Source organism: Mytilus californianus, unplaced genomic scaffold (genome assembly GCF_021869535.1).
Source record: "Mytilus californianus isolate M0D057914Y unplaced genomic scaffold, xbMytCali1.0.p SCAF_13, whole genome shotgun sequence".
In the NCBI taxonomy this organism is placed as follows: domain Eukaryota; kingdom Metazoa; phylum Mollusca; class Bivalvia; order Mytilida; family Mytilidae; genus Mytilus; species Mytilus californianus.
Genome location: NW_026262615.1, coordinates 1,695,158 through 1,839,336, shown reverse-complemented (window position 1 = coordinate 1,839,336; position 144,179 = coordinate 1,695,158). Strand labels below are relative to the sequence as shown.

At 32.3% G+C, this 144,179-nt stretch overlaps 4 protein-coding genes and 1 long non-coding RNA gene across 6 annotated transcripts; 1 reads left to right on the top strand and 4 right to left on the bottom strand.

The window, feature by feature from the left end:
* Positions 1–47,289: 47,289 nt before the first annotated feature.
* LOC127723836 (scavenger receptor cysteine-rich type 1 protein M130-like) lies at positions 47,290–52,643 on the bottom strand. Its single transcript, XM_052230558.1, has 3 exons — positions 52,535–52,643; positions 51,816–51,963; positions 47,290–47,467 (listed from the first exon to the last, which is right to left on the bottom strand). The coding sequence occupies exons 1-3, from the start codon at positions 52,641–52,643 to the stop codon at positions 47,290–47,292; spliced, it is 435 nt and encodes a 144-aa protein (XP_052086518.1).
* Positions 52,644–62,611: 9,968 nt separating this feature from the next.
* Positions 62,612–72,663, bottom strand: LOC127723835 (neurotrypsin-like). The gene is made up of 3 exons (XM_052230557.1): positions 72,645–72,663; positions 71,941–72,080; positions 62,612–62,755 (listed from the first exon to the last, which is right to left on the bottom strand). The coding sequence occupies exons 1-3, from the start codon at positions 72,661–72,663 to the stop codon at positions 62,612–62,614; spliced, it is 303 nt and encodes a 100-aa protein (XP_052086517.1).
* A 13,628-nt stretch (positions 72,664–86,291) lies between these two features.
* On the bottom strand, positions 86,292–89,736 carry LOC127723004 (uncharacterized). Its single transcript, XR_007991784.1, has 2 exons — positions 89,199–89,736; positions 86,292–87,480 (listed from the first exon to the last, which is right to left on the bottom strand). It is a non-coding gene; the product is annotated as an uncharacterized LOC127723004 (long non-coding RNA).
* Positions 89,737–98,757: 9,021 nt separating this feature from the next.
* Positions 98,758–112,876, bottom strand: LOC127722991 (zinc finger protein 91-like). 2 transcript variants are annotated; one of them, XM_052229404.1, is made up of 6 exons: positions 112,790–112,876; positions 110,551–110,847; positions 106,086–109,261; positions 101,702–101,835; positions 100,377–100,564; positions 98,758–99,495 (listed from the first exon to the last, which is right to left on the bottom strand). In XM_052229404.1, exons 2-6 carry the CDS (start codon positions 110,750–110,752, stop codon positions 98,879–98,881), a joined length of 4,317 nt encoding a protein of 1,438 aa, XP_052085364.1. In that variant the 5' UTR covers positions 110,753–110,847; positions 112,790–112,876; the 3' UTR covers positions 98,758–98,878. The 2 variants fall into 2 exon arrangements, with proteins under 2 accessions (XP_052085364.1, XP_052085365.1); XM_052229405.1 differs by lacking the exons at positions 98,758–99,495; positions 100,377–100,564 and adding an exon at positions 100,608–100,722.
* Positions 112,877–118,780: 5,904 nt separating this feature from the next.
* Positions 118,781–143,504, top strand: LOC127722998 (60S ribosomal export protein NMD3-like). Its single transcript, XM_052229410.1, has 15 exons — positions 118,781–118,902; positions 122,201–122,335; positions 123,014–123,107; positions 123,974–124,054; positions 124,952–125,080; positions 125,723–125,813; positions 129,631–129,709; positions 131,460–131,556; positions 132,272–132,389; positions 133,820–133,962; positions 135,034–135,149; positions 136,025–136,097; positions 136,463–136,572; positions 138,102–138,172; positions 141,739–143,504. The coding sequence occupies exons 1-15, from the start codon at positions 118,859–118,861 to the stop codon at positions 141,876–141,878; spliced, it is 1,521 nt and encodes a 506-aa protein (XP_052085370.1). The 5' UTR covers positions 118,781–118,858; the 3' UTR covers positions 141,879–143,504.
* Positions 143,505–144,179: the final 675 nt, after the last annotated feature.

Genomic DNA, 144,179 nt, shown 5'->3' with positions numbered 1-144,179 from the left:
AGATGCTGCGACAGGGATACAAACTTCTTTGATAGCTTGGTTATTTGAAAAACTCTTGTCTTGCATATTTGTCCTGAATGTGACCTACCGAATAAGATTTATCACCGGGTTTGTATTAACAAGACGGGTGCCATATGTGGAGCTGGATCTACTTATCCGTCCGGAGCACCTGAGATCACCCCAGTTTTTGGTGGGGTTCGTGTTACTCAGTCTTTGTTTTTCTATGTTGTGTTTTGTGTACTGTTGTTTGTCTGTTTTTCTTTTTCCTTTTTAGCCATGGCGTTGTCAGTTTACTTTCGACTTATGAGTTTGAATGTCCCTTTGGTATCTTTCGCCTCTCTTGTCCCAAATATTCGAATTTAATTTCTACAATTGAATGTAACAGATGTTCATTAATTAATCTTTGTATTTTATGGACGCTTTTTTATGAAACAAAAAATACAAAAACTTTATATTTTGTATAAAATATATATCAAAATGTTTGATATATATTCATTGTCGAAAGTTATATGGACGATTATGTCACTGTTCAGCTAATATATACCGCATGTTAAAGCAGCATCCTCTGTGTGGCTACATTGTCCAACTTTTCCCCAGCCGTTGAAGTTGCACAGTGCAATATCCACTTCATTTCCAGTACACTTTACATTTTCCATCCATATCGGTCCAAATCCTGATCTAAATTTCGACACAGGTACCACCGAAGGAGTGCTTGAAGAAAAATCGTAGAATATTTAAATAACGGAATAATGAGCATTGTAAAAAGAACATATAAATGTGATAAAAAATAAGTTGTAATAATCAAGTTCATTTGTTGAATTGTCACATTTACTCCTCCGTTTTCCGATCTATTATCAGACATCAAAGGAATAGTCTGTTTTTTAAATAAAAATTTAAACTTTAGTTATGTATTAGTAGGATCGTATGCAGAAATAATCAAATTTAAATGTTGAAATAAATCTAGACTTCTATAAACAATTTGCAGTCTCAGGTGCTGTACAGGATCTAAAGAATCGATTTGCGTGGCATAAAGAGTAGGATAACAAAAATACCGAACTCCAAGGGAAATTCAAACCGGAAAGTCCCTTATCAAATGGCATATTCACACAGGTAAATAATAACATCTAAACAGTGTGAAAAGATCTTAATTTACTACAAGCGAATTGTCTAATAATAATTTATTCTCTGGTCTGTTGAAAGCTTGGTTTTTGAAATCAAGCCATGACAAATTAACCAATGCAAGAACTGTGTTGTTTTCATTTGAGTTTATTAGATATTTGTGGAATTGAATCGAATCATAAAATTAACTGTCATAGGTATAACTGTATTGGGTTAAACCTGTTTTCTTAAATATAATACACACGACATTTAACGTATTATTTCTGTCTGGTATATTCGATATCATTGAAAATAAAGGTTTGAGAACAGATCAATTAATTTAAAGCTGTCCTATGTTTTAAAGCATATAATGACCCTATGTATGTCGTAGTTCAAGTACAGTTTTGTCTATTTTTACAATGAATTGTATTTTTACATGATATAAATGGATTTCATCAATCTTTTCTTCATTTTAGTTCTTATATTTTAGATTTGTTTTAAATATTTTTTTTCTAAAATATATAGAAAATTAAACTTATTGCTTTGTATTTAGATATTTACAACAAATACTGGATTTATTTCACCTGTTTTATTGGCGGGTTGTATGTTTCCTAATGATTACTTATTGCGCACTGTTTTGTATACAGATGTTCTCCGACTGTTTTTATTTGACCGCGAGATTTTTGTTTTCTTCGCTAATGTTTTGATTGCTCACCTTTGCACGTATGGTAAATAATTCTTGATTGATTTAGCAAAATGAATTCTATGAATTGTTTTACTTAACCAAATTATCTCAAACATGTAAAACACCTAAACAAGTAATTTATGCACCAAATGTTTAAGCTGGAAACAACTCTTTTTAAGACAAAGTATAAAAAAGGTAGCATATGTTTGAAGCTCATTGATGCCCTTTCAATCTTTAAGAAAAATTTAATAAAGGCAAAATAAGGTTTGCATTTAGTGGAACAACACAATAAGATATTTCCATCAATGAAGCGGCTTATATCTGAAACAATAAATGATCCACTAACCAAAAGTGGATCTCTATTTGTGCATTATAGTACTTAGTATTGTGACAATTACTCGCTTTTTTAAAAAGAGTGATTGTGAAGACAAGTTGACTTCTTTATTATTATGAACTAGGCACATAAATGTCAAAATAGTGAAAATAAATTATTGTTTGTACACATGTGATCATTATTTCATAATTATATTAATTGATGTAGTTTTGATATGGTTCAGGTTTTGATATAATTTCTTGTTGCATGTGAATTAAATTAAGTATAAGTGTTTTGTTAAAGATTGAACGCTGTCAAACTCTATAAGATTCACTTTAACAGCAAGTCATATGATAGTAGGTTACATGGTATCCGAGAGATAAACTTTGACATAAAATGAAAAATTACTATACATATCACACTCTGAAACTTGATCCTTTAAAAGAACTTCAAATTGAAATTTGCAATAACAAATTCATTTTTATCTACACACTAAAAAAGTATCAAGACAAATTAGAATAAAGGGAATGCTCTATGATAATTTGATATTATAAAGAAAATAAGACAATGTCGATTGTAATTATAAAATTTAAAATATTGATAAGTTTGACGAGTAAAGAAAATATGATAAGATTGGTAAATAATGGTTATACTAACGGTATATAAATGTCATATGTTCAATGAAAGTAGAAACCTTTCATATAGTTATAGTAAATCAGAATTCCTTTGAAATAAAGTAATTAAAGAATTTGATAAATCAATCAACTTTATAGTATACTTATCGCATACACCTCTCCTGCTAAAACGATATTCTTCAATGTAGAGTCAATAGGTTACGGACAAGTGACAACACATAGAACTAATCTTCAAGACAAAATTGATAACAATTTCAAGGTTTACAAATATTTGTTCTAAAATGAAATACTAGTATTACCTAAATGAAACGACTGTTCCAAAAAAAGTAAAATAACAAAAAAACATAACTCCAAGGAAAATTAAAAACGAAAAGTCCTTTATCAAATAGCAAAATCAAAAGCTCCAACACATAAAAAAAAGGTAAAATAACAAAAATACCGAACTCCAAGGAAATTCAAATCAAAACGAATGGGAAACAATTAATATATTCCTGTATTGGTTCAGGCATTTCCTTATGTAAAAATATAGAAAATTTCGTATTTTCCTATTTAAAACCTCATTGTAATTGCATTTTTAAAATGTAATCATTTATTTTATAAACAACAAATTACTAATTTAACGTTAGACATACGTTAGTAAGGAGGTCTAAGTAGTTTAGGACGGATATTCAAAAGGTCGTCGTTATCTGAGAGTATTTGAACAATTACTGGAAAGGTTTAGAACTACGCACTAAATGGCTAAACATAAGAGAGGACGGCTATTTTAGTGTCAAATTTTAGGATATTATTTAGATTTTTTCCGATATATTCGCCAAAAAGCATGTAGAATAACCATTTGGTTTCTCTTGTGAAATTAGGAAGTAATATTTATTTGTAAATCACTGATTCTATGTATTTTTTAACATTTTGTATTACTCAATGGGTTTCGAATATTTGCCTATTTTTATGGTAATCATAGATCTCAGTAAATGATATTCGCAGTATTGCAGTAGATCATATACACCGTTCAAACTCATATCGTATGATGGGCCGTCTCCTGTCGTCGTCCATAATCATTCGAGAATTCACACTCTTCATTTTACATTTTAGCAGCAATATTCAGCTTGAATACAAATTTTCAATTTTACAGAACATACTAACTTTTATTCTGTAAATTGTTTGATTTTTGATTGCGGTATGTGTATCTTCATACCATCATTACAAAAATAAGGTGATGAGGTATGATTACCAATGAGACAATTATCCACCATTGTTCGGATGAAGTGGATATAGGCAATTATATGCCATCATGCATCCTTCAACAATTAGAAAAACCCATAGTGTATAATCGGCTATAAAAGACCCCGACATTAAAAATGTAATACAATTCAAACAAGAAAACTATCTGACTAATATATTACAAAATTATAAAACATCCAATTCCATACACAACACATACCAACAAATATATGTTTTCTATTTATATTTCACAACAATTCAACTGGTCATAAACAATTCGTATAATAATTACCTTTCAATTTTTATTTTAATTAATCGTGTGTATGAAAGACAAAATGACATAAGAATATCCGAAAATTGTAGTGCTAAAGTAAGTTAAATGCTTCATATATACCTTTCTTCGTATCCTAGTGTATTGCAAATGACTTTTGCATCATTTACATTAAATCCATGATTACAAATTGTGCCCCATTCTCCATCGTGGAAAACTTCTACTAATCCTTCAAATGGTCCTTGTCCACCAACTAATCGAATACCAGTTGCTGTAGCAACATAAACAGTTTTGATTTTGTACGAACAAACTATAGATTTTCAAATTAATATGTATGACCTATATATTTTCAAAAGTGTGTTGGTTTGAAGAGACTCTGTCTGTGTATAATAGTCTAAAAGATAATAGGCAAAATGCTTTATTTTGTCGATATAATGGAATTTTATGCGACTATCATACAAGTGAGATGTTTAGCTAGCTATACAACCCTATTTAATCCACCATTTTCTACATAAGAAAATGCCTGTACCAAGTCAGGAAAATGACAGTTGTTATCCATTCATTTGATGTGTTTGAGCTTTTGATTTCTCCATTTGCTTAGGAACTTTCCGTTTAGAATTTTCCTGGGAGTTAAGTTGTTTTGTTATTTTACATTTTACTAGTATTTGAAACTGCTACATGTACGTACTCAGTTTAGGATTTTCGTCATTCGGCGTATTTGTATACCTACTTTTGATTTTAATGTATTAGTTTTAATGTTTATGTAATATTCTATAATGTAATTTTAAATATAATAGCAAAATTCTCAATAATGAAAAATAATATATTAAGGTAGTTGAATGCATAAACAACATATCGACTTAAGAATTGAAACGGGGGAATATGACAACAACCTGACCAAAGAGCAGAAACCTGCCCAAGACCACCAATAGGTCTTCAATGCAGCGCGAATAATCCCGCAAACGGAGCAGGTTTTAGCTGGCCCCTAAACAATAATGTATACTAGTTCAGGGAAATAGAAGCAACACTAAACTTTATATACAAATGAATCAAAGTAAAAAAAATAAAAAACACACAAGATTTACAAAGGCTAGAGGTACCTGACTCGGGACAAGCGCACAAAAGCGACAGGGTTAAACTGTTTTGTGAGATCATAACCCTCCCCTGTACCTCTAGCTAATGTGGAATTCAAAAAAACACAGCACAACGCACAGTTTAATTTATCAAAACATCATTTTCATCATTTATTTTTGTTATTTCCGAATATTCCAGGACCAAAAGTGTAAATACATTTCTTTATCTTGCTTTGTCAATGAGTTCTATTGGTATTAAGTTTTGTAAATAAGTGCATATGGTTCACTGATATAAGTTAAGATAATGCAGGCAGTGAAAAAATAAGATCAAGAGATCCAAACAAATAAAAGTTTTTGAGAGCTTGGTAAATACAAGAGCACCATTTCGAGCTGTAGACGGTTTCACTATAATTTAACAAGTATCACCGTGTAGAAAGCTACATGCGGGGTGTTGGCAAAGTATGATATGGGTAGGCGGTTTCAAACCAAAAAAATAATTGATCGAGGTAAGAAACCGAAAATTTCACGTTTCCAGCAGGCTGAAGCATATGACCCAAGTGGTCTGTTGTTCATAAACAACCCCCTGTCGCTAATTTTTAGACTTAAAACACGAGTTTCAGAATAAAGACTTTTACAAATGCATGTTACTATAAAAAAATGTTATCACTTTGTAATGTGTCATCTCAACAGATCTAGAGCTGGTTGGTTTGAATAACAAACTAGTACATGTAGTAGCCATAGACAGAGTTAAATGCAACCTCATTCTTATTTCAATAAATGCCTCATTCCCCCGAGATGACTCTGCCGTCCCGTGCGACAAATTACAAAAAGTGACCGATGTGCATTTTTTTTTATCTAGAATCTTACATTCGAAGTCTCAACGTATGCGGCACGCAAAACTGGAAGGGTGTTTGAGAAAACAGAACATATGGGTCATCTGCTGCTGCTTATGCGAAAATTGATAATGGTTTGTACTTTCCAGGTAATACAGTATGTGAGGAAACAATTCTCAAAAAATAAAATACGATTCTTTTATTAACAGTTTTGAAGATTTTGTACTGTGATCAGCATTGCTGTTAACATATTTGTCTACCTAAAATAAGGTTTAAAGATAATAGACACGAACGTTTAAATTGTTCAAGTGTTGTCATTAATCAGTGTCATCTGATAGTTTTAGTTGCATTTATATTTTTATAAGGTCGTACAAAGAATCAATTGATTGTTTCAATTTCACTATATCTATAGATAAAACATGTCAAAACTGGTAAAATTTATTTAAAAGGAGTCATCTGGATCAAGAGGTTTTACATATCAATTCATTTTAGAGGTTGCCTGTAATACTATTTTAAACAGCCTTTGCACAGTAAATAATATAGCCCTCTTGTCAATTTAATTTATTTAGAATGGGTAACGAGTAACGTATTCATATAACAACGACATTGTGCTGGGAGTAAAAATGGATTATTTTTTCAAACTTACAACAATCAACACCAACGTCTTCCGAATGAATGCAATCACCAATATTTCTCCAACCCGAATGTTCGCAGTCTGAAATGTCATGTTCGTTTCCTCTGCATTCTATATCTTTAAGTAGAATTTCGCCACTTCCATATCCAAATTGTGAGGCATGCATCAATTTCGGATTTCTGAAATTTAGAAAAACAGTATGTTTGCTTGATGGTGTAAAAGGGAGAATAGAGGTGATGGGTTAATATGATATATAGATACGCTTATCCAAAACAGGGAAACTATATTGCGAACTTCTGTATAAAGTAAATTTCCATCTCAAATATATTCTTCAGCTGACTGATGCTCGTACAATGCTTAGAAAATCATTTAAAGGTTTTGTTAAATCTTAAGATGTTCAGGAAAAGCTAGTCAAATGGACAATCAGTTTTGGTTTTTTTAACAGTCATAATTGCTATTGGTCATATAGCTTTTCGTGTGTTTCGGTACTAACATATCATTGGCTTTCAAACATTCGGCTTTGAGCGTTTCTGATGAAGGTAAGTCCAGAAAGGCACTTCGAACAAGTATCGTTTATAAAGTGCTATCTGCATTAGTTTTTATAGCACTGGGTTGATACTGCTGCTGTAGTTTGCAGCCTTAAATCATAGAACAGAATATAATTTTGAATCGACAATAACAATAACTATTTGATCATTGCGAGCAAAATTTCATTTTCATGCGATGGAAGTTTCGTTCAATATACTTTAAGTGTATTAAGTAATACAATTTTGAGTTCAAATATGATGTTATGATTTTATAATAAGATTTCAAATGCTTTAATGCAGTCTAGCATTGAACATTACATATAGTGTTTATTCCACCTAAATCATAATTGGGGTGTATGTCATGATGAAAATTAATGATCCACAAAAAAATTGACAAAAAGACACAACGGAAAACTCATTTGTCGTCCCTAGTGTCACGCTTATTCTTTAACAACAGTAAAATGTTAATTCTGCACACATATATCAACACAAAAGTACTCATATAACATACGAGTTATTGAATCCGAGCATGTTACAAATAACTGCAGCATCAGGTACATCAAAACCATCATCACATATCGTTCCCCATTTACCATTATTGAATACCTCAACCCTTCCGTTTGATTGATCGGTTCCACCAACCAATTTAACCATAGTATCTGGATAAAAAAAAAATATAAATATAAACACAAGGAACAATTTTGTCCCAGCATTGCTTTCAAGTGTGTCATTAACAGCTTTTTCTGATGTGTCCGATTTCTAATGCGTAACCGTTACCTACGTTGTATGACGCTAAATCGTGACAGTTATGTAACAAACAATCAGAATTATGTACCTGGTAAAGCACCTTAAAGTTCTGTTTTGTGTCGATATACTAGTAGTGTATAGCAAATGAATTATTGGAATGAAATAATAAACAGAATAAGAATAAACCCAATCATTTAAGATGATTTAGAAAAGAATGTAGAAAACACAGAATAGTATAATGATATTTCAGAATAACACGTTAAATGAATTATTTAAATAAGTTTGTGTCATTTTATTATGTATTGCAACATTCACATGATTTTAGAAGTGTATGAATTTGAATCATGAAGTATATCGACACAAGAAGAGGAAATCAATCGAACATATGTCGCCGGTATTATTCATGTTCGATACGTAAAGGTGATTGGATATGTTTATGTGCAGCGCTATTGCTTGTGTAAAAAAAAACACTTTTGACAGTGTTATATAAGAGAGGCAAAGGATATCAAAGGAATTATATATTTGCATTCAACTTTATCATAGTGGAAAAATTCCCTGGTAGGAAGTAATATTTGCATTTAACTTTAGTAATTTTTAAGACATAAAACTTAAATTACGGGACAAAAAATAAAAGTTATCTTTGTTTATAAAAACATTTTATTTTCTTTGGCAATATTTCAAGATAATTAAGTTTTAGTACAAAGGGATGATATTGACTCTTTATAATCGTGCTTTTGTGGCATCGTTGGACTATAATATCATTTTGCATATACACATGATATCGCTGTTATCTTATCCAACTACATCTACCGAAATGAAAATGATTTTTAACATGAATTGGTTAGTCAATGTATCTTAAGGATATAGTCAGGTGAGATTTAGGAATTTTTGTCAGATGTTCGGACTCCTTGTGATTTTCCTACAACAATGTACAACACAGGGTAGAATATTTTGCCCCATATCACCAACTTTTCTATTCGTAGAAGACTTCAATCGGTCATAAAAAAGTCATTAGCACAATTTAAGCAGTTTCTAGATTTTTTTCATACGATTTGAAACCCAAATAATTCCAAATGATTTCAACTTCCCAATTATCAGTTTCCCATTTCTCAGTAGTAACATACCCTCTGCCCCGTCGTATGGTGTTTACATATCTCAATTGACACGTTATGCTCGTGCATGTTCATACAATACGGATATCATATACAGGAGTGTGCTTGTTACGCAAAACCGCTCCAACAGAGTTATGAGGAGGAAAGACACTCCGTAAATTTTATGGACACCATCACGAATTGGTTAATATATATGATGTGTCTGTGTCTAAACTAACTAACAACATTTTTACCACGTCTTAGATTTCAATTTTGGTTTACCATCTTTGTCGTCTGGTCTGCTTAGTACCGAACGTAACCTTTTCCCGAATATGACTGTTTTGCCGAGTGTAAATTCGCATTGCTATACGACGTGTCTCGGTATTTATATATTCCACATTCATGTATTTAGTTATGATGTTTCTTTTGTAAGTCCTGTTGGATATTTTGTTATGTCTTATGTTCGCTATTGGAGACGACGTGGTTCGGTATCTATATATCCCGCTTTCGGGTATTTCTTTGTTACTTTCTTATACATGTGGGTCCAGTGGGTCATTTTGTGCTGAGTTGTTGTCTGTTTTTTTTCATTTGTGGTTTGAATTCTGTATTTTCAGTACATTTCACATATGTCTTATTTGTCAGTATAGTCGAATTACTCGTGGTTTTTTTTTTCTATATGTATGTAAAAGTTAAGATAAAAAATCAGCTACTTCATTTATATGATTTTCAGTTAAAAGCAACTATATGCACAGGATGTTTTTGTTTATACACAGTTTTGATTTAGAAGAAAAACCGACATGGTTAGCAAATACAAATAATAACACCATTACAAACTCAACCTGTGATAATATAAACGTCCCAAAAAATACGTCACTTTTTGTGACGTTGTTCCATTCATCAACTTACAGTTTATATATTGTTTGTGGTGTCTTGGTGTGCTGTCGTAAATTCATGGGAGATGTTCATTGTTATCTGCGGTAATGTACTGTTATATTATCGGTTTATGTATTTCTTTGTGCTGAGTGTTCCTGCGTTTGTTCGTACTGTATTCCTCTCACGTAGTGTTTTCATTTTAGCGGCATTTTTATCAATGCCATATAAGCGGGAGGTTTGGCTAGCCATAAAACCAGGTTCAATCCCCCATTTTTTGTTCAAATGTCCTGTACCAAGTCAGGAATATGGTAGTTGTTATCAGACAGTCCTTTTCTATGTATGTTGGAATTTGCCTTTGTTGTATTCCAGTGTTTCTGTTGTTCCGTTGTCTTTTTATTTATTCAAAAAGTAAAATAAGAATAATTCAAAACAGAAAGTCCCTTATCAAATGCCAAAATCAAAAGCTCAAACATACCAAACGAATTATAAACAACTGTCATATTCTTGAATTGGTAAAGGCATGTCCTTTTGTAGAAAATGGTGGATTAAACTTGGTTTCATATCTAGCTAAACCTCTCACTTGTATGACAGTCGCATAAATATATTAATAACAATATGTGAACAAAACAAACAAACATATCTTGCTGCTCGGTGTAAGCTTGCTGTTTGGTGAAAGCCAAGGCTCAGTGTTGAAGTCCGTACTTTGACCTATAATTGTTTACTTTTTTTACTTTGTGACTTGGATGAAGAGTTGTCTCATTGGCACGGATACCACATCTTCTTATTTATATATAAAAGGTAAAAATGTCAAAAATTGGAGTAAAGCAGTCAATATTGTGTTATAATCTTAATCACTATTAAAACCAAATAATAAGATTATTTCTTTTCAAAATACCTCGTCGTTTCTTTATGGTTTGTTATGGGGATGGAAGGTATGTTATCTCTGCTTACTACAAAATCAAATAATTATTTGTATCGTTTTAAAGAAGCATATAGAATTAGTAAAAGCAATCGACACATATAAAAATACCAAGTAAACTACATCTTCAGAAAATAACGATTTTTTTGCAAGCGAATACTCGAGTATCGCTCGGTTAGTAATTCCTCACCGAGTTGACATCCCTAGAAAATTTAGAAAAGTTACAAAACTACAGAAACCAATCAAAACAAAACAAACCACACAGTACGGAAACATCCTGATCATGACTGCAATCTGAATGTCCCCATCCGTTTGACGAACATAAAGCAATATCCTTTTCAGTACCATTACAATTAACATTTTCTAGGAGAACCATTCCACTCGACCGTCCGAAGTATGCACTACCCAAGACATATGGGACTCTGAAATTAATATCAAGATATATAGATAAACACAGGGAACCTATATTTTACTTTATGTGAGAAATTACTGTACTTGAAGTACTTTATCATTTAAGAATGGTAAACATTGTTTTACTAACTATTTATTTAACATCTGCACTATCAGTTGAAGAAACACACGTCTTATGCAAAAAGAAATTGTTGTTTTTCTCAATTTTTAATTTCCCCATTGATACACTAGAAAATTGTTGAGAAACTATGGTTCAAACTTGAAATTTTTGCATTTTCAGATATCCATTCATAGATAAGAAAATAATTGAGGAACTAAGATTCTCTCATGCAAAGTTCACTTTAAATGAATTTTGTTTTTTGGCTCCCTTTGTTCATAAGGCTCTTAAATATTCTGAGTTTTAATACATCTATTGTTTTTAAATGTTTAGATGTAAGATTATCTAACCTGAAATCAGAAAAGAGCTCCGGAAGCGCAAAATTCATAAGTGATCTGTTCATTTTTAACAATATAAAATTGAATATATTATAAAAGGCACTTAAATATAATTTACTAAAACAGACCTGCAAAATAGCTTGCAGTAGAATATTTTTATTTAATTTGTAAATGTTATATTGCCTTAAATATTATGGTTAAAGTCTCATAGCTCCCGTCAAGCAGATCCCAATACCGTCAAAATCCAAAGGAATCTTACTTTTAGGAATCCAAACAACTCTATAAGTTTGGAAATAAATCATTGCAGTTTGTTCACTATGAACCACATGGATTCGAAACAAAGAAAACGATCGAGCTAAATAAAAAAAAAATTTTTAAGAACAGTCAGTGTATTTGTTTTGTCAATTATTAATTTCCAGCAAACAAAAGGAAATGTCCTTACTGGTCCTTTTTTGTCAAACTACTTCCCGCAGTTTATGGTAACATATTTGAGACTAAGAAGGCATTTGTCTTGACATAAGCTATTTTGAGGATCTGATTACGGATATCTATATAGAAATGAATTTGCTTCAACTAATGTCAGCTTTAAAGTCAAGATATCTTTGTGTTAAAGTTAAGCTTGCCTTGATGTTGAAAATATTATGTATTTCCAGGTTTTTCCAATTTGTTAGATTGGTTCATTTATTAAAGTATCAGCACCTGATAGTCTTAATCTGTTTGATCCCAATAATCGGTTTTACCTAATGGTCTGGCTATTTTACCTTTATCAATTTCATGCGTCCGAATAGCTTTTCTCAATTAACATTGATCAGGAATGTTCAAAGCCGAACATTTAAAAGCCAATGATGTATAACCGAAACAGTTGAAGGAGTAAATGAACAAAAACGACCTAAAAATAATAGCATAATCCTTTTGAGGTCTTTTGCCCGAGGGTGTTGAAACCTCAGTTACGTAATAATTGTTTAAATTATAAACTGCAAATTAAGAACGGTTTGTTATAAATCATATCAGTACCGAAGTACTGACTACAAAGCTGATGATATCTTCGGGGACTGATAGTCTAACAGCTGTGGTAAAAGTAAAATTGTATCATCCCTCATCTGCTTATCAGAAACGAGCAAATCATAGGTAAAATTTCATAAATATGCTTACATCTCTGAAATATGGGATGTTATGAATGCTGAGTATCATTTTTGAAACTGTCATGGGGAAAGAGGGAAGAGAATAAGTTCGTGATAAATTTTGAAATTGAAAATGTGTCATTTAACAACAAAAACTAATTGTTGATCAATTGTATGTTGCGAGACAACCATTTCTCAAAATGACTACAAGATTTCAGAAATTGCGCAGCCCATCACAAAGTTTGAAAATAAAATGAGCTTAAAACCATGTTAGGTTAAATGTAAACAGCAGTAGTTTAGCGATGTTCAAGTCCAATAGATAAATTAAGAAGATACAAATCAAGGTAACAAACAAAACTGAAACTCTACAAGGAGCATAACCGGGTGCGTCGACAGGGCGTGCCTATATATATCCTTCTATGCAATGCATCAACCACCATGCAAAACAAGGGGATAATGAGGCTACTATTTCATGTATTTATAAAGGACAGGGGATAACATCTAAAATTGGATAAACACAAAGCTATGCGTGGCACATTATAGCCACATACAATTGAATATATCCTGTCAGTTTAATCTAAGAACATATTTTTTTTATTTCTTGGTGAAAATTTTAACTTTCAGTTTATTTTAAAGCCAAAAAATTCAAAAATTAAATGTTTTACAAAATCGTGCAGAAATTTGTGTTCGTTGACATTTACATTTTTTTCAAAAATGCAAACGGTATACTGTCCTCTCGATGTATTATGGTAATGTTAACCAATGGGTTGCTGTCTTATGTACGTATACAGATCTGAACATTTGGGTCAATATGCTCAATTATTTCGCGCAGACAATACCTGTAGCTTTTTGTGTATTCCTGTGTTCAGATAGTAAACTGGGACTTTTATGATGGCTCGTTTCGAAGCTTAGTCATTTTCATAGATGTTGTTGTTTTTTGGGTACGAAGTGTGATAATATTTTTGACAAATTTAAAAACCCCAAAAGCCTCGTGTGATGCAGTGTCAGCAATTCGAAAATCTTTGTTTTCTTACAGCTAAATTTTCTGCAGACTTTGTTTTCAAAAACTTTTAATAACACCAAAGTTTTTACATCTTTATTTTATGATCGTCTGCATTTAGTGATATAACAAGTGGTTAAAATCAGTCAATCACTAAGATAACAACATATCAAATATCATTGTAAAGAGATTTGTAATTTGCATATTAAATTTGTGTTCCCTTGAGCCGCATTAGGAATATTGACAATTTTATTGTATACAGCAATGCCAGTGAACACATGAATATGTTAATATATTCCTCTTATAGTTGATGTATTTCCCTCGGTTTTAGTATGTAAGCCGGATTTTCTTTCTCTCAATCGATTTATGACTATTGAACAAAAGTATACTACTGTTGCCTTTATTTAACTTAAGGTAAAAGTACAGTTCTAGAAGCAACTGGTAACCAATTGAGCAATTTAAACAATAATCGTAATAAAACTAATAAATCCTTACTGTGTGTTTAATTCGAGACTTCTGCACACCACTTTAGCATCATTGATGTCAAAATTATTATCGCATACACTGCCCCACATATTATTATGATACACTTCCAATCGACCTATGGAATGCCTTGTCCCATTAACAAGCCTCAGTGGAGTCTGTCCTATAATCGTAATGAAATACTTAATTTAATAATCATAAATAAAATTGAGAAAAGAAATGGGAAATGTGTCAAAAAGACAACAACCCGACCATAGAGTAGAAAACAGCACAAGGCCACAAATGGGTCTTCAACACATCGAGAAAATCTCGCACCCTGAGGCGGGCTTCAGCTGGCACCTAAACAATTAAATATACAAGTTTCGCGAAAATGGACGTCACACTAAAAACCGAAACACATAAATGAACCAAAATAAAAACAAAAAACAAAAAACAAATTAGACTAACAATGCCTGTTTAATGTGGTTTAGGAGTATAAAAAAAGGATCATTTTTTTTCACACTTCGCCAAAACGTAGCATGTGTTGTGATAACTTAAAAAATATGCTGCCAGAATATCAAAAGAAAAAATTGGGGACACCATACGTAATTTCATGCTACAACATAAAGTAGTAAAACAATCCTGAAGATTCCTTATAAATTATATTAACAGAGTTACCTCCCCTTAATACGCAATTTGATAAAAATTGAAATCAATCAAACATATTCTATTTTTGTAAAATATGGATGATAATAACCTAACCTATCACTAATTTGTTCAATTAAATGAAAAGTCGTATAAATAAGTTGCATCCCTGCTTTGCAATTTGCTGACCTAATTAAAATTCTAGACCGTTTCTGCTATTTTACATTCCAAGATGACGGACAACTCCAATACCACCTGAATGGAGTTAACATCCCTTTTCGTATAATATGGAAAATATCCAAATCATTTTTCAAAACGTATCTACGTAAGACAAAGGATATCATACTTACAACTTAATTCATGTATATATTGAAAGAGAAGGCGTAAAAACACAATGCAGATAGAAAATAATAATCCCGGAAAAGACCACTAAATGAGCATCCATACATAAATATCTTAATAAATCTAAAACAATGGTAATTTGCTATTAATTGCTGATGTAATTGTAAATTTTCATGTAAATTATGTCATTGTATTCATCATTCTGTCATTCTTTTCGTTTTTTTCTCTCATATTATTCCAAAAGGTTCCAGCTACATGAATGTTCTGAATAGTACCTAATCATGTCAAATGCGTTCATTCAAAATTTTGGCATCTGACAAGTTCAGACATCGATATATATTCATGGAAACTCGAAATTGACAAAACATTTATTCTTGACTTTGTCGTGTTTTTTATGCATGATTGTTATGGTTTTATTGCCATTAAATTTCTTATATATTTGAACTTAAAATTTGAAGTTCAAATTGGTGTTTTATTTACGTGCACAAATTTTGACAATCCCGTGCATTGTGGTTATGCTACATAGAGGCAACATAAGTCTAATGAGGGTCAAATCTCTAAACAATTACAAACAAAAATGAAGGTAACAAACAAAAACAAAAGAAATAACAAAGGAAAAGACTATAATAGGTGTCCTGGTGTGCTGATGTTAATTCATGGGAGGTGTCCGTTGTATTGTAGTAATGTACTATTATATTATTTATTTATGTATTTTTATGTTCTTAGTGTTCTTGCGTTTGTTTGTACTTTACTTTATTCCTGTCACGAAGTGTTGTCATTTCAGTGGTATTATTAACATTGCCATATAAGCGTGAGGTTTTGCTAGCCATAAAACCAGGTTCAACCCACCATTTTATCTTAAAATGTCCTGTACCAAGTCAGTAATATGGCAATTGTTATCAAATAGTCCGTTTTTATGTATTTTGGCGTTTGTTTTTGTTGCAGTTCATTGTTTCTGTTGTTCCGTTGATTTCGTCTTATAGTTGATATGTTTTCCTCGGTTTTAGTTTGTAACCCGGATTTGTTTTCGCTTAATCGAATTATGGCTATTGAACAGCGGTATACTACTGTTTCCTTTATTTATAGAATGTACTGTATTATGAAAACAAATGCACAGAAACAAAATTATACAACATAATTTGATAATGAATTTTCATAGGACACAAATTGATGACTGAAAAACCTGTTCCATTAGTTTGACTCTATAGCTTAAATAGCTTCATAGTTCGAATTAAACATAAGCAAAATTTATATTTATAAAAAAACAACATAGAAATTAAACAGCTTACCACAAGAAATGCTAACATCTTGATTGTGTTGGCACTTATGCTCTCCCCAGCCGGTAAAACTACAGGCTGCGATATGGGTTTCATTTCCGATGCATTTCAAGTTATCCATCATAATATTTGAGGAACCATTGCCAAAAGTGGCATTTGCGTACACAGTTACATTTCTGAAAAAGATATCCGATATCTTGAGTCATTATTGGCATTCTTTCTCACCGAAAATCTTTCGACCTTTTATACAATCTTGGTGCTGGCAATAATTTTTTTACATGTAAAGCCCTTAACATCTTTGTTATATTTAGCAGTTTTATTGTGTATCTATTCAAGACAGATCAAGTTATTAATTTCAAAAATTCCTCAACATGATATCATTATAATAACATATTACAATTTTGTATAAAGTACTTTTGTCTAACAGCCATTATGTGTATCATTGGCTACATACGAAACTATGAAGAAAGAAAAATTACAAAATTCATTCTATCTTATACTTTAATCATTTAAATGAGAACAACAAACAACTGAGAGTTACTGAAAATAGGAACAACTACTTTGAAAAATCTTTGTATGCATCACAACTCACTCTGTTTCAAAACCTAGCATTCTGCATATCACCCTTGCATCGTTTACTGAAAAACCATTATTACATATTGTACCCCACTGTCCCTCGTGAGAAACCTCTACTCTCCCTTCATATGGCTTCAAACCATCCACAAGGCGGACGCCAATGCCTAAAACGAGTGTTAAAACGAGCGCATTATAAAAATTCAAAGCTATAATAGAATGTTAATGTTGAGAACTGGGGAAAGAACGCATACAGAAAAGTTGTCTCTTGTGCAATCATACCACATCTCCTCATTTATATAAATATAGCAAACAAATTTGTAAATATAACTTGGAGTAAATGCACTACTTTTACATAGTACTTGTTAATGTGGTGCCTTGGTTTAAATGTTTAGCATTTGGTGAATTGTCTTTTCTTTCTAGGTCTTTCTTTTCTTCGTTATTTAGTAAAAGCAGCAGTTTCAAGTGCAAACTTTGAAAACCTACCTAAAATTGAAAGTTTCTAGAACTAAGGAAAAATTATTTAAACAAATTTTCATCAAAAATTCTTGAAACACATTTGTATTACAGAGATAATGCACATTATGCCATTTAGTAAAAAGATAAATCAAATATCGATTTTTATTAAGTTTTGCAGTCTTTTGTGTATACTTTACATAAGTTATACGTCTTTGATTTTCAATTGTTTGGGTATGACCGTTCATCATGAAAAGCGCTTCGTTTTCAACAAAATTAATGTATAAAGTTTTATTTAGATTTTGTTTAACCTAACTGTAATTAAAATGTATTTGAATCATAATTATTTTCAAATGTGATATGGATTTATCGACAAGGTTTAAACAAACGGCGACAATAAATACAGCACACCAAATAAAATGTCTAAAATGTCCTTTTTGGTGCCATGCAGTTATCAGATTTGAATATCCCCTTGCTATCTTTCGCCTATTTTTGGTATTTTTTTAAATTCTATTCGAATGTACGAACAACTCTGATAAAACTTAAGGAATAAACTAGTTTTTGATATTTTTAATCATTCAACGGTGAATCTGTACTTTTAACAATTAAAGGCTCAAAATTCATATAAAAAGTCTTTGACATGGGAGAAATTTTGTTATCATTCATTTCATCAATTACGACAAATAACTCAATTGATTTGTTTTTAGCACATATATACCTTTGTTGTGTATGTTAAATGATTTTACATTTAGTTTTGAAATTGAACAGCTAAAAGAACGATAAAAAAGTCGTTCGCATTTAGATTTGTATCTGTTCAGCATTTCATTTTTTTTAAAGCAGGATATACATTTTTATTGTTTTACTTAATATGTACATGTATATCATAATAAAAATTGAATTTAGAATCAAAAAGAGAGCTTATTTGAATTCATTTGAAATCCTAAATGACGAGTATTCGTGTCAATAATATTCAAAATAATGGAAATCTTGTGATGTTTAGTATTTTGTTTTAATGAATTATACATTCAATGTATATGAAACATACCACATTCAAGATTAACATAGTTAGACGTTGAACAGACGCCTAAACTCCATCCAGGAAATGAACAGGCTGCAATGTCATCCTCTGTGCCAAAACAGTTAATTTGGGTCATCCATACTCCAGGAACATTAGTTTTTATAGGAATAGCTGTTACGTGAGGATTTCTGAAAGATTTAAAAACAGACATTAAAACAGTTTTTCGAAATTAACACGAGATTCGTTGTAATATCATGTTTGTTTAACATCAGGTATAAAGAAGAGATACTCTTCTGCTATATTGTATTATTGTATTTCATTATGTGTGTGGCTCCTGCATTGTGTCAGGCTTTAAACTATATTAAAAAGAAAAAAAATGAAGTTCAACTATCGGTATTGAAAAATTCCAAATTTTAGGGTATATAACAAAGTACTCATATTCATTTTCAATTTCTAATCTCTTGAAAGCATTTTCAATATTCAAATCATGCGAAAACATGCGGAATCGCACAGGGAGTGAGACCTTGTGCGACGGAAAATTATGACTGTCCTACAAGTTAATGAAATCCTTTCAGTTTATCTTATCATTAGCTAGTAAGTCGAATCTACAGTAAAGACTAATGACAAAATAACCATTATTGCTAAAACAATTTATAAAAATTATGATACATATACTTGATTGGTATATTTACTTACGTGGTATTATAACCAAGCATACTACAAATCACTCGACCATCAAGTTGCTCAAAATCATCACTGCAAACGGTTCCCCACTTTTGATGATGATAAACCTCTAAACGTCCCTCAGATGGATTATCTCCACCAATTAAGCGCACTCTAGTTTCTTTATAGAATAATTAGTGAATGTAGTCATTTGACAGTATTTTACTTTTAAATTACGTATGTTTGACGCTATGCTAAAAAGAGGAGAAATATACCAAAGGAACACCCAAACTCACAAGACGAAAACACACTGACAATGCCATGGCAAAAAAAAAATATCAAAGACAAACAACAGCACACTACACACAAAATAGAAAACTATAGACTGAGCAACAGTAACCCCACCAAATAACAGGACCGATCTCAGGTGCTCCGGGAGGGTAAGCAGACCCTGCTCCACATGTGGCACCTATTGTGTTGCGCATGCAAGTAACCCGTAATTTACCGAATATAAAAAAGTCTGCTGTATAAAATCTTGAATTTATAAGCATATGACCCGTTAATCTGTTGTCCTGAATCTAATTTTTATTCCTAGTTTATCACAACTAATTAAATATATCATATCTATTTCTATCTACATATATATACATGTGAATGATCTGATAGCTTTTAGATATACGCTATAGATATTATACAATTTCTTGTAAACCAAATAGTTTATTGACTAACTTATTAGCTGCGTTTAGATGTTTGCCTAAGCATCGTATTTAAGATTAACATTAAAAAACAATGTTAAGGCGGAGTTTTACGTTGTATGTGGTATATTTGTATTTGATTCAATTATTAATTTGATGTAACGTGTTACTGAAAAGTAAACACCAAAAATATTGATTTTCCACTTTCTTAAAATATACATGTTTGTCGGTTAGATTATTCAAAATGTTGAGAAAATTAAAAATAATAATGTTAATTTTTTTAATGAAAACGTCAACGATTATCGTTTTGGGTCTGGAGATACACTATGAATTAAAATGTTAATCAGCGATAAGCGACCTCAGTTGGTATACATAAAACGCCACAAGATTCAGATATATTGCAAAATAATTGAATGGTCGAATGTTGGTGCTTTTCAGAATATTCTATACTAATGCAATGATATATGGTATTTGATGAAAACAAAATTAAAATGACACGAAAAAGGGGCGCAAGCTAGGGAAGAAAAAGGGTTAAGATCATTTTTACTTACCACAAATCAATCCAACGTCTCCACCGTTTGAACATTTCCCAGATTGCCATCCTGACGATGGACATGTTTCAATATCTAATTCATCGCCAGTACAGTTTACATTTGTAAGATGATCACCTGGAGTTGTACCAAAGCATGAGTCACATACATCAGGATAACTGAAGTGAAGTACAGGAAAACATTATTTCCATAAAATAATTTAACATATCTTTTGATGAATGTTTACATATTTGCTGATATACAGATATCTAAAATCAGGAAATGGTTATGTCTACAAATACGTACATGAATTAAGGAATACATTCAATTATGTTCTTAGTAACCTCGCTGTTTGAGCTATTTTATCACAGTTCAACAGAAGATTTCAAATTTGGCATGTCTACGGAATAATCAATATGTAATTGTTCAGTTCGGACTGAAACTCACATACGAAGTGGAGTTCAAGTAAAAAGGTCTCTTATAAATTTGAACAGCTCAAGTTGTAAACTGGAAAAAATCTATATGTTCACCTGCTAACTGTGGTGATAACCAATTAGTCGTCATGATTAATCTTCAGTAAACGTTTTTTGGAGTGTATTCATTTTCTCACAGAATTTCCTGTTTTGCCAGAATACTGTCAGTACGCACGACACGTGGTCCAGAATAGTCTTCATTACGTTAGTTCGAAGACAAAAGGTTAAATACAAAATGTAGCATACATTACAAATAGGCTTTATTTTAAGGACAACAGTAGTTTGCCAATTTTCAAATTTCGTAATTCCACCTTGAAGATACATATCAAGGTTTAATTCAAAACCTGATCGAATCAAATAAGCTACAGGTACGTGCAATCAGTATCGTCAACAGGATATGCATCCTCAAATATACAAGAACCACTGGCCCTGCGAATTCAAACTAAGTAAAAAAAAATTATAATCGGGAATAAGACAAAATAGGTTAAATACTAGATCAGACGACAGTTCGCGCCACTTAAGCATATAAAACAGCGCAAACATGTGACAACCAATTTATGGGGACAGTGAATATTATGTTGTGTAGATTTCGGTCAAATATAAAACAAAACCAAAAAAAATTTAAGATCAAATTTATCTGTGAGAATTCCAAGCTCAATTTTGAATCCATTTTCATTGTGTTAATTCGCTTAACAATTAAGAGAGGCATTGATGGCCGAATGGTTTAAGTAGTCGAACTACGTTATCACTAGCCTGTCAACAATGATGTTATGAGTTCAAATCCCGCACGTGGCAGGTGCGCTTGACTCCAATTTTAATTAACTAGGATTGTCAGTTTTCCTACTGAAGGTCGGTGGTTCTCTCCGGCCACTCCGGCTCATCCATTATTAAAAACTGACCGCCACGAAAAACCACAATAAGGCTGAAAGTGGCGTTTAACACCAATTAATAAATTATAACAATTAAGTTTTACCGAGCCATACTAACAATACACAGTCAGCATTCCTCTGGATTCCATCAGTCCCTCTTTTCCAACTTACTTAAATTAATTGGTTTGTCAAAATTATTATTGTTGTTAATTATTCATTATTGATTTTTTACGGAGATTTAAATTGGATTTTCATTGAAAAAATGTCAAATAAGTTGCGTTTGTATTGTATAATTTTTCTATGATTGTTCATTTGCAATCATCATTCGTTCCCTTTACTGTACCAGTCCCTTTAACTGCCTTTTCTTTTACGTTATCTGCGTTCATAAAAAGTAACAAAAAGTAAAATATCCTGAAATTCACTAACAAACGGTTTTCAAGGTTTAACATATGTATATATAATGTGTTCATTTATTAGTAACACCAAGCCTTGACAATCTGGAAACAAATTTCATAGAAACTATTTAATATCTTCTAGAAGGAGACACTTACTCTGTTGGAATTCATGCGACTACCTCAGTTTCTAATGGTTGCTTTGATTTTTATCTTCTAGATCGATATACGAGATTAAATCATCGAAATACTGCTGTCGTGCGAATAATTCTAGCAATATTATATGACAAAATAATCAGGTATAAATTAAAAAAACCAATAGCAGGTGGAGTGGACAAATATAGACAACAGTAGTTTACCGTTGTTCAGATCTCGTATATCTATCAAAAAGACACATAAAAATAATAAACAATCAAAATTTAGGGAATGGCAAGAGCTCCAAGAGAAGTGAGATCGGTCAACAGTGTATCTGGAATAAACTTTATCAGGCCAATTTACAATGATGTGGGACGCCAACAGCATAAAGTCTAAATGCGATTAAAAACCGCAAAAAGCGTCAACAATCTAGTTTGCCTGAAGTAATCGCAATTAAAAGGATAGCGCACGATTTGTTTTATTACTAATCTAATATAAAAATTACAGTGGCGTTTGCACTGAAAAGAATTTTTATCAGCCTTAATACCTGTCAACGTACATTTGTTCCGCTTAACAAAAGTTCTTAGCACCAACTACAATTTTTTCATTGGGAACCTATTTTCAATCAGTTGTAATCTAGTTGAAGTATATATATATCTGGAATATACTGTATTATTCATACTGGACCCAATAAGATTTAAATTTTAAAAGCAAACAAAAACCTCACAGGTGTACAGATAGAATTCCACATTTTGTTTGACATATTCCTACCAAACAAATCCGATGACGACATATTTTACATCATTTGTAATCTAGTTGAAATATATTTCTGGAATATACTATACCTTCGATGCTAGACCCAATAAGTTGGAACATTGGACATCGAAAATAAAAGAATAAAGCAAAATTGAGGAGCCTTAAACAGAACACCAAAAATTCTACATACAAAAATTCGCCACAAGTTCAATACTATTTCACAGTAAAATCACGATATGTTTTATTGGAAACTTTAACAATGTTTAAAATAAGACAATTTGATGTATCAAAATATCAAACAATGTAACCCTTTACTTCGGTACTGACATGATTTATAACAAACCTTTCTAAAATTGTCCGTTAATAAATTTTGAAATTGTTAGAAACTAAGGTTTCAACTCCCTCAGGTAAAGTTGACCTTAGATGGATTTAGCTAATTTTTTGGTCCTTTTTGGTTATATAGATCTTCAACTGTTTAGGTTCTTATACATCCTTGGCTTTGAAATATTCGTTTTTGAGCGTTCCTGATTAAGGTTAATCCAGAAAAGCGCTTCGGACGCATGAAATTATAACGTGTTGTTTTCATTTTTTACAGCACTGGGTCGATACCTCAGCTGGTGGACTATCAGTCCCCGAGGGTATCATCAGCTCAGTAGTCAGTAGTTCGGTACTGACATGAATTATAACAAACCTTTCTAAAATTGTCCGTTAATAAATTTCGAAATTGTTAGAAACTAAGGTTTAAACTCCCTCAGGTAAAGTTGACCTTAGATGGATTTGGCTAATTTTTTTGGTCCTTTCTGGTTATATAGATCTTCAACTGTTTAGGTTCTTATACATCCTTGGCTTTCAAATATTCGGTTTTGAGCGTTCCTGATTAAGGTAAATCCAGAAAACGCTTCGGACGCATGAAATTATAACGTGTTATTTTCATTCTTTAATGAATATGAAAAACCACAAATATTTTTTATTTATCTTGAAATGGTTATGATATTGGATTTGTATATTAGGAACGCCTATGTCTTCTTTGGTATTTGTCTTAAAATATTAAAGTTTATAAATGTTAAATAAAAGCCAGAAAAACTATATAAGATCCAATTTTAAAATAGGAAACCCACAGTTTTGCAGATAACATGAATAATGTCCCACAGCATTCAACATATTTAAATCCAAAATTTGAGTTCCCAAATTCCAATTTTAATTTGTTAAAATATAAAAATACATTTTCATTCATTGAAAAAGTGCAATATTTTCCTTATTGATTATTTTGCAATATATGATTTTGTGAATTGGAGTATCACATACACGAGTTCTTTTTGCTTGTATGTTTCACCGACAACAGTCAATAGAAAATGAACAATGTTGTTTTTCTCACTAGAATGCACGAGCCATCGTTTATGGTGTTTATTAGTCTCAACTGTTGTCATTTATTTGTAATTTGGGCAATTTCGATACTGGTTATGATGGATTTAAAAATAACACAAAAAAGTTGTATAAAGCTTTAGAGATGAGGCGGAATATAGTAAAGGGACTTTAAAATCTCACAAATAAAAGAGAAACTGGCATCCCATTGGCAAAAAAAACCAAAAGACAATAAAACGACAAACAAGGACTACAAAAAGCAGAATTTAAATTCATGTGAATCTCACGTGAAATTCACATGAATACCACGCGAAATTCACGTGAATTTCCCATCAAACGAGCTTATACGTGGAACTCACGTGAAATCAGTTCATGTGAGTTTCAGGAGAATCTCATGTGCAACTCACATGAGTTTCACGTGAAAATCACATGAATTTTTTTCACGCTAAATTCACGAGAATTTTTAAAATAAAGTAATTCAAATAACATCTAAATTTTCAAATTAATTAAAATCCTGAAAAATACCAAGTTCACGAGAAATTCATGTAAAAAAATTCACGTGAGATTCATATGAATCTCAATTCACATGAAATTCACATGAAAATTTTCACGTGAGTTTCATGTATAAGCTCGTTTGAAGTGAATCTCACGTGAGTTTTATGTATAAGCTCGTTTGAAGTGAATCTCACGTGAAATTTTTCACGTGAATTACATGTGAAATTCATGTGAAATTCACGTGAGTTTTATGTATAAGCTCGTTTGAAGTGAATCTCACGTGAAATTTTTCACGTGAATTACATGTGAAATTCATGTGAAATTCACGCGAGCAAATGTTGCCTGTATATTCCAGGGCTTGATTTTCCTATCATGATTTCCGTGATAGTTGATTGCTGCTTACAAGGAAGCTATTAAACCAAGAGTTCCAGGTGGTGAAGTTGAAATCATCCCTTCCGAAATTTTACGGACGCTATCACGAGTTGGTTGACCAGTTTCAGAATATCTGTTTCACATACGTCGACGGATATGTTCCAGTCGTCGTAACCACAATCCTGCCCTCCGTTTCCTCGAATATACCTACCGTATTAGACTTCTTGAAGGATTTGTAAATAACCGACGGTTGCAACACGCGTAGTAGGAAGTCACCTTTCCGGAATACATGTATGCTGTTGTATGCTATTTTGGCGTTTTTATTGTTTTGGCATGGATTTGTAAATAAATATAAGAAGATGTAGTATGAGTGCCAATGAGACAACTCTCCATCCAAGTTGTAAGTTTATTTTCGACTTTTTGGATATTTTTTTTTTATATATTTCTCATCTCGTTTTCAACTGCAATCAATCAAAAAAATCCAGTGTCTATATTTTCAACCTCAAAAAGTCAGCTAAATTATAATGCAATACTCTTTGACATACATAAAAATAAAGAAATGCAATAAAAAATAACTTACGGATTGTTGAAACCAAGCATTGAACAAACAACTCTTGCATCAACATCTTCAAAATTGGATGCACAGACAGATGAGTATACATTGTTGTGTTTAATTTCAATTCGCCCTTCGGTTGGTGATTTCCCATTCGTAAGACGTATGTCAGATGCTGAAATGAAAGCACTGAATAGTGATCTATGAATACCCAAATTGAAACGCACGGATCTGCATATATGTGACAATTCGTTTGCAACTTGATAAATGTAGATTTCTTTAAAATTTATTTTGTTTTGGTATAAAGAAAATGTTGACTGTTTATTAAGGTTAATAGGAAGTTTGCTGTCAAGCAAGCAATAGCTTTCATCTGATGGAAAACAAACTTGGTAGTAAACAGTACATGAGAGAATATTATTATATCGGATATTTATAAGCAAAAATAATAGATTGATAAAAATGGGTAAAAAAGAGGCAACAGTAGTTAACAATGTTCAGGTCCCGTTAATCCTCTAGGAATATACAAATTAAGATTTTAAAATACAATTGCAAATCACCAGCCATGCAAGTCCACACATAGTCAAAATGTCATAGCAGTAAATCAATTAAAAAGAAGACAAATAAAAAAGACCGGTCGGATTAGCATCAACTTACTGCAAATGACACCGGCATAATTCCCTTGAGTGCAAGTGGTTTTTCCAACCCATTCAAAGACACATTCGCTTATTGATGATTCAGATCCATTACACCCTAATTTAGTTATTGTGTTTACACCTTCTCCGTGACCAAACATTGTAGTAATCTGTGGTTGTCTGTAAAATATCATATATAAAGTGAACGCTTATTGCTTAACTTTCTTAAAGAATTAATATGAGATTATTCATCGGATATCATATATCGTTATCATTCATTTGAATCAAAACATGTCTCGAAGATTTTTCGATTTACTTAATAATTGCAGACATGTTTTTCTCGGCACAAGTAAGGTATTATGTAAGACAGAATGTCTGATCTAGGTGTACATGGTGTAATTGCATTACCAAATCAAGCATTTTATATTTCTACTTGTTTCGTTGAATTTGTCGTTCTGAAAATATTGAAATCAGATATATGATTTGGTTTGACAAACACACTGACAAAATATCATATGATATACAATTCCTGTCCAAAACAAAGCAATGGAAAGAAGTATATTAATATTTGCTTGATATTGATGATCGTATGCTGCCCATTCGAAGGATTTTTTTATTCATTAAGTTATTTGTAACAACCGGATTACATGAATCGCAAAATGAACCTTACTGTACAACAGAACACACGAATAGCCAACATAAAAAAATCTACATACAAACAAAGACAAATATCAACGAACAACGCATGCTCAGATTGCCTCACTTCCTTAAAGCACACAACTATAGTTTTACGTTTGCACAAACATCACACTTCATCTTCTTATACCCAGCCCCGACCGGCAGTAAAACCCTCGCCAAGGTGGGGCGTCCGTTTGGCTGTGCGGGATGTACAAATTTGCAGCCACGTCCGGTCAGAATGGGGACGTTAAATCCGATGTCTCGTGTAAAGAGAGTGCCACGCTCTTTGCAGGTTAAGAACCCTTGCAACAACTCTCTTTGAGGGGTCCGTAGGTGACCTGTTGCAAGCCTAAATTTCTGTCCCTATCCGATATACCCTCATTTCCCGTGACAGTCTAAATTTTTCCGACCTTAATCCCGGACGCCTCTATTATAGAACCTACTTTTTGTATTTATTGTTAATTTGTTCTCGTCCTGAATATGCATGAAATATTTGCCACTGGACGTTAGAACCAACAATAAATCAGTTAATCTTCTTATACCCTAGTCACCATATGACTATCTGAGTTGATAGATTGTGTTTAAGTGATGACTTCTACATCTTTTTACATCTTTTTTAAATATCAAAGTTGCAACATATAATCATCTGACCAGATACAAACTCAATCGTTAACATTGTGGAAGATTGTATTGCTACACCACTTATCAATGCTAGCAGACGATTTGAACGCTCCAAACATGTTAAACATCCGCAAGTCTTTCCCGAGGTAGAAACATGTAAATCAAGTGGCTGTCGTTTAATGTAAAGGGCTTCTATTGCGGAATCTCGTGGGATGATTCGAGACCGGTTGAACACATCTGCTGCCTTTTCACTTGGCATGCAGTAGTTTCTAGCTGGTAGCAAATACTTATAGACTCTGAGTTTATATAGTGTGTCCCGGGATTTGTTTTTAAGTGATCTAAAAATTACAGAACCTCAACACTTACCTTATGTCATATCCTAGTGATTTACAAATTACACGGGCTTCTTTGACGCCTAAGTTATCAATACAAACAGTTCCCCAATGTTCTCCTAAACGCACTTCTACTCTGCCTTCACTAAACGTTGTGCCACCAGCAAGTCGCAAAGGTAAACCTATGTATAAAAAGTATTGAAAAAATACCAAACTCCAAAGTAAATTATAAAAGCGTGAAGTCCATAAAACCTTTCAAATTCAAACGTCAGGCTACAGTACTGCCTGTGACATACCCTGAAAAAATGTGGCCGTACAATGTATGTCCACCATGATGGCCCTCTATGTCCATCATTATACCACCTGTGGTTTGATTAATACACAAGGTATTACTAACAATTAAATAACAAGTCAAGGGAACTGCTGGTTGCAGTGTTTTATTATGTCAATATAGTAGGCTATTGAAAGGAATCGTAAAATTAAGACCAGTTAGTGTTATCAGTCTCTTGTTTATTGTTGTAGAAAGTTGAAATCTTTAAATTTAACAAAATAATCAGGGAAAGTTCATTATTTGCAATTAACAATTATTGAAATGAAACAAAAACTGATGTTTAAATTATTTCAGAGAAAATGAATCGTTTTATTAATTTTACTATTTGAAGAACAGACAAATGATTCTAATTTCCCCATTTACCTTAAATGTATAAGTATTAATTCCAGCAGTCTTTCAGTATTGTTTTCCTGTCTTTAAAATAATTTAATGATTTAACTTATATATGTTTATGGTTTCATTAAATAGGTTTAAGTTTAATTTTCAGACAACAGTCCATAATTATTTGCTAACTATTAAATTTGGTCACCAATTTTTGTTTAAAATTGGTTTGATATATAAACAGAGACATAATATATGTCTCTGTATATATGTACTTAATGAAAGAAAATTGATAAGTTATTTGTAAATTATAGAACAAAAAATGAATTGTGACATTTTTCTGTTACTATTTGTATTGTGAAAAGTAAAATAACAAATACACCGAACTCCAAGGAAAATTTAAATCGAAAAACCTCTTGTCTTACTTATAATTAGTCCTACTACAGATATATTTCTTGGTATCATGAAGCTATTAAAGTTCCAAGCCACTTTGACAAATTGTTTTCTAACAAATATTTGATCATTATTGATTTTTTTATAATACATTTTGTTTTCAAATTTGCTTCCTATATAACAGTTCAAGAAAAACAAAAAAAATGTTTTTTAAAAAATAAGTGTTTTCTAATTAAAAGAAAATACGCTAAAAACTGAATTGTGACTTTTTGTCCTGTGCCTTTAGTTTAAACATATTTCATTTGCTAAATTCAAGCAAAATGGATTAGACACAAGTAAATTATACTTATGTTGTCTTCTCCATGCTTCTAAACATACATGACAGATATCCAACACAACTGACTAAAAAAATTCAAACAAACATACAGTTATGTCGAGACTTGTCTCATTGGTAATCATACCACATCTCCTTATTTTTATAAATCAACATGAAAAAGACGCCAACAAAATGATAATTGCAGTTTAAAGTAAATCTGACAAAGAAGCCTACACAATTGTTTTTGTAGTTAATAGTTATGTAAATAAAAGTATACTGCCGTACTAGTATACACTTTCAGACATTTCAAGGCTTTAATACCTGTATGTAAACATACGAAATGTAAAATTACGAGACTACATGAACAATTGTTTGTTTTCATGCGTTTGTTTGTTCGCTCCCATGTTCCCGAATTAGACTTATCATCGATTTATGATTTTTTATATGAATATATGTAGAGCATGATCGTTTTTTGAAGGCATCTAATAATTTGTATGCACAACTGATTCAAGTATGTGTCAAGGAAATGTAAAGGTATAAAGCCACTAATTCATAGCCCAATTGCTTTCTATGTTAAATTCTGCAATTTCAAGCATTAATGGGTACTTTGTTTTATGGTCAAATAAAGTGACATTTATTTCATGTCAAAACTATACCTTATACTGATTTGCGGTGAAAAATTCAGCATACCTTTAATTGCATATTAGAGCGAACTGGTTCCCGGAAATTTTATAGTACAAAACAGGTACTTCGGATCTGAACAACAGAGCAAATGTGCCCTCCTAATAAAATTTTATAATTCTTTTTTATTCAAAAGAAACTTTTAACAAGGGTTCTACAGCGATTCTCGGTCCCCAAGCTTTCATTTGATACCAAAATTACCCAAATATTTTCACAAAGATACAGCTATGCGTAGGAACTATTTTGTTTAAAATATGTACTACTTTCTTGTATTTTCTTTCCGACCGGGCCTGAATTAGTGGATCTATACCTAAAGGACGAAAACGTAGCAAAAATACATTACAGTTAAAAGCATCAATTAATCATAGCTGTTAAAAATGAAAACAACATTTTTTAAAATTTCAAGCGTCCGAAACATTATCTGAAATTATTTTTAAAAAATGTTAGCTATTTAGCTTTTTTAGTCAAAATAGTTAAATTTAAATCAATAACGCTACTCACTGCATCCAACACCAACATCACGACCATGAGTACAAGTAGTACTTCCCCAACCACTAAAACTGCAGTATGACAGATCAGTCTCTGTTCCAACACACTTAGTTCTATCCATCAGTATTGAGGTGTTTCCTTGTCCAAAATGAGCCCCAGAGAATATTTTGACATTTCTAAAAATGTGTTCTTAATTTATTTTATATAGATTGAAAGCCATTAACAAGTAATCGCTTTCTCAGTTGTTTGTCTTCAAAGAATATTAACAGTATCCTCACCTCATATCACCAGGTTTTAAATTATTCGAAGTGCCTTTACATTTTACATTTTACACAATTATGAAACTTATTGAACTCGAAATTGTTGTATATTAGGTTTATCTATAAACATGTATGTACTTTAATACTTATTAGATTTTTCATCTGAAATTTTAACACTGTTGTATGTATTTTAGTGACAAGGTTTTCGTTGACGCATGGTATTGCTTTTTATTATAAACTAAGTAAAATTTGAATGCTTAATATTGTCCTCATTTTACTTATTTTATTATCTGTTTATATCGTCGCGTATGATTAATTCATGTTGTCCCCAAGTGTAATTCAAAGCAAAACATTTGTCTATTGAATAGTATCTGTTTTTTTTATTTGAGTAAACCTTCAAAGAGACCAAGATTACACTTCAGTACGTTTCATTTACAAAAGACTAACCACTGAAGTTCAAAATAAAGATTCGGAAAGCAAAGCAAACTACACAGTTGAAGAGCGTTGAAAATTTTAAAACTTCAAAAACGTTGTGACACGTATAGCTAAGGCAATATGTGAATGTGGTAGAAAAAAAGTGTTTCAATCAACGACTATCTTCAAAACCTTGATATGCGATTAAATTAGCTTTATTCTTCTTGAAATTCTTAAAAAAAGAAAAAAAAAATGTCAACAAACAAGACTGTCTTAGTGGATTAGCTTAGTGCTCATAACTCGTACCTTTACGCAAATATTTTTATTACCTTCAGGCAAAAAATGTTAATTTAGTTTTTTTTCTATTATCCCTTACCTTTTCAACTGGTTTATATGGTGTTATAAAGAGTTTGCAAGGCTGCATTATAATTATAGAAATTCACGTTGAGGAAAGATATGACTTACGAATCATCGAATCCAAGCATACGGCAAATGACTTCCCCTTCAGTAATATTAAATGAGTTGTCACAGATGGTTCCCCAGTTTCCATTATGGTGAATCTCTACTCTTCCCTGAGCAACATTTGTACCATTCGTTAGTCGTATTTTTGCACCTTTTAAAAAGAAGAATCGATAATTACAGTTCTCAAAATTAACATACACAATCATATACGTCCGTAGTTGTTAATTTCTTCTACTTTCTTTCTACTATTGGTATCTTTGACGACCTATTGCAGAGATAATGTGAATTCAAACATTGTGTCTATTTTTTTTTATCAGACAGCGCTACAGCAATTGAAAATGTCGGATTATCATTCACAATATTCTTGAATGTCCTATCATTGTCTGTACGCAGTCTTATACGTTTGTTACAGAGTCCTATGGATCTTGAATAGTCCTGAGAGGTTGGGCGTCCCGTCACATTCGGAAAACTCAATTGATTTGTCCAGTAGGATTACAATCATGACTATGTAGCGAAGGATTCTGTTGTTATGGATCAAAATCTTAACAATTTCCTGCCTCAATTCAGAGTCTGGTCATTGCTTGAACTCTGTTTGATCGAATTTGGGGAAATGGGCACGCTGTGGGAAAAAATTCGTCCGTATTCCTTTTTCCACTTGAAAGATACACATCGGATCAGTATTTAATTGAAAATGGTATTATCGGGACCTTTCCTGATTACATAAATGTTTTGTTTTTACAAATGTTAAGTCACGAATCACAGCATCTTGATCATACTTTTTATAAAAAATGGTCCTATCAGGGACTGCAGTAAACATCTTGAAGGGTGATCAATTCACAATAATCAGTATTTGAGCTTATTTCGACTTGCTTTGTCCCCAGCATTCCGATGCTATTAATATTCATGAACAGAGATAAACATGTAACAAATTTTCATTTCACCATACTGCAGTGCCATGAACTGGTAGAAAATAGATTTTTTTTTAAATGACACATTTTTCTCCTGAAATGTTTTTAATAAAAAGCATCTTAAAAATCATTTAAGGTCAACCATGTCTAAATCAATTTGAACTCATTGCGTTTGTGAAAACATCATATTGTGCTTTTTATCGTAACAATACACAATTCATCAAGTTTGAGTGCCAACAATAGGACGTAACTAAAAAACATACTGATTAGAACTGCTTCATCTTACATTTGACTAACATTTTAATCAAGTTTGCATACAAAAGGATGATACTAACGGGATAGTTAAACTCATAAGTCGAAAAAGAAATGTCAATACCACGGCTAAAAAACGAAAAACGACCAAAAGACAAACAGCAGTCTTCCTTTCGGCTCTTAGGCTGATAGCATGACCTAAGGCCGATAAAGGATCTGATATGAAAAATGCCATGTACATGATGTAATAATCTATACTTATCAGCTATCCGCGACTGAGATAAAATAAATCAATCTGAAAGGATTGTATAGAAGAGGTGATATCATGTTTTAATCATTACTTTCGTTTTTGAATATATTTTTATTTCAGACTACCCTAATTTGGGACATCCCCACAGAGATAACAATGGCGATATAGCATCAATATCTTTATCTGAATATTGAATACCCTAAATATCAATGAACAAATATAACTATGCTTTGACACAGTTTTATTGAGCTAAAAGATTACGAAAATAGAGACGAAAAATACTCAATGAATAAGTTCAAACTCAGAAGTCAAAACAAAAATGACAACGTCATTGCAAAAAAAAAAAAAAACAAAAAGACCACGCAACATAAAAAACTAAACACCTAGACTTGGTGTTAACGCCTTAGATTATATTATGAGATATAGTACTCCTCAATACATGTAAGAAAGCTGAACTAATTAAATTGGTCAACTTGAGTAGCTTCATGTCCAGCTATGTCAATTTGTACAAAATGTTTCGAGAATCAAGCAGTATTTCAGACTATGTAGTATACGTGGTATCGAAGTCAATAGGATGCATGTCATTCCTGTATATCTATGAGTGAATTAATGAGTGTTGTATTTTGCCAGTTATTTTGGTAATCCTGGTTAAGGAAACCATATGTTTCCAGAAGTTTCGATATTTTAATCAAAGTTCAATGAAATTCAATTTACATTTTACTTCCTGTTTGCAACGAACAATGAACAACTGCACGAGGTATGTATACAATGAATAGTATGAGTTTTCTTCATATAACACCAGGCTAATGAGATTCTAAAAGTGCACTTATTTAAGGGCAAGTTTTGAGCACGGGCCCCTTAAGTTTCCATTGATGTTTATGCCATATTATGTCAATATCTTTCTTATTAAATATGACCAATACAAAATGATAAGTCGGTATGAAACAACTTACACTATACATACTATTTTTGATATTTTTTTTCGAATTCACCAAATAATTGTCGATGAGGAGTTATCGAATAAACTTACCACATGATATTCCAACATCACTAGAATGATTGCAATGACTTGACGTCCACCCATTAAAGTGACAATCTCCTATGTCAATTTCACTTCCAGAACAACCAAGATTATCCATCATAATGCTTCCAACACCTTCTCCATATGTAGCGCCACCGAATGCTTCCGCAAAACTATTTGAAATTATTAAATATATATCAATGGTAGTGTTTTCTTGAAAATCCTTTACAATGCAAATTTTATTTTGTACGACTTTTGATCATTAATCCATTGATGATCTGTTGTCAAAAAAATTAACATTCTGTTCAGGATACTGACAAAAATTGATTGCCATGTAAATGAATTTACATTCACTCACAGATGGAGATAAGTTAACGATATAACATCGTACCATTTTGATACGCTTTTGTGTAAAACAAAAAACGACGGCTTTCCCAAAAAAAGACAATAACTATATTAATGCTAAAACAAAACATTTTTTAACATACAATCAATAACCTAATCATCAGTGAGAAAAAAATATTCAATCTGTTTAACTGTGGTTTTTCTGTCTATAAAAAAGAAGCCTGTTATATACTTATTACGTATATAGTATGGCTATTATTTATGCTACTTATTTCTAAGTTCATGTAAATAGAAATGGAGATGAAATGGGATCATTCATACATCTCAATAAAAAAAAAGAAAACGATCAACAAGATTATTGTCAATAAAAATGACAATATGAAAATAATCAAGTCACAGAACAATTTGCAGGAAATTTATCATTAAAAAACTAGATATCAATTATAAAAAGGGGATATATGTAGTCAAAGTAACGTAAATAGTCACAATACGTTGAGTAGTTTGTTAGCTATAATTCGTATGTTTCTCTGTCCTATATGTTCTTCCATTTATTTGTATTGTAGTCCTGTCATATAATGTTGTCATTTTAATGTTATATTTAACATTGCCATAAAAGCGGTAGGTTTGGCTAGCTACAAAACCAGGTTCAACCCACCATTTTTTTCGTAAAATGTCTTGTACCAAGTCAGGAAAATGGCCATTGTTATATTATAGTTCGTTTCTGTGTGTGTTACATTTTAATGTTGTGTTTCTGTTGTGTCGTAGTTCTCCTCTTATATTTGCTGTGTTTCCCTCAATTTTAGTTTGTAACCCGGATTTGTTTTTTTCTCAATCGATTTATGAATTTCGAACAGCGGTATACTACTGTTGCCTTTATGTTGTACTTATCTAGTTATACCTATTGTTAAAAATCCTTAAATTAATAGTTATGCTAAAAATAAATGTTATGTGGTTATTTTTGAGTCTGGTGTATAAATAGCAATAGACGTATTTACTGTTTGGGGGTACTTAGCTGAACTTTGTCTCTGAATTTTTCGTTCAATATAATTTCTCAGGAAAACAAATACTAAATTAGAAACAATACTACTATCAGTTTTGTGAAGTTTTATTATAAAAGGAGTTTATCCACTAAAGACATAATTTTGCCGTAACAAGCGGACATTTTAGTTATATGATATTCAATAACTAATATTAAACTTTTTCTGTTTTATACATATTTAGATAAACTAGACGTTTTTCCCCTCAACATGCTATTTTCGATAAATTTGACAAACTCCATTTTACCAGAAAACTTTTATTTTAAAAATATGAAGATCAGGGAGATAAGACATGGTGTAATGTTAAGGTCACTAATTGAAAAAGTTGTTTCGTGTCTTCATTATTGTGGAGAAATCGTGGTTTTCTCCAATGACAAGACATTAAATTCGAAGTCATCTTCAGAAAAAAAAACATGAATACCTCTTAATTCTTTCTGCAAAACAGTCGTTTTGCCGGACGAAATTGGTCAGTTTATCAATTATAATAACAAAGTTAGCTTCGTATTAATGGATAGCAAATTTTAGTGATTTGCATTTGCTAAATATCGAGGTTTAGATACGACCTGTGTCTTTTTAATCCTCTGTCCAAACAAATCTCACTTCATTGAACTATGGAAATTTAAAGAAAAACGACGTGATAGGTTCAACAAAAGTTTGAAAGTTAAACCGAAAAACTCGTATTTTTTACTTTCTTTCAAAAAAATGAAGAAAACAAAACATTGCAACCCTGTCAGAAACTCTTTGGTACGAAAAAAGTGCGAGGTCATATTGGAAGCATCAGCATTTAGTTTCTCATAAAAACATAAATCGGTCACTAGCAGATTCAACCCTAGATTACTGCTGAAGAAACAAAAGAAAAAAAACATTGCTATTAAAATGACAAAGTTCCTGAATATATATATATATATATATAATGTGTTTTCAGCCGTGTATCACCTTTGCTGGTGATCCAATGGATGGATCTGTCGTAGAGTTGTCGCTTGTTTAGACGTATTTATATATATAAGTGAGTTCGAATTCCGGCCAGAGAAGAACAAAAAAATTTGAGAATGCAAATTTTAAAGATCTAACATTGTTGGGCTGTTATTTATACGAATTATATATACAGAATGTGTTTTCAGCCTTGTATCACCTTCACTGGTGATCCGATGGATAACATCTGTTGTAGAGTCATCACTGGTGCAGACGTACTTATTATATATATATAATATGTGCCTAGAAAATCAACCTAACAATGTTAGAGTAGATCTGATTCTTTACTTCCTCCCCGACCGGTACTGGAACCTATACTTTTCACTGCATACTTCTACGACAACACCGCCTAGTATTGCGCAGACGCCTTATCCCCTCCTCTAACTATAGCTGATATATATATTATTTATATATTTATAAAGATTACATAAATAACGTGTCAAAATGATTATTTATGGTGCTATATTATATATATATTTATAAAGATTACATAAATAACGTGTCAAAATGATTATTTATAGTGCTATATTATAAATATATTTATAAAGCTTACATAAATAACGTGTTAAAATGAAATTGGTACAGACATTCATAAATGAGTTTTTCCGATCGTTATCAAATATTGCCTCTTGTGTGTACACATTGCCTCCGATCAAATGAATATTTATACTGATCTTTCATTCATTATACATACCACATTTGATTAAAATTAGCAAAGTAGTCCCAGAAACACTTAGGACAATCAAACAATACAAGTAGATTATAAATTTAACAACTTTTCCATAGGGAGAAGTATTTCAGCAATCATTGATGCAATCGCGTAATATATTCATAAAGTAAAGTTAGTGAATAATTACTATTTAATAAATTGTTAAATTATTCAAAATCATTAAATATTATTTATCAATCTGTACTTACGCTGTATCATATCCCAGCATTCTACAAATCACTTTCGCATCATTTGCATCGAAAGAGTTATCACATATAGTTCCCCACTGGTTGTTGTAATATACTTCGACTCTTCCCTCTGTTTCAGACGACCCATTTACAAGCCTTAACGGTGTTTCTTAATAAATAAAGAATAATTAAATCTCCGCAATTATGGGTATATATAAACCGGGAAAACCTGCATCCTTTATTTAAGTCACCACTTAGTATTCTATATTAGGTATTTGTTGTTAAAGCTTCATTTTTTTTTATTCTGCTTAAATTCTAATGTTAAAAATAGTTTAACAATTGAGTGTTGATTTACGAATCAAATTCTTTACCATGTTTACATGCTTATAATATGTCACCTTTTTATTAATATTACAACTGACCAATTACTTTCGTCTTCGTCATATTCATACTTGTAATGTTTTTTATTACAAATTCATGAGCCAATGTTATGCTTGTCCAGTTTCCTCATGTATTTTAGAAATCCTTTGTAAGAGTCGTTCAAAAATTAAAAAGGACAAAATGTATAAGACAACAATGTCAATCCTGATGTTGTTAAATTATTTTTAATATATTGGAAATTTATCTTATGCAACTAATAGACAAATGTATATACCATATGTTCAGCTTTAAAATGCTTTAAATCAATTTCTAATATGGAAACAATATTTTTTTTTCAACTAAAATTTTGTATTGAATATTAATAGGGGGAAATTGTAAATTTCCTACAAGTTTAAACTGAAGAGTGACGTTTTGGGATCGCCAGGCTTGATAATGTGTTGCGATTGACCACATCAGAACATTATAAAGAAGGAAAAAAGTCCCGTCTGAAATTTTAATCGCTTCTATTATGTGATTGATTTTATTTTTTGTTGAAGGCCGAATGATGACCTATAGTCAGTCAGTTATTAACATTTCTGTTATTAGGTTCCACGGGGGCGAGGGGTGGGGTGGGGTGGAGTGGGGGAAGTTGGGGGTTGGAGTGGGGGCGGGCTTTTTGTGGAAATAGATTTTCATATTATGGTTTTGAGGTCGTCAATTTCTTTTAAATCTATTCCTTATTTTAGATATATCAAACAATTGGCAAGCATCTTAATTGACGGCAATGTTTTCCACCTAAAATCTATCGTTCAAGATGTGGACAAACATTAAACTTCTAAACATAGAGGGTTGATATTTGTCATTCCTAGGTAATCAGGCAACAGAAACATTATGAATCATTTTTATTTTTTACAAATTTAAGATTTAACTTTAAAGACACGTCCTATCTTTTCCTTCTTTGAATGCATTATCAAATATTGAAAATTCGAACGCATGAAAAGGTTATGCACTGAAAATGATGGAGTCATATGAAGAGATAATTTATATTCAAATAAAGTCGACAGAAGTTTTATTATGCTTTTTATGAATGTGTTTATATTGGGAATGCGTTTATAGACAAAACAATAACAGAATAAGACAAATAAATAAAGAATATAGATAGTTTTGCATTATGAAAGAAATACTTCTAAATGAATCTTTCTTATCAAATTGATTAGATTGATGTATAAAGTATTATATTAACATGATTGTAATGTTTGTATATATTAACTTATTTTTTGAAGATCTATATATCACTGACAATTTATTTTTTGATATCACATATTTTAACTTACTGCATGCAATTGAAACATCCTCACTATGAGCACAGCTGTGGTGGCCCCATGCGCTGTATGTATTACTATGCTGTGAATAATGTGAATATCTTCTACCCCACCACCCGGCTGTTGTATATCGAGTTCTGTAGTAGGTTGAGTACGTTCCTACGCAACTGTCAAAGCTAGTTTCTGATCCACCACAACTAACCCTATCAATCCAGATTTTACCAGATCCTTCGCCAAAATGAGCACTACCGTACACAACTGGCTTTCTAAAACGATTACAAGTTTGAAATTAATAATTGCGCACTTTCTCGCGCAGTATTTTGTTGAATATTTGTGTTATCCCTTTTCCAGTTAATGTCTAGATTTCTATTTTTTCTGAATTTTGTTTTTGTTTTATTCTCTCATTGAACTGTTTAATACTTGTGCACCCTAATAATGTAATTTTAGGGGACTTTTTTTGTTGAAAGCATTTTTAACAAACTAATACTAAGACATTTGAAATGATTCGCTATCTAGAAAATATTCAAAAGTTTCGTTTACAATTCACAAATAGCACGAGTTATTCATTTTATAATTTATATACTAATATCTATTTTCATAATGCTATTACTGACTTTACAGGAGCATAAGCTGTCGAATTCGGTTCACCGATTTGACCTAATTCTTATATTATATATAGTGATTATCGAGGCCATAATTCTTAAAAGTCAAAATCCTCGTGTACACCCTTCACACGTTGAAGAGCTGTTAATAAAAATGACACAGATTATAGCCAAAACTATTAGATCAGAGAAATCGGAGCTATGCATTAAAATAAGTTCGATATTTAAAACGGCAAGTGCTAATAGAACAATATCTATATTTGCATGTCGGTACCGAAGTAGTGGCTGCTGCACTGATTATATCCTCAGGACTGCCTTTATTTTGCAATATTAAAGTTATGAACAACTGAATGAAAATCCAAAAAAAAGCGCTTCGGACGCATGAAATTTATATAACGTGTTGTTTCCATTTTTTTTTTCATTAACAAATTAGTTAAAATATTGTAATTATACTCTAAATAAAAGCAACAGTATTATACCGCTGTTCGAAATTCATAAATCGGTTGAGAAAAAAACAAATCCGGGTTACAAACTAAAACTGAGGGAAACACATCAAATATAAGAGGAGAACTACGACACAACAGAAACACATATATGATTATGTTAACATTGTTCTGTAGCAATCAAAAATATGATTATATATTTTGCCTCTTGTTACACATGTGTTAAAATAAAGTATATAGTTATTGTTATTGGGAACTAATAGTCCACAAAGAGAGTTATCGATCCAGTTGTAGCAATAACATTGAAAAAAAAGGCGAAAACTACTTAAAAGATATTCAAACAAAAAGGTCGAAAATAATCTGAAAATGCCTTAGCAAAAATCAAAACAAACAAACAAACACACTTTAGGCGGATTTAGTATAAAGCCGTCCTAAACAGTAAAAAAAAAACGCATGACCTGGTTCATAGTTTTCAATGCCAAAATTGAAGTGAACAGTATCGACAGAATGTAAGATCGTGCGTTATCTAAACTCTACACTTATAGCAATACATATTAAGTGATGTTTTAATTGTCCAAATACAAAATCAATGTAAATTCCGGAATATGATATCTAAATATTTTACTACTGTGTTAAATTGTTAACCTTTAAGAGTAAGTTTATTCAAAGGATCAATTATTCCCCATAGATCGTGTCTGAATTTACGAGCTTTATAAACAAAATTACGGTATATTTAGGATGTGATATCCCAATTTTATTAGATTTCTATTGGACAGTCAAACTTTCTAACCAGAATCTAAATGGTGATAAGGACGTTACCCATTTGTTCGACTGTTTGCACAGTTGACAATTTTTAAACAGAGAAATTTTTTTTTTTTATTTGAGCGTTCCTAATGACGATAAATCCCAAAGAACGTTTTGGGCACCAACATTATAAATTTTTATATATATATACCCAGTTATACTAATTTTTTCCATCATTAATTAGGTAATTATTTGGTTGGAAGAGAATATTTTATGGATTTACTAACATCACATCCATATCAACCCAAGACATCAATGTAATTCCAAGAGCTGTGCACGAGGTCTTAAGTTGTTTCAAAGTTGGTATGGGTGTAGTATAAGTAAAGCAATATCATATCATCTTTATTAATTTATTGCAACAGATGACATGTTACATTTTTAAATACAGATTGAGTATTGATAACGCATGTACAACAGTGTCTGATATCGATATTAATCCACGATGGCGAATAGTGCCTGTCCTCAGCAACAAAAAAGAGGCCACATGTAATGAAAGAATATGCATACCCTTCTGGAGCATACCCCGTTTTTTTAAAAGTGGTGTTCTTGTTTCGTTTTTTGTTTTCTATGTAGTGTTTATATGTCGGGTTAAAGGGACCCTAATGCTTTTCAAATTCGAACTTTATTTGGCCTTTGTAGCTTTTTAAATTCTGGCATCACTGATGATGTCTGTCGTAGACAAAACGAACATCTGAAGCCTTGTATCTATGATGAGCTTATTTGAAGAGTGTCGGTTGTCCTTTTGTGTTTTTGCTTTTTGCTAAATGTAGTCGTATTTCCTTTAAATGATTTCGCTGTCCCCTTTGGTTTCTTCTGTTTGTTTTTTACCGATGGCTCTAAAATATGAGCACGATACATTATACTAGGATACCTTATTTTGTAAAGTCTTCGAATATCGCAATGGTCTGTTTGTAAAAGCTCATTTGTATATTGACGATTGTTATAAATATAGATACTTCTTACTGACGGTTATATCCTAATATTTTACAAACAACTTTAGCTTCGTCCACATTAAAACTGTTATCACATATAGTTCCCCAAATACCATTGTGGAAGACCTCTACTCTGCCTTCAAGTTCATGGTTTCCATTCATTAATCGGAAGGCAGTTCCTGTTAAAAAAGATCTGATGAAGTTTTTGAAAATAAAATGCACATACCCTTTTTGAAATTATATAAAAGTGGTATACCTGTTTAAACTCAAGGTTGGTAGCTTTTATGGTGAAGGTAAATTCAGACAAAAAGAAAATTTGTTTGATTTCCTTCAAAGGATTGATAATGTATTTGTGTTAGTATCAACTACGTAGCACCCAATTCTTCAAAGATGTCTGATTATTAAATTCACAAACCTTAACAATTGTATTTGCTGATTTTCCGCTAACCAAGCGACACAAAGATCAAAACTTGGTCGGCTCGGAGTCAGAATAATGTGTCCATGTCATTTAGTTGATCACGTTTGAAATAGCTAAATATGTCAATATCTAAAACAAAGTATCTAGATCTCATTTCTAATTACAGATTCTTTTTTATGAAACTTGTTTAAAATTGACTGTGATATTGGGTTAATGTATGACTGTAGGACAAACTCTTGCAAAAAAATGAAACAAGAAATAAAGTCACATTCAAAAGGGAGATATATAAAACAAAATCATTCGTTGAATTTAATTTTGAAAATGAATTGTGTATTACTTTTAAAGATTTTCTTTGGAAAATAAGTAAAATGTTTATTAGAATTTCATTTATTTTAAACCTAATATTGAACTTTTATTAGTACATAGATGCAGTATTATTTAAAAACACATTTTTATTCAGATCGATAATTTCCTTTCTTTTGATGATTTTCACAGTCTTATATTATGTGAAGATAGCAGACATTTGACAGGAAAGATGAAAGGTAACATTTAGTGTTGTAGGCCTCTTGTGTATTGCTGTAAAAAGTTGACAACTTCGTGGACCAAATTTTGTCTATTTAACAATATAATCAGGGAAAATATTCAAATATCATGGAAATGAAACAAAACACTGCCCATGCATTAACCCCCTACTCCATATATTCTTATAGCGTTTGCTTTTGTTTGTTTTTTATGGAATTCCCTTTTTGAATTGGCCTTGGAGTTCAGTATTGTTGTTTCAATTTATTTATATATTTAAGAAAATAAGGGAAAAAAATAATGGTTTCTTTACCTATTTATAGAACATACATAAGATTCTTGATGTTTTTGCCTTTACTACTACCAGATTTAATTATCTTTACTAGTGACTGTTTTTGCTATTACCTTCTTTATACATATTAATGATAGCAGGTTTGTTTCATTAATACAAATCATCAAACTTGTTGCAGTTTTTCAGTATAGTTTTCCTATCTTTATAACAAATTCATTTGATTAACTTTATATCTGATGGCAATTTTATAAAAGAAAGATTTTATATTTTAACTGAGAAGCTGCTGAAAATCTTTTTTATAGAGAAACAGGTCTTTCATTAACCCCAAATCAATAGGGAACATTTTTTCATTGAATGAATTCATTTTTTCTTGTGCATTTTCAGACAACAGTCCAACATTGATTGATAACTGTAAATTTTGACCCCATTTTTTACTTAAAATTTATTTAATATATATTTACTTCAAGAAAAAGATTTATAATAAGTTATTTGTAAATCACAGAATTATTGTCGTAAAACTGATTTGTTTTTTACATTCAGTCTTTTGACTCATGCTTATCTTACTTAGTCCTTTGAAAAAAATACATCAAAGCATTTAAAAATGAGACGAAAGATACCAAAGAGACATTCAAACTCATATGTCGAAATTGACAACCCAATGGCATAAAACTAAAAAGACCAAAAGACAAACATCAGTACACAAAACGCATCGCAAAAACAAAAGACTAAGGAACCCTAACCCCTCTAAAATAAAGGCAACAGTAGTATACCGTTGTTCAATAGTCATAAATCATTTAAGCGAAAACAAATCCGGGTTACAAACTAAAACCGAGCGAAACACATCAACTATAAGAGGAAACAAACCAACATAAAAACTGACCTGCTTCAAAAACAAACGCCAACATACATAGAAACGAACTATTTGATAACAACTGCCATATTTCTGACTTGGAACAGGACATTTTAAGAAAAATGGTGGATTGAACCTGGTTTTATGGCAAAAATCCGGGGGGATCTCATGTGCTTTGCAAGGGTAAGTATCCTGCTCTACATGTGCCATCCATCGTGTTGCTTATGTAATCATCTAACTTTAGAATTCTGAAGAAAATATTAATGAAAATGCTACAATATATGAAACTGCTGGGGAATGGGAATGAATTTGTATCACATAATGCAGAATGATAAAATTTTTATCATATACACAAAATAAGATTAACTTCATCATGTTCATAGATATTGATGCATGTATTCAGTTTCTAACCTGATGAATAAGGAAAAAAACCTCTATTTCAATGAGGACAACATATCAACACGGAGGTAATTGGAAAATGATGAGAACAATTTACTTGCACAGAATGTCATTTTCACACCTGACAGTTCAAAGGATAAATATCATAGCATCTCATTAGGTAGCCAAATTAGATTGACCACTAGCCCATACTTATGACCCAAATAAATGGTTAACATTCTACCATCTACGGCTCCCAACAATTGCCAGCATTTGTTGGCGACTGTTGTTAACATCAAATTATACGTTGATATCGTCGTGTGAACGTAACGGTGTTTAGTATGACTTTAATATTGCTGTCCGCCCTGGCATTAAACCTAATAACGCTGAAGCCATGTCTAGAAATGAGTATCATGAACAACCATATGAAAATCAACAGAAGGAATAGTTTGATGAAGACTACAAGTGTTGCATGGGCCTAATGAATGACTATTGACAATGTCAAAGAGCTGAGGAGTAAAATTGATCATAATATAGATACATAGTGCAAATTTAGTGTAACTACCAGACAACAACATGACAAAATACCAAAAATAGTACACAAATGAAATTATAGCAACATTTCAAAAAGAGGATCAATGATCATCGTTTGCTTACCAAATAAAGATAACGTAGCAAGTTTGAACCCTGCTGTACGCCGATACTGATAGAACTGGGAAAACGTTGTACGTGTATATGGGACCATATACCAAAAATGAATAACAGGACCTGACACAAACTACAATCTTCAACTTATAGTACTAGCCGTATTACAGAAAAAAGTATATTATATTGATACGTTGCCATGATAAATCATTTTCTGGACATTTTGGTATCGGTAAGACTAACATGACTAAAGAGAGAATGAGACAACAGTTTACCTGGAGACAGATCGACAAATATATACTAAAAAAAAAATATAAAGAAATGCCAGGTATGCTTTAAAATAAACGACCCAGCAAGAAAATCTAATGGCCCGGCCCTCTGGTAGACAACAGGACTGAAAATCCTCTAAACCGAATAGGCATAGATATATTTGGACCACTGTCTCTAAATATTACTCAAATTAGATGTAATAAAGTCTTTAAACTATTCAGAACTGATACTGTTGGCGGCCAAGTTTCAACCCCGGAAAAAATGTGGAAAATTTAGGATATAACTACCAGGAATGGACTATGTGCAGATGAATTAGATATATTGAATAATGATCCGAGCTTTAATTTTTTGTTTGAAAAATTTGGGGAATTACAGAAGAAAACACCTCGTGATATAATTAATGCTTCTTAACCGAGTCAGGCATTTAAGAAATATATTTCATTGATCGGGTTCGGGCAGCTACCATTACCTTTCTTTCTAAAAGGAAATAACTAACCACTACAAGAGGGGACGTCAGTTGAATGCTTAATGAATATAATGCCAAACCAGGCGACAAATAGATTGTTATTTCGAGTCAGGATAAAAGAACCAATTACCATACCAGTCAATTCTGAGATCTTTATTGCTAGAGAGGGGGGAAATCATGAGCTATTGTCCAGCCGGTATGCCATACTTGAACCAGTTGTTAAAGATGATAGAAACATTATGGTAGCGTGGACATAGGTCAATGCTTACAGTTATAAAGAACCAGTAAGAATAATATACTGTGATGGATACCCTGTCAAAATGAGAAAACAACTATCAGCTAGGGGAACTCCATCCGGTACATGATACAGAAGAAATCATAGACATAGACCAGGAAGAAATGAAGATGATCCGATATGGTACATCAACCAACCTCATCAACATTTTTTGACAGATCATGAAATTTAGGGAGCAATCAAAATTCAAGAGTCATGGGTTCAAAGCTGAGAAATGCGTAAAATCTGTGATGCAGTGTATGAGGTATTCAGAAGAGTAAGGTCAATATTCAGATGCTGCCTGCATTATTGGAAGAATGGTACGGAAGAAACTCAAAGAATCATATAAATGAAGTACAAAGGAAGAAATCAAGAAAATTATCAACGATTAACAAGGATGAAATTGAAGCACTTAAAACAGAATTTGACCAAAACATGAAGAACTTAGTATAAAGAACATCATGAAAGATTGGAGAAAATGGAAGAAAATACCGAGGACAAAGAAGAAAAAATAATAGAAAAAAAATCAAAAATGCATAGCAATGAACATGATGAAGATGACGTTAAAATTTAAAACTTTGTATTATAGAGAAGCATGAAACCGCAATTTTCAAATGATTAATTCGTATCTTTTTCATGTTCGATTAACACAATTTTAGTGTGATATGTGATATCCGTTAATATGAACATAACTTGTTATTGCTTTTTAAATATCATAATTAGTATTTCCTGGAGATATTTAGTCATTTATTTTGCGAGACAACAATTAGCAAAATGTATTCGTCCTCGTTCCTTTTCGGTAACATGTGATTCCATAAAAGTTTTTTTCATTTCATCGAAATTGATTTGCTTTATTAGATTTTATCATCGGTCAATTGTATGTTCTTTGTGTGCTTTGAAAGATGCAAGTCCTGTTATTCATAATACTAGTATGATAGCATTGTATATCACATTTAGCACACATATAAGGAGATGCGGTTTGATTTTTCAGACACCAACTGGCTAGGATCTAAACAACTACATGATTTGATATTGTTACTAGGTATACAATAACTTGAGATTTTCATAACATAGATATGTATTGTAACCTCTTTTATGAAAGATTTTATGCGGTATTAAAATCCTTTTCTTACAGTTATTTGAACATTATCTATATCATATTACCACAGTCAACACCGGCGTCCTCTGAGTGACTACAATCATGTTTGCCCCATCCTTTGTAGGAACAGGATCCAAGATCACTTTCTTTCCCAGAACATCGTACAGCATCTAACCAAATTGGACCAGAACGCTGCCCAAAATGGGCTTGTGAGTATACAGTAGGAGATCTGTAACAAGAGTATCTAGTATCTTAATACGTGTCCTAAAACGGTGTATCATAAACTGAACATGACAATGACAATGTCTTGTATTTATATAACTAAATCAGTTAGCAATGTTCTTTGCCACTATACACCAGAACAACAAGTGTCATCAATAAAAATTAGCCGTGTCTGAAGTATCGCAAAACACAAAAAATTCTTACGTGCAGTGATAATTTCATTCATTATATCTCGGAAAACGTAACAACGATCTACGAACAAAATTAACGAGTTATTTGTGTTTCTCTTTAAATGCCAATTGATATAATGGCAGTGATTCACTACATCGATGAATCGCTGAAATATGATAGGGTAGAGACCATAACATATTTATAATTGTGCATTTTCTTAGTAAATTAGTGGAACGTTGAACCAACTTATTTCCTCTTTTGAAAGCTCAATTGGTGTAGGTGTCTGTATTTCAATCATGCTGTCAATTCATGCCAAGAGAATAACCAAAATTTATCAAAGATACCAGGAAACTAACGCGCGTTTCGTCTACAATAAACTAGTTGCTGACGATCGAATAAAAAACGTTAATAGCCAAAAAGTACAAAGTTGAAGAGCATTGACTAACAATAAATATCGTGTGTCATATTCGCCCAACTATTTATAGAATACAATTCTGCTTAACATTGCCTAATATCTTTAACCGAAATAGCTATTTTGCAGTCAATATTTAATAAAATATTACTATAGTTATCAAAGTGACTATAATTTCAACCAAACCAGTAAAAAATAAGTGCATAATATCTCTTGTCCAAACTGCAGCATGAAAAGGAAGACAATCACTTCAGAGGTTTCATTTGGCATTTCTATTTTAATAAACAATAACCCAACTCAAACAATGATCTTAAAACAAGTAAAATTTATGTTATTCAAACTCAGCATTCAACTTTATTCACAAGTGCAAAGCATTAGCAGGTGTCTTCTTTTCCGTCCGCAATGTTTTGGGAAAGTTAAATCAAAAATTAGAATCATGATTGAAACTGTAAATACACGATAAGAATGGAACATAACATTTCTTCTTAATCATAGTATTCAAATTTCAAGGGGGTAGCAAAAATTGTTCCTTTATTGTGCTGTTGTGTATCATTCAAAAGTAATAAATGATATTTTAAAATCGAATTGTTCTTCCCATGTTTTAAAATTATTACTAAATGGAGTTTCAATAAAATATTATTAGACTTGTTTACTACAGTTTTTATGAAAGGCGCTTGGGGAATGGACGATCCCTTTTTCTAAAGATTTTTTATATATTTAGAAAATAATAATAGAGGGTCAATATCTTTAATCTACTGTTATTGTTATTTCGTATGGATACAAGTGCATCATATATAATGCCAATTTGCTTTTTTTTTTTGGCGACAAAAAAATATAAGTTTATTTTCTTATTAATTGAATACGTTTTTTCATACGACATGACACCACAGTGGAATAGTGTTATTTATGTGGCGACATACTGTAGATATAAATAACGTCCCCGAATAGTTTTCATTTTTTTCGTTACAGATTCAACTTTCACATAATATAACTGGTTGATTAGCAAGGTTACTAAGAACGTTTTTTGCACTAATCGATTCGTCCATCATTTTTGAATCGTTTATTTCTTTTTAATTGATTGATTCGTGTTTAACGCCGCTTTCAACACTATTGTGCCATTTCGTGGAAGTGAGTTTGTATTGGTTGAGGAAGCCAGAGTACCCTGAGCGTACCACCGACCTTCAATAGGATAACTGACAATCCGATTCAAGTTCGACTACTTAAGCCACTCGACCACCGAGGCCCAACAATTTATTATTTACTTTCTTTACGTGGACTAATTGTGGACTCTAAATGGATTAGATTTTCAATGTAAAATTACCTGCTGATTTTATGATTTTTCATATATATTCTTCGTATTTTTAGAGTATCATGCTGTAAATTTCCACATCTTGTTTTAAAAAAAAAAACAGTTACCCTCATTTTTCATTTATTTTCTTGTGTAATTGTACAAGCAAAATTCATATGGTCAGATCATATGTTTTCGTACGTCATATGAATTCGTACTATGCATGCTTTTTCAATTGAAATTGTGACGTCACAATGCATTCTTAATAGTACGAAAACCCATGAGACGAGGATATATGAAATTAAAAAAAATAATCTGTGGAGTTGTTAAATACATACACGTCGCCTTAATGAAAAATGACAAAATCGAAGAAATACTGTACAACTTACAATGTGTGGTGTCCAATCATACCACAAATAACCTTTGCATCATCTACATCAAATTTGTCATCACACACGGAACCCCACTGACTCTCATGATAAACGTTTACAGTTCCCTGTCCTGCATTGTTACCACCACTTAAATACACTCTAGCATCTATTTAAATGAAAGTAACTTTTGATTTCAAAATTAACCAAATATTTTAGCTAATTGTAACATTACCTGGTTTGAACAAGCATTTTACATAATAAATAAGTAAACAATAAGGAAGTTGTCGCCTACATATATAGTCACCATTGTAACCACCCAGTATAGATTATACTAGTGAAAAGATGGATCTTGGTTTTTCTGTGTCATTGTGTTGCTGTCCTATTGGTGTATACCTCGTGTCTCCTTTTATTTATATTCGATAATTTAATTATTGTCTGACTACAATCATCAGCTACAAATATCCCAAAAATGGTTTTATATGCATTGTTGGACATAATGAATTGATTGATTGTGTGTTATTTGCTATTATTACACATTAATAAAAAAATCAATTAAACAGATCACAAGCTTAAGAAAACAATGGTGGGTTGAACCTGGTTTTATGGCTAGTCAAACCTCCCGCTTACACGAAAGAGTCAAAATATCGACGAAAATACTCATTTAAATTGTTTTTGGACTGTGAGGTCAGTGATATCAATTTTAAAATGCATGATTCATGTCGGACATCCATATTACACTTCTTTGATCATTTCATGTATTCACTAACACTACTCTTGTTACAAGTAATACAGGAACATTAACTGTACTAAAGCACATGTGATGGTTTCAATGTAGCTCCAATTCTATCCTTAGTGTAATAGTTGTGTTCAACTGTAGCGTTATGTGCCCTTTTCCTACTGCTTTAGTTTGTATTCATGGTATTATAAATGATTCATATATGAGCCACTCTATGCGAAAAAGGTACTAACGGTATTTTTTAAAACTGTATGGTCACTGTAGTACTTTAAGCTTGTGGTAAAATACGGACTAATAAATTAAATTATTTCCAAAATGTAGCTTCGGAAAGTGTGTTTGGATCTTGAATAAGCTTCTGTTTAAGTGTATTAATATTAAAACTTAAACAAAAAGTTTTGATGTGTAAATAAACTGTAACATCACAGTGACCCTAAATGTTGACTACGCCAACGCCGTAGAGGCTGACGCCATTTTTCTACATTCTGTCGTCGGCGTTGGTGTCGTCAGCCTCTGCGTAAGACATATTATTCTTTTGCACATATATTTTACTCACCACAATCTAGGGAAACATCTTCACTGTGTGAACAATCAGTTTGACCCCATCCGGGATATTTACAGTTAATAATATCACTTTCAGAGCCATCACATGATAAGTCGTCAATCCATATTTTACCTAAGCCTTCATTATAATGGGAGGAGCCATACAGACGGTAGTTCCTTCAAATCATAAATGGAATTATTGTCCAACAATTAATTTTTTAATATTTACACCTTAGTTTCATGCTCACTCTTTAAATGGACAAATGCGTCTCCAATTAGATTTAGTTTTTTCAATATCTCTTTATATTCAAAATGAGCAAAATTTGAGTAGAGGGTATATAAATTACGCATCATTACACTATTGTAAGATATGAAAGACTAAGATTGTGTATAACTATTGTCTTTGGAAGGTAGTTGAATCAACATCTTATTCACATTACTCTTACAGAAGGCATTTACAGAGTTCTTCTGGAGCCCGGATTAGATTCATGATATAATAGGTGTTCAGTATTTGATGAGGTTTTGTTAAGCATTTAGCAAACGCAGTTATATAATCTTTTTAATTTGGTGAACTGTCATAAGCAATATGCAAATGAAGTATATGTATGTCTAAGTTAAAATGATGTTGCCTAGCTTGAGGGTCCTATCATCATTTTCTTAATAGAGTGTTCTGCTTGCAATACAAATACCTTGAAATTAGACGGAGTGCCGACAATTCTTTGTCAATTTATACTAGGACACAGATAAATGGTCTAAGTAATTTTAAAAAGACACGATTTTCATGTATATGACTAATTGTCTTTAAAGTGTCGTTCTTCTTTGACTATTCAAACTTACGAGTTATGATATCCTAACATACGACAAACAACAGCGGCTTCTTCTTGTCCAAACGAGTCATCACAAATTGTTCCCCATTCACCGCGGTACATTACTTCAACTCTTCCTCTAGACGGGGTTGGTCCATCTACTAATCGAACTCTGGTTTCTGTAAAATCATATTGAAAATGGAACAAAAGACCGTTAAACTATATACATATGTCCGATGTCTGTTCACGTAAATTTGAAATAGATATAGAACGTATTTTACATTACACAACAGGGTAAGCTTAAATTCGTAAATTTACGGAAGGCTAAACACATGCACCAGACTTAGCAACTGATTCCAAAGTTAAAGAACGATCCTTCGTTTTATGCCATGACTGTTTTTGTGTTACATTTACTATAGTTATTATGTTGATTGTGTCTGTACAAGGGCTTCATTCTCGTAATTGTATTGACAGAACGAACCACGGGAGAGGGGGTTTCTGTTCCAATAAAAAGGTTAACAGAGACAAACCACTGGTATGAATCACTTTATTGTGACGACTCAAACATTTCGATATTGATACATTTCTTTGAATGACAATTTTAGATAAAAAAAACTAAAAACATTCCCCATTTCCATTCTCAATTTTAACTATGATTTCGTTTGAAACATCTAGGACAGCAACTAATACGAATGACATATGAAATTTATAACTTGCAGACAGGTGATTTAGATAAATAAAAAAACTCACGGCACTGCACAACGACGTCCTTTCTATGATTACAGCTGCTTGATCCCCATCCTCTAAATTTACAGTCCGATATATCATGCTCTGTACCATCACATGCTAAAGCATCCATCGATATGTTTAATGTACTCAATCCAAAGTTTACATTATTATAAACGACTGGGTGACTACAAATAAAAACGAAGCTGAAGATATTGAAGAGTTATTCAAATACACTTTAGATCACAAATATGATCAGCAAGTCAAGATCTACTGACAATCAAATTTTGCTGATATAGTTAGTAGACTGTCACTCTTTATAGGAGTTATTGACCTTAAATGAGGATTTTTAAACCCTCTTTTGTGTTTTGAGCAAAATTTAAAGAAGATAGAGAGAAAATATACAGACTAAATGATCAGCAATACAAAATCAACAAAACAGAGATTTTTGTCAGGAATTCTATTCTCGTTTATGATGTCGGAGAGTGTCCTTTGTTGAATATGCACATAGACCAAGGTGAACGACACAGGCTTTTTAGAGCCTGTAGTTTATAATTGCACATAAATTCATAAAATCAAACTGTTATTCGGGTGAATGATTACAGTTAAAGAAACCTTTACAATAATTTTGAAATATTTCATAATTTTTGATATGGCAAAAATGATTCAATTTATATCTGTAAACGGGACATGTCACTTATACATGCATTCCTCATAACTTTGGTTTTGGTTTTTGTGTCCTTTTTATTCATCTCCCAAATATCTAACATTACTGTCCGAAGTTACAATTTTAAACAAGTCACTTAAAGCATTTACAATCTGGTTAATGAATGTTCAGAACTACCATATCATGTTGTAGAAACCTCAAAGTATAGCTGTGATGATTTTTTTCTAAAAGATTTAAAGACCTTTAAAAATATACCATTGGTGTGTAATAAATTCATGGAAAACTGGCCCTACCTCTTGTGGTTTTGTACTTTTATATACATTCGTAATAACCAGTATTTTATGGGGTTTTTTTTTGTAAAATGTTTCGATTAAAATCTGATAATATTTTCATTATATCGCAATTTTGTAAGTAAATTCATATATATTATTTTAAAAGTTGTATCATAGCTAATAATTGCGGCATACCATTATTATTGCGTCTTCTCATATTTGAAATAAATAAATGGAATAAAATGTTCCGTGAGGAAATTTAATGCTTTTGAAGTGTTGATGTTGTTTTTACACAATTAGTTGAAATGATTAAAACTGGATATTTGCGCTATCTGAACATATGATATGAAATTTAACACAAATTGATATTAACTTCGCTTGTTACTAAAATGCGCCGTAAAACTATTTTTTATGTGCTGTCAGAAATCGGATCAAGATCAAAATTCGATCAGGAATGAATGATAATAAAAATGATAATTGGCATGCATTTTGTTAACACCAAAAGGGTCAGTCGTCTTGAGATTGATCATTATACGATACTTTATTGACTTCATTGTTCACGACCTCACAGAAGCTTCAAGACGAGGAACGAGGACGAGGTGATAAGTGCTTAATTTCTTACGATTTTATATATCAAAATGTTAGACTCAAAAGCATTAATCTAAAAGGCACAGAAGTTGACATGTGTAAGAAACATAAGTTGGAGCCTCTTTATACTAAATACCGTTTAGGCGGTTTTTTTTATTACGGAAAATTACACGCATGACGTCCCACCGAAAGTGCCGTTTTGCAGGAATTCGAACGCTTTAACGTCGCACCAATAGTTAAATCACTTGAAACTGCATCGGATGCCCTTAAGTATATATTGTAATGTATATTTCTATGGTCGGATGCTAATCCAATTCATGAGGAGGATGAGCATTGTTATCAATGTTACAGTACCTATTTCGACACACAATTTATAAATTGAGAAAACTTTGTAGTAGATACATGCATTATGTCTGGTACTAACCACCAAGACTGATAGAGAAGATTTTATTTCTTTTATTTTTGTTTTAAATCTTTTAACAATAAAATGTTTGCCAATAAAAATATTATAAAGAGCTGCGCAATGAGCGCCTTATACGTCCGTCGCTTTTTCAACGAATAAAGTTCCATAACTCCAAAATGTCATATATAATTTGTAAAACAATAAAGGGAGCTTATATTAATAATTATAAACCAGTCTTTAAACTTTCATGAAAACTGCTCAAAGCTTTTTTGAGTCATTGTCAGATCAAACCTGCCAGACAGACATGTACACCTTACAATCATTCCTTGCACAAAATACAGCTGATATATTTTTCATAGAAGCTGACAAACAGAACAAACAACAAAACTTAAAATTGACTAAGGAACCATGGACAGAAGGAGTTGTTGTGTAGCTCATACGCAGACAAGTCGACGGGGCCTTAATTACCTCATTGCATATTGACACGATAAGATACTTGCTTGAATAACCATGCAACAGTTGGAAACTTAGTGACAAAATATTACCTCCCCTGTAAATATTGAAAACTAGATCCTCTCAATGTTTTTTGTCCCATTTATGCAAGGACGCTAACAATTATGGATTAACGGGAAAACGTTCTGGTAAAAAGTAAAAATAGAAATAAGTTGAAATAAAAACAAAACTTCCATTCAATGTTATCATTTCCCTCCTTAAGTAGCAAACAACGAGTACAGCAGGCTATAGAAGCTTGATGTAAACTTGGTTTAAAATGTTGCTATGCGAATAAGTTCTTGGAGTACCAACTTCAGTTTATTTTTGTACTGGCTGTATAACTTTCTGGAACATGCTAATTCTCCGAATATATATAAAGCTAGATCAGAGAACGTCAGGGAAAAAATTCCAAAAGAATCGATTAATATGCAGTAAAGATTGGCACTTTTGAAAGTAGATTACTAAGCAAATTCAAACGGACCTTATCTGGATGTAAACATTGAATGTATTCGAATAGATCGAGAAGACCGCAAATACATGTACAAAAATCGAGACGACCTTTTCTTAAAATTGTATAAAAAATAGTAGAAAGATACCTACTTTATAAAAATAGTTATCTTTAATTTCTTAACCAGCACAGACAGACTTTTAAATTTTTATATTCATAAAAAAACAATATTACTCTATTGAATGTACATGTGGCAAGAGCAGGCCGGTGTGCTTGATAACGTAGGTGTGAAAAAATAAGTATACTTTGGGAAATTGTAACATGCTACGGACTTCGTGGAACACCTCGAAAATTGGTGACACGAAAGATCTTTAGATTTTATATGTTCATGATTTTTTCAAATTTTTATATCAATATGCAGCAAAGATTTGGCCTTTTTTAAATTTCAGTTTCACAAGCTTCTAAAAAAAAAGTAAAATCACAAAAATACTGAACTCCGAGGAAAATTCAATCGGAAAGTCCCTAATCACATGGCAAAATCAAATGACAAAACACATCAAACGAATGGACAACAACTGTCATATTCCTGACTTGGTACAGGCATTTTCAAATGAAGAAAATGGTGGATTGAACCTGGTTTTATAGCGCTAAACCTCTCACTTGTACGACAGTCTTATCAAATTCCGTTATATTTACAACGATGCGTGAACAAAACAGACATTATAAATAAAATAGTCAAAATATGGGTACAGCAGTCATCACTAATGCAAGTATCTGGATAAAAACTGAACATAAAACATCTTGTTTTTGCATGTATATTTCTAATAACACAGTTTAACAATTATTTTATTTAAAATAAACAAATTTTATTTGGAAATAACTTTTGATCAGTATCGTCACCGGCATTGTTTTATTATTGACTTTCTCGACCCTATCATAAGAAGAGTGAACTTTCTTTTGTTTTTGTTCACTGGATATCCCACTGGGAAAAAAACTTAATCGATTTTAAGTCTTAAATGTACTCGACTGATTTTTAACCGCATCCAAACAAGTTAGGTTTGTACGTAACATGTCTTTGATCACCACAAGTTAGCGCAAATACCTGCACTTTTGAAGCTTAAACATATAGATTCATATTTCAGGGTTGGTTTGTTGATATTAAGTGTTGTTAATAGTTGCAAAAACTGGTCTTTTCTTAATTCTAACAGTTTGAGGTGATTTTGTTATCTGTTCATTTATTAATAATTATCTTAAGAAAAATCAAGGAAATAGATAATGGATAAAGTGTTTGCATACTCATCAAAAACGCTACAATGAATACTGCGCAAGAATCAAAATACAAAATGACAAAAATTTCATATTTTATTTTGATAAGGTAATTATTACAAGACACACAGACAATACTGCATTGCTTAGGAAATTCTTTTTGACTTAGTGAACCGGTACTTTACTCAAAACCGGTACATTTAGAAAAAAAAATGTTTTACTTTGTATGGCTTTTTAGATCTAAGCTAATTTTCTACCTTTTGAGTTTTAAATTTCAAATAAACTGACACTATGTTGTCTTGACATGTTTATTTTTAAAAAGTAATAAAACAAAAATACTGAAGTCCAAGGAAATTTCAAAACAGGAAGTCCCTTATCAAATGGTAAATTCTCAAACACATCAAACGAATGTAAAACAACTGTCATATTCTTATAAATCCATATAACTTGTATCATTCTGAAGAGCATACAGATTGTCATTAAAGAGATTAATTGAATATTTCAGAAGAGTTTGGTTTGAATTAAAATTCCTTTGTATATTTTGTTACAATACTAACAAAACCGTCTTAATTATAAGCTTTATCCTAAAGACTGTTGATCATTACTTTTTTAACTGATGTAAAAATGCAATATCTTTCAGAAATATCGTTTTCCTTTTAAAAATCGATGTATATTTCATTACCTAGTTAAAAATCCAAGCGTCCTACAGACAACTATGGCATCTTTTGTGTCAAAACCATCACTACAAACAGTTCCCCATTTTCCTGCATGATACACTTCTAGCCTTCCCTTTGACGGAATAGGGCCTCCAACGAGTCTTACAGGGGTTGCTAGGAAAATATTGTACAAATAATTAAAAATAAATAAACTGGTTCTTTGTATATAAAGTAGTTGTTAAATCATGATTACATTCACGGTGCTACACGGTCGAAACTTAAATTTTTACATTGTCTTGTTCATGCTTTTTTCAGAGTGTTAATGACGTCGTTGCACTAAATCCATTGGATGTTGGATGTGTACTGATCGATATTTAATTTTTAGATACATGATTTTTTTCTTAGTTTTTATTGTCTTTGAAATAGCTACCAGTAACTGTAGTTACTCCATATATGTACTGTGTGTGTTTTCTTGTTTCGAGGGATGTATAAATACCCTGCCACGTCTGGTCTGTGTTTTTGTCAGATGTTCTTCTGCTTTGTATCGATCTGATGACTTAAGACATTTTCAACTCATTTTATATTTTATTCTTGTAGTATACTGTTACATTACTATCCCAGGTTGTGGACGGTTAAGTATAATCCGTACTGGAGTCAGTACCCTTTTATGACGATTTTTACATATTATTTATTATCTTGTTCACTATAATGGATATAATGGCGTATTAAATTATAAGCCTGGTACCTTTGATAATTAATTATCGTCTTCAAACATGTTTGAACCCGCCACATTCTGTATGTACTTGTCTCAAGTCAGGTACCTGTAGTTCAGTTGTTGTTGTTGGTTCATGTCTGACATATCTGTTTTTCCGTAAATTGCTTTGCTATAAATTAGGCCGTTTGTTGTCTTATTTGAATTAATTAATAGCTTTCATGTTGCAGTCTTTTATGGGTTTTTATCATTGTTGAAGATCGTATATCTGCCTATAGTTGCTTACATCCAATTCATTTAAACTTTGGTGGATAATTTTTTATTGGCAATCATACCACATCTCCTTATTTTTATATAGTTTCCGAAGTAAATAGTTGTTCTTGAATGTTGATTTAAAAAACAAGTAAAATGGTAAATGAATTGTATTTCAAGCAAGCAATTGTACAAAAGAATAACTACGATTATTGTGATTCAGATGCCCGATTTTATGCATAAAAGTTATCTTTATAATGCTAACTCTTACTTTTTGATTGATATCTTCTATGACTTCAGACAGTTATGATGTCTATCAAAAATGTATTTTATTTATTATAACCTTGACCTTAGGCCTAGCGCTTTCAAAGTCAAAACGATATTTCTTTTCTTAAATGTATACTTTCAAGAGACTTTCAAGAGCCTGTGTAGCGCACCTACATTTTCAGTAATTATCACGTTATTGTAAAAAAAACTTCATTAACGACCAATAACTATAGAGAGTTAACTAACAATTTATATCTTATGTGTAGATCTTGTCCTGTTGTTTTATGTTTGCTATATAAAGTTTTTATCTATCTATTATGGTTTTTACGAAAATAGTATGATCATTTTTACCGTTTAAAGTTTCTATCTATCCATTATAGTGATCAATATAATAAACAGTATGTAAAAGTCGTCATAAAAGGGTACTGACTCTAGTACGGATTAGACTTACTATTTCAGTCACGTGAACTAACGTGTAAATCTTATCTCGCTGATATATTTTTGTCACTATTTAAAGTTTCTGTCTATCCATTATAGTTTTCAAATAATAGGCAAATATAAAAAATGGTTAAATTTGTAATTAAGGGCAATAATTCCTGTAAGAAGTGACACCGAAAATCTGACATGGCAAAAATGTTTAGTATGATGACTGTCCATTAGCATAAAAAAATCCAGACGAATTCTTTAAGGTGTTACTGCTTTAATATGACACTAAGGAGAATTGGAATGATTGCAAAGAGACAACTTTCCCCAAGTTTCTAAATAAAACGTGGGTGTTAACATCTATAGTTTGGTCTTCAACACTCAGCAAAACACAAAGTGCATAATAAGCTATCGAAGGATAGATATGACGAAACGCTAAACAACTCAAGCGAGAAATTAAATGGCCTGATTTATAACAAAACATTTAACGAAAAAATAACATGACAAAAACGAACCAACGGCAGTAACTGCATAACAGGCTTGGGATAGCCACATTTAGAATGTTAAATTGCCAAGCAGGGTTAAACATGTCTTTGAGCGTTCAATCCTCTCTTAACCTATACCGTTTGACTCAGCTATATCGGATATCAAAACTATATTTGTGAAACATATCTATTCAGCAACACAAACATCAGTATACTTTATTTTTTATTTTTAAAAGAATGATGCTTTAGGACATACAAATGTCCACTTGAAAATCCAAACCTGGGGCTAAAACATGTTTATAAGTGTCCAACCCATCTCGTTCACCTTGGTCAATGCTGTACACGCACAACATGAAATCCGTTAGAGTATCATTATTTAATAGAGACCAGATGACTAAGAAATTAACAACTATAGGTCACCGTTCGGCCTTCAACAATGAGTTAACCCATACAGCATAGTCAGCTATAAAAGGCCCCGAAATTTATAAAATGAGTGTTTAGATGATAACCTTCAAGAATAAGTTTACTCAATAGATCAATCAGTTCAAATGGATTGTATCTAAATGTACGTGTCCTATAAACAATATTCCAACATAAATTAGGATGTGATATAATGTTGTTAATAAGAATTTAACAGGTACAACCAAACTTCCAAACCAAACTTTGAGTATCTATAGAATAATTAGGTAAAAGTTTTAAATAAACTATATCCTGATTAAATAGTTAACCAGTTACATAGATAACATTCAATTGTATCTAAACTGCACACAGATACGGACAAAGCTTACTAGTAAAAAATATACGGACCGTAAGAAAAAGAAAATTAACAATAAGGAACGATTTTTTTTCTCTTTATTTTCTCGTAAAGCTTTTCCCATGCTAATATGAATTTTCCAAATCTAGAAACGGACAACTATTGCTGTTGAAATTTGAAATAAGTTCCTTTGGTAAATTTCCACAATGTAATGGGAAATGATTATTAAAGAAAAAAATATCCTTAGTGAACGGTTAGTACTACTGAATTTATCAACCAAATTGAAATTAGATAAATCTTTACCGGTTTTTTTCAAAACTGTGATTTCATACAATACAGGAACAAGTCCGTTATTAAATGGGCACAATAGGTGACCATATGGATACATATAAACTGTTGAATTACTTCACTGCCGAAACGTACACAAAGATTGCCAAGGAAAATTGTCAAGATTGCTTGAAAGTGAAGTGCCGAGTGTCAAAAATTCATAACTCTCAACATAATGGAAAGAGCCATCAGTAACACGACAGAAAGAATTATTGACACTCCAAAATAAAAATAAGTATTCTTTAATTTGAGAAAGGAAACTAGTTAAACAGTTAGAGAGATAAATACTAATAGCCGTAAATGATGTTAATATACTGTTCATACAAATTTATAATATTAAAAATTTAATGTTAAAAATGTGTTAAATTGACTGACCAACAATGTAAAAAATATTTACAAAAACATTGTTAAGACATGTTTTAAATGTTTAGAATATGTTATGAAAATACATAAATAATTAAAAATGACTACAGTTAAGACAAAATCAGACACGGGTATTACTTAATGTTAAGAAAAAATAATTCAAGTTCAAACAAAAAACTGGTCTTTCAGGAACTGTGACTGGCAAGTACTGTAACAATATCTTGACACATGCTTATCGAGGATGATCCCAAAAAACAATAAGTGCCAGAAATGTGTATTAAAACTCACCACACGAAATTCCGACATCTTCATCATGTCTGCAGTTTGTTTTTCCCCATCCAGGAAAGGTACATTGGTTGATATCTGTTTCGTTACCTTTGCATACGAGATGATCCATCAATAATTTGCCATGAGCTTTACCAAAATAGCCATCTCCATGAATAGTTGGTTTTCTGTATATTTATATATATATACAAGTCTAAATTGAAAACAACGTTCAAACCTATGATTGCGTTGGATAAAAACCGCAATTTTTTTACTTGTGCATGCATAACAAATTTCTTGGTAAAGGGGTCTAAATACAGCACAAACAACATTTTCCTAAAAACCAAAAGTGAAAAAGTATATTTTAACAAAACGCATTTGACTAGCAGGTCGAACAACGGATGTTCTTAAACCCTGCTGACTGCCATGGCGATTGCCAAATTAATTGATTACCAGATGAAACAAAATAGGTCTTTATCTTTAATCTTTATATATATATGTACATAACTACTCTAAATATCAGCACAACAATGTTAAATCTGCAAATTTGCGGAAGCAAGTTTTTGTTCTTCCCTCGACGGGGTTCGAACTCATGCTATTTGGATATCGAGACAACACCGCCTGCACTGTGTCCAGCACTTTAGACCACTCGGCCACCTAGATTGAACCAAAAAATTCAGCTTTTGGTGGCCTAGTGTTACCTTTTATTTGACATTATGTATATTTGCCTATTAAAAGTTGTCAACACATATCATCGTAACCTGTTTCTTGCACTAACTAATAAAAAAACCTCAGAAAAATGCCCGCATTAGCTATTAATATTATTAGGTCAGTTATATATAAAAAAAGAATATGTGGTAAGAGTGCCAATAAGACAACTCTCCATCCAAGTCACAATGTATAAACAATAAATAGTTATAGGTCAAAGTATGGCCTTCAACACGGAGCCTTGGCTCACACCGAACAGCAAGCTATAAAGGGCCCTAAAATGAATAATGCAAAACAATTCAAACCAACGGTCTAATCTATATACAAACGTTAAACGAGAAACACTAATGAACCACATCAACAAACGACAACCACTGAACAACAGGCTCCTGACTTATGACAGGTGCAGAAAATGCAGCGGGGTTAAACGTTTTAACGGTCTCCAACCTTCATCCTAACCTGAGACAGTAGTGTAACATTACAACATAAAAAGACACACGTTAAAATATCAATTGAAATGGCTTAACTCGATCAAAAAGACATTTAAACAAAAACAAGTAAGATACACTGAATGAATGAGTTTTATCTATGACACAACATCAATACAATAGTAATAAAAGAGATATATGCCTGTAAGCATTTTTGCCATTGGCAGAAATAATTTATCAAATCTAAAAGAAAATTACACCCTCATTGTTAATAATTTATCTTAACAACAACAAGCCATCACTGGTATTATGTACTTCAAGAAAACTTACGTATTATTAAATCCTAACATTTGGCATATAACTTTGGCAGCAGTTACATCAAAACTATTTCCACATATGCTTCCCCATTCACCGTCATGTTTTACCTCGATTCGTCCCTCTCCAGAAAATGTACCATTTGTTAATCGTACCTCCGTAACATCTAGAGCAATGTAAATTGTCGGAAATAATTTCCTTTCACGTTACAAAATAGCTTTTGATTGCGAAAAGTACTAGTATACAATATGATAAGCAGAGTATTGTAAACATATTGATCGTGCCATCCTTGTTTTTCTTAACCAAGACACAGTTTTGTATACTAGTATCCAATTAGGGATTCTTTGGAGTCAAGCACAAGTGACGAGTTTTGTGAAGACGAAACGTAGTTTGCCAAATTATAAGCCTTGTTATTTATTTGACTTCAATTTGGAATCAGTAACAACATATTACTAAACTATTACCTATTTGTCAATTTTTAATTCGTATGTCAGAAATCCATATTTTAATTGATATGGCCATATTTTATAATATAAAAAAACTGAAAATAAGTTTTTATAAATTGAATACGTTCGACGCGATTTTTTTTTAATTTACTTTCATCAAGAAACACTTAAATAGGAAAAATACCAAAAGAGACCTAAAGATAATAGCCAAATTATATAGTATTGAAAGAAAATAACACTTTATAAATGACGTGCATCCGGTGTGCTTTTCTGGGTTTACCTTCGTCAGGATAAACTGTTATCACAGAGAGATGTCTCGCCTTTTTGTAATTTTGATAATGCAAATGTTGAAATTAAAATAGTAATACTTTAACATGTAAGTTATGCAAATATGCAAAGTCGATGAACCATGACTGAAGGTACATGGCTAAACAATCTCCATGGAATGAGATGTGCCAATACTAATACAACTGCATACCAAATACCATTGACTTATTATAAGTCGTTCCCTTTAAACAAACCTAAACACAAACATTAACTTGTAAACTATGTAAACGTTTCAAATTCAATGAACCATGATCAGGGGTGGGGCTGTATAATCTCCATGGAAACGATACTTGCAAATGCCAATAAATTTGCATACCAAATATCATTGACTTAACATTAGCAGTTCATCTTAAACTGATCTAATCACAAACTAATACATGTAAACTAAGCACAAGTTTCAAAGTAAATAGACCATGACTGAGGGGACGGGGCCAAATATTCTCCATGGAAATGAGATGTGATAATGCTTATACAACTGAACACCAATTAACATTGGCCTACCACTAATGGTTCCCCTTGAACTGACCTAATCACAAACTAATACATGTTAACTTATCAAAATTTTCAAAGTCTATAGACCATGACTAAGGAGGCGGAGCCAAATAATCTTCATGGAAATGAGATATGCCAATGCTTATACAACTGCATACCAAATATCATTGACCTACCACTAGTGGTTCACCATGAACTAGACCTAATTACAAACTAATACATGTAAACAATGAAAAGTTTCAAAGTCAATAGACCTTGACTGAGGGGGGCGGGGCCAAAAAATCTCCATGGTAATGAGATGTGCCAATGCTAATACAACTGCATACCAAATATCATTGACCTACCACTAGTGGTTCACCATGAACTAGACCTAATCACAAACTAATACATTGTTGATGCCGCCGCCGTCGCCGCCGCCGCCGCCGACGCCGGAAACAGCATACCTATGTCTCGCTTTTTGACTCCGTCAAGGCGAGACAAAAACTCAAACCCAATTAAAAGTATGGCAAGCCGTTTTTATATTTATTCACTTTCAAGATATCTTATTAAGTTAAATAAGATATCTTTATCATTAAATAAAATATCTTATAAATGAATTGAGATATCTTGATAATTAAATAAGATATCTTATTAAACTGGTTATAAAGATTTCTTATTTAACATATAAGATATCTTATTTAGTTAATAAGATATCTTATTTAGTTTAAAAGATATCTTATTAAGTTTATAAGATAAACTATATAAGATATCTTTTATATAGTTCCTTATAAAGATATCTTATAAACTTAATAAGATATCTTTTAAACTTAATAAGATATCTTATTAACTAAATAAGATATCTTCTCTTCCTTTCTTTTTAAGACTTGAAATAAAGTATCCCTTTATGTTGGAAAAAAGATTGACCAATCATAAAATCAATAGCAATTCAGATCAAGATTGCTAATTTGTATCTGTATCTGTATTATATATAGAATCTGCCAGTGTAGGCACACCTCCAATGGAGTAGAACAAAAAAATAAGTGTCTTTTACCACTCACTAGACAATAATATATCAATAAAAATGACTTCTGTTTCGCCACCGTTATGTAAAATTAATATTTAATTTCACAATAAAGAGAGAAAATTATCTTTCATTTTAATTCGCATGCACCCATATAATAACCAAAATTTCTAATTGGTTAACAACGGTCTATGTGCATTTCCACGGAGGTTGTAAATGATCATTTCACGATAAACGAAAGAAAACAAAGCAATTCCTTGCTCCCTAGCAATATGAATGAAATTTGTTAAATGTGCTTCAAGCAGGAAAAATTGCAATGATATGAAAATAACAGTTTACTACCAGCAGAGAAAATTTTAATATCAAAAAGAGTTAATTAAAATTGTTTATTGTTTTGTAGATTCTTATTTAATATATGAAATATATACAAGATATCTTATTCAGTCTATCAGATATCTTATTTAATATATAAGATATCTTATTTGATATATTAGATATCTTATTTAATATATAAGATATCTTATTTAATATATAAGATATCTTATTTAATATATAAGATATCTTATTTAATAATTAAGATATCTTATTTAATAAATGAGATATCTTATTTAATATATGAGATATCTTATTTTAAATATAAGATATCTTATTTAATATATAAGATATCTTATTTAATATATAAGATACCTTATTTAATAATTAAGATATCTTATTTAATAATTAAGATATCTTATTTAATAAATGAGATATCTTATTTAATAATTAAGATATCTTAATTACTGTAAAAGATATTTTATTTAAAATGAAATATATCTATACAAGTCTCACTTAAAATGTATTGCCAATCTAGAAATAAGAATTGACGAAATTATTATCAAGAATTAAAATATTTTATGAAATTCCAGTTGTTTTTTATTTGGTTTTTTTTTTTGGGGGGGGGGGGGGGGGGGGATTTCTTTGATAAATTCAAAATGTTCTTCCTTTCAGAATTCGGTAGCCAGAAATAGTAACAGGAATGAGACTTAGTTCACAAACTGACATGATACAAAAACTAGGGGATTCAAATTCTTTAAAGCAGTCACTTGTGCTGGCATGGTCATATTTGATCTACATTTTTATGAACATACTTTATATACTTTTAACCATATCTCTCTTTTATTCTATCCAAATATGACAAAAAACGTTTTGTAAGCTTACGGTGATTATATTTTGATGGTGTTTTTCCTTGATTATCACTTGCATCAAAGTCAACAGATTTTATATAAAGTAACTGGATTTTTTTTTTAGATAATATGTCATATTTCAAATAGCTTGAAAAAAAACCAAATCACAAAAATACCGAACTCCGAGGAAAATTCAAAACGGAAAGTCCCTAATCAAATGACAAAATCAAAAGCTCAAACACATCAAACATAAACTATACAAGAGAGCTCAAGAACCATACTTTAGGACGCCAAAAAATGTTTTTTATTCTGAATGCAAAATTTAATATACACTTTTTGAAACAGCTAACGTGTCTGTAGCGCGATTAATCTCAAGGCCAAGAATTAATTCAGGTCGCAGTTTGTCATTTCTAATACACCCATATGCTTTCTGGATATTAACATCTCGAATATTTATTAATAGCCGACTCTTCTCAACTGCCATTTTGAAAGTGCGATCACATGATCTATTTACTGCCTCGTAGTTCAAGAGGGAGCGTTCATTGTTGAATGTATTTAATAATGCTATTTTAAATAAGATATCTTATATAGTAAATAAGATATCTAATAAACTAAATAAGATATCTTATTAACTAAATAAGATATCTTATTAACTAAATAAGATATCTGATAAATCAATCATATAAGATATCTTGTATAACTAATAAGATATCTTATATAGTTAATAAGATATCTTATAAAGTAAATGAGATATCTTATATACTTTTAAAGATATCTTATAAACTATACAAGATATCTCATAAAGTATTTGTTTAAAAGATATCTTTAAAAAGATATAAGATATCTTATAAACTATACAAGATATCTTTAAAAGTTAATAAGATATCTTATAAAATAAATAAGATATCTTATTAGATTCAAATTAAATGAGATATCTTATAAACATTAGAAGATATCTTATATACTTTATAAAATATCTTATTTACTTTATAAGATATCTTGAAATTGAATAAATATAAAAACGGCTTGCCATATAAAAGTACTACACAACTCAAGAACAATTAATGAATACGATTTAAGTAAAAGTCAGAACAATGACCTATAATAGAAATTAACGAGAGATAATTGTTAAAAGCTTGAACATTTAATCAAACATATTTGTTAAACCAAATTGTGCCACATTTTGCTTATAAAATTGGCCCAAAACAGTCGATGCTCATAGCGGTAAATATTACATGTTAGTATTCTTAAAATGACAGGTTGGAAAAAATTATGCGAAGAGAAACTGCAACCGAAGATTGGACAATTAGGCAGTGTACGTCTTTGTGCCATAGGGTGATTTTCTGGCCTTCGGGGTTGATTCATTGTATTTTCAGCCTTATGACGGGACGAGGAACTTAAGAAAATGCTTTTAATTCTCAGCCAAGGCATTTGTGATGATAATGATACCTCGTACAGACCTATAGCAGGCTCGGCTTGTTCTGTAGGATAAAAAGATCCTGAGTCGGTATGGTCAATATAAGCGATGGGCTTACAGGAAGGGGTCGAATTAAATAGTTTTTTGCCTTAGGCTCATACAACTATCGATAACTAAGGATGCATGCAGGTAACATGGACCCTTAGCGTTCGTATGAGCTATCATATACCCATATGACATGGCCCGCTGGGGTAAAAAGATCCTGGGTCGGTATTGTCAATATTAGCGGCTGGTTACTCGATATAGGGGTAAGGGTTAATGCATTACGATCGTACAACTAACGGTAACTAATGATGAAGGCAGGTAGCTGGGACCCTAAGCTTTGTAATGAGCCATAACATACTCCTCTGGCATGCCCGGATGATGCTCGAGGAATATTATACCCCTTATGGATTATTGCCTATAGGGTGGTTTTCTGGATTTGGGGTTGGTTCATCGTGTTTTCCTGCCTTAAGATGGGACGTGGAAGGCTTTTGATAATTAGCCAAGGCCTTTGCGATGATATTTGCAATTTGTATGGACCTATAGCAAGCTCGACTAAGTCCGTAGGGTAAAAAAGTCCTGGGTCGGTATGGTCATTATTAGCGGTTGGATACCCGACCGATCTACCGATAATAGTTTTTGTTATTAAAGATTCAGATGAAAGGTTGGGGAAGCCTTAAGGTTAATTTAAAGTAAAAAAAATGACCGTGCATTTACCGAAAGAATGAGGTTAACCTTAAGCTATGTTTAAGGCAATATATTTTTTTATATTTCAGTTGAGGTATTATTTAACCCTAAGGTTTATTGAAGGTTAATTTATAGTTGAGCCTTCAGATCGAAGGTTGACCTTGAGAGTTCCTGATGAAGGTAAATCCAGGTAAACTCAAATTGCGACAGTAAAAATACCGACTGACGTCCGTAAAGATTCAAATACAATAAAGATTTCTTTTAAATCAACTGGTTTGGTTCTTGGCTTTTAATGATTTGGTTTTTAGCATATATATCACATACCCTTGGTAATTAAAGAATCCTATCAACGAGTTTTCTGAAATGATCTTTGTATCCTAGTTTCAGTTTTTGCAAAACGTTTATAATTCGGAAACTGCGATAAGTTAACATTTTAGCTCCCTTTCAAATGTGTGTACTCTCTTTTTAATATGTTGAAAGTTGACCTTCAGCGGTCCTGATGAAGGTAAATCCAGGTAAACCCAATTTACGACACTAAAAATACCAACTGACGTCCGTAAAGATACAAATACAATAAAGTTTTCTTTTAAATCAACTAGTTTGGTTTTTGGCTTTCAATGATCCGGTTTTTAGCATATATTTCACATAACCTTGGTAATTTAAGAATCCTATCAACGAGTTTTCTGAAATGATCTTTATACCCTAGTTTCAGTTTTTGCAAAACGTTTATAACTCGGAAACTGCGATAAGTTCACATTTTAGCTCCCGTTCAAATGTGTGTACTCTCTTTTCAATATGTTTAAATATACATTGCAATTAAAGATGTACTTAGGTGAGGTTTAGGAATTTGTGTCAGATGTTCGGACTCCTTGGTTTTTTCCTTCAATACAGGGTAAAATATTTTGCCCCATGACATCCATTTTTCTTTCTTTTTCTTTTTTTCATATAAGACTTCAATAGCTCATAAAAGGTCATTTATCAAATTTAAGCAGATTCTAGATTTCTTTTCTTTCGATTTGAGACCCAATAATACCAATGCAAATATAAGGTAAAAGTCCGAGTCAGCATTTTCCCGCCATATTTTAAAAATCAAATATATCGAAAAGGAGCTCCATAACCTATCAATACTTTTAGCTTATTTTGTTCCTTAACTAATGTTCTTCCAACTTAAAGTATCAATTTTGAATTCTAGTTTTTTTTTAAATTTCACCTAAGTACATCCTGAAGTCAATTCATGTAGATCGTTTTGCGTTCTTACCACAGTTTACACTGATATCTTCCTTGTGTTTACAATTATGGTGTGACCATCCTGAAAATAAACAACCTGTAAGATCTGTTTCCTCGCCGTTGCATTCTAAGTCATCCATCCAAATCCGTCCGGTACCTGGTGTACCTCTCCTAAATATCGGGTGCCTGTAATAACAAAATATATAGCTTTATATTTGTTTTTAATCGGCAAGCGTTAGACTGATAAATTTACCATATAATTATCCAGTCAATATTAAGTTTAACATCCTTCTTTCTCTGCTGCTTCAACACCTTTTAAGGGGATCAATATCACATTTTGTGACAATACTTATCTATATAATCATTTCTTTGAGAGTCAGTTTGTCTCCGATGGGATTTAAAATTTACCTACCCGTTATGCTGCACTTCAAAATATTTTATCAGATACAAAAAATCATGTTCACAAATTAAATGAAATTTTGATAAATATAGGGGTTGGGGGTTTATATCTATTTTATTGATGTATTGTAAAAATTTATAATTAGAGAAAACGGAACTTTTGAACGCATAGTTGAGTGTTTAATGTATTGGCTGGAATCATTTTCGATATTGATATAAGGTTAAGTGATATCTGTAATGTTATCTTGTACTGTTATAAATCACAGTTAATAGATATGTATCATAGTAAAACGCCGCTGGATCAATACTTGATAAAACATTTGCTTAATCATGTTATTATAATATGCTCTTATCGAATGCAAGATTAAAAAAATGATGCTTTAACTTCTTGATATGTTAAGTTTCTATTTTAGTAGGTGTGTAGAAATGGAGAATATGGATATAGTCTCCAACCACTTATCTTTCTTTTGAATGGGCTAAAGATACTAAAGAAAGAGAAACAAGATCATTAGTGTATCATTTAACAACTGTTCAATAGCAATTGAAACTGCACATTATGTTTCAGAACTTGTCATGTGTGGAATCGGATGAAATTATGAACCACATATTGCAAGATAATTATAAATGAATCATTTAACCACTTTTTTTAAATCAGAAGAGCCCAATTGTCCATCAAAATCATATTAGAAAAAGAACAGAAGCATCATGACCGAACAAAAACAAAAGAACGAAAAGACAAACGCAAAACTACAAAGTTCTACCAAAGAAAACTAAGGATTAAAAACCAAACATCCTACATTAATAAACCAGGAGTGAACTCGTGAGCTCAAGAAGCGAGGCTCAATTAACTTTTTCGTCGTATATTATGCAGACGTTATGGATGCAAATAATTTTCCGTAGAATAATCTTAAACGTGCTTTCATCTATGTACCTTATTGTCATTCCTTACATCGCTTCCAGTTAAAACTTTATATCAAAGTTATCAACTGTTCAGCCGACGACAAAGGTAATAACTAAGCAATCCAAAACTTGTTTAACTCTACAAAGAAGTTTTCTAGATTACGGGAGAAAATCTAGGACAACCACTGAAGTTTGCGGTTATCTTGTAAAAGGAGTAAGAGGAATAGAACAAATCAAATGGATAGTCAAACTCATAAGTCAAAACGAAATGACAATGCCATGACAAATTTCGAAAAATAACCAAAAGAAAAACAACAATCTACAAAAAAGCCGCATAGAAAAATTAAGGCTGAGTGAAACGAACCCCACCAACAAATGGGGTATGATCTCAGGTGCTCCAGAAGGGTAAGTAAATCTTTCTCCACATTACATCGTACTGCTCGTGTGAGTACAAAATCGGCGATAAGTCTAATTCAGTGGCGCCACATTCAAGGAAAAGAGGACATAATTGTGTTATCGACAATTGGATCATATCCGTCGTTATACATGTAAGTTTTGACTTACGCCAAGCTACCTGTAGACACTCGTGAAATTGTGAGTTAACAGTTGAAAGTTTTCATTTACATGAAAACAGCATGATACTCTCTAAACATCTGATATACGATTTAATTTGATGTTAAAAGAATGTGGTGTTGATTAAAGATCTTAAATAGTCTTTGCTCAATATACGTAGAGCTTTGTGTTTAAACAAGGACAAATGTAAGCAGTATTTGACTCAAAATATATTTTCTGATTTTTACAACTTTTCCATATAGAAATGTAATTGAAATGTCGTCTACAACAAAATGAATATAGAGTTTGTAATGACTATTTACAAATTTAAATATTCCTTACAAGCACAATTAAAGCTATGAAAGGAAACACAAAGAGATCAATTGTTAAACCAGCGATAAATATTATCCTGTACTAAGTAACATTAGTTTTACATGTTTTATGTAGGGATTCCGTCTCATTGAATTATAATTCTAATATAGTACAACCTGTATAAATGTCACGAAAAGATGCAGACATGGCATAATACCCTTCTGATGAGGTCTTTTAAGTTAAAGATGCAATATTACGATAAGTTTTGATTTTACTGTTTATTGAAATATTGATAGTTTTTTTTTGGTAGATTGTATATTCTTGCTAACAAGCCTATGCATATACGGGTTCAAGTTAGTGTTGGTACTTACAGTACTTCTAATCCTATCATTCGGCAAACGACTCTAGCATCGTTTTGATCAAATTTGTCATCGCATATTGTACCCCACTGTCCACTATGATACACTTCAACTCTCCCTTGTAGTCGGTTTTTACCTCCTCGGAGTTGTATCGGAGCTGAAAAGGTACAAAATTATACTGATAACATTTTACTCATTTGAATTATCAACAATATATGTTACAATTTATCAAGATGTTCTTTCTGGTCGAAATTAGCAGTTTAATTTGAAAGGGACGAGGATAAGATAACCTGTTTCCATACAAATTCAAATTTGCGTTTACTGATGATTGTTTTGTATTTAGAACGCGCGTTTGGTGGACGAATTATACGCCTATTATTGTTGATGAGTTATTTTTTTATGGAAAGCAAGGCTGGCATCGTACTACCCTGGCGGAATAACCTTGGTAGAAAAACCCTGGCTTTTCTCGTGCTGACGAACGGACAAATATTAGGCAAAATGAATTTGTAAGCTTATTTTCACAATGACTAATTAAGACATTGTAGTTTCTTAAAAGTATTGATAAATATATACGTTTTATAGAGGAAAAAAAGTTGAAAGTCGTTTTCGAAGTAAAACAATAATGTCTTCCTTTTTCCCCAACAATTCTATATTTTTTTGTTTTGCACTTTTTTGGATACATTGTGTATTTCTTTGCTTTGTTTATCCAATTGTTTTTTACTGGTAACAATGTCTGGCATAGTTTATACTTACTGTGTTGTATTGTATAGTCTATTTGGAAGAGTCCAAAAAATACCTACAAAATATAGAAAAAAAAAACCAATAAGGTATAATTTACACTTGATATATTCTATCAATTGGACAAGCTATTGTTTAATGAGATCAGGAAGTATGTAAACTAAAATCATTTACTAGAAGTAACTGAATTTTATTTAGCTACTTATGTTTAATTGTCCATTAAAGCCCATTCCCTACCGTAGTAAGAATAAATCGAATATTTAAGAATGGCTTATCCAATTGAATACTTCACTAAATAAAAATAAGGAGATACAGTATGGTTGTCATTGATACAATTTTCCATAAAAGACTGGACAGAAACAATACCAAGGCGTATATTATAAAGGCTATATAGATTAGAGGCAACAGTATTTTACAGATATTCAAATCTTATAAATCAATTAAAGAGATAAAAATCCGGAAAAAAAATCTGAGGGACTTGAAAGGACAACAAAAGGAGCGAGAACGCTTGAATAATGACCCCTGATTTGGGAAAGGTACATAAAGAATTTAGATTGGTTAAACAGGTGAATGAGCGCTTAACACCGCATAATCTAGGATAGTAGTGTAACAGCACTACATAATAATAAATAGACTGAACTGATGACAAAATTATCTTAACTTCTCATACGCCACTGCAAACAAGCACATATCGAATCAACGAGACATGAACTTTTCTATGGTTTTGTTTGTCATTGTTCCGTTTCATATTGGCCAAGGTATTGTCCGACTTCCTTTTTTTTTGTCGTTTTGCTCTACTCTCCAACCCACCCAATTTGGTAACATTGGCATTTTCATTTGATCTCTGTTGACATTTGTTTGTTTTCGTTTTGAATTTTAGTTTTAGTTTTGAATACAAATACAAATAACATTATCGAATAAAAACTCGCAAGACATATAGGTTGTGCTGGCATGGACATATGTTTCGTACTTGACATAACACTTTTTTTAAATCAATTTTTACATTAAGGAACAGTTCCTTAAATTTATTGATTTTGCTATTTTAAATCGTAATTCACAAATTGATTTCATTTAATAATGCAATTCAAATAAGGAACTATCAAAAACGCAATCACGTGCACGTGAACCGCAATTTTCGACACAAAAAAACTGACAGCAAAAATATAATCAATAGTACCGTATACAAATTTCGTAGTGATTGAGAGAAAGCTCAAACCACTGCATAAACCCAAATACTTTGAACTCATGCCATCCTACTGTCCATCATGCTTTTTCATGCAATGAAATTGCTACATGAATTAAATCTACTCTGATGTACAGTTGTCGATATTTTTTTTTCATAAAATGTAAATTCAGAAATTATAGCGGGCAATTATTGTGATTGTTTAACAATGAAACAAAATGAAGATAACTTATTACTTTTTCGGGAAATGCTGCATACAAATTTCAAATGCGAGGTTTTTTTTCGCGAGACCAATCCCGTTGCAATTTTTGCAATGATAAAAACATCGCAATAAATTCTGATTATCGGTCGTCCCACTGTCTGTATCGCTCTGCATAGCTACTAATAAAATTGCAGATCAAGGCTCTGTTTTGTCAAAAACGTTGACCAGGCCTTAATAACTTTGACCAAGACATATCACTGACGTCACAATATATGAACCGACGTTGATAAGTTTGACCCAAACTTATCACGTCACCTTCCGGTTTGCTTGGGACACAAAAAAACACTTGTTTCTATCATGCAAAATACGCAATTACAACCCGATAAATCGATTATCTGGTTATCTGCATATTTATATTGTAAAATATCAGCTGCTCGACACAATATGAAGCATTTTTTATCTCTTTCGCTGCACTCACTCGACATAAAGCTTCATATTGTGACTCGCAGCTGATATTTTACGATATCAATATGCAGACAACCTGATAATCGGTATATATACACTTTAAAAAATTCAATCATATTCGAATTACATCCCTAGACATTCTTCTTTAAAATGTTTTTAAATTTTAAATCATGTGTAATATGTATAAAAACTTTATATTTATTTCTTTATCAAGCTTTTATTACCGTATCACTTATCATATTGTTTTTTTTTTTAATCTCTGGAATGCATTCATTTATTCTATCTTGATAACCACATTTTTTCTGTCACAAAATAAGTAAAAATTGGTTTATTTTTATATAGTTCATATCTTTATGTATTCATAGCATCCAAACATCCATGTATGAATTAAGTTCTCCTAATTTTTAAACTTTTGAACTGATATTTGGAAGCAAAATATAGAAAGCAGATTTCCGAAAGAACTAATTGAAATACAAAAAGTAAAACAACAAAAATACTGAACTCCAAGGAAAATTCAAAACGGAAAGTTCCTCACCAATTATTCAATTGATTTGAAAATAAAACATGTCTTCATTCTATCTGTAGTATAACATATACTCACTAAATAAATGACATTGGAGAAGATTGCGTGCATTGTTCCAGATATTAGTTGTTGTTAAGCATACAGTCGAAGACTTTATATTGCAGATTATCTCGCCTACGGGGTAAGGGTTAAAGTTGACAAATCAGCGAACGAGGTTAAGTGCTTGTTTGATTTATGGTGTTCCAGTTCCAGTATTTTTCTTCTTATCTGCGATTTATTTGAGGATATATAAATCATGCACGAGTACGTTTTCTTTGACATGATGAACCTATAAATAGTTGACTTTTAAATCTCATACGGTGTAAATATTTATTTGTCTTTTTTATCTAATACGGTGAAATTCAAAACAACCTGACAACAGTCTACAAATGACAACATAGAAAACTAAAGACTTGGTTGGTAATTGAAAATTGTTTCATCGTGTCTCTATAGAATTAAGATAAACGTAGATACCAGTCATTTTTTAAATCCAGTTTACAAAGTAAAGTTATTAAGGGAGAGGCGAAAGATACCAAAGGGATATTGAAACTCATAAATCGAAAACAGACTGACAATGGCATAGCAATAAACGAAAATTGACGAAAAGACAAACAACAGTACACAAACCATAACAAATAAAAACTAAAGATTGAGCAACGGGGACCCCACCAAAAACTGGAGGTGATCTCAAGTGAACCGGAAGGGTACGCAGATCCTGCTCCACATGTGGCACCCCTCGTATCACTGATGTAAGAACAAACCCGGTGAAAAATTTAATTCAGTAGGTCACATTCGAGGAAAAGAGGACGGGACAGTGGTTACGACAATTGGAAAATATCCGTCGTACTCTGTGAAACAAATATTCTATAGCGGTCAATCAACTCCTGATGTCGTCCGAAAAATATTCGAAGGGATGATTTCAATTTCACAACTTGGAACTCTTGGTTCAATAGTTTCCTTGTAAGCAGCAACCCTCTTTCAGGGAAATCGTGATAGGAAATGCAAGCTCTAGAACATGGTATCAACTTGGAAACATATACTCCATATGCAGGCGCTGCTTGTTTGAATCAGAGCGATTGTTTACACAATGCAATGATTTTGAAAATTATCAGAATTCCATAAAGTTTTAATCGACAACATATGATTGTATGGTGTTATAAAATTGTATGATAACAAACAATCGGTATATCTATTTGACTCTTTGTCGTGTTCTTCGGGTTTTATGTTGAAAAGGTCTAATATTTAAAATTCAACTACTAGTCTTTTGTAGTCCCTAAAATACCTTTCTGAACCTCAATTCGCAATAGTTTGTGATGTCTTGACTTGATTTGACTCTAGGCAAGATTAAATTGTTGTAGCTGTTATTCTCATGAAAAGGCGTTTGATAAGGATAAAGGTGAACTTAAATGCAAATAGTGTCAATCAATGTTGTCTGCTCTTTGGTCGGGTTGTTGTCTCATTGACACATTACCTATTACTATTCTCAATTTTATTTCATGTTTTTTGGCCTTGAATAAAGAATGTTTTGGGTTTTTGCCGACTCTCGTTCTTCTCCGCGATGAGTACAACATGTGCCATTTTGCATTCCCAAATGTATACGCAGCCTCTATCCCGTTTTCCTTGTACTCCAACTCGTACAAAGAAAGTCAAGAGAGTCCGTAACTTTGTTTTGATAATATAAGCGCAGTGCAAAGTTTGGTTTAACATATTTATCTTTCTATGTCATTTTGTAGGCAGGTCACGACACTTCCTGGTAGATTAAACTTACTTGTTTTGTCATAGGAGAGTCTATGAAATCCTTGTCAATCTATAAGGTCAAGGCGCAAAACCAGTTCCAGTGAAGTTTTAGTTATAAGACAAACTTGACTAAACAATTATTTAGAAAGAGCTTAACAACAACTTGACGGTGGTTATTGCCGATAATTATGACACTGTCTTCATACCTGTTAAATTGATCCTCGGAAAGAATTTTTCTTATTTTGGAGACTTAATTCACCACTTATCGCTTGTCGTTCGTCCATATCTGTTGTCTTTTACAATTCCTCTTCTTAAGAAACATTGGGTCAATTATGACCCATCTTCACACAATCACCGTTATGCTGTTATGTTTCAGAAACTGTCCGGTGTTTTTTGCAGAACAACCAACACGGATGCCGTTACCATAAAGTTTCAATATGAAGAAAACCAACATAGTGGTCTTTAATTGATGTTATAAACATTAAACTGGTCTCTGGTAAATAAATGTGGACTAAGCACATACTTTTTGCACGCAAGTTATGTTGATGGGAAGTTTTTCAAATATTTCAGGGATGAAACACCTTTTAATATTTAAGTCTCATACTATCCTGAAATGGCTAGGAATGTAACTGTTTTTGCTTTGATATGTGTGCTTTTAATTTTTCTGTAAAATATGCCTAAACTATTATTGCATTAGTATGTCCACTTTTTAATTAATTGTCCCCCGCATAACCCGTTGCGGGGGACATGGAAATACCGGGCTTCCGTCAGTCCGTCCGTCCGTGTGTCCGTCTGGTCTTGTTAGCGCTCTCACGGGTACAATTCTTGCCAGATTTTTATAAAACTTATACTATAGGTTATTTATAATATCAGTTATATCTCGGACAAGTTCTACAATAGTGGACGATTGACTTTTTTTAAAAGAGTTATGCCCCTTGGAAATATTAAATTCATGGAAAATGGCCTCGTGAGCGCTCTCACGGGTACAATTCTTGCCAGATTTTTATAAAACTGTACTATAGGTTAATAACAGCAATATCTCGGACAAGTTCTAAAATGGTGGACGATCAACTTTTTTAAAAAGAGTTATGTATATACCTTGGAAATATTAAATTTATAGAAAATGGCCTCGTTAGCGCTCTCACGGTACAATTCTGGCCGGATTTTTATAAAACTTATACTATAGGTTAATATCAGCAATAGCTCGGACAAGTTCTATAATGGTGGACGATCGGGTTTTTTTTTAAGAGTTATGCTTCTAGGAAATGTAAAATAAGTGCAACGCGGGGAACATTGGAACTCTGTTCTTTTATTTATTTCTACCTTGCATTCTTTTTATTTATTTTCATCAAACATTCTATTAATATTTTCTCTTTTGCTTAAATTTTTCAGTGTAATACATGTGTTGTAGTTGATATCAAGGATGGGATGACCTTAATTTGTAGTTGATTGTAATTGATTACGTTTTTCAAGTAATCAACAGTAATCTGTATTCGTCAAAATTTTCGATTGCATGTAATCGTAATTTAATCGATTACAACAAAAACTCTGATGTAAACCTAGATTCCTTTTCGATTACATTCCAATTGCTTTTGTAAAATAATTTGATAAGGTAATCGTGGCCCATCCCTTGTTGGTATGATATTTCTGAAGGAAACATGACGACTCATCCCTTTGCCGAATCGTAAACAATTTATAGAAAGATGTGCCCATATTTTGCTCTGTGTTATTTAATAAATATCGTTTTATGATGGTTGATTCTTTTTAATGTCAATTTTTTAAAACTGATTAATACTAAGTGCTTTTTATTTAAGGAAATATGAATATGTTGTTTGCAATAAATGTACTACTTCAACGTTGAAATCAATTTGTCTAAAATCTAGATTAGACAGACCTTCTTTTCATGAAACTTTGAATAAAGCTTTAAAGGAAAAGTTAAGTCAATTTAAAACAAAAAGGAATACATTTAAGATAACAGTATTGGTACTTTTACACAAAAGATCAGTAGTAATACAAATTTGCACTATGTAATCTTGCAAAAACAAGAGTGTACATGCTGAAATATATCACCTGCTTAAATGATTTTGATTGCATTTTATTTTGAAAGTCTTTAAGATCAAGGTATCACAAAAATAAAACTTAATTTTATCAAGATTCGTGGAAATAAAGTCAAGGTCAGATGATCCCCGTCAGACTAAATAAAACTAGACGGACATGTACACCTTCTATTCATTCTATAAACCAAATATAGCAGGTCTATTGCTTATTGATAATCAGAAACAGACCTACCTCAAGGAAATTTAACTTTGAACACTGCTACATGAAATGAGGTCAAAGTCAGCTAAACCTTTTATGAAAAACATGTATTCCTTGCAATGATTCAATATCCTAATTACAATGTCGTCCTATAACTCATAATCAGAGAGAAAACGATGAGATAAAAACTAACTTCTATTCCAAGTTAGCAGTCACTTAACCATGAAAATGTAGTCAGGAACAATGGACATATACCAGACAGAAATTTCAGATTTTAAGTCATCCGTATACAAGATAAGAAGTATCTAGGTATTTTACCTTCTGAAATTAGAGATATGAAGCTTTCTACAAATATAGTTGGACCATTACAGCAGCATGATTATCGTCCATATCTTGCATTCTTTGAGGCAGTTGAGACAGTAAAACCAACTGATAATTAAAACATAATTCTTTGTAATCGATAGTGAAATTGTCATCATGAAACTCACTGATGAAATGCAAACTGAACTGACAATTCCAAATATTTTTTTTTACAAAACGTGTTTTTATCTGTTTTTTTTTAATGCGTTAACAAGAGAATCTTTATACAATTATACTAATTTCCCTTAATATTTTGACAGACGTTGTACAAGATAATCAAAAGAAACTGTTCAGCCTACATCAATGAGACAGCAACTCAATGCAAAAGAAGACATTGCACATAGGTATATATATATCTGCAAACATTAGATGATGGAAGATTTACGTTGTAGTTGTATTCTTTTACTTTTAATCTTATTTAGTTTTTGACAGTTTCTTACTACCTGTTTTTGATATATATACAAAATTAGCAAAAGTCATCGTTCAGGGGAAATAACTCATGTTATTGACAATTTTAACCTCTGCACTATCTCTTTCTATATTATAGTTTCTAAAAAGACGAGACCTTAAAGAACCTGTGTCGCTATAAAAAAATGGTAAAAATCGTCATTAAAGGGCAATAACTCCAATAAGGAGTCGTCTGTCAATTTCCTCCATATTGTCTTAATTGTAGATCTTGTCTTGCTAATCATTTTTGCTTATTCAAGTTTCTATTTATCTTTTATATTTTTTAAAGATATAAGTCAAAAACGCTAAAAATTGGTCATCAAAAGGCAATAACTCTAATAAGGAGTCGACTGACGATTTCAACCATGAACAAAATGTTAAAATTTTTCAATCAAGGGCAATAACTCCTATAAGAAGTCGTCTGATAGTTTTGACGTATACGGACAATTGGTAGAGCTCAACATTCTGAACATTTGTGTTCCTGTCAGATTTTCTCTATTCATAACGGTTTTCAAAATAATAGACAAAACTTGCATTTTACCCCCATGTTCTATTTTTAGCCATGCCGGCCATCTTGGTGGGCAGGCGGGGTCATCGGACACCGTTTTCAAACTAGATACCCCAGTGATGATTGTGGCCAAGTTTTGTTAAATTTGGCCCTGTCGTTTCAGAGAAGAAGACTTTTGTAAAAGTTAACAGACGACGGACGACAGACGCCAAGTGATGAGAAAAGCTCACTTGGCTTTGTGGGCCAAGTGAGCTCAAAATGGGTAACAATTATCTTTCAAGCGCAAAAACTCCTATAGGGGGTCAATTGAACATGTGGACTTATTTGTAGATCTTATTTAGCTATTTAGTGAAAAATTCTGTACACCCCTAGCGTTCCTTTGCTTATTTTTATGCGGGGTGTAAAATTGAATAATGCTTAAGAAAAACTTCCACTACAACATTTTTTCAACACCGATGTTGCTGCGCATTGGCGAATATTACATCTTTTGATTTTTCTTTATTTTCAGGAAATTTGGGAAAAAAAAATTTAAATTTTGAATTTTTGGCAAAAAAAAATATTTTTATTTTGCCATAATTTTAATTTTTTTTGTAATTTTTTCATTTTTTTCGGAAAATTTTTATCCACGGGTGAACTGGGATGGGATTTGTTTTACACAAGGGTAATTAACCAATCAGATCGCATGAGTTTTGCTTCATAAGAAATAAAATGCTTCGCCGAGCACAGCCTGATACGACCGCAGAGGTTGAACCTTGAACAGTTGGGGCAAGTTTAGACACAATATTCAAGCTTGATACTGTCTGAATTTGGATTGTGGTCAAATTTTTGACATAATATAGGTTTCTGACACAAAATAAATGTGGTCAAAGATCTTTAAAATTTGAAATGGGACATTTAATTTACCTTATATGGTCTGATATCCAAAATATAACAACATGGTTAGATTCAGCACATTAAAACACATCAAAAAATTAATTTTAGTTGAAATCAAACAAAGTTTAATTTAGGACCCTTCAAACCTTAATATGGACTAATTTGAAAACAGGGCCCAAAATAAAAAGTTTAAATGCATTATAAGATTCAGCATATCATAGAGCCACAATAATTCAGTTTTTGATGAAATCAAACAAATTTTAATTTTGGACCCTTTGGACCTCAATGTAGACCAATTTAAAGATGGGACCCAATATCCAAAATAGTAATACAAGGTTAGAACCCCCAAAAATTAAAGGCTTTAAATTAATCCCATTGAAATTGGTTAAAAGATTTGTATTTCTTTTCAATTGAAGATTTCTTGCTATTGCGCAATAAATACTGTGCTATTGTGCAATACTTAGTTAATCTGTTATATATAACAACTTACACAACCTGATTGGTGTGTATCTCCTGCCATATCAGTATTCGTTGCTTTTATAAATAAATCGGAAATACTCAATGTAAAAATTTGAAATTTTTGGGAAATAAAACCAAAAAATTATGGAAAAAAAAAATCCCCCCAGCAAATTTGAAAAAATTTGAAATTTTGAAAAATTTTTGAAGAAAAATTTATGAACCCTAAAAAAATTTGAACCCCCCCCCCCCCCCCCCCCCCAAATTTTTTTTAAAAATTTTGAAGATTATTTTCTTTTCAGGAAAAATGTACAATTTCAGAGAGTTCCATAAACTTTAACACAAGTTATTGTCTGGAAACTAGAAAAATGCTTGTTTTTGACACCTTTTTTGCCCCTAATTTCTAAACGTTCGGGGCAATTACCCGCCTTCCCTTTATGGTATGGAACCTTGTAGTACAACTACAAAGAGATCCATACACTTAAAAACAAATTATTGTCTGGAGACTAGAAAGATCCTTGTTTTTGGCCCCTAATTCCTAACTGTTGGTACCATAACCACAAAAATCAATCCCATCCTTCCTTTTGTGGTATTGAACCTTCTGGATAATTTCATAGAGATCCATTCACTAAACTTAAGTTATTTTCTGGAAACCAAATGTGTCTTCAGGTGATGACGATGACGACGCCATGACACAAAATTTTTTTTGCAGTCATATAATAAAAATGGTTATTCAGGGATAATAAGGGAACGACCATTTAACTTCAAGGGGGGGTTATGGTTTTTATTTTTTTTTTTTAAATATTCTGATTCCCAATTTGATGAAAAAAAATATTCTGGTCAAGCAGATGACAAAAAATAATATTCTGAATCCAGATTTTGCCGATACCTTATAGTGTTAAATATTGAAAAAAATAATTTGATTGATAGCGTTGAAAAAAATAAATAAAATTTATTTTGCTGTGCGCGAAAAAAAAATTTCTGACTCAAACAAAAAACCAAATTGAAGTTAAATGGTTGCTCCCTAACTGATTTCAGGAGTCAGTCGACAATTTTGGTTATGTTGACTTATTTGTAGATCTAATTGTGTTGAAGATCATTGATACAACCAATTTTTTTCCTTTCTATTATGATTTCTACAAAAAATGCATAAAATAAAATGGGTAAAAACCATCTTTCAAGAGCAATAACTCCTGTTCAGGATCAATTTACGATTAAGGCCATGTTGACTTATTTGTAGATCCTTTTTTGCTTAATATTTTTGCTATTTACAGTTGTGACAGTACTCTTTCTATTATGGTTTCTGAAAAAAAGGCATAAAATCTATCTTTTAAGGTCAATAACTCCTATACATATGATATCTATTTCAAACATTGTGTTGGGGGTTTTGATACAATTTTTTTTATTATATATCTTAAGGAACATTCAGGTATAGGTTTGGTTTGGCCAAGTACTTTCTAAACAGAAGATTTTTCTAAAAGTTTAAACTGACTGATAACCAGACAGAATCAAAGCGCGAAAGCGCTGTAAAGGCAGTTAATTACAGGTTGTGTGTATTTTTAGTCCAGTTATATCATTATCTTGCATAGTACATTGTACTTATCAGAGGTGGCTTTCAGTATTTAAGATTTAGAGTTCTCTAGTGATATTGAACAAGTTTTATGAATGTCATATTCTGAGCACTATATGAAGGCGATTGTTCTCACTTGTTAATGAACTAGTGCATTATGTCCAGTTTGTACCTTTTTTATCTATGTTTATAGTCAAATACTGTTTAAAATAGTTTGGCATTTTCTTTTTAGTAATAAGTAAATGTTATCAACTGTATTTTATTCAACTTTGCAAATGTGGTTTGTGACTGGTAAGTACAATGTATGGATGATAGTTGTTTCATTGGAAATCATAACACATCTCCTTATTTATATAATGATCTATATTCAATGACCTCAGGTACAAAAAAAATGTATGTAACTAAACTATGATGGGAAACCTTTGACTTCTTTCTTTTATATAAACTTTTGATTTGGTACCATAGAACTATGTAGAATAAATGTACATTGCAACATGTCAACTCTTTCAATGACAATACTTTTTTAGAAACTATAACTCCAAGCAAAATTATATTTCCAAGTATAAAGTAATTTATGAATGAAACAAGAGTGCACATGCTGATATGTCTCGCCTTCTTTACTAATCATTGATATTATGTTGATAGTCCTAAATATAAAGCTTTATTACAACTGTCACATAAACTTAACATTAACCAAGTAAACTAAGCATTGACCAATGAACCAAGAAAACGAGGTCAAGGTCAGATGAACCATGCTAGGCAGGCATGTACAGCTAACAATTCTTCCATACAACAAATATAGTTGACCTATTGCTTATAGTTTAAGAAAAACAGACCAAAACACAAAAACTTAAAACTGAGCAACTGACCTTGAAAATGAGGTCAAGGTAAAAAAAAAAACCTGTGTGACTGACAAATAGATCATAAAATATTTCCATATACCAAATACAGTTGAACTATTGCATATAGTATTAGAAAAAAAGACCAAAACTCAAAAACTTAACTTTGACCACTGAACCATGAAAATGAGGTCAAGGTCAGATGACACCTGCCAGCTAGACATGTACACCTTACAATCATTCCATACACCAAATATAGTAGACCTATTGCATACAGTATAAGAAAAACAGACCAAAACACAAAAACTTAACTATAACCACTGAACCATGAAAATGAGGTCAAGGTCAGATGACACCTGCCAGTTGGACATGTACACCTTACAGTCCTTCCATACACCGAATATACTAGACCTATTGCTAATAGTATCTGAGATATGGACTTGACCACCAAAACTTAACTTTGTTCACTGATCCATGAAATGAGGTCGAGGTCAAGTGAAAACTGTCTGACGGGCATGAGGACCTTGCAAGATACGCACATACCAAATATAGTTATCCTATTACTTATAATAAGAGAGAATTTAACATTACAAAAAATATTAACTTTTTTTTCAAGTAGTCACTGAACCATGAAAATGAGGTCAAGGACATTGGACATGTGACTGACGGAAACTTCGTAACATGATGCATCCATATACAAAGTATGAAGCATCCAGACCTTCCACCTTCTAAAATATAAAGCTTTTAAGAAGTTAGCCAACGCAGCCACCGGATCACTATCCCTATGTCGAGCTTTCTGCGACAAAAGTCGCAGGCTCGACAAAAAGGAGTTCTTAATTAAGAAATAAACTGATTTGCTGAGCGCAGCTGGATACACCCACAGAGGTTCAACCCTGAACAGTTGGGGCAAAAATGGACACAATATTCAAGCTTGATACAGGTCTGAATTTGGATTGTAATTAAATATTTGACATATTATAGTTTCTGAATAAATGTAGTCACAGAACTTGAAATCGATTATATGAATTGAATTTATATTCAATTAAAGATTTCTTACTGTACATGTTGTGCAATACACTGTGCTGTTGTGCAATACTTAATAAATCTGTTGCCAGACTATAAACAAATAAAGTTCAATTTCTTCTCAATGTCATATTTGAAATTTATGAAAATCAATAGGGAGATTACATCAATAGCTATAAATAATTCACCAAAGTTTCATGCGAACTGCTTAAAGTATTTTTGAGTTGTTGTCCAAAAACTGGAAAATCCCCGCTTTTTTAATGAATAAAACCCCATAACTCAGAAATGTAAAATCTAAAATTTATAAAATTCTAAAGGGAGCTTACGGATTGATAATTTAGTCTTAGATGCAAGATTTTTTTATCAGTTGTAAGTGGCTTTGAACTAGCTGTCAGTAAATGCGAGTACTCTCAGATCTGTACTTAGTGTCTTTTTGTTGTTTGGATGTACAACTACCCGGCCTCGTCCACTTGTATTTGTATTTATCCATCTGATGAGTTAAGCCTCTTTCAACTGATTTTTATAGTTCATTCTTATATTGTACTGTTACACCACTGTCCCAGGTTAGGGGGTGGGTTGGGATCCCGATTACATGTTTAACCCCGTCACATTCTGTATGTACATGTATGTGCCTGTCCCAAGTCAGGAGCCTGTAATTCAGTGGTTGTCGTTTGTACATAAATTAGGCCGTTAGTTTTCTTGTTTGAATTGTTTTACATTGTCATTTCAGTGCCTTTTATAGCTCACTGTGCGGTATGTGCTTTGCTCATTGTTGAAGGCCGTACTGTGACATATAGCTGTTAATTTCTGTGTCATTTGGTCTCTTGTGGAGAGTTGTCTCATTGGCAATCATACCATATCTGCTTTTTTATCTTTACATCAACAGATATAAACAATTCACCAAAGTCAAGGTGAGACAACAAAACTTAGTTGTAAGATCTCTGAAATTTTTTACACGGTACAAGTTTTTCTAATTGTTGGAGATTGCACGGTGACAGTAACACCTGTAACTGCTTTACCCATTTCTTATGCACTTTGGTTCGATAAACTCACTGAATATCATACCACATCTCCTTATTTTTATATGCATTACAATTTACATGTGCATGTAATTGTAAATAATATTTATATATATATATCAGAACAAACTTCATTGCGTCACTTTTATTTATGCATCCTTTGGCACAATACAAGTTCTAAAATTACACAACATAAAACAACTAAATGTTATTTCAGATGAAAGTTTTGTTTCAGTTCCATTCATAGGATTTATTAGAATTTTGTATGTTTTGCCAAGTCCAATAATTAGCTCTATGTGCACGTGTTAATTGGAGACTTTTCTATCCCGTATAAGAGTTTTGGAACTAATTCTGTTTCTTTTTTTGAAAAAAGTGAGCAAACAAATCATGCACATTTAAACCTTTGTCTGCCATCACACTGTCACCTGGATCACATAATTGAACTATTCTACATCTTTCAACTATTTCACAGTCACTGGTACAACCAACATATGCATTAGAGACATAGTTGACTAAACCACCAGGAGTCGAACATACAAGTATTTTCAGTGTTTCTGTTTTTATATGATGAAAAGGTTGCCTGAGCTCTAGGAGCTTTAGGTTTTATCACGGGATATTCTGTGCTGTCAATAATAATCCAAGTTGTAGGAAACTTTAATTTGAAGTTGGATGGCGAAAAATACCTGACTAAACCACTAAATGGCCAAGTGTTAGCCTCACGCCACTGTTTAGACATAAAAACAATCCATGTTTACACAATATTCTTAACACTAGTTTCAATCTAGAATCTAGACAGTTCAAAGTTGGTTGTATAATGCCTCAATTTCATCAAAGTCATAAAAAAACTGATTTTCAAATGACACCCTATCAATTTGAAAATATATGTATTTCAAACAATGTGCTGCTGGACCAAGTGTGGTCAAAACAAATAAAAATTTAGTATACAAGTTACAACTCTAAACCGGTATATAAATGCATGGCTATGTCACGTGTCTTCATTTCAAAATTCTCTGCTGAAAATATAGGCATTGATGGTGTTTGCGTAATTCCATCTGTGAAGCTCAACATTAGCTCGGCAGTTGGTGGTGGACAGTCATAAATCATGTCTGCAGTATGAATGACTTCTTCAGGAAAACCAACTTTACAATCAAAACTTTCCTCTAGATTTCTACTACAATATTCATCAAGTTTAGTTCTTTTGTTTTCACAGGAAACTGCCCTGATTTTTCTTTTTGCGGACGATTCAGTCTCTTGCTTGGTCCAGGAAAATAGGCTGGGAATGGCAGTAGACTTAAGTCTCTGTATGGTGGGTTTGCACCCTGAAAAAGGTTATAAAACATTAGTTTTTTGATAATTAAATGAACTTTCATTAGCAATGCATACTTTATACTACCTGGCAAAATGTTAACTAGATTTATTCATTACAATCTGGATAAAAATATGTTAGCCTGATTCAATGTACATCAAAATGTATGTTATGTAAATCCAAAGGACAAACAATGAGAGACGTATGCAACAAACATACATTGTTTGTACCTAAATAACTATAATATAGATGAGAGCATGTCATTGTTTTGTTCCTGTTAACATTGTCATTGACATTTTTCAAGAAAGTCTATGAGGCATAGCTTATGCATTCCTGTCATTACTACATTAGCATAATTACTGCTAAAATAATTCTCAGTATGATATACCTCTTGTAAGAAATCATTATAATTGTAGCAAGCACCAAAAAATCTCAAACAGATCACATTGAATGTAATCCAAAAAATTATGAAGTCTTGAATTAACCGGTAACAAGACATTTCGGCACCCAGACAAATCGGCACCCAAGTCCGAAGACATTTCGGCATCCGTTTTGGACATTTCGGGACCCCTGAGGACATATCGGGACCAAGACAATTCGGCACCTCATTTGTTTTTTCTTTATATATATATTTATATTAAGAAAAATAAAAGAATTGTTACAGAAATATTAAAATCCGTAAATAAAATATGCATTACAAAATTTGAAAAAATAATCGTCTTTTTTTAATTAAATCCTAAACGATGGTGTTTGAATAAACATCATTAAATTTTAATTAAATCCTAAATGATTATTAAATATGACGGTCTTTGAATAAACATCATATAATTAAATCATAATTAATTGTAGTTATGCATTAATCAGTATTTTATGTAAGTTTATAATGAAATTTGATAATTTCTCAATGGAGATCAAAAGTGTATAGACTGTGGGACCAGTATTGAAGCAACAGCATCTCCACCTCCAGACTGCTTAAGGAATGTGCCAGTGTGTACGGACCACCACCAAAGTGACTTTGTTAGAACTTATAGTGCTGCCTGTATATATGTTATATGTTATATTTATAGTATTTAAAATGTTTCATTACTATCATGTGTTCACCTTTGATGCAAATCTAGTGCTGTTAACGTATCTATAAACTGTTATGAATATAATTATAATAAATAAAATAAATATTATAAATATGCTACATGTGTTTTATTGATTTAGAATACTATCTGAATAGAACTATGCATTACATTAAAACTAGTACATGAATGGTGAAATCTATGAAATCAATTTTCATGCATATGGAAAAAGAAAACTCAAATAAGACAGCTACCCAAATGACTAAGCTGCAATACAGTCTTCACAAATAAACAACCAAAAGAATAAACCACTTCATAAGATACTTCATTATTTTTATTTTTGGTTCATTATATTTTGATCAAGGACTTAATAATTGCAGAGACATATATACACATGTGTATATATGTCTCTGATAATTGATTTTATCTTTATTAGATGCCGATTTGTCTATGTTAGGTGCCGATTTGTCTGGGTGCCGAAGTGTCTTTCTCTGGTGCCGATTGGTCCGGGTGCCGATTTGTCTGGGTGCCGAACTGTCTAGAATTCGAATTAACCACCCCCTTTTATTCCAAAACGATAATTGCGGTTGTAAACAGACTTTGGTTATTTCGCATAGCGATTACATATATAACTATATATTTTAAAAAGAAAATAGAGTTTTACCATGAATAGTTTCCTGCACGTAGTCTTAAAGACTCTTTTTCAGTAAAATGTGCCTTGGAAACAACAGCTGATTGAGATGGACTCCACGATTTCATCGTTTTCTCGTCTGGGCCATGGCGTTGATCCAACTTTTCCTTCTTTTTAAGTCATTTGAAAATGCATGTCCTCCTCTTAAATGACATCCAGGTACACAACAACAAGTACTTGGCATCGTTAATTAAAAATGCAACTGTAATAGTTGCACAGTGCAGAAACCGGAAGTTGAAGAACAGGATCGGCTACCACGACGCCACCTATTCAGGAACGATAATTTGCTACTTTATAACTGCGAAATAACAATAACGTTAGACGGGTTCGCGTGCATAAACAGAAATGCACTTTAAATTGTATAATATAATTCATGTTCTGTCAACCTTTAATTATTATATCAACGACTGAAATGATTTATAAACATCTAGATTGCAGATAACACTCGAAATTAACCCGACCTCTTTCCACACGGAATTCAAATAATTCTAGTTTGTCAATCGGTTGACTGCTTATAATGTGAAATACAAATATATCAAAAGTTTTTAAAACTAACAAAACACAATGATCGTTTCTCTATTTCCCAATGTAAAAGAAATGAAACAAAAAACATTTTATATCACAATAAGAAGAGGAGAGAATCAACATTTTCCGGATCTACTTGGAGCCTAATGACCCCCCACGCAGATAAGTTGGATATCGCGGAAAGAAAGATTAACACGGCAACTAGAAAGGCATTAAAGCACTGCCTTTAAAAATTATGACAGACACCCAAGTGATTGCAAAAGCTTATATGGCCTTTTAGGCCAGGTGAGTTAAAATAAGAATGTGTTGTCCATAAGACATCAATGCCTCTTGCATTAACACATTTTCATGTTCATGTTAAATTAGGTTGAAAACTATAATTTGGCAAATATAAAATTCCAACCAATAGTGAACATGTGTATAAAGTGTTAAGTTGACCACAACTGCATGGTAAACAACCTTTACAAACACTTTAAAAGAGAAGGTACTGGTTTCACACTATCATATTGCCATGTGAATTGTGAAATTAGGATCATAACGGTCTATTGCATTACATATAAAAATTGCACATTATAATAATCATGTCCACTAAATTTCAAGTTCATGTGACCACAATGTCATGGTTAACTATCTTAACCTAAAATTTTAAAATGAAACAAGACTGGAGAAATAGACCATATAATGGACAAAACCAAAGACAAGAAAACAGCTCACAAAGTATCATTCCCAGGAATTTTGAAGAAGAGTGTGAAACCTTCCTTAAAACATTGTTGACATCGAAGTATAAACTTAGTTTATAATTACTTCCTATACCTTGAGTGATTAAGAAACTGCTTTACTATAAAAAAAAAAAAATATTGACGGATAATAAAAGGAGCTTCCACAGTTGAAGTTTGTGAATTTCTTGTTTTTGATTTTTGTGTCACTCTGCTGCTGCCTCATTGACGCATACCCTTATCTCCTTTTATTCATATAGCTATTTCTGCTACTATAAGTTATGTTGCATAATTTTTGCAGTAATTTATTTCTGGTTGTACAAATTTCCCTGAATATTTTGTTTCTTCTGGATTAATTTCCTTTATGGTGAATTTCAAACTTTTTCAAATGCCATGAGTGTTAAACATGTTAAATAGTCACAACTCCATCCTAGTGAAGAATTCTTATTTGGTTACTGAATTGGGTAATTGCGATTTTAGACATTGGCACCTGTTGGACGTGCAAGTATCTTACACTGATTCACTAGCATAACCGCTGGAGGATTTTATAATTTTACATTTTGCAACAACCAACACATTACATTGACAAGTGCTCCAAAGAAAGAAAGATTGCCACTATATCATGTATATTCATCAATTCAAATTAATATAAATAATTTACAATTATCTCAACTCTAATAAAATGCTTCGCTGGGCGCAGCTTGATACGACCGCAGAGGTCAAACCCTGAACAGTTGGGGCAAGTATGGACACAACATTCAAGCTTGATACAGCTCTGAATTTGGATTGTGATTAAATATTTGACACAGCATAGGTTTCTGACACAGAAAGAATGTGGTCTAAGAACTTCAATTTTTTTTAATTTACCTATTATGGTCCAATGTCAAAAATCAAAATACATGGTTAGATTCAGCATATCAAAGAACCCCATATATTCAATTTTTTTTGAAATCAAACAAAGTTTGATTTTGGACCCCAACTTGGACAAACTTGAAAACTGGTCCCATAATCAAAAATCTAAACACATCTTTAGATTCAGCATATCAAAGTACCCCAAGAATTCAATTTTTGTTAAAATCAAACTAAGTTTAATTTTGGACCCTTTGGACCTTAATGTAGACCAATTAAAAAAAAACGGGACCCAAAATTAAAAATCTAAAAACACGGTTAGATTTGGCATATCAAAGAACCCCAATAATTCAATTTTTGATGAAATCAAACAAAGTTTAATTTTGGACCCTTTTGACCTCAATATGAACCAATTTGATAGCGGGCCCACAAATAATAAATCTAAATACATGGTAAGATTCAGCATATCAAAGAACCCCATATATTCAATTTTTGTTGAAATCAAACAAAGTTTAATTTTGGACCCCAATTTGGACCAACTTGAAAACTGGGCCAAAAATCTAAAAGCTAAATACATGTTTAGATTCAGCATATCAAAGAACCCCATATATTCAATTTTTGTTGAAATCAAACAAAGTTTAATTTTGGACCCCAACTTAGACCAACTTGAAAACTGGTCCCATAATCAAAAATCTAAACACATGTTTAGATTCAGCATATATAAGGACCCTAAAAATTTTATTTTTGTTAAAATCAAACTAAGTTTAATTTTGGACCCTTTGGACCTTAATGTAGACCAATTCAAATAAAATGCTCCGCTGGGGCGCAGCTTGATACGACCGCAGAGGTCGAACCCTGAACAGTTGGGGCAAGTATGGACACAACATTCAAGCTTGATACAGCACTGAATTTGGATTGTAATTAAATATTTGACACAGCATAGGTTTCTGACACAGAATGAAAGTAGTCTAAGAACTTTAAATTTTTTAATTTACCTATTCAAACCATATCATTATTATTTGCTTTTATATATAAATCAGAAATAACCAATTTAAAATGGAAAATTTTAAAGAAAAAAAAGGAAAAAAAAATCCCCCCCCAAATTTTTTGAAACCCCCTTATGATTCATCACCCCCAAACTCAATCCCAGCCTTCCCTTTGTGGTATGGTACCTTGCAGTACAATTTCAGAGAGATCCATACACTTGAACACAAATTATTGTCTGGAAACTAGAAAAATGCTTGGGTTTTTTGCACCTTTTTGGCCCCAAATTCCTAAAAGTTTAGGGCAATTACCCCCAAACTCAAACCAAGCTTTCCCTTTGTGATATGGAACCTTGTAGTACAATTTCATAAAGATCCATACACTTACACACAAGTTATTGTCATGAAACTAGAAAAATGCTTGTTTTTTTGCCCCTTTATGGCCCCTAATTCCTAACATTTTGAGACAATTACCCCCAAAAACAATCCCAGCCTTCCCTTTGTGGTATGGTACCTTGCAGTACAATTTCAGAGAGATCCATACACTTGAACACAAGTTATTGTCTGGAAACTAGAAAAATGCTTATTTTTGGCCCCTTATTCCTAAACGTTTTGGGCAAGTACCCCCAAACTCAATTCCAGCTTTCCCTTTGTGATATGGAACCTTGTAGTACAATTTCATAAATATCCATACACTTACACACAAGTTATTGTCATGAAACTAGAAAAATGCTTGTTTTTTGCCCCCTAATTCCTAAAATTTGGAGGCAATTACCCCCAAAATCAATCCCAGCATTCAAACCCTCAATCAGCATCATTTAACAGTAATATCTAAAAATGGAAATTACATAATAAAGGTATTAAAATAGAAAATGACATCATAGTCATGGCTAAAAATAAACAAAATCCTTAATCAGCAACATTTTACAGTAATATCTAAAAATAAAATTCCTTTGTAACCATAAAAGCCCATTTAAATACATCATGACAGATATTAAAATAGAAAATGACATCATAGTCATGGCTAAACATAGCAAAAACCTTAATCAGCATCATTTAACAGTAATATCTAAAAATAAAAATTTCTTTGCAACCATAAAAGTAAAATAGAAAATGACATCATAATCATAGCTAAAAATAAACAAAAATTTTTTTTATTACCAAATTTTAAATGGAGTTTATTAAACTAAAACAATAAATTTGCAACCATAAAACCCCATTTAAACACATCATAAAAGTATTAAATAATTCAACTACATCATAAGGCTATAAAAATAGAAAATGACTTCATAGTCAAGGCTAAAGGTAAACAAAAAACCTTCATCAGCAAAATTTTATATTGGCAAATTTCCAATGAAGTTTATTATACTAAAATTGTTGGCAAATTTCCAATGCATTTATTAACAATAAAGTTATTGGCAAATTTCCATTTCACATAATTTAAAAGCAGTGTAAGTGAGATATTTAAATGAGTTTGAAATACCAACCTTACACTGCTTTTAAATAATGTTTTGTACTTATTTGTCTATTAACCTGGAAACCCTTGTTTTTTCACCTTTTTTTCCCTTATTATTTAAAGGTTTGAGCCATAACCCTACCCCAAAGCCAATTCTTAAATTCCAATGTAACCTAAATTTACAATATACATAACTTCAATTTAAGTTTTTGATAAAATCAAACCACATCATTATTATTTGCTTTTATATCTAAATCAGAAATATTTAACCAACTTTAAGTGGAAAATTTTCACACATCACGCCCCCCCCAAACTCAATCCCAGCCTTCAGTTTGTGGTATGGTACCTTGCAGTACAATTTCACAGAGATCCAATTACTTAAACACAATTAATTGTTGGAAACTAAAAAAAAAATGCTTATTTTTAACCCCTTTTTTAGCCCCTTATTCCTAAACATTTGAGCAATTATCCCCCAAACTCAATTCCAACTTTCTCTTTGTGATCAGAATTAACCAACTTAAAATGGAAAATTTTAAAGAAAAAAAAAAAGGAAAAAAAAATCCCCCCCCCCCCCCCCCCCCAAAAAATTTTTTGACCCACTTCCCTTTGTGGTATGGTACCTTTAAGTACAATTTCAGAGAAATCCATACACTTGAACACAAGTTAATGTCTGGAAACTAAAAAAATGCTTATTTTTGCCCCCTTTTTTGGCCACTTATTAATAAATGTTTTGGGCAAACATTTTACAATAATATTTAAAACTGAAATTAATTTGTAACCTTAAAATTAAATAGAAAATGACATCATAGTCATAGCTAAAAATAAACAAACTATTGGTAAATTTCCAATGGAGTTTATTATATTAAAACAATAAATTTGCAACCATAAAAGCGCATTAAAATACATCATAAAAGTATTAAAAAAAATTTAACTACATCATAAGGCTATTAAAATAGAAAATGACATCATAGTCAGACTAAAGGTAAACAAAAAACCTTCATCAGCAAAATTTTATATTGGCAAATTTCCAATGAAGTTTATTATACTAAAATAATTGGCAAATTTCCAATTTACATAATTCAAACATAGTGCAGGTGAGATATTTAAATGAGTTTGAATTACCAACCTTACACTGCTTTTAAATAATGTTCTTTACTCAATTATTTGTCTATTAAAATGGAAACCCTAGTTTTTTAACCTTTTTTCCCCTTATTCCTTAAACGAAAAAAAATAATTACCCCTTTTTTGACCCCCCCCCCCCTATGATTCATCACCCCCCCCTTCCCCCCCCAAACCAAGCTCAATAACAGCCTTGCCTTTGTGGTATGGTACCTTGTAATACAATTTTAGAGAGATCCATACACTTGAACACAAGTTATTGTCTAGAAACTAAAAAATGCTTATTTTTCACCCCTTTTTAGGCCCCTTATTACTAAACGTTTTGGGCAATTACCACAAAACTCAATTCCAGCTTTCCCTTTGCGAAATGGAACCTTGTAGTAAAATTTCAGAAAGATCCATACACTTACACACAAGTTATTGTCATGAAACTAGAAAAATGCTTGTTTTTTGCCCCCTTTTGGCCCCTTATTCCTAAAATTTCGAGGAAATTAACCCCAAAATCAATCCCATCATCGACCCTTTGTGATATGGAATCTTGTAGTACAATGTCAAAGAGATCCATACAATAAGACACAAGTTATGTCTGGAAGTTACAAAAATGCTTATTTTCGGCCCCTTTTTGGCCCCTAATTATTTAACTGTTGGTACCATAACCCCCAAAATCAATCCCCACCTTCCTATTGTGGTATTGAACCTTATGGTAAAATTTCATAGAGATCCATTCACTTAAACTAAAGTTAGAGTGCGAAAACCATTGTGTATTCGGACGACGACGCCGGACGACGACGACGACGACGACGACGACGCCAACGTCATACCAACATACGACCACAAAATTTTTTTGCGGTCGTATAAAAATGGGACCCAAAATTAAAAATCTAAATACACGGTTAGATTTGGCATATCAAAGAACCCCAATAATTAAATTTTTGATGAAATCAAACAAAGTTTAATTTTGGACCCTTTTGACCTCAATATGAACCAATTTGATAGCGGACCCACAAATAAAAAATCTAAATACATGGTAAGATTCAGCATACCAATGAACCCCATATATTCAATTATTGTTGAAATCAAACAAAGTTTAATTTTGGACCCCAATTTGGACCAACTTGAAAACTGGGCCAAAAATCTAAAATCTAAATACATGTTTAGATTCAGCATATCAAAGAACCCCATATATTCAATTTTTGTTGAAATCAAACAAAGTTTAATTTTGGACCCCAACTTGGACCAACTTGAAAACTGGTCCCATAATCAAAAATCTAAACACATGTTTAGATTCAGCATATCAAAGAACCCCAAGAATTTAATTTTTGTTAAAATCAAACTAAGTTTAATTTTGGACCCTTTGGACCTTAATGGAGACCAATTTAAAAAACGGGACCCAAAATTAAAAATCTAAATACACGGTTAGATTTGGCATATCAAAGAACCCCAATAATTCAATTTTTGATGAAATCAAACAAAGTTTAATTTTGGACCCTTTTGACCTCAATATGAACCAATTTGATAGCGGGGTCCACAAATAAAAAATCTAAATACATGGTTAGATGCAGCATATCAAAGAACCCCATATATTCAATTTTTGTTGAAATCAAACAAAGTTTAATTTTGGACCCCAATTTGGACCAACTTGAAAACTGGACCAAAAATCAAAAATCTAAATACATGTTTAGATTCAGCATATCAAAGAACCCCATATATTCAATTTTTGTTAAAATCAAACAAAGTTTAATTTTGGACCCTTTGGACCTTAATGTAGACCAATTTGAAAACTGGACCCAAAATTAAAAATCTAAATACACGGTTAGATTCGGCATAACAAATAAATAAATGTGGTCAAAGATTTTACAAATCTAATGTGCCATACTGGTCTTCCTTTATAAATATGCATTTCTTTAAACATAATTTAAAAGCAGTGTAAGGGAAGTAACCAAAACGTTGTATTTGAATTACCTCCCTTACACTGTTTTAAATTATCTTAATTGTTCATTAACCATTACTTTATACATAATTTAAAAGCAGTGTAAGGGAGATAATTTCAATGATGTATTTGATTTATCTCCCTTACACTGCTTTAAATTATGTTTTGTACTAAAGTATTTGTCCATTAATGAGGACAACCTTGTTTTTCCCCCTTTTTTGCCCCTAATTCTTAAACGGTTTGAGCAATAACCCCCCAAAGCAAATCCTAACCATCCCTTTGTGGTATGGAAACTTGTAGTATAATTTCAGAGAGATCCATACACCGTTCCACAGTTAATGTCTGGAATCTAGAAAATGCTTATTGTTGGCCCCTAATTCCTTAACTGTTGGTACCATAACCCCCAAAATCAATCCCCACCTTCCTTTTGTGGTATTGAACCTTATGGTAAAATTTCATAGAGATCCATTCACTTAAACTAAAGTTAGAGTGCGAAAACTAATGGGTCTTCGGACGACGACACCAACGTCATACCAATATACGACCACAAAAATTTTTTTGCGGTCGTATAAAAAGTCAGCTGCATACAATCACTATAAATTTTGGTTAGCCTGTGGCATAAACAGGGTTCTCACTGAGGCGAGTCCATGAGTCCTGGACTCATGAAAATCTGTCTGGACTCACCATTTTCAAAACTGGTGAGTCCAAAGATGCATCAAGATTGTAATATTTTGTATAAACTGAACACACATATCATTTTATTATAGAAAAAGTTTAAAAGAAATCTGAATTTAATGTCATTTCATTGCTCTATTACATGTAGGTCATGGAGACTAAAATAATAAATCATATTGCAATAAAATATCTTCTTCTTACTGTTGGACTCTCCATGGCCAAAAATGACGAGTCCCTGGACTCGCCTTCAAAAATCCTTAGTGAGAACTCTGGGCATAAAAATATCTCATTTTTCTTAAAGATGTGAAATCCAGTACAGCTGACTTCACAGGTGCATTTAACTTAATCATAGGCTTGCACCTATAAAATGATATGCAATGCACTTGATTTAAAATTCATATCTTAGGTTTCTTTCATCATGATCATATGTTTACATATTTGGACTATTAGAAAAGTATTATAAATAAAAAGAGAGTTGCAGAAGTGCACAAAAACTGAACATCAATGAAACAACAACTCATATATCCAATATTACTGTGAATACTAAAACAAAAACAACATCAAGAGCTAACAGGGAAAATTAGATTGGACAGGGAGACCGTATGAAATTTTTTATAACAAATTACACTTAAATGAATTTTTTTTTTAAATAAAAATTTTATACAAATAAATCATGCTTACAAGGGGTATTTTCCAAAAATACCAGCTGAGAGGTTAACAAATTTCCAATGCTGTTAGGCAAATACCCCTTTTAAGCATGATATAGTTGTTTAATTCCACCGAATGTTCTTTGTATCCATCTCAACAAAAAGTCTAGAGGTCTTCAGACATAGCGTTACTTTTACACATGGTATTTCCCATCTGCTGTGGTATTTGCTAGTAACTACCACGGCACATGGAATTCCCTAATGACAAATACATAGCAGAGAAAAGAAAATCTCAATATCTAGAAAATTTGTGAAAAATACCATTTCTCTCATCCAATCATAATACAACATTATTACATAAGGTAGAATTAAACCCGTTATCAATCAATTGATCCCATCCTAATTTTCAATGCTGCTTCACATTGTAAAAGGAAACACATTTTTTTACATTTTCAAATCTTCTTGTTAACACAGTCTCCAACTAATTAAAACTACCTTAAGAAAATTTGGAAAATAAATAGTAAAACGGTGCCCTATAATTGTTAATTTCTGTGTCATTTGGTCTCTTGTGGAGAGTTGTCTCAGTGGCAATCATACCACATCTTCTTATTTCTATATGATAAAGGAAACAATTCTTGAAAAGTTAGCATTTAATTCATTACTTTAGACAAATTACATCCATAAGTCCAAAATAACAAGTTTACTTATTAAATAATGAAATTTCTTCTAAATCTCATTTATCAAACAACAAATTTAAAGTTTTTCAAATCGAACAGGGTCAAACATTAAATGATCAGCTGGTGGTAGCTGTTCAAAATTGGGTACTATCTGTGTAAACGTTGCTGGACTTTGTGCAATCTGATTGTCTGTAACATTGGCAGTATGGACAATCAATGGGTTAGTGTTGCCTTCCTTCCTTGCCATTCTGGCAAATTCCAGATATTCTGTGTCGCATGTATAACGGACAGGAAGATCTTTATGCTTAGCCATGATGTGTTTGCGGCAGTTGCCACCGGTGGCACATTTAAAGTCACAGTATGTACAATGGTAAGGCTTAACTCCTTTTAACTGATGCTGAACTCTTATATGCTCGTTCAATTTGTTGCTAGTTTTAGTTTTATAACCACAATGGCTACAGATTTTGTCTTCCTCCTTTGACGAATGTTTCCATTGTTTATGTGTTCGTAACGTACTGGAGGTAACAAACTTAGAATCACATTGATCACAGACATAGTTCCTGATGTTATTGTGACCATTCATATGATTGTTAAATTTACATTTAAGTGGAGTTTGGTATGGACATCGATCACACTGGTAATATTGGCGACAGTCACCTGCCATCTTCATATTATGTTGGTGCCATACATGTGCTAAAAAAAAATAAATATTGATTTATTAACAGATTTTAAGTATTTTTTATAAAGGTACAATGTTAATTTTATCAATTCAGAAATAAAAAAGAAATACAGCCCTTAGACTTCAATAGTTTTATGAAAATTGTCATTTCCAGACTTTTTCCAGGCCGTACTTTGACCTATAATTGTTTACTTTTTACACATTGTGACTTGGATGTAGAGTTATCTTATTGGCACTCATACCACATTTTGCCATATTGCTGCCGGTTGGGTATTTGTGTCATAAGGGTCTCACATCTAGTTTTTTAAAATTCATCTGTTGGTATTCTAATTATAATTTACTCTAAATTCAGAATTTTTGCAATGTGCTTTTATCACAGCGAAATTTCTACTGAATAATGATTTGATTTTTGGCGTTTTAATGCCACTTTTAAGCACCGCTTTTGGGCTATTTCGTGGCGGCCAGATTTTATTGGTGGAGAAAGCTGGAGTGCCCGGAGAAAACTACCGGCCTTCGATAGGAAAACTGACAATCCTAGTCAATTAAGATTGCAGTCGAGTGCACCCGCACGAGCAGGGTTCAAACTCACAACCTCAGTGTTGACTGGCTAGTGATTACAGTAGTAACTACTTAGACCACTCGGCCACCGAGGCCCCCTCTACTGAATAAGAATCACATTTTAAATTTTAAATGCATTATTTACCGAATTTTCAATGATCAATCTCACCTTTTTTTCATTCTTCAAAAATTGAAATGATAAACGCATGCCAAAATTTCTGAATTTCAATGTTTTTCCAATACTGCAACTGTGATCTGAATTTTCTATATCATGAAGAATAGCACATTTATTAGTTATATTATTAAGAAACTTTACAATTTTAAAATCTATACTTACTCTGAAGTTGATTTTTAACACCGCACTGGAATGAACAATAATCACATTGTAACTCATAGTAATCGTTGGTATGGTAACGTCTGATGTGCTCCTTCATGTGTTGTTCTGTTGTGAAGGACTTCCCACAGCTCTCGCATAACGCTGGCTTTAACTGCAAATGTACACTCCTAACATGTCTTAATAAACGACTGAAAAATAGTAAAAGAACTCTGACACAACGCTGGCTTTAACTGTAAACGTACACTCCTAACATGTCTCAATAAACGACTGAAAAATAGTAAAACAACTCTTACACAACGCTGGCTTTAACTGTAAATGTACACTCCTAACATGTCTCAATAAACGACTGAAAAATAGTAAAACAACTCTTACACAACGCTGGCTTTAACTGTAAATGTGTGCTGCTAACATGTCTCAATTAGAGACTGAAAAATAGTAAAACAACTCTTACAAAACACTGGCTTTAACTGTAAATGTGTGCTGCTAACATGTCTCAATTAGAGACTGAAAAATAGTAAAACAACTCTTACAAAACACTGGCTTTAACTGTAAATGTGTGCTGCTAACATGTCTCAATTAGAGACTGAATAAGGAATGAGCTGTCAAATTGATATCAAACTGGGTTTTCTGTATTATAGAAGGCACCTACCACAATAATAAAAGAACTCTTACATTATGCTGGCTTTAACTTAAAATGTATTCTCCTAGCATGTATTAACAAGTAAAAAGCCAACTACTGATTCCATAACTGCACATTTATATTCTATTGAGAGAACTTCTTTTCATTTCAAGGGTTACAATACTAATATTCTTTGAGGGACAAATAAACATGTTCTTAGTATTATTGCTAATTTTTTACCTTATTAAATGTGTTACAATTAAATGTGGGATACAATCCCAAAACCAACTTTAAAAAAAAACAATTTCTAGTAACAATGACCTTGACCATATTGACGCCAAAATCAATAGGCTTCTTCCCCTTCACTAAATTTTCAATCTGTATAAGTTTCATTCTAATCAATCAAAGGAAACTTCAGTTACAATCAAGAAACCATTTTCCAGATTTTTTTCTATTTTTAGTAACAGTGACCTTTATCTTTAACCTATTGACCTCAAATCAATTTTTGTTATTTTGGTAAGTGATCTTGAACTTTGACTTATTAACCCCTTAATCAATTCGCTTATTCCCCATTCATATATCTTCTAACTGTTTAAGTATCATACCAATCAAGCAAGAGATATTCAAAATATCATCCGGAAACCATTTCTTTTGGACCCACTAAGACAGAGTGACACACAGTCACAATACTAAAAAGAAAACTTACTGTCTATGAGCACAAATGAAGTCACATTGCTGACAAGAAAATCTCTTTTCTGCAGTATGGTTTCTCTTATGTTGTCGAAGTTCTGTTGCTGTATAAGCTATTTTATTGCAGCCATCAACATCACATTTGTATTGCTAAAAAATGAAACTAGAGGCTCTAAAGAGCCTGTGTCGCTCACCTTGGTCTATGTGCATATTAAACAAAGGACTAAGATGGATTCATGACAAAATTGTGTTTTGGTGATGGTGATGTGTTTGTAGATCTTACTTTACTGACCATCCTTGATGCTTACAATTATGTCTGTCTATAATGAACTTGGCCCAGTAGTTTCAGTGGAAATTATTTTGTAAAAAATCACAAAATTTATGAAAATTGTTAATAAAATGCTCCGCAGGGCGCAGCTTGATACGACCGCAGAGGTCAAACCCTGAACAGTTGGGGTAAGTATGGACACAAAATTCAAGCTTGATACAGCTTTGCATTTGGATTGTGATTAAATATTTGACACAGCATAGGTTTCTGACACAGAATGAATGTGGTCTAAGAACTTAAAAATTTTAAATTGGACATTCACCTATTATGGTCCAATATCCAAAATCTAAATACATGGTTAGATTCAGCATATCAAAGAACCCCAAGAATTCAATTTTTGATGAAATCAAACAAAGTTTAATTTTGGACCCTTTTGACCTCAATGTGGACAAAGTTGATAACGGGGCCCAAAAATCAAAAATCTTAATACAGTACATGGTTGGATTCAGCATATCAAAGAACCCCATATATTCAATTTTTGTTGAAATCAAACAAAGTTTAATTTTGGACCCCGATTTGGACCAACTTTAAAACTGGGCCCATAATCAAAAATCTAAATATATGTTTAGATTCAGCATATCAAAGAACCCTAAGAATTCAATTTTTGTTAAAATCAAACTAAGTTTAATTTTGGACCCTTTGGACCTTAATGTAGACCAATTTGAAAACGGAACCAAAAATTAAGAATCTAAATACACGGTTAGATTCAGCATCATAATCAAAGAACCCCAATAATTCAATTTTTGATGAAATCAAACAACGTTTAATTTTGGACCCTTTGGACCTCAATGTGGACCAATTTAAAAACGGGGGCCCAAAATCCAAAAACTAAATACATGGTTAGATTCAGCTTATTAAAGAACCCCAAGAATTCAAGAATAAAACCCCATTGAAATTGGTTAAGAAATAAGCAATTTATACGAAGTATCTTCTTTTGCACAATACTGTGCAATTAAATATTTCTTGCTATTGCGCAATACAGTACAATTGACAATTTCTTGCTATCGCGCAATATTGTGCTATTGGATATTTCTTGCTATTGCGCAATACTGTGCAATTGAATATTTCTTGCTATTGCGCAATACTGTGCAATTGAAGATTTCTTGCTATTGTGCAATACTGTGCAATTGAAAATTTCTTGCTATTGCACAATACTTATTATATAATAATTTACACATCCTGTTTGGTGTGTATCTCCTACCATATCATTATTATTTGCTTTTAAATATAAATCAGAAATAACCAACTTAAAATGGAAAATTTTAAAAGAAAAAAAAAAGGAAAAAAAGAAAAAAAAGGAACCCCCCCCCCAAATTTTTTGAACCCCCTTATGATTCATCACCCCCAAACTAAATCCCAGCCTTCCCTTTGTGGTATGGTACCTTGCAGTACAATTTCAGAGAGATCCATACACTTGAACACAAGTTATTGTCTGGAAACTAGAAAAATGTGTTTTTTGGCCCCTTTTTGGCCCCAAATTCCTAAAATATGGAGACAATTACCCCCATCATCAATCCCAGCCTTCCCTTTGTGGTATGGTACCTTGCAGTACAATTTCAGAGAGATCCATACACTTACACACAAGTTATTGTCCTGAAACTAGAAAAATGCTTGTTTTTTGCCCCTTTTTGGCCCCTAATTCCTAAAATATTGAGGCAATTACCCCCATCATCAACCCAAGCCTTCCCTTTGTGGTATGGTACCTTGCAGTACAATTTCAGAGAGATCCATACACTTGAACACAAGTTATTGATGGAAACTAGAAAAATGCTTATTTTTGGCCCCTTTTTGGCCCCCAATTCCTAAACGTTTCGGCAATTACCCCCAAACTCAATTCCAGCTTTCCCTTTGTGATATGGAACCTTGTAGTACAATTTCAGAAAGATCCATTCACTTACACACAAGTTATTGTCATGAAACTAGAAAAATGCTTGTTTTTTGCCCCTTTTTTGGCCCCTAATTCCTAAAATTTTGAGGCAATTACCCCCAAAATCAATCCCAGCATTCCTTTTGTGATATGGAACCTTGTGGTACAATGTCAGAGAGATCCATACACTAACACACAAGTTATGTCTGGAAGTTACAAAAATGCTTATTTTTTTGCCCCTTTTTGGCCCCTAATTCCTTTACTGTTGGTACCATAACCCCCAAAATCAATCCCAACCTTCCTTTTGTGGTATTGAACCTTGTGGTAAAATTTCATAGAGATCCATTCACTTAAACTAAAGTTAGAGTGCAAAAACCAATGTGTCTTCGGACGACGACGACGACAATGACTACGATGACTACGACGCCAACGTCATACCAATATACGACCACAAAATTTTTTTTTTTGGTCGTATAAAAATTGATTATAAAGGGCAATAACTCCTTAAGGGGGTCAATTGACCATTTTGGTCATGTTGACTTATTTGTAGCTCTTACTTTGCTGTACATTATTGCTGTTTACAGTTTATATCTATCTATAATAATATTCAAGATAATAACCAAAAGCTGAAAAAATTTCTAAAAATTACTAATTCAGGGGCAGCAACCAAACAACAGGTTGCCTGAATGGTCTGAAAATTTATGGGCAGATAGATCTTGACCTTATGAACAATTTTGTTTTTGAAAGATTTGCTCGAAATGGTTTAGATATATGAGCCAAAAACTGCATTTTACCCTATGTACTATTATTAGCCATGTCAGACACAATTTTAAACTACATACCCTAATGATGATTGTTTACAACTTTGGTTAAATTCATCTTAGTAGTTTCAGAGAAGATTTTTGTAAAAGATAAAAATTTACGAAAAATTGTTAAAAGTTGACTATAAAAGGGCAATAACTCCTTTAGGGGTCAACTGACCATTTTGGTCAAGTTGACTTATTTGTAGATCTTACTTTGCTGAACATTATTGCTGTTTACAGTTTATCTCTATCTAAAATAATATTCAAGATGATAACCAAAAACAGCAAAATTTCCTTAAAATTACCAATTCAGGGGCAGCAACCCAACAACAGGTTGTCCGATTCATCTGAAAATTTCAAGGCAGATAGATCTTGACCTAATAAACAATTTTATCCCATGTCAGATTTCCTCTCAATGCTTTGGTTTCAGAGATATAAGCCAAAATCTACATTTTACCCCTATGTTCTATTTTTAGCCATGGCGGCCATCTTGGTTGGTTGGCCGGTTCACCGGACACATTTTTTAAACTAGATACCCTAATGATGATTGTGGCCAAGTTTGGTTAAATTTGGCCCAGTAGTTTCAGAGGAGAAGATTTTTGTAAAAGTTTACGGACGCAGGACGACGGACAACGGACGCCAAGTGATGAGAAAAGCTCACTTGGCCCTTTGGGCCAGGTGAACTAAAAAGAACCTATTTTTATGAAGAATCGAAGAATCAAAGCAACAAACCTTATTGTTATTTGGTCTGCATCACCAGATTTTACATTTTGCTTAACTTGACACCGAATTTGTACTTACATTTGCAACGCAATAGAGGCCACATGTGGAGCAGGATTTGCGTACCCTTCAGGAGCAAATAAGACCACCCGTGTTTTTTAGAAGGGTTTACTTCTGCTCAGTCTTTAGTTTTCTATGTTGTGTTATGTAGACTTTTGTTTGTCTTTTGGTCGGTTTTTTTTTCACTTGCGTTGTCAGTATGTCTTATCCACTTATGAGTTTGAATATCCCTTTGGTATTATTGCCTCTCTTTGGCATATTGATACATACAACAATCACTTTTGCTCAGTGGAGTCAGACATTTTCTCTTCTGACATCAGAATATAACTGATATTTCTGTGATATTATAAACCTGTATAAATATCAATATTTGAGGGTCTGGATGGGGTTTTTCCTTTCCGTATTTTTAAATTTTAAGGTAATTTTTCGCTATTCTTTATATGTTTCGCCCATTCTTCTCTATTCTTTATATTTTATCACCTCATTATTCTCTATTCTCTACTTTTTTGGCATATTTTTCTCTATTCCTATTTTTGGGGCCATTTTTCTGTAGTATTGGCCCAATATTCTCTATTCTGTTAACCCTATCCAGACCCTCATATTTTATATATAAAGTAAATACCTTAACATCTGGGTGAAGAATCCCATGAGCCTTGAACTGATGTATTCTCAAAAATCTTTTTCTCAGAAACTTCTTACTACAAAATATACAGACAGGTTTCTTCTTCTCTGCTTCACCATGGTGTTTGGACATATGTAAATCAACAGAGTATTGACTACGGAATGAATAGCCACATACAGGACAATGATGCTGGACTTGTGGATGCAATTCCATAACATGTACTGTCAAAAGATTTAATTTTCTTGTTGAAAAATCACAATTGTCACATTTGTAAATATCATCTGCTGTATTTTCATTCTCCTCTTCATCAATAATCCAGGCATTAGTTGTAGCCTTCATCTCTTCAAAGTCATCAAAATTTTCTGGATGTTCTCGTACCCCATGCTTCTTCAGCGAAACTAGGTGAATAAACTTCTCGCCACAGAATTTACAGGGTATACCATGTACAACAAGTTCATGAGCTTTGAAATTTTTCATTGTTGGAAATATCTCAGAACATTTCTCACATTTTGTTATCTTCTTCTTGCATGTTTCTGAAACTCTGGTAAAAGATGGATAACCAGTTGCCTCCCTTGCCTGTTCAAATGTATATTTATGAACATTTTGTAGATGAGTTGCTAGGTTACGAAGATTGGTAAAAGTTTTCTTACAATCTATACAAGTTATATCCTCTTTTTTCTTGACAACTTTGCATGGGTAACCAGTAGTTTTTCGTGTCTGTTCAAAAGTATGACAATGGGTATTTTGCAAATGACGGGCTAAACTGCTAACATGAGAAAATGTTTTTTCACATATTTCGCAAGTTGTTGCCCTTTCTTCAGCAAATTGTAACTGGAATGTACTTGTTTTCAAGAATGATTTTCTGGAAAATAAAACACTGCGTAAATTTACATGTTTTTTAAGACTACAGAAGATAGTTCTCTGTCCCAGGTGATGTTTCTGGTGTTTTCTCTTAAAGTGCAAGGAAGCACTGCTGTAGTATTGAAAAGATAATCCACATTTCAAACAAGTAATCCGGTTTCTTTTGCACCTTTTCTGTTTTCCATTACTCTGATTCAGCAAGGATCCAGGAAAGTCACTTTTGCTGGTTTCAAATAACCCATTTTGTCCACTTAAGGCTGAATCTTGCAGCAGTGATAAATGCCCGCCAATTTGACCGGTAATATTTGGCGTCTGGAATGATAACAATTCAACAGAATTGTGTTCATTTGTTATGGAATGTCTAAAACCTTCAACTTCAGCAGGCATTTCTTCCCGTACTAAAACATTTGATTCCCTTCTTGCAACACCAATATGGGTTGCATTAGTCTTTTGGGAGACATCTTCTTTCGACTTAGGTGTCAAGTTATTTGAAGCTTTGTTTACAAACTTTACATTTGAAAAACTCTGACAAATATGTTTCTTCAGAACTAGTTGGCTTTCAAAACATTTTGAAACAAATATTTTCTTGTGTCTTATTTCTCTATGATTTTTATGTATTAACTTATTTCTACAGACTGACGACTTGGGACATCTATTACACCTGTATTTCTTTGATGGCAATATAACATTGTACTTGATTTTCTTCCTCTTATACGATGAACTTTGACTTTCAGTGATTTCAGATAGTTTATTAATTTCTTTTATAAATCTTTCTTCTTTTTTCCTTTCGACTCGTTTTTCTTTACTGGACACAGATAAATCTTTTAGGAGGCTTCTCTGTTTCTGTAGCCGTGTTGTTATGTCATGTTTGTCATGTTTGTCAACTCTTGATGATTCCCTGACACTGCCTTGCCTACAGTTTACACTGACATTCTTTTGTTTGTGAAATTTAACTAAATGTTCTTTCAATTTTCCCATTATTAGAAATTTTTGGGAACATTTTTTGACTGTACATGGAATATCAGGTGCTAAACGTTTTTTCTTGTGAACTATGCGACAATGTGCTCTAAAGTCATTTAAAGTATTAAATTCCATCTTACATTCATCACATGTCTGGGCTATTGAATTCTGGTATTTAAAATATTTTGGATAGCCGGTCAATTTCTGAGCTCTTTCAAAAGAAATTTTGTGCTTTTGCACTAGATGGGTAGCTAATCCACGCACCAATTTGTAAGTTCTGTCACATCTGAAGCATTCACATTTCAGAATTTTTTGTTTAATTCTCTCAATTTTTTTCTTTCTTTCTTCAAATGAACATTTCCTTTTTGTCATGTTTGTAGATTTCCTTTTTCTAGGTTGTATGTTTCTGTGTTTCACATTAATGTGGAATTTGATATGAGAGATATTTTTATGCCAAATGTTACAGATTTTACAAGAATATCCTTCTGTTTTGACCTGTATATCTTTATGGTGTTTTTCATATAGTTTCTCAAGTTTACAAGCTAGCAATTTTGCAGGACTCTTCTTCTTCAGATTGTTCATGGAATGTTTAATTTTTTCAATTGAATGTTTTGAATGAATCATCAGTGGATGACGTTTTTTATTTCTAGTTTGTTTCTTCTTTGCAAGGTTTGTTAAATTTTCCCTTGTATATCTATTCCTTCTCTCTTTCACTGGAATCAAGGATTTTTTTACCTTATGCCCTAAACCATTGTTTACGACTGCATTCCTAAAGGTATTGTTTAGGACTGTATTCCTTAAGGAGTTGTTAAGAATTGTGTTTTTTACAGAAGCATCGATTCTTTCTAACCTCACATAAGCCTGTTTGATTGATTTGTCTGGTTTCCTAAATTTACCCTTTCTCATGCTGGTCCAAGGCTCATTACTAACTCCCATTCCATCTTCCCATAATGCATCACCATCATTATCTTCATCCTCATCAACAGTTGGAATATCATCACCTGGTACCAAATCATCATCACCTGGTACCCAATCATCATCATGTTCCCCTACATCAGCAGACCATTCAAAATTTTCATGGTCATATGCTTTATTTTTTTTTTTATTTCTTCTACATCTCAAATTTTCACCATTTGGTATAGCCTTAGTTACCTCCCTTTCCTGTTTTGCCTCTGACTGACTTTTTCGTAATGACCTTCTTGAGATAGGCCCTTTCTCTTTTAAATATTTTTGTAGTGATGGTATTTGTAAACTATGACTAGCATGCTGTAGCAGGGGAAACAACTCTTTATGGAGATGACAGCTGCCGATATACACAAAATCTAAAATTTCCTTTAAAACTGCAGTTTCACAATCTGTTAAAAAAATTAACTTTTTAAGTATGAAACATTTATACAGTATATAGAATTTTCAAACGCAATTAACTACCTGTACTTTTATGTTGTGTCATCTGTACTATTATTTGTCTGTTTGTCTTTTTATTTTTGGCCATGGCGTTGTCAGTTTGTTTTCGATCTATGAGTTTGACTGTCCCTCTGGTATCTTTCGTCCCTCTTTTAAGTAGTCAGTACTAGGTACTGACATAATATTTTACAACAAACCTTTCTGAAATAGTCTGTTAATAAATTTAGAAATAATTATAAAACTAAAATGACTAAGATTTCAACACCCTCAGGCAAAGTTGACCTTAGATGGATTTGGCTACTATCTTAGGTCCTTTTTAGTCATATAGCTGTTCAACTGTTTCAGTTCTTATACATCCTTTGCTTTCAAATATTTGTTACTCATGAACGTAAATTCAAAAAAGCGCTTCAGGTATCTTGCGAAAGGGTTCTTCTTACTAGTCAAGTCAGGATGTGGTACATCCATAATCTGAAACATTGACTAAAAAAGTCTAATTGATTGCTTGGAGGATATCAACCGGGATTAATTCCTTTGTCTTTATCCTTCTAAAAATTAAAAAAAAATAATATTTTTTTAACCTGTTCCTTGACGTTTTTGTTGTTGCATCATGTGTATGGATCATCAAAATAACAGAAAACTGTTTTTGATGACTTAAAGAAAAACAATCATTCAAACAAGTTTTCTGGTAAGGCAATCACAAATGTGTTTTTATTTATTCCAGCAAATTACCTTAAAATTTCTACAATTTTCAAGTGTTATAGTGTGGATTCACTTTTAATTCGAGGGGTACGTAGTACCAATTTTCGTTGATTTTGGGTCATAGGTTAACAACGATGGAAATTTTGGCAAAACCATGAATTCAGATATCCAGGAAAGTAGATTTATTCCTCTATCCATCATGTCCATGAAAAATAAATGAATCCAGAGTATATCAATATTTCTTCAAGAATTTACACAAAATTTTACTGGTGCTTTCAAGATTTATTTCTGTGAATGGATGAGTATTGAACTTGTTTGGTGAATTCTTAAAAGATCTAAGACAATTACGACTTATATAGATGGATTTGGCTATTATTTTTATAGCTCTTTTTTGGTCATCATATAGCTCAACAGTTCATATACTTCCTTGGCTTTCAAACAATTGGCATTGAGCATTCCTGATTAGGTAAATCCAGAAATGTGCTTTGGATGCATGAAATTTATAAAGTGTTGTTTTCATTTTTTGTATATTTGATCTTACCTACAACGATGGAGACCTTGGAAGGATCTTTCCATTTCTCCACCTCTGCCCTAATTGCATCAGAAAATGCTGCCACTACCAGTTTGTGAGCCAGAACCGTTGTACCATTCTTTGTAATAATAGACAGATCACATAGAGATTGACTTTTGTACAGTTTATAGAGATAATCTGCTAAGGGTAATAAATGATGGCTGCTTGCCATTTTCCCTCTAAATTCTGTTTCTCATTGTAGAAATCAGAAATCTGTAAACAATATCACCCTTTGTAGGAATCATTCTGCCTTTCTATCAAACGAACCTGCAATAAAAAGACAAGGTTTATTTTGTTTTTTGTTAGTAGGAAGTTGATTTTGTAGTTGAATTGTTTAACATTTTGTCGTGTGGGAGCCTTTTTCAGCAGTGTTGAAGGCCATACAGCATGTTCAGTCACCTATAGTTTTCAGCAGTGTTGAAGGCCATACAGGCCATGTTCAGTCACCTATAGTTTTCAGCAGTGTTGAAGGCCATACAGCATGTTTAGTCACCTATAGTTTTCAGCAGTGTTGAAGGCCATATAGCATGTACAGTCACCTATAGTTTTCAGCAGTGTTGAAGGCCATACAGCATGTACAGTCACCTATAGTTTTCAGCAGTGTTGAAGGCCATACAGCATGTACAGTGACCTATAGTTTTCAGTAGTGTTGAAGGCCATACAACATGTAACAGTCACCTATAGTTGCTAAACTAATCTATGGTAATGGTTTTTTATTTGATTTTTTAATAATGTTTTTTACAAATATGTGTGTATATATAGATATTAGATAAGATTATAATTTTGGTATTGCTGGTGTAAAACACATACAATTGCTGTTAATATTATGGGACCTTTAATGCACTTATAAAGCGATAGTTTTTTTTTTGAAGATATGAAAAACAACTTTAACTTTGACCCTTATTAACAAAAATTTCACCTAATACTCAAACTGGTGCTTGGGGCCGTCTTAAACTTGCAGTATTGTGAGAGTTTTTGCTCGCTGTTGAAGGCTTCACTAAGATGAAGAACAGCAGTAAAAGCTCTGTGCCTTTGCTTTTTGTGTATTTTTATTGTGCATGTACTGATTTTGTGTCAATGGATGGATACCGGGACTTATTCTTTCTTTTCTAAAATACTTAAAATTCATAAGTCAAGTAAGAAAAAAACTAAGTTATGCTTAATAATGTCATGTTAAATATTGAAATTGTATACGGTTATACAACAATGTTATAGAACTACAGACTGTAACAGATGAACCCTTCCAGAAATTATCCAGGGACACAGTTGTTGTCCTTTGATTTTAGTTGGCGGCAAATAGAGTGTCTAGTGCGCACTGTGAGTTGGACTTTACTTGCACTGTTTTTTCATTCACCTTCCAAATGTTTGTCCTTATATATTTTATGCATAAAATAGTAAGGCCAGTTAAATAACATGTAAAAAAAATTGTGCTCCATGAATTTGTTCATGTTTTAGGTAAAGTAGTAATTTGGTCCAGTTGGAAACGATCTAAAACTAACTATGCCTTAAGCAGACAAACTTAATTTATCGTCAGATCATATATGTTTTCGTACGTCATATTAATTCGTACTAATGCTTTTGCAATGGAAATTATGACGTCACTTTTAAGGCATTCTTAATAGCACGAAAACCCATGAGACGAGGATAAGACAGTTTTTGCCAATAAATTTAAAGTTTAAGGGTGTAATGGTTATTTTTTAATCATAAACTTTTTTCAGAACTTAACATCAAATTTAGTGGCAAAAACTCTCAATCAAAATATTTTTTTTTTCATTCTCTTTGATTAAAATATTTGTTCTTCAAATTGGGAATCAGAAACCCCCCTCTTTCAGATTTAAATGGTTGAGTCCCTTGTCCAAATAATTATGACGTCTTGAAAGGCTATTTCAAGTTTTTTGAGTTACTAATAGAATATTCGTGGACACAAGAATTGTGTACAAACTGACGAAGGAGGAACAGACTGCATGTTCCCCCTGTTTTATGCTTCGATCGAAACGACAGCGTCACCGTGTACAACGTATTACGTATGCTATTTTGCTGCATGCTGACCACTATTGCATGTTACATTTGTTCTGCCCTGTACCGATACGCAGACATCGTAATATTAAGTATCAGTCTTCTACAAATTTGCATTTATCGTATAATGATGATAGACTACAAAGTTGGTCATTGCATATGTAAAATTTGTAAGAAAAGCTTGAAAGCTGACCTATATTATTTTGCACTTTCAGTTTATTCCACAAAATGTCCGTTCACAATGCATTGCACACGAAACTACAGTACCATCATGATTTTAGTGTCGTGTGCAATGTAAACTGGACCTTCCAAACTGTAAAATATGAATGAGTTAACGAAGAAATCCGTCTTAAAAAAAGCAACCAGTTTATACTTCATTCCCGCGGAAAAAGTAAAACAAAATCTTGAAACTTTTTTTGAAGATTTTGTTATTTAGAGAATTCGGTGTCAATGACAAATACAAATATCTTTATTTTACTAATTAGAGACAAAGAGAGTCAAGAAGCGATAAGAAGACGAATTAAGCGAAAAAAAAAAATATGTGTAATAAAGTGATTTTCATTTTTTCGTCATACCATGGATTCATATTATTTACTAGATCTATATAAATCCTCGATTATACCTGGGACTGTTATGTCCCAGATTATACTGATAGGTGAAGTAATGATCAGTAATTAAACATTTGTAAAAATTATTTTTAATCTTCAATCAACATTAAACCTTAATAATTTAATTTTGGATGTAACGCGTCTTCTGATTGGCTGACGTTGTTTTGTTTATTAGCTCATAGACATAATTTTGTCATGTGACCGTGACGTCATCAACGATTTTTCATGGTTTACTCCGGTTTAAAATGGAATTTAGAATTAAATTATAAGAAATGACTGTAATATTTTTTCTGTCTATTCGAAATAACATAAAAAATGTGGTGCACACTTTAAAATAACCCGCTACGCGGGTTATTCAGTGTGCACCACATTTTTGATGTTATTTCTTCATAGACAGAAAAAATATTACAGTCATTCCTTAAATAGATATCGTTCATTATCGCACCGCGGGCAAATTATGACGTTGTGATTGGTGAGGGGGGATAGGACCTTTATCGGGACTCCGGAATCATGTGTTTTTAAGCTCGGGATTTCGGGATTGATCCTTTCGGGATCCGGGAATTTTTTTTTCGAATTTCGGGATGTCGGGATTTTAATTTTTTTAAATTCGGGACCTCGGGATTCCGCATGTTTTTAAGCCCGGGATTTCGGGATCAGGACCCCTCCTACCCCCCTCCCCCCTTAATTGGTTAAACGCCGTCACGTGGTGACCCCCTATGGATCCGTAAGGGGTTAGTAAATTTCATAGGGGGTTCATGACGTCACGTCTACTGTTAATGGAGACGTCATCTGTTGATGTTGTTGTATTTCATTGTTTATTTTTCTACAAAACGCGGCAGGAAAAGTCCGTCACGTGGTGACCCCTATGGATTCGTAGGGGGTAAGTTTTCATATGGGGTTCATGATGTCACGTCTACTGGTAATGGTGACGTCATCTATTGATGTTGTATTTCATTGTTTTTTTTTCTTCTTCTACAAAACGCAGCAGGAAAAGTCCCGCGTGCGATAAATTCGTTATACGGTTCACTACTGACCCCCTGCGGATCCATAGAGGGTTAGTAAAATCCATAGGGGTAAAGCCGAAGGCCGAATCTCCTATGGATTTTACTCACCCTCTAACTTATAATGATGCCGCAATACACAAAATAAAATGATGTATATTAATTTTATTCACGTTTCAACTACGTTTTTCTCTTAAACGTTTGATTTCCGAATATCTAATATATATCAAATGATAGAAAAACCTGCATTTTTATCAGAAAATCGGTGCTAATTATAATATAAAATTTAAAACTTTATAAACCATCAAAATAATCAACTATTATAGGATTAAACGCCTTTTTAAAGGAATTTATTGGTGTATAAACTCGACCAAGTCACTCACAAACAAATAAAAGTCCGAAGGACTTTTATGATATGTTTGTGAGTGACTTGGTCCAGTTTATACACCAATAAATTCCTTTAAAGGACTTTTATTTGTTTGTGAGTGACTTGGTCGAGTTTATACACCAATAAATTCCTTTAAAAAGGCGTTTAATCCTTATAATTCTTTACAATTGGAGATAAGGAATATATTTTTCCACACACGTAACCTCTATCACACGTAATTAAGTTGTATATTTGTGTCATTGAATAGGCCTGGCGCACGAATATATTTGTTGGTTAACGCAAAAATATGTACTCCATGAAATTTGCTATCTGATTAAAAATAAACTACAAAAACTCTTATTATCATCCAAACGAATGTTTTTGTGTTTAATTTTTAATTTAACGATTAACGTGCATAGAAAATAAATTTTGTTAACGTCGGTGTTATTGTCGCCGCCATCTTGTTTACATTGGTTACGAAAAGAAGTTCGGTCAACGTCGTCTATCGAAAAATAAACAACGTCAAGATCAACTACCGGATGTCTTCTCGACCAATCATATCAACGTATTCCCTAGTATGCAAATCATATAAGAATTATAATGTATTGACTTTTTTTCTAGTAATTTATATTTTTTATTAGAATATAAACTTTCTTGCTGCTAATTTTGTTTTCTGAATTGTACTTCTTGTCGCTTCTTAAATTGACGCTTCTTGTCGCTATAAAATCTTCTTGTCGCTAATTAGTGAGACCGGTTCACAGAGGTCATTTCTATTTATATGAATAGAATCACAAAAAATACAAAAATAATAATTAAAAATAAATAAAAAATACGAACCATAAACATTTTTATTGCAAGATTAGTTGACCATTATTAGTTATGCATGATTTTTAAAAACACATAAATAATTCAATTATACATGCTAATAATGCAAAAACTTCTCTATTGCATGGCATATGATATTATGAACTGAGACTACTATACTAATATATAGTAGTCTCAGTTATAAATTATGAAACTTTTTTATTATGCAATTATGCTTTATTTACAAGCGCGGACCCAGACATTTTAAAAGGGGGGGGGATTCCAACACAAAGTCATGCAAGTCATATAAAAAGGGTGGGTTCCAACCATATTATCCCATACTGGCAAAAGCATTAATTGTCAAGCTAAAAGGGGGGTTCCAACACTGGATTGGCTAATTATTACAATGTAAAATTTTGGTTTTAGTGCAAATATTGAAATCATCAAGAATTATAACTTTGCAGTCAGATTTTATTTTATTGAAAAGTTGTAGAAAAGTGAAAATTTATTTTTTGAGCGTAAACTCAAAAAGTTTCAAACAATTGTTTTGAAAGTTTGGTAACATATAACAATTACCAATTATTGGTTAGGATTTTGGTAATGAACTCTATATATTTCTTTTTTATTCTCAATATAAATTTGTTTTCTATTATTCGACCTTTTATATACTATCAATATGCTTTTCCTATAGCAAGTGGGACTGAAAGAGAGGCGAAAGATACCAAAGGGATATTCAAACTCGTAAGTCGAAAACAAACTGACAATGGCATGGCAAAAAACGATCAAAAGACATATAACAGTTTACAAAACAAAGCATAAAAAACTCTGGTGCTCCGGGAACGGTAAGCAGATCCTGCTCCACAATGTTGCACCAGTCGTGTTCCTCCTATAAAATAGGTTGATGATTAGGCATCACGAAATGGCGGATTAGTAATTGACTTGATCTTATTTAACCCTAAGACACGACCAAATTCAAACCCAATGGTTATGTAAATTTCTAACCATGAAACTTAACCGAATTGAAAATTTGAAATTGAAACATCCTTTTTATGACAAGAGATAGACAAGACATTAAAACATATGGAAGGTCAATAGTTCCATATGGCCTTTTATAGCCGACTATACGGTATTGGTTTTTCTCATTGTTGAAGGCCGTACGGTTGTCTATAATTGCTTACATCCACTTTATTTGAACTTTGGTGGATAGGTTGTCTCATTGGCAATCATACCTCCCCTCCTTATTTTTATATATAACTTAAACTATGGCTTTAAAAAATACCAAGAACACAAAATAAGAAACAAGTAAGACCTTTGATCTTCTCCAAAATCAATATCTTGAGAGAGAGAGAAAATCACATTGACCTTTGACCTTTGATATAAAAAAAAACCCGCAAGAAATGGAATAAAACATGATTTTGATTTGACTCTTATCATTTTATTGAAAAAAGATCCATACATAGCACTCAAGATCAATTAAAACGAAAGAGAAAAAACAGTTTACAAATAAAGAACACGTCAACAGATAGAATTAAAAACAAAATGTAAAGTATTGAATTCAGCAACCATTAGATATCACCAATAATAACATATGTATATCGCCCAACAAACACAAACGAAGATTATGCAAATTCACTTGGAGATACAATCCGTGATGTCAGCATAAATATCCTAAAGAAGACTATATTGGTATGCGGAGACATAAACGTGCCTGATGTGCACGTGGACTTGGAGAACAACAACATCAAAGGCAAGATGTAAAAGAACTAAGGAGTTATATGAGAGTATCGTGTCAGTCCTAAAGGTTGCAGCACTAGAACATATAGTTGGCTACCCAACAACAGATAATTTAATTTATGCTTCCTACACTGCTGACCAATTTGAGACACTACGGAACACTCATCGCCATCTGCAGGAACAATTCTGGGTCCTCTCTTATTTCTTGTTTTGTTTACGACATTCACAGAATATATCTTCAACGGCCAGACCTTTTGTGGAATTGCCTTGCCCTATTGTACCGTAATATAAACGGTATAAAAGATGTTAAACAACTACAACAAGACATTGATACTCTGCATAGATGGAAAGTATGGTGGCCGGATGCGGCCATTTCGCGTTTTCGCGTTTTCTCCTTTCACTTTGCAAACGCGAAATAGAGAAATCGGAGAATCGAGAAATCGAGAAATCGAGAAATCGGGAAATCGAGAAAGCGAAATCGGGAAATCGGGAAATCGAGAAATCGAGAAAGCGAAATCGAGAAATCGGGAAAACGAGAAAGCGAAATCGAGAAAGCGAAATCGAGAAAGCGAAATCGAGAAATCGGGAAATCGAGAAAGCGAGAAAGCAAAAACGCTCGCGTTTTCGCCTTCGCGTTTTCTCGTTTTCGCTTTCTTGATTTCTCAATTTCTCGATTTCTCGATTTCCCGATTTCTCCATTTCTCGATATCCCAATTTCCCGATTTCTATATTTCTCGATTTCTCGATTTCACGATTTCTTGATGTCTCGATTTCTCGATTTCCCGATTTCCCGATTTCTTGTCTCGCTTGAAAGTGACAGGAGAAAACGCGAAAACGCGAAATGGCCGCATCCGGCCACCATAGGAAAGACATCTTGCTCGTGAAATTAAAATCTAATCAATGTTAGAAACAAACACATTGGTAATATCACGAAGAAGGCAAAGGCTCCACACGACAGACAGAATATAGAATATGCAGCAAAAATATCATCTTCGCTAGCCAAGGGTTACGATTCACTTCCCTCTCACTCTAAAACATATAAATGAACTAAAATTAAAAAACATACAAGACTAACAAAGGCCAGAGGCTCCTGACTTCGGACAGGCGCAAAAAAGCGGCGGGGTTAAACATGTTTTGTGAGATCTCAACCCTCCCCCTATACCTCTAGTCAATGTAGAAAAAAGAAACACATAGCAATACGCACATTAAAACTCAGTTTAAAAGAAGCCCGAGTCCGATGTCAGAATAGGTAACTAAAGAAACTAAGCAAAATGACATGGTCAAGTTTGACATTTGATATATTTCTAAATAAATTTGATTAGATCATATCTTATTAAATTTTATTTTATAGTCTATTTTATGTATAAGAGAAGTACTTTAAATTTATAATTATTAAACTGAATTTTCAAATATTTTTTTGAAGATTTTTTTACATTTTGACAACTCTAACTAATAAGGGATGAACTAAGAAGTGGGAAAAGAATAAAACTATATTGAATTATTTATCAACAGTTCCCTTGTACATATAAGCATTTCAGATATTTTCTTTTGAGTTCAATGAAAATATCCTCATTTACTTGCAAATTTCACGTGGACTGTGTGACAATGAACGACAGACACGGAAATTAAATCACCGTCATTAGACTTGTAAATTACTCATTTCAAAGAATTTCCGGTCAAACGTCATTTTCGATTTCACCACATGGTCACACTTTTAACAACTAAACAATTGTTTTGAGTTTATCGTAATGGAATACACGTTTGAAAACAAACCGGGTACAACTGGATTTATGTAAGTTAATTGTCAGAAAGTCTCAGAAGTTAGCTTTAACCTTTTTGATCATCGCCATCGGGTTATAAACCTCAGGCACCTGAGCTTTCGCAGGTTTGGACCCCCAAAAGACACCATGACTGAAATATCATCAGGATAAAAGTTAACAGCCTTCACAAAGTAGGATTTTTGGAGGCCATTATCTTTGTATTCATTTCTCATTTGAACTATGGTCTTATACTTTAAGTAACAAGGTAAAGAGAAAAATGTTGCCATTTACATGAATATTTATGCCATGGGCATGGCAGCTATCAGGATGAAATATAAAATTTTAATTTTTTATCACTATACCCGATTATGGGTATAATATCCATAAATGGGGATAGTATCCATTTATGACTGAGGATAGTATCCATTTATGAGGATCTTCCCAAACCTGTAAAAGAGGGGTGCTCTTCTTATTTAATTAACTTATTTTCAATAATAATGAATATTCCAAAATTCATAAACATGTTTTGTCAATATAACACCAGATATAAAAGTATTGCTCATTGGGAAAAGTTTCTGCAAATTATATAGATATATGCCCTTTTGTACTTAATAGTGGTTTTTAAAAATACATTTTATTTTATCGTAATTTTTCCCTTTTAGGAATTTCTGTGTCTGGAGCAATTTTCCGATTTGGTCTTAGGAGGTGGCAAATAAGAAAATCAGAAAATACACAGAATACATTGTAACTCCTCCTTGTGAATTGGATCCAGATACAACCTACCCACCATTACAAACTTTTCATTAATAGACTATTTTCATTTTAACCGACTTTTGAATCCAGCATGTCCAGAGTTGATATTTTTCTTCACAGGTTACTTAATTTATGGTAGGACATCCTGGTACTTGGTCAAGTAAGGGCAACTTAAAGAAATAAAATCAAGCTTGCAATCAATACAAATTTTTGGGGAAAATTGACAGTTTCTTGTTTTCTATAGACAACAAAATCATCGGGAAGCAGCAAATTTCCCCCTCCATAAATTTGCACTGATTATCAGTCAGAGGACTTATTGAAATAAGTGATTTTTAAATCACTTATTTAAGTAGCAAATATGAAGTTTTGTTACAAATTGGGATTTTGTAGTTTTACCAAAATTTTAAACACATAGGTTTAGTTAATATCTTTTTATTAGTAAAATTCAAAAAAAATGAACTTTTTGCTTCTTTTAAGCAGCAAGGTTTATGCCTTTGATGCAATCATTTAGCTGCAAATTCTATTTTAGTTGAAAAAATGCTATAAAAATGGCTTTACATAATGAACTGATACTTTCTAAACAGATTTTTCCCAGCAGTGGGAGTATTTTTTCTGTAAAATTCAACGTTTCATCTTATAATCTATTGTCGGCTGTTGTCTGCTCTATGGTTGGGTTGTTGTCTCTTTGACATATTCCCCATTTCCATTCTCAATTTTATGTAATAAAATTCTACTGTTCGCGATAAAAATTTCACTGTTTGGGGGTGTTAAAATTAGTGGGGGTTATTAAAATAATGATACTTAAAGAAGTGATTTTTTGGAAGGAAATTGAGGTATGATACTTAAATAAGTGATTTTTATGTCATTATCCTAGATTTAGTACAAGGTCATCACCTGACATGACCCGTTCATCCTATCAACACAGATGTTGAATCTGATAATTTTAGCAACATAATTAGTCCCTGGATCATTAGTATTATATATTTAAAGCTACAATAAAATTAAAATCACTTAGTCTAGTGCTCAATTTGTACTTCTTAAATATGTGATTATTAAAGATTAGAAAGACAACTCTTACTTCCAACCTTTATGGACATACTGTTACTTGAATCAGTGATTTAGAAAATCACTCATTTAAGTAAGTCCCCTGACTGATTATATGTTTGATTTTGCTTCTGTCATGTCTGTTGGTTGCTATCACTTGACTGAGTACCATGAAGTCCTACCTCAGAGTAGGTAACCTGTTGAAAAATTATATAATTCAGAATCAAAAGTCTGTTATATCAAAATAGTCTATTGCTCCTCAGGATTCAGATACCTCCAAAGATTTCTGATCAGGATATATAGTTTGATATAAAGCAGGAATTGGACTTCGTTTTATTTCAAAATGATGTGCATAAAAAACATACAAAATAATATTTTGTCAGAATCGGGCCATGCAAAAATTATTGTTGGTTTCCCCTTGCCCTGCCTGTCAATTTTTACCTTCCAGGTCAATTTTTAAAAAAAAAATTTTTGTGCAGATAAAAAAAGTTGCTCTGGTTTCTTTTGACAATTTTCAATGATGCTTTTTAAAATTGTCTGATAATCTCTGAAAAGTGTGTCAACATTGCTCAATTATCATTCCTTAAGTTTAAAAAGCTTTAACATGTTATACCACAAGATAGAACATTGTAAAACAAGAATTTACTGTCGGGTTAACAACAATATTCTCTGTATAGTGAAACTGATTTAAAAAATAAAATGAAATGTAAAGTTTTTCCTGCCTGATGGGCCTTAATGATTTTCACATGTATGGGGAAACCCAACATTCATCTTTCCTTGTCTTCACATATAAATATGGAATAAAAAAAAATTATGCACACCTCAAATATGAGGAATAAATGTATTTAGTGATATACAATTCGTTTAAATCTTATATTTCTCTTGAAATTTCGATCTTGTGAAAATTGGTTCGGTCTAGTAGACGTAACTAGGCCACTAGCTCAATGGTCTAGTTGTTAAAAAAGTTTTTGGCACAGACTGTTATCATCAGAAATTTTCACAAAAATCCTAATAAAGACACATTGAACATAAACAGTACTCAATACTTGATAGATATAGGAAGATGTGGTATGAGTGCCAATGAGACAACTCTCCATCCAAGTTACAATTTATAAAAGTAAACCATTATAGGTCAAGGTACGGCCTTCAACACAGAGCATTGGCTCACATCGAACAGCAAGCTATAAAGGGCCCCAAAAAATTACTAGTGTAAAACCATTCAAACCAACGGTCTAATCTATATAAAAACGAGAAACACGTATGAACTACATAAACAGACGACAACTACTGTAATCAGATTCCTGACTTAGGACAGGAGTCAACTTCCAATGACATCTAAATAAGTGAATCAGAGTTTTGTCTGAGTAAAAGCATATTTCCATTCTCAATTTTATTGAAATGTTTCGACAAAGCTTAGTGATTAATGATGCACAAAGTCAATGACCATGGATGACCGCTTCATCATTTAAATTTTTTGAAAGGACCTTAGTAATAAAGAATAATTTGAATATTATGTTTGTTTATTTGTTCCAGATTATGTTGTCAATGTGGGACACAGATAGAACCAAATCCTTCCAACATGTGTGTAGCTTGTCTTAGAACACAAGTTGATATAACAGAAGGTATTCCCAAACAGGGTGTGTTGTATTTCTGTAGGAATTGTGAAAGGTTTGTATTATATTAATGTCTATAGTGGTCTATGATTACTTTTCCCAGCAGCTTAGGCCCCAGAAAAAGTATAAACTTGTTTCCTGTTCTTTGGTAGAAAAAATAGGGAAAGTAGGTAGCTAAAATGATTTTATTTTTGTCAAGCCTTCAATATTTTTTTGGGGGAAGCGAGACATAAGTACAATTTACATTTGGTAGTCTGCACCATAAACTTAAAGGTTCAGGCAGTGGTCTAAGTCTTTTTTTAAACATCAATAAATTGAAATATGCCAAACTTTCATGATGCTCTTTTTATCATAAGACAAATTTTGAAAAATTTTTCTTTATTCCTTTCCGTATTTTACTGATTTCACTAGTACAGTGTAAATATATAAAGTTATTTATAGACTCAAATATTAATTACATATTGATTCATCATAGCATAGTGTGGATTCATTATTATTCATGGGATACAAATTTTCGTAGATTTCGTGGGTATAGATAAACAAAGAATTTAAATGTTCAACTAAAAACATTTTTATAAACTAATATGGACTTATATATGCAAACTTTATAGCAAAACCACAAATTTATAAATATCCATGAAAATGCAATTTTTTCTCAGTCTACGAAAATTGTTACATGTATCCATGAAAATAAATGAATTGACAGTATGTTATAATGTATAATGTCTTGTAGATATTTACAACCTCCTAACCACTGGGTGGCTGCACAGCTAGAATCCAGAGAGCTGTTATCTGTTTGTTTGAAAAAACTTGGTGGACTTAAGACTGTAAGTGTTGCGACTCATAAATATTGCCTTGATATATTACAAAACAAGGAAGACATATTCAGGGCGAGTTCAAGAAATCATAAATCAGCAAATTGTCTTTAAAAGGAAAAAAACAAAACAATTGATTGCATTTACAATACATACAAAACTTGTCAAAAAATAAGCTTCATCGAGCAGTCTTGAGACCATCAGTTAAGGAAGCCAACATAAGATGTTTTCATCAGGTGTTCCCAAGACCAAGCATTTAGGAAGCCAACAATATGATACTAAAAAATAACATCACAACCAGAATGATATAAACACAACAGCTGACACAGTCTGAGGTCAGAACACAGTTTCTGTTAATTTGTACAAAATGTCTGTCAAGGTTATATTTGTGAGCTGCCAATGGATTGACACAATTTGGGCAAGAGTTACTTCCCTTTTGTCACCATGCTCTCTCGTTCTGTGGCACAAATTCCTTCATAAATCAGCCAAATTCAACTTGTAATACTGACCGCTATACTTCAGAACAATTTTAATTAAATTTAGCCTTGCTTAATTCATCACTACAATCTAGAATGATTTCTCATCAGATGTTTGTACGCTATGTTTCAATTTGGTTAGTCAAATTAGAATATTAACCATTTACACCTCAAAAATGGCTGCCAAGGGAAATAACTCAAGTTATGTTATATTGAACCTTGTCTATTTAGGAAGACTTGCAGGAAAACTATTACATAACAGTAGATATTCTGTGCCTTATCATCTTTGTGACAGATCAAAGAGAGTCTCCCTTATCTATAAAGGCAAATGTCAATTATTTACCAAGACAACTTCATAATTGAGTTCCATGGATGAATTTGAATTACTTATTTCTGTTTCAGGTTAGACTGATAGATGCAGGATTTGTTTGGACAGAACCTCATTCACAGAGAATTAAAACTAAATTGACAGTACAGAAAGAGGTTTGTTAAACTTAGTTCAGAAATATCTAATTTACAGAGAATTAAAACTAAATGAACTGAACAGAAAGAGGTTTGTTAAACTCTCATATATAAAATTCATCCTTGTTTGAACATTTAAATTTTTGATTTACCTATACCCACAAAATCCACAAAAATTGGTACCCTATGAATAATATGGAATGAATCCACAATATTCCTGATACTCACCTTTGTAACTAAGAAAATAAGCTATTTTCACAACATAGCATATTGGCAATAAATCTCATGAAATTTACCAATTACCAATATGAAAATAAGGAGATGTGGTATGATTGCCAAATGAGACTACTATCCACCAAAGTTCAAAATGAAGTGTATGTAATACCAATACACACTTGTGTACAGTGAAATTAATACTTTCGTTAGGTACTAATTTTGGTATTGTAAAATTCAGAATTTATTGTGAGCTTTCATTATTGAGATAATTGAAAAAATGACAAAAATGCGAAATTTATTATTGTGATTTCAGGATAATCTGCATACAGATATTTGTATCAGATATCAGAATGCGAGTTCTTATTATTGCGATTCTCACCCGGTCGCATTTTTCCCAATAATAAAAACCTCACAATAATTTCTTAATTTGCAGTATATCTTGTTGCAAGAGGTAAACCAAAAATTTCAGTGTTCAATTTAAACACTTTATTTTAACCATGAAATCAAATAATTATTGAAATCTATTTTCACAAAAAGTAACAAAAATTGGTAGCTTCGTAAAAATAAAAACAACCATTGATTAATTTTCTTTTAACTTTTGATTGAAATACATGTACCCGGTAATTTCCTGTTGACTTGTAGGAGTCATACCACTATTTTTTGCGTCACCAACATTTTATTTATATGTCTGTATTATTTAAGGTTCTCAATGGAGCAGTTTTACAGCAGGTGTTTGTTGTTGAATTTATTGTCAAGAATCACATGTGTGACGACTGCCACAGAGTCGAGGCTAAAGATTTCTGGCGAGCCTGTGTACAAATTAGACAGAAGGTAAGACAATCTTTTTCTTATAACAACAACAACTTTATTTTAAGAGGGTTACACAGATGGCTTTATAACTTATCTTCCCTGAGGCCCTTATAAGCATTCACAAATGACAGATTATAACATCTGACAGTAAAATGAAGAGATTTTTGTACCAATGACTACAAATCTGCTGGTTCTAACAGATACTTATGTATTTACCATAAACATTGACAGTGGAAAATGGTGGATGTATATTTCATGTACATACTGGGGAAAAAAATGAGAATTTTGTACAGACTGCTTTAATACAGCGGTCTTCTCACTGAAGAAGTCTTTTAGCACAAAGCTATACTTCTTTACAATACTGATCCTAGTGGAATGATTTATCAATGAAATTAATAATATTTTAAAAATAAGGCATTACATTTGGTGAGTGGTGGAGTGGGGTATGTTATTTCTGAAAGAGCCCTCATTAAATCATTTATAGGTCATCAGTGTGGCTGAAAAATTTGAGAAGCAAGAATTTTTTTCGCTAATATTTATTGAATTTCCGTATATGGGGAAATCTATTGTTTGGATTCTGTATGTTAATATTGAAATGTATGAATATCTTTTGTATTATATAAGAATAGTTTTACTTATTGATATATGTTATTTTCTTTTCAGACAAAGCACAAGAAGACATTTTACTATCTAGAACAGATTATTTTGAAGCACAAGGCCCATGTGAACACAGTCAACATAAAACCATGCCATGGTAACTATACCTCTCAGCATATTAGGTCAATAACATTAAAATATATATACAAGTTTTAGATGGATTGATGTTTAATTTCAGCTTTTTAACATATTTAGAATGAGCATATGTTGATGATATGTAAATGTGGTCTTTGCTTCTTAATATTTTAAGTAACAGACTGTCTGTCTGTCTGTCATTTGTAAAAAACTGTGTCATTGGAATGTTATATAAAAAATTGATTTAAGAATATATTTAAAGGAACCAAATAAAATTGTAGAGAACCAGAAAATGTTAAAACAAATAACAAAGAAACTAAAGACTATAGAGGTCAGTACACTACATGGTCTTCAGTGACAGAGTGGTCTAAGTAGTTCATCTATAATGATTGCTAGGATTGTGAGTTTGAACCCTGCTTGTGACAAGGTGCTTTTGACTCGGATCATGTAGGATTGCCTGTATTCCTTACGAGTTTTGTGGTTATCTCTGGGTACTAAGTCTCCTTCCATGAAAAAAAATGTGTCATTAAACACCAACAATCAATCTATGGAATCCGTTATTGTCCTTTCTATAAATAGCCTACCGTAGAAAGGCTTGTATAGTTCGCAGTGGTACATAGTCCGCACCCCCTTCTCCCCACGAAATTTTAGGTAAAAAAACTTTTTGTAACTGTTAGAAAAGGTCTAATGAAACTCCGGTAATTTCAAATCCTGTGCGGTCGTTTGCGGTATTTTCTTGCAAAAACCTGTTTTCCATCACCAAACAGAAGCTGAAACTGCTTGTTAATGATTCTAGAACGCTTCATGATTGTTAAAATAAGTTTAATTCACTTAAAAAACAATTTAGAAACTTGTGTATGTTTAAACAGGAAGTTTAAAAAGCACGTGTAAAAGAAGAAATTAACCGTTGAGAGTCGAAATCCGTACATAACAGATATCACTATAATACGACTTTGAAAGTAAAACAGTTCCATCCTTTTGTAAAACAGTCTTTAATATATCTATCACATTAATGTTTAAAGGGTCTTAAGCTAATACAAACCATATAAGTCAGTATGAAACACCAAAACGGAACGAACAATAACCGATTTCGTTTTGTAGTTTACAAATTCTAAGCTGGTTTACGGTTGTCTTTTTCACTATGTTTGTATCGTTTCAATCGAGCAGATACCAGTTTATTTCAACCAATGCATTGAAAAGAAACGAGAAATTTGTAATGAAAGGTTTAGTTTTTATATTTATCAGTATTAATTTGATATTGAATAGAAATAACTTATTAATATGGATGAGTTAAAATTATTAGTTTGAAAAATGATAAGAGCGCCCTCTACAATAGAAATAACAAAGATGGCGGAACGTAAACAAACCACCTCGACCGCGAAATTGAAATTTTTCTCTTATTTCTTGCTTATTGTACTCTATAGTCCGCACCCCGTCTGAAAGGTCCAATTTTGGAGAATAAAACCGCGGACTATACAAGCCTTTCTACGGTAATCAAAAACTCAAAAGACCATACAAACTTTTAATTTTAGAAAATTAGCAAAACTTGATAAATGCATAAATGTGCAATCCATTGTTGATATAAAGAACACAAAACATGCCAAATACAAAACAATATTCGGAGCTAAATGAACTATCGTCGTGTAGAAAGCAGAACAATATTCAGGGCTAAATGAACTATCGTAATGTAGAAAGCAGAACAATATTCGGGGCTAAATGAACTATCGTCATGTGGAAAGCAGAACAATATTCGGGGCTAAATGAACTATTGTAATGTAGAAAGCAGAACAATATTCGGGGCTAAATGAACTATCGTAATGTAGAAAGCAGAACAATATTCGGGGCTAAATGAACTATCGTCATGTAGAAAGCAGAACAATATTCGTAGAAAGCAGAACAATATTCGTGGGCTAAATGAACTATCGTCATGTAGAAAGCAGAACAAAATTTAGGACTTAATGAACTATCGTAATGTAGAAAGCAGAACAAAATTTGGGGCTAAATGAACTATCGTCATGTGGAAAGCAGAACAAAATTTGGGACTTAATGAACTATCGTAATGTAGAAAGCAGAACAAAATTGGGGGCTAAATGAACTATCGTCATGTAGAAAGCAGAACAATATTGGGGGCTAAATGAACTATCGTCATGTAGAAAGCAGAACAAAATTTGGGGCTAAATGAACTATCGTCATGTGGAAAGCAGAACAAAATTTGGGACTTAATGAACTATCGTAATGTAGAAAGCAGAACAAAATTTGGGGCTAAATGAACTATCGTCATGTAGAAAGCAGAACAAAATTTGGGGCTAAATGAACTATCGTCATGTAGAAAGCAGAACAAAATTTGGGGCTAAATGAACTATCGTCATGTAGAATGCAGAACAAAATTTGGGGCTAAGTGAACTATCTTCATGTGGAAAGCAGAACAAAATTTGGGACTTAATGAACTATCGTAATGTAGAAAGCAGAACAAAATTTGGGGCTAAATGAACTATCGTCATGTGGAAAGCAGAACAATATTCAGGGCTAAATGAACTATCGTAATGTAGAAAGCAGAACAATATTCGGGGCTAAATGAACTATCGTAATGTAGAAAGCAGAACAAAATTTGGGGCTAAATGAACTATCGTCATGTGGAAAGCAGAACAAAATTTGGGACTTAATGAACTATCGTAATGTAGAAAGCAGAACAAAATTGGGGGCTAAATGAACTATCGTCATGTAGAAAGCAGAACAATATTGGGGGCTAAATGAACTATCGTCATGTAGAAAGCAGAACAAAATTTGGGGCTAAATGAACTATCGTCATGTGGAAAGCAGAACAAAATTTGGGACTTAATGAACTATCGTAATGTAGAAAGCAGAACAAAATTTGGGGCTAAATGAACTATCGTCATGTAGAAAGCAGAACAAAATTTGGGGCTAAATGAACTATCGTCATGTAGAAAGCAGAACAAAATTTGGGGCTAAATGAACTATCGTCATGTAGAATGCAGAACAAAATTTGGGGCTAAGTGAACTATCGTCATGTGGAAAGCAGAACAAAATTTGGGACTTAATGAACTATCGTAATGTAGAAAGCAGAACAAAATTTGGGGCTAAATGAACTATCGTCATGTAGAAAGCAGAACAATATTCAGGGCTAAATGAACTATCGTAATGTAGAAAGCAGAACAATATTCGGGGCTAAATGAACTATTGTAATGTAGAAAGCAGAACAAAATTTGGGGCTAAATGAACTATCGTCATGTAGAAAGCAGAACAATATTCAGGGCTAAATGAACTATCGTAATGTAGAAAGCAGAACAAAATTTGGGGCTAAATGAACTATCGTAATGTAGAAAGCAGAACAATATTCAGGGCTAAATGAACTATCGAAATGTAGAAAGCAGAACAAAATTTGGGGCTAAATGAACTATCGTCATGTAGAAAGCAGAACAATATTCAGGGCTAAATGAACTTCGTCATGTAGAAAGCAGAACAAAATTTGGGGCTAAATGAACTATCGTCATGTAGAAAGCAGAACAATATTCAGGGCTAAATGAACTATCGTCATGTAGAAAGCAGAACAATATTCAGGGCTAAATGAACTATCGTAATGTAGAAAGCAGAACAAAATTTAGGACTTAATGAACTATCATAATGTATAAAGCAGAACAAAATTTGGGGCTAAATGAACTATCGTCATGTAGAAAGCAGAACAATATTCAGGGCTAAATGAACTTCGTCATGTAGAAAGCAGAACAAAATTTGGGGCTAAATGAACTATCGTCATGTAGAAAGCAGAACAATATTCAGGGCTAAATGAACTATCCTAATGTTGTCTTTTTATTTAACAGAGGGTTTGGATTTCTTCTACATACAACAGCAGGATGCTAGAAAGTTGGTAGACTTCCTTAATACAGTTGTACCATGCAGGTTTGTTTTTGTATAAGGATAATATCTGTTTTCAAAATTTAAAAAGGAGCTTTGTATTATTGTAATGTTTCAATGAGGGTAACAATCGAAATTAAGTTAAGTTCAGAATTTTTCCTTAAGAATATGGAAGCACTAAAAACACCCATTCAACATTAATTTTTTCATCAATTGCTGCAATGGTTAAATGTCTGGTTTCAACTATTTATTCAAATATTATTTTTACAAATTAGATGAAGTGGAATCTCATGTGACATATTAATGGAAAACTTTGATACTTTTTTAAAAGTAGGGAAAATACTTGGCTAAATTTCCCCCAGAAAAAACATTGAGGGAGGTTCTGAATTGTGTTGACACTTTTTAAATGCCATTTGTTGTCGAGTCTGCGACTTTTGTCGCAAAAGCGTGACATAGCGATCCTACATTCTGTCATCATCGTCGTCAGCAGCGTCCACAAATATTCACTCTGTGGTTAAAGTTTTTGAAATTTTAATAACTTTCTTAAACTATCCTGGATTTCTTCCAAACTTGGACAGAAGCTTGTTTATGATCATAAGATAGTATCCAGAAGTAAATTTAAAAAAAAAAAAAAATCCTGTGTATCCATATTTTACTTATAAATGGACTTAGTTTTTCTGCCAGTTAACATTACATTCACTCTGTGGTTAAACTTTTAAAAATTTTAATACCTTTCCTAAACTATCCTGGATTTGTACCAAACTTGGACAGAAGCTTGTTTATGATCAAAAGCTAGTATCTAGAAGGAAATTCGTAAAAATTTATTTCCTGTTTTTCTGTATATTACTTATACATGTTATAAATGGACTTAGTTTTTCTTCCAGTTAACATTACATACAGTCTGCAGTTAAGTTTTTAAAACATTTATTAGATTCATTAGATTTATTAGATTTTTACCAAACTTGGGTAGAAGCTTCTTACAATCAAAAGATAGTATCTAGAGGAAAATTTTTAATATTTTTTCCCCATTTTTGTTGAGCCTGCGACTAACAGCAAAAGTAGGCGAGACACTGGGTTCCGCGGAACCCTTACAAATTTTTTACCAAAGAAACTAGAAATTAAAATTTGTTCAGGTTTTTTCTTATGGATACCAATTTAATATTTGGATTAAGTACCAGTAAAAATAACCCCTGGTTGAGTAATTATTGACGAAACTTGGGGGGAAAAAGAGTTAAAGAAGATGTTTTATATACTATATAGATATCTTATGTTATTCAGGTCTCAGACGGGGTATATACAGTGTATAATATGACATTTCTGGCATAGTGTCCATATTCCCTGATCTGAAGTCAAAGGGAATATAAACCATCAGCCGGGGAATGTCACAGTATATAAACTCTGTCTGAAACCTGAATTACATATTTATTATGGATTACCCCTGCTTTACACTATTTTCCAGTACCAGGTATTTGTTGAACATTCACCATGCAGTATATATAGATACTCAGTATTCAGTATATTTTTGTACTTCATGATGTTTACTTTAATGCATTTTTTTTCATCTTGACAAATAATTTATTTTAATGTTAGAAATATTTTTGCAATAAAGTATTTACTTTTAAAATTGTTTTCAGAATATATATATACTGACATCTCTGCATAGTTATCCTATCATAAAACTGGACACATGTGTAATCCATAATACTACTTTGGTAATATATTTCATACATTGGAGAAGTGGATAATTTGATGTTTTGACCAGCACATAAAATGTAACATAGATGTTTTATTTCAGAACTCAGACGGCAGAGGAGTTGATATCCCATGATATTCACAATAACACCTTTAACTATAAACACACCTTCTCTGTGGAGATAGTACCTATTTGTAAGGTAAGAAAGTTAATCTTTTTTCAATGTGAGAAAGTTTGCCTATTTGTAAGAAATTTTACATATTTTTAAGGGGAAAAAGTTTGCCTATTTTAAAGACGTGAAAGTTTTCCTATTTTTGATATGAGAAAGTTTGCCGATTTGTAAGATGAGAAAGTTTTCGTGTTTTTAAAATGAGAAGGTTGCCTATTTTTAAGATTAGAAAGATTTCTTATTTTTAATATGAGCAAGTTTGCATGTTTGTAAGGTAAAAAGTTCAAATTTTTTTGAAAGAGGATTCAAAGGTTGTGATGAATTTTACATTGTCAGTATTGAAAAAAAAATTCCCTTTTTTACAGAATATATTTCGGTTGAAATGGTATTTAGGATTGTAGTATAATATCAAAATTAAGATATCAATTTATATAATGTAGACACAGAACAGTACATTAATTATGTTAAAGCTTCACATTTCATCTCATTTAAAATTCTTTTCAAGTCTTTTTTTAGATCCCAAGACAATAGATGGATTTTTTTGTTTATTTTTGTAAATTTGACATTTATTGGTTTAATTAACGACAGTTTGACTGCTCAGATATTCAGAATAAGAAAAAGTTTTAAGTTTAAATGCAGTGTCCATACTCTCTCAACTGTTCAGGGTTCAACCTTTGCAGGAAAATCCAGTTTGCTGTCACTCTGACAGCCTCTTGTTATAAAATGTTTGCATTTTTATTGACAGGATAATGTTGTGTGTATGCCTCCAAAGTTAGCTCAGCAACTTGGAAACATCAATCCTCTGTGTCTATGTTACAAAGTTACCAACGCAATACATGTTATAGATCCTAGTTCACTTCAGGGTAAGTAGAGGGCTCCATAGAGGTAACATCAATCTGCTGTGTCTGTGTTACAAAGTTACTATCACAATACATGTTATAGATCCTAGTTCACTTCAGGCTCTGTAGAGGGGCTATTTAGAGGGTTTGGGAAACGATAATAAAAAAATACTTCATCCCAGCCATAGAATTGTTGGAAATTTTCACTTGGCCTGGGCCCTTATAATCAGTTTTATCTTGAGTGGAAGCGTACATCTTTGAATCTGCACTCAATAAAGACATATCCATGAAAAATTGTATGAGGCTGGTGTTTACAAAGTTGTTAAGAATTATTGAACAATCTGTCCCATAATTAATGGATCATCAATTAATCATTTATAATGTAATGTGCAAAAAAGATGTTATTTTGACATGTTTGATGAATAGTAATATCGAAATTATTTTATGTAAAATATGTAGTATTTTGGTCTAATTAAAAAAAAACATCAAAATCTTAGGGCCAATTTTAACCCTTAAAAGGTCCAGATGAAACAAAATTTCCTACAGAATGGAGAATTTGGTTACAACAATGAAATCAAGAATCCATAAAAACTTTTTCCTAATACCATGATAACTGATGCCCATGCATCCATGAACTTAATTTGGTATACTGTGGATTCATTTATTTTCGTGGGTACCAATTTTCGTGGATTGAGGAAAAATTACATTTTCGTGGATATTTGATTTCGTGGTTTTGGCAAAGTCTGCATACATTCCTATAGAAGATTTGTAATTCGTTGAACATTTGAATTCGTGGTTCTTGGGTTCTTGGGAAATCCACGAAAATTGGTATCCAACGAATAATAATGAATCCACAGTATTGCAAAAGTAAATTTCCCTACATTAATATTTCAAGTTATTAGCGGACTTTAGGTCCATCTGTCAGTCGGGCAAATCAGTTTTTCACACTTTTTTTCTTCGTGCTTGAAGATGTTGATTTGATATTTGGTATATTGTTTTATCAAGACAAGTTACAGATCATGTTCAAATTTTGTTCTGGTCTGATGATTTTATGCAGAGTTATGGTCCTTGGACATAGAAAATTCACTCAAGTAATCAGTTTTCCACACTTTTTTTTCGTAATACTTGAAGATATTGATTTGATAATTGGTAAATAGTTTTATCAAGACAAGTTACAGACCAAGTTGGAATTTTGTTCCGGTCTGATGATTTTGTGCAGCGTTATGGTCCTTGGACTTAGAAAATTCAATTAAATAATCAGTTTTCCACACTTTTTTGTCATCATGCTTGAAGATATTGACTTGATATTTGTTATATAGTTTACACCATGACAAGTTATAGATCAAGTTAGCATATTGTTCCAGTACAATTAATTTTTAACCAGTAGGGGACTATGTATTGCCTTGCAATACTCTCAGAATGCTTGTTTTTATAAGGTTTTTCATCTATTACAGTGGCAGAAATAAAAGGCCCACAGTATTGGAGGTATCCATTTCTAACTGTGTGTGAACCTAAACAGCTGTCAGAGTTCATGGTGATAGATGTAGAAATTGTGGCAGACAAAGACAAACCAAATAAAACTCCTGTGTCTCATAAGGTAGGAATTTGGAGTTACTTTCCCCCGTGAGATAAAGACAAACCACATAAACTATGTCTCACAAGAAAGGAATTTAGAGTTACTTCCCCTGTGAGATAAAGACAAACCACATAAACTCCTGTGTCTCACAAGGTAGGAATTTAGAGTTATTCCCCATGGAGATAAAGTCAAACCACATTAAGCTCCTGTGTCTTCTAATAAGGTAGGAAATTAGAGTTACTTCACCTGGCAGATAAAGACAAACCACATATTAAAAAACTCCTGTGTCTTCTAACAAGGTATGAATTTATAGTTACTTCCCTTGGCAGATAAAGACAAACCACATAAAAGTCCTGTGTCTAATAAGGTGGGAATTTAGAGTTACTTCCCCTGGCGGATAAAGACAAATCACATTCGTGTCCTCAGACACATATTTCTTTTATTTAAACAATATTTAAACAAGATACACAAAATTCAGTTATTTCTGATGATCATGAGGCAGTTTTGCTTTCACTCACTTTTATCACACCAAGCTACCAGTATTGTAACTATTTAGACAGATTTATCTACCCTTGAAAAATGGAATTAATCTTGCTGCATTGTCTTTTTTCTGTTAATAGATCTCACAGATATTTTTTCAGGGATGTTGTGTTTATATATAATTTTGCTTTGAAAATAAATAATCAGAAAATTTTTTAAAGTTATCTAAAGAGTATCATTTCCTTCCAGATCTTATCTAGTCCAGAAACTTTGAAATTTTTCTATCAAGAAGCAATATATATTTGAAATTGGTTACCATTATATATCTGATGATATCTTTGTCATCTATGGACAGAAATTGGTTGATGATTATAAAATATGGTACATCTATTATAAATGTGCTTTTCATCAGAAAAGATTGATTTAACTAGTAGTACTGTTTAATAAAACTTAATAAATGTGTTCAACTCATTGTAAAAGAAAGACAGATAAGAAGTAGGAAAATTGTTAAACTGCAATCCCTCAGGTTTTTTTTATAAAAATTGATAAAACAAATTTGTCCCCAAAAAGTGGGTAAGGAAAACTAATTTCTAAGTGTTACCTGTTTTACAGCATGTTTTAGCCAACGTTTGTGTGAATCAGGTGACCAGTACTGGACTAAGTGACCAGCAGTATTTCTGTAGAACACATCTAGGTCATTTACTGCATCCTGGGGACTCAGTTTTAGGGTAAGTTTATATGTAATCTATATATATAAATAAAAGTCTATAAAAATGACCAACCAGTAAATTTGATGTACTGGATCATCTAGAATAGACAATACTGCGCAGATAAGGAAAAAATTATATAAGTCTAAAGATTTGCACAACGGTACTAATATAAGATGGTAGTATACAAAGATGATGTTATAAAATTGTGTTGACAAATATTTCGGCTTAACAAATAGCCTTCGTCAGTGTCAATGAGCTTTTATATGCTTCATTTTGATTGGTTGGTAATTAATGGCTGGCTTGCATAATGATCCAGTCTTCACAATAAACTTTTAAATCTACAGACCAGAAAGAAGTTGTTCAGGCCTGGGCTGGTGGGCCTGTGGTCTCAAATATTGCATGCATATGTAGGACAATATATAACATGTCAATGAGATACCAATCTATCTTGATTTTTTACTAGACCATGAAAACAGCAAATATTACTTGCCTTAAAATGAGATATAAAAATCATCTTTGTAAATGAATGCAGAGAGTTTTATACATTGAAAGTTCAGTATTTTTCTATGAAAATGTAAAATGTAAAAATAAGGAGATATGGTATGATTGCAAATGAGAAACTATTCACCAGAGACCAAATGACTATAATTAATAATAGGTCACTGATCAGCCTTCAACAATGAGCAAAACCCATACTATACCATATGATCAACTATAAAAGGCCATGACAAGACAAAATGTATATATAAGAAGATGTGGTATGTATAGTCTATATTTTGTTAGTACAGAAATATTTATTGAAAATTAGTTTTCTTTACTTTACATGATCTCTAGACATTGGTAGTAACATGATCTCTAAACATTGGTAGTCACATATATCTTCTTCTTTGAAGGTTTAATTTTACTAACTGTAACCTGAACCATGCTGAGTTTGACAAAATGAAAGCCGACAAAATTCCAGATGTGGTGAGTTATATTACAAAATAAGTATGGGAAAATCTAAATCTTTACTATACAGAAAATAAACAGTTTTAGTATAGTGGAGGCACGCAGTTACGGCCTTGTCTCAAACAGGGGATTAGGAGTAAGTTTGGCTAATGAATGAAAGGAGATGTGTGCTACTTGTCAATGAGGCAGCAACTCAATTCAATGACTAAATAAAACATTCAGAGTTAGGCATACAGTCTTCTACATGGTGTGTTTTTAAGTAAAATTTCATTTGATTAAAAGTTCTGGTTTATATATGTTTTTGTAACATCCATTATTGTAATGTCAATGCTTGTATAGGTATAGTTATAAGTTCAAGGTTCAACCTAGTTTGTTTTTTTCAGATGCTGGTGAAAAAGATATTTGGAGACAAGAATTCTAGAAATAAAAAGAGGAAATGGAAACTGAAGCATCTCCATGACGACCTTCATGCAGATACGTCTAGTAATGAAAGGTATTTACATTAATTATCTTTCCAATCAAAAATAAAAGACAAATATAATCAGTATTATACCCCCCAAAACAAACTATGGAGGTATATAGGATTCACCATGTCTGTCAGTTTGAACTTTATGCTGAAAGTCAAGAATATCAAAATGTCATTGTCTCAATACTGAATTTCACAGCAGCAACTAAAATGCATGTACGAGTGGAATTAGTCTTGCTGATTGCTGACAGCACTAGTTTCAGACAGATTCAAGATGCTGAAACATTTATGTTTTCAACTAGTGGTTCACCTGAATTTACATATTTTATGAATAACTGATGTAGATATTTTGGTACCTGTATGACAGCTTCTAAATTAACTTGCGTGACGGAGGGATGAAATTAAAAGAATCTTTTTATTTGGAGTGAGACTTTTTTTTACCAAAACAAATGTCATACAACTCATATAGACCAATCTCAAGTTGTTTTTTTATCAATGAATTAAACTGGTTGACATGAGGTCAATTATGATGTCATTTAACAACTGTTTCTTACTGTGACGTAATAACATGAGCATTGTGACTAAGAAAATATACTGGAAAGTGCATAAATTTTAAAGTCATCTACACATTGTGATTTCTGAGTATTCTTTTATAATTGCCTACAGCAATAGTGTTCGCTTTATCTAGAATACTGATTCAAACAGCTGACATTTTTGTGTCTTTAAAATTTCTTTCATTTATTTAGCAGTGATATGGGTTGGCCATTTGTGTTTTTGTCTTGCCTGCCATGAAAGTTGTGAATTAAATCATAGCAATCCTACATTCTGTCATTAACTGTGTCAACTTTCAGGATCAGGCAGTTGTTATACCCCCGCTTTAAAAAGTGGGGGTATGCTGTTTTACCTCTGTCAGTCCATCCGTCCGTCCGTCCGTCCCATGAATATTTTTTGTTGCATCTTTCTCAGGAACTACATTACAAGGATTTCTGAAATTTGGTTTCAGGGTTTATATGAGTCAGCTATACCGTGTGATGCGTTTTCAGATTCATCACTCAACAACTTCCTTTTTACCTTATACTCTTAGCAGGTGGGGGTATCATTAGTGAGCAGTAGCTCACAGATTCACTTGTTAATTCTTTTTAAACTGCAATAGTTTTGTCGAACGACAGTATTCATAGCAAATTACACACAAAATTGAATGGGAGCTTTTTATTGTCAATCTTATTGTTATCTTATTGTTGTGTTAAAATTACATGAGAATAAGTAATTTTTTGTATCAATAGCTTCAGATATTTAACAAGGGATAATAGGTTACAAGATCTAGACAAAATACCTTCTATGGATTTTCAACAATAACATGTAAGTGGAATATCCCAAATACGCTTCATACAGTAATGCATTAATATTGAATTATCAATATGTGGTTTTGGTTGGTTTTTTTTTTTTTTTGGGGGGGGGGGGGGGGGGTTACCTTCTATTACCCTGAAATGAACCTAAATTTGAAATATATCATGAATTTGGCTTAAATCACTAACTTTCTGTTTTGTATATTTAAGGGATTATACTGACTTTCTTGAGGATCTGGAAGAGGACGAAGCTTTTAGACGGAATGTGGATATATATAAAGGTAAGAATTACATCATGTCAAGATGCTGGTATGGCTATAAAACTGACAATAACATGGCAAGAAATGAAAAAAGACCAATTGACAAAACAGCAGTTTACAAAACACAACACTGAGCAAAACCCCACCAAAATCAGGAGGTAATCTCAGGTGCTCTCAGAATTAGGAATAACATAATAAAAAGGAAATGTGGTCATTTTATGTGGCAATGTTATATTCTGTGAAATGATAACATAGGTCGTCTCTGTGTGTCCATCTTTCTATATATATCACATTTCTATAACATTTCTCATCATGAGTACAAAACATAACTTAAAGAGTACAAGAGTATAAAATACTTTCAGATTTTTGGTATTTCTTTTTTGCCATATATACACCTAAGTCTTTTACTAAAGAATTATATTTTTGCCAATATAGCATTATGCTATTTGGTATCAAGCTTAATCTTGTGCTTCGTAGTGTGCTGTATACCTGAATGTTCTATATGTGAAATCACTTTAATACCAGGTATATCATTTTTTTGAGTGAAGAAATAAAAGGGAATAATTTTTGCTCAGCTTGTTAGTCCCCTACTGATGAAGTCGAGGGGACTTTAGGTTTACACTCCATCCGTTTGTCTGTCTGTCTGTCTAGCAAATCAGTTTTCCAGCCTTTTTTTCTTCATGCTTGAATCAATTGATTTGATATTTGGTTTATTGATTTATCATGACAAGTTACAGGTAAAGTTCAATTTTCATGATTTAAGCTTTTCTCTTTGTTCAGTTAAAGCCCTTTCCCTAGAATTAAATTTTTGATGAAATACTTATAAATTAGTAGATTTCTGTTCAAAGGGAAATAACTCATTTTTGCGGTCGTATATTGGAATGACGTTGGAGTCGTCGTCTCCGTCGTCCGAAGACACATTGGTTTTCTCAAAATAACTTTAGTTTAAGTAAATGGATCTCTATGAAATTTTACCACAAGGTTCAATACCACAAAAGGAAGGTTGGGATTGATTTTGGGGGTTATGGTACCAACAGTAAAGGAATTAGGGGCCTAAAAGGGGCCAAAAATAAGCATTTTTGTAACTTCCAGACTTAACTTGTGTGTTAGTGTATGGATCTCTCTGACATTGTACCACAAGGTTCCATATCACAAAAGGAATGCTGGGATTGATTTTGGGGGTAATTGCCTCAAAATTTTAGGAATTAGGGGCAAAAAAAGGGGCAAAAAACAAGCATTTTTCTAGTTTCATGACAATAACTTGTGTGTAAGTGTATGGATCTTTCTGAAATTGTACTACAAGGTTCCATATCACAAAGGGAAAGCTGGAATTGAGTTTGGGGGTAATTGCCGTAACGTTTAGGAATTGGGGGGCAAAAAGGGGCCAAAAATAAGCATTTTTCTAGTTTCCAGACAATAACTTGTGTTCAAGTGTATGGATCTCTCTGAAATTGTACTGCAAGGTACCATACCACAAAGGGAAAGCTGGAATTGATGATGGGGGTAATTGCCTCAATATTTTAGGAATTAGGGGCCAAAAAGGGGCAAAAAACAAGCATTTTTCTAGTTTCAGGACAATAACTTGTGTGTAAGTGTATGGATCTCTCTGAAATTGTACTGCAAGGTACCATACCACAAAGGGAAGGCTGGGATTGATGATGGGGGTAATTGCCTCAATATTGTAGGAATTTTGGGCCAAAAAGGGGCCAAAAAACACATTTTTCTAGTTTCCAGACAATAACTTGTGTTCAAGTGTATGAATCTCTCTGAAATTGTACTGCAAGGTACCATACCACAAAGGGAAGGCTGGGATTGAGTTTGGGGGTGATGAATCATAAGGGGGTTCAAAAAATTTGGGGGGGGATTTTTTTTTTTCCTTTTTTTTTCTTTTTTTCTTTTTTTTTTCTTTTAAAATTTTCCATTTTAAGTTGGTTATTTCTGATTTATATTTAAAAGCAAATAATAATGATATGGTAGGAGATACACACCAAACAGGATGTGTAAATTATTATATAAAAAGTATTGTGCAATAGCAAGAAATTTTCAATTGCACAGTATTGCACAATAGCAAGAAATCTTCAATTGCACAGTATTGCGCAATAGCAAGAAATCTTCAATTGCACAGTATTGCGCAATAGCAAGAAATATCCAATAGCACAATATTGCGCAATAGCAAGAAATTGTCAATTGTACAGTATTGCGCAATAGCAAGAAATATTTAATTGCACAGTATTGTGCAAAAGAAGATATTTCGTATAAATTGCTTATTTCTTGACCAATTTCAATGGGGTTTTATTCTTGAATTCTTGGGGTTCTTTTATATGCCGAATCTAACCGTGTATCTAGTTTTTGGATTTTGGGCCCCGTTTTTAAGTTGGTCCACATTGAGGTCCAAAGGGTCCAAAATAAAACTTTGTTTGATTTCATCAAAAATTGAATTATTGGGGTTCTTTGATATGCCAAATCTAACCGTGTATTTAGATTCTTAATTTTTGGTTCCGTTTTCAAATTGGTCTACATTAAGTTCCAAAGGGTCCAAAATTAAACTTAGTTTGATTTTAACAAAAATTGAATTCTTGGGGTTCTTTGATATGCTGAATCTTAACATGTATTTAGATTTTTGATTATGGGCCCAGTTTTCAAGTTGGTCCAAATCGAGGTCCAAAATTAAACTTTGTTTGATTTCAACAAAAATTAAATATATGGGGTTCTTTGATATGCCGAATCTAACCATGTATTTAGATTTTTGATTTTTGGGCCCCGTTATCAACTTTGTCCACATTGAGGTCAAAAGGGTCCAAAATTAAACTTTGTTTGATTTCATCAAAAATTGAATTCTTGGGGTTCTTTGATATGCTAAATCTAACCATGTATTTAGATTTTGGATATAGGACCTTAATAGGTGAATGTCCAATTTAAAATTTTTAAGTTCTTAGACCACATTCATTCTGTGTCAGAAATTTATGCTGTGTCAAATATTTAATCACAATCCAAATGCAAAGCTGTATCAACCTTGAATGTTGTGTCCATACTTGCCCCAACTGTTCAGGGTTTGACCTCTGCGGTCGTATCAAGCTGCGCCCTGCTGGGAGCATTTTATTTCATCATGCTTGAAGATTTTCACTTTATACTTTTATGTTGTTTACACCATGACAAGTTATAGATCAAGTTAGAATTTTGTTCCATTACAATGAATTTGTAACCGGTAGGGGACTATGTATTGCCAGGCAATACTCACAGAATGCTTGTTTTAATAAGTGAGGATATATGGGATGTTCAATTGTGGATATGTGGAACCATATTGTAGACAAAAATTGTTCAGTTATTAATAATTACATTAATAAATTAATTAATTAACAAATACAATTTATCAAAGACAACAGGCTCATAGTGAAACCTGTCTAACTCAAAACTTGTTAATGATAAAACTGTGTTTACCTTTGTATTCAACAAACCTGTCTAAGTTGAATACTTGTACCATAACACACAATGGATAAATATTATACCTGTGTATATCAAACATTAACTTAATCTCCAGACCCCAAAAAGTTTAGATCAGAAAGTTTTGATTGTACAAAATATTTCAGATCCTTCCAAGCTTGCAGTTGATGCAGATGACACAGATGATGAAGAATTGCCACAGATCAGTCTCCAAGAGATGCTTGATGATTTACATATCTCTACCGATGCTACTGGGCCTGATGGCGCAGACATGATGATGGACTGATATATTAATTCATATTTTGGTTGCAAAAAATTTTTTTGTTACTATATCATTAAACACAATTATTCTAGAGGTTATTGATGCGTGAAATTGGCAGATTGATTAACTCACAAACTGAATAAAAGTCTGAAGGACTGTTATGTTAAGTTTGTGAGTCAGGTGCCCAGTTAACACATCAATAAACTCTAGAAAAAAATGTGTTTAATCTACATTTTTCTCAACACAAACATTTGATATAATTTTTCTGTCATTTTCAACTTTTTTTTAATCCCAGAGTTACATGTATGTGTATGGAGCTTGACTATATATATATCAGTAGTTTGACAAAATAATAGATTGAAAAGAAACCAAAAAAAATATCTTATGAACCAATCACAATCAACTATTTGTAAATATGCAAAATATAGAAGAACTTTTTAAATGTAAATTGAGTAGAAGAGACAAAAACTGAAATATTTACCTAATAAAGTTTGAATTGTGGATTCTCAAAAATGTATTTTTTCTTAGTTTATGAAAGCAGAATTATTAACTGTTGAGCAATCAAGAAGTTTTTAGTATCATAAGTTCCAGGCAGCTTTAAAAAATGATTGAGATCTTTAAATTTTTGTATAACCTGAGTAAAAATTTCTGTCTAGATAACTGTATTTTTTGCAGAGAAAGCTTGAAGTTATTACATTTTGAAAGTCATTACTATTTCGACAAGAAACCAACAAGTGTTTTTTTGCACTGAGATATTTGAGAATGGGGTCATACTTCTTGTCTGAAGAATGTATGTTAATCTCTGGATGTTTTTTTATTTTTTGTGTAGATGGTTTGCATCGACGAATACTCCACATCATCTTTTATTCATAAATAACATACAAGTTTACCTTTACATTGAAAAAAATCATAGTTAACAATTGAAAAAAGTGAAATTCTGGTATACTTAAAATATTTCCATGACAATAGGTTGTACAAATTACAAAGTAATTTTCCAGTCATTCTGACAAAAATACATTTCCATTGCTATTAACTGTTATCAGATTAGAATTCACACTTGTATTTGACTCGTTTACTTTAGTATCAACTAATACATAATATACATGATATAAGATTTGTATCAATGAATTTCTGTTGGTTGTTTTTGCTCCTGAATCACCAATTAACATTACATTTATGTTATTGCATATTGAAGAAGTGCTTTATTGTTGGATTTTAGTTTTTTGTTATTGAAAGTTTTTATTTGAAAATTTATTATGTGTAAAACCATTGATTGATTGATTGTGTTTAACACCACTTTCAGCACTATTAGCTATATCATGGAGGACAATTTATATTTGGAGGAAGGTGGAGTACCTTTTGAGAACCAAATGTAAAAATATTCATTAAACTTAATTTCATCCTTTTCGTAGATAATGCAATTGGCTATTTCAGATTTAATGCATTCTTGTATTTGACTAAATATCCTAAAAATAGATTTTTCAAAAATGTACCAATGGGATACCCATGTGGGGATACCATTGACCAATCAAAATCTGGCATTTTGACATGACGTATAATAATTTCAATTACCATATTCTTATTATGAATTTAACAAGCTTGAAAATATCATGTACAAACAAAAAATATGTAATAAACATCTATACCTTATTTTCATTGTTATGTTGATATTTCTACATTAACTCTATTCAATTTTTTGATATGTTGATATGTTCAATTTGATTGATTGACAGATAATTAACACCCAGGTGTAAAATCAAATCATACATGTTGTGTAGAAACATACAACCCTGATTTGTTGTAGACATTTACTTGACATCCGTTATTACATGTGCTATCTCTCAATGCAATAGTCCACATGATCACTAGTAACTCTACTGATATATAGACAAATTATTCAAGTCAACCAGTCTTTACTCTTAGAGCTATTTTTTTTCCTAATGCCTGTAAATTATATCTATTGATTGCAGATGTCAATCTTAATTACAATGCTTGAGCTAATGTTTATACAAACAAAGCAAGCAAGTCAACCAAACCTTTAAACTATAAGCATTAGGAAATAAGCTTTAACTCTGTTCCCTACTTGGCCATGTTGGATAGGAAGTAAATACAAATTTCAAATTCTTGGATTGACCATGGAGGAATTAAACTTGAGAGACTTCTGGCACTAAGAGGCAAGCAGACAATTATTCAAGAGGTTCAATTCCCCTATTTTTTAGTGTGTAGGAAAAGTTTTCCAGATTTTAATACCTTCATCAGGAACGCTGAAAACCCAGCCAAGGATGTGTAAATAATTGACTATGTGAGAAGCTATGTAACCAAAAT

Excerpts from the sequence above, each read along its gene's own strand:
- LOC127722991 (XM_052229404.1), bottom strand. The coding sequence starts at position 110,752 with ATGGCAAGCAGCCATCATTTATTACCCTTAGCAGATTATCTCTATAAA. Across the intron at positions 109,262-110,550 it reads CAAGGTCTCCATCGTTGTAG|ATTGTGAAACTGCAGTTTTA; the intron begins GTAAGATCAAAT and ends TTTTTTTAACAG. Across the intron at positions 101,836-106,085 it reads TTCTTCACCCAGATGTTAAG|CAATACAAATGTGATGTTGA; the intron begins GTATTTACTTTA and ends TTCATTTTTTAG.
- LOC127723835 (XM_052230557.1), bottom strand. Across the intron at positions 62,756-71,940 it reads GCCGAATGATAGGATTAGAA|GTACGATTAACAAATGGTAC; the intron begins GTACTGTAAGTA and ends GATGTTACGGAG.
- LOC127722998 (XM_052229410.1), top strand. The coding sequence starts at position 118,859 with ATGGAATACACGTTTGAAAACAAACCGGGTACAACTGGATTTAT. Across the intron at positions 125,081-125,722 it reads GTGTACAAATTAGACAGAAG|ACAAAGCACAAGAAGACATT; the intron begins GTAAGACAATCT and ends TTTTCTTTTCAG. Across the intron at positions 125,814-129,630 it reads CAACATAAAACCATGCCATG|AGGGTTTGGATTTCTTCTAC; the intron begins GTAACTATACCT and ends TTTATTTAACAG.
- LOC127723836 (XM_052230558.1), bottom strand. The coding sequence starts at position 52,643 with ATGGATGCTTTAGCATGTGATGGTACAGAGCATGATATATCGGACTGT. Across the intron at positions 51,964-52,534 it reads GGACGTCGTTGTGCAGTGCC|AAACCAGAGTTCGATTAGTA; the intron begins GTGAGTTTTTTT and ends ATGATTTTACAG. Across the intron at positions 47,468-51,815 it reads ATGTTAGGATATCATAACTC|ATCTCCTACTGTATACTCAC; the intron begins GTAAGTTTGAAT and ends CTCTTGTTACAG.